Genomic DNA, 144,179 nt, shown 5'->3' with positions numbered 1-144,179 from the left:
TAGTAAATCTTCATCAAACAAAGCGGGGATTGATGGTTTATTACAGTAAACATAGAGCTCAAGACAGTTGTACATTTAAGATGCTCAATGAACATTTGTTATCTTTAAAAAATTTATTGATGTAAAATTGGCATATAACGTTACACTGGTTTCAGTTGTACAACACAATAATTTGAGAATTGTGTACTATGAAATGATCACCACAGTAAGCCTACAGGCATACCTTGGGATATTGCGGGCTCGGTTCCAGACCACCACAGTAAAGCAAATATTGCGATAAAGTGATTCACACAATTTTTTTTCTGTTTCCCAGTGCATGTAAAAGTTATGTGAATGCTATACTGAAGTCTGTTAAGTGTAAAATAGCATTATGTCTAAAAAAAAAAAGTACAGATCTTAATTTAAAAATAGTTTACTGCTAAAAAATGCTGTCATTTGAGCCTTTAGCAAGTTGTAGTAACATCAAAGATCACTGATCACAGATCACCATACAAAGTATAATAATGTTGAAAAAGTGTGAAATATTGCAAGAATCACCAAAATGTGACACAGAGACATAAAGCGAGCAAATGCTTTTGGAAAAAATGGCACTGATGGACTTGCTCTACACAAGGTTGCCATAAACCTTCAATGTGTAAAAAACGTAGTACCTGCAAGCACAATAAAGTGAAGTGAAATTAAATGAGGTACGCCTCTAGTTCCCATCTGTCACCATACAAAACTAACTTTTTGGCACCTTTCAAGTGTGCTCTGCAATGTTACTGACTATAGTCACGATGCTCCACATTCCATCCCCATGACTTATTTATTCTATAAGTGGAAGTGTGTACATCTTGACTCCCTTTCACCTATTTGACTCACTCCTCAACCCCCTTCCCCTCTGGCATACACCATTCTGTTCTCTGTACCTATGATTTTTGTCTTGTTTTTTAGATTCCACATATAAAGGAAATCATTCAGTATTTATCTGTTTCCTGTAGCATAACTTCCAAAGGTCCATCCATATTTTCACAAATGGCAAGATTTCTTTCTATTTATGGCTGAGTAGTATTCCATTGTGTGTGTGTGGATAGATAGATAGATAGATAGATAGATAGATAGAGATAGATACATGTATATACAGATATACCACAATTTCTTTATCCATTCATCTTTTAGTAGACACTTAGGTTGTTTCCATATCTTGGCTATTGTAAATAATGCTGTAGTGAACATGAGGGTACATGTATCTGTTTGAATTCGTGTTTTTTGTTTTCATCGGGTAAATACCCAGAAGTAGAATTGCTGGATTGTATGGCAGTTCTATTTTTACTTTTCTGAGGAACTTCCATAACATTTTCCATAGTGGCTGCACCAATTTACATTCCCGCCAATAGTGCGCAAAGGATCTCTTTCCTCCACATCCTTGCCAACACTTGTTATTTCTTGTCTTTTTTTTTTTTTTTTTTTTTCGGTATGCGGGCCTCTCACTATTGTGGCCTCTCCCGTTGCGGAGCACAGGCTCCGGATGCGCAGGCTCAGCGGCCATGGCTCACGGGCCCAGCCGCTACGCGGCATGTGGGATCTTCCCGGATCAGGGCACGAACCCGTGTCCCCTGCATCAGCAGGCACACTCTCAACCACTGTGCCACCAGGGAAGCCCTATTTCTTGTCTTTTTGATGATGGCCATTCTGACAGGTGTGAGGTGATATCTCATTGTGGTTTTGATTCACATTTTCCTGGTGATTAGTGTTGTTGAACATCTTTTCATGTGCCTGTTGCCCATCTGCATGTCTTCTTTGGGAAATTATCTATTCATATTCTCTGCCCATTTTTAAATTATATTGTTGGTCTTTTGCTATCGAGTTTTATGAGTTCTTTGTATATTTCGGGTATTAACTCCTCACTGGATATATGATTTGCAAATATTTTCTCTCGTGCAGTAGGTTGTCTTTTCATTTTGTTGATGGTTTCCTTTGCTGTGCAGAAGCTTTTTAGTTCGATGTAGTACCACTTACTTATTTTTGTTTTGTTGCCTTTACTTTTGGAGTCAGATCGCACTGCCAGAGAGGCAGTGGGAAAATGCCTTGACTGTGCCTGCCAGACAGCTTCAGTGATGCAGCAGGAGAGTGCCTTTGTGTGCATGACTGCAGGCTTTAGCAAGGGAGTGGGAGAATGATGCCACAACTCATGCTCACTGGTCCGAGCCAGGGAGCTTGGGGGTGCTGCAACCTTTGACCCCTGCCAGCCTCAGCAAGGCAGTGTGAGGGTGTCACATCCACATATGCCCTCCTGTGCTGTCAGGGTAGAGAGAGAGTGCAAAAATGACGTCAACCATTGTCTTTTTCTCTGGAGAGAGTCCCACCTGCCACCCTGCCCCTCCAGCAGCACTAAATATGTTTACTGTTTCTAATGCTGTTGTTAAGTAAAAAGTGATTCATTTAAAATGGTGCCAGATCTAATGGAAAAAAATCTAAACCACACACACATTTATATAAATATATGTAACTGAATCACTTTACTGTACACCTGAAACTAACACATTGTAAATAAACTATATTTCAGTGAAAAAATTTTTTTAACTAGGTATAATAAAAATATTATACTTAAAAATAAATTAAATGGTGCCAGCTATTCTGTAAATCAGACTCAGATAAATTTATTTGGCGAAATTACAGGAACATTCTTTTCCTTGAACAGTTTTAAAAAAAAAATGTTTGCTCAAGTTGTCTTAGCTAACAGTCATTAAATATAATTTATTTTTTAATTCTTCTCATTATAACACATAAACACAGTTAGAAATTAGACAGTTTTAAAAACTCTTGATTTTGCAGCAATAGGTACATAGAGGGTGCCAGAGAGACACAATTAGAATGACAAAATATTTGTCTAGTTTTACAGCACGCCCTACACCTTGTCAGTCTACTATAGGGGGCAGCACCAGCTCATGGATTTCTTTAGTACACTCTGCTCATTTTTTTCAGTCAGGAATATATTGGTACTAATCTATAACTTTTAATGAATAGAATCAAAGGACTTTAGACTTACAAGGGCATTAAGGTCTATCTGCTCTACATTCTAATATATAAATGAAGAAATTGAGAGAGGCCCTGGTCATGTGTCCAAAGTTATAGCAGGAATTAGTAGCAGAACCAGAAGTAAAAATGGATGTCCATTCTTTTTTTTTTGCTGCGCCACGAGGCTTGCCGGATTTAGTTCCCCAACCAGGGATTGAACCCGTGCCGCCACCGTGAAAGCACCGAGTCCTAACCACTGGACCGCCAGGGAATTCCCAGATTTCCATTCTTTATTCCAGTTTCCTTCCACCAGACCAAGAATTTAGCAGCGATTTAAAACATTTTAATGCAACATCTTTCATAACACCAGCATGTTAACCAATAAAAAAATCAAAACCCAATTTAAAATTTTTCTAACTCATTTTTAAGCACATGCATATAGAGTCTACGGTACTTCAATACACCATACTAATTTCACAGAGGTCTCCTAACTACAAAGGAGAAACTAAATTACAATGTTACAAAAACAACAACAAAAACATTTAAAATGTTTATGTCATGGGTAACATAGAGGGTTACTTATTTATCCATTTATCCACTGATACAATTGATACCTTTTATAGTCACCACTCACATCTGAATTCAATTTCCTGATTAAAATATGTATTTAGATTTTTTGGTAAAAGTCTCTTCATTGTTTGATAGATTTTCCTGCTTTGAAGAAATATAATTGCTGGTTCAAAATGGAGTATCAGTTGTGCAAAGACAATCATAGCACTACCCTGAGTAGGGAAATGGAAATACAGACAAATGGACAGTTGAACACAACTCTTGCCTAGATGTGTCCTGGTCTGCCTGCTGGCCCATCAGATGACATGGAACAGATGACGTGGCTGAGGATGTGGGAATATTTTATTCAGGGATCTGGTAGAGGGGGTGAGAGTCAGCAACGAGGATTATTCCTGATAATGCTCAGTGTCTATTTTATCCCCTTCAGTTGCTTTGCTATCATTTTTTTCTGCTAGATAGACCATTTCTATTTTTCTCTCTGTTTTCTGTGTTTGTATATCTCTCCCCATCCTATAGGGCTTTGTGTATGTCTGTTTACAACATGTTCATGGCACATGTTTGAGATAAGGCCACAGGACTTGCCTGGATGTGGAAATCAGGAAGAGTTTATGCCATTTCCCTCACTGATAGCTCTGTAACTATTTTTTTTTAATTAATTAATTTATTTTTGGCTGTGTTGGGTTTTCGCTTCTGTGCGAGGGCTTTCTCCAGTTGCGGCAAGCGGAGGCCACTCTTCATCGCGGTGCGCGGGCCTCTCACTGTCGCGGCCTCTCTTGTCGCGGAGCACAGGCTCCAGAAGCGCAGACTCAGTAGTTGTGGCTCACGGGCCTAGTTGCTCCGCGGCATGTGGGATCCTCCCAGACCAGGGCTCGAACCCGTGTCCCCTGCATTGGCAGGCAGATTGTCAACCACTGCGCCACCAGGGAAGCCGAGCTCTATAACTTTTAAAGGGAAACTGTATCTATATTGCTGGTGTTTTGAAAGATTTATCTTGTGAATGAAATTAATTGCGAGGTAGACAAGGGAGGGAAGCACAAATTATTTTTATCCTCGTAAGGCTGTTTTAAGGATATTGGGGGTTCTCTGGCAACAGTAGGTTTACAGAGTGGTATAGAATCAGTTACCTTCCCTGTCTCAGGCAGAGCTGGAAGACAGGAGGAGTTCCTGGTGAAAACTTGCACCTATAAAACTTACCCCATAGAAGAGCTGGGAATGTCGGGCTGCCTCCCCAAAGAGAGGCAAAAACAAGCAACTGCTTGTGTCCCGTTCCTTCTTTTAAACTCACTAGCTGGATAAGTCATCCTTGCTCCCTGAGGCAAGTAAATGAGGGGAAGGAGAGTGTCCAGCAGTGTTCTCCAGTGCCACTGCCATCACATGCAGCGTCAGGAGTAGTGAATTATTGCAGTAGAGGTGGTTCTGTCCCCTCAAGTCTCCTCTCACCTTCTTCCGTTATATTTTAGCTTCTGATTTCATTGATTCACAGTGAAGCTTTGAATACACATAATATTTCCTTGACATGGTGACACGGCAAAATTCTGGTCCATTAAATGTGAAGTCTGGCAACTTCTTTAAAAGATAAATGACACATGTCACTTGCCTCTCATTGATTCCCCCTTCCTGAAGGCTAGCAAAACAGATCAAGCTTTTAATAGTGGATACCTCTGGGAAGTAGAATTGGGGAAGTTCATCTTTATTTTAGATGCTATTTTATTTCTTGGATTTATTATAAAATTTTTATTATAATTTTTTCATAATTTAGAAAAGTAAAAATAAACTTTAAAAAGTTTTCTATAGCTGGCTGTCTCTAGGATGTCATATTTTAGGCTATAATTTAGGGCTTCCTAATGCTGCAGGTACACTGAAAATTGACTTTTCCTTAATTGCAGTGTAGGGGGCCTGCCACCCCGCCCCCCCCACTCCCCAGACACTGATTTAATTGCTCTGGGGTAGGATCCAGGCACAAGTGCTTTCAAAAATTCCCTTAGACTTCTGTTTTGTATAGTACAGGATGAGAATCACTGGACGTCAGTCACCAGCTTCTTGCTATTCCAGTGTCACCTGGGATGCTTTGAAAAATTCCGTCCCCTGACTGAGTCTGAGAGCAACAGCACCAGAACCTGAAAGCCTCCAGGAAGCTTCCAATTTGTATATAAGCCCATAAAGTAAACCTTCTTATTTGTGTCCATGTTTTAGCCAAACTAATAGGGTTGCTAGATAAAATACAGGATGCTCAGTTAAATTTGAATTGCAAATATCAATTTTTAGTAAAAGATTATCCCATGCAATATTTGAGACTTGCACACACATGAATTATTCAGTGCTTACGTGAAACTCACATTGAACTGGGCTTTCTGTATTTTTACTTGTGAAATCTGGCACTCCTACCAACAAAACAAATGCTACTCCAAAAATCACAAAAGAGCAATGTAGACTTTCTCTGTATGTAAAGGATCTTTAAGGAGGTTGAGTCCTTGAGGAGAAAGCAAAGAGAGATCACATTGCTAATGCCCAGTAAAACAACCAAAAAGCCTTTTTTATCCATCCCTCTTACCCAGTAGTCCTATGTTTTATGACAACTGGCTCAGTTTCTTTGCTGGATTCCACCCAACTTAATACATAAGCGAGTTACCCCAAAACTCTGCTCCTGTCGCTCTCACACCACCCTCCATCTTTCCTCCTTCCGACCAACCAACTAAATCAACCTACTTTCAGATGTTGCTAATTTTTTATCTGAGCCACGCAGAAAAGGTACTAAACCAAGAAATTGTTCCGGGCTTCCCTGGTGGCGCAGTGGTTGAGGGTCCGCCTGCCGATGCAGGGGACGCGGGTTCGTGCCCCGGTCCGGGAGGATCCCACATGCTGCGGAGCGGCTGGGGCCGTGAGCCATGGCTGCTGGGCCTGCGCGTCGGGAGCCTGTGCTCTGCAACAGGAGAGGCCACAGCAGTGAGAGGCCCGCGTACCGCAAAAAAAAAAAAGAAAATGTTCCTATGGGTTGACCAGTGTGTGTGTGTGTGCGTGTGCGTGTGCGTGTGCAGAGCTATTAGAAACCTTTCTTTAGGTGTCATCCCGCTTTTAAAATTCATGTGGAAATGTAAGCTTCAGGGTATATAGCCTGTCAGTGTTGAACTAGGAATTTGGGTAAATTTATTGGCTAACTGCTGCTTTCAGTGTCAGTTTCAACATAAACCACAGAGTCACCTTCAGTCAATGGTCTGTTGAAGAGAAAGAAAGGCTATTGTCTCTGCCAACTTGAAAATTTCATTGTCTAGAATTCTCCATTAACCACACAAATCACAGCTATAGATCACAAATATATGATAAGAAAACAAGAAAGTTTAAATTGTATACAATGTCTAATATTCAGGTAGCGGTGGGGAAGCTTGTATCAGGTAAGTATTGGGTGTTTTCTGCAGAGACATGTGATGTATCAGAAAGAATGTAGTAGACTTTGCGGGGCCCAGACTTTGCTCCCTGTTCAGCTGCCGCCCTTGCTAACTAAGCGACACTAGGCTTGAAATGAAGCTCTTGTGCTCCACCACTTCTGTATCTGTAAAATTAAAACCATAATGTCTGACTTGTTCCTTTTGTTTGTTTTGCGGTACGTGGCCTCTCACTGCTGCGGCCTCTCCCGTTGCAGAGCACAGGCTCCGGACGCGCAGGCTTAGCGGCCATGGCTCACGGGCCCAGCCACTCTGCAGCACGTGGGATCTTCCCTGACCGGGGCACGAACCCATGTCCCTTGCATCGGCAGGTAGACTCTCAACCACTGCGCCACCAGGGAAGCCCCAAAACCATAATGCCTGACTTGTTTTTATAACAGTGTTATTGTGAGAATTTCAGTGAGACAATTTATGTGTGTAAAATTGGACTTTTTCACACATCAGCATTTTTACTAAGTACAAGAAAAGAAGGAAGAGTAGGACAGGGTTTGTTTTGCTGTATATATACGAGGAAACTTAGCCAGGCTCTTGTGTAGTCTGTAATGAGATATCAAAGCAAACTGGTCCAGAAATACCCACAAGGGATGAAAGAAATGCCAGTTAGTAGGCCAACTGTAAGCACTGATTTTTTTAAAAGAAAAAGAAAAGATGAAAAGTGCCAAAGCCACAAGGTTAGTTTCTTCAGAGGCTCCTGGCATCCTAACTGGGAATCGTGGATTGTTAAATGATCATGTTCCCTTCCCTGGGTTAGATGGAAGCATTAAGTCATCTGAACCAAGGATGAGTCACAGACAAACTTACGGGAAGATCCTCAAAGTCTGACTGGTAAAGTCAATGAGATGGAAAAAATGTGTATGGATGCCATGTCTCTATATACTTAAATAGATTAGCTAGGTTAAGTTTCCCTTATGAACCAGAATCATTTCTGTTTTTAGAGTTCAAGGAAACTGCATTACATCTGGCTTCTCTAAGTTTGAATATGTGATCATTTGGACAAGCTCTGGAGTCAAGTATACTATTACAGTTTTCATGAAGAATCTAAAAAAAAAAAAACAAACAGTATACTTAAATCCTCCCAAAAAGAAAAAAATTTAAAAAGTAATATAAGTCATCATATTATCTAGCTACATATAATTTACATGTTCAGTCCTTTACACTAAATTCTTTATAAACTTATCTGCCCTCATTATATATTATATATTTGTATATCTCATTAACAATGGTATATACTTCCACTGTATACACACAATGTATATAACAATGGTTATATACATCCATTGTTAATGATATATTTACTCTTTGTAAGGACTCAGTGAGGGCAAGGCTGGTGTGGGAAGCCTTCTGTGGTCTCTGTTGCTAACAGAGTTTTGAAAATCATCCTTTAGAAATGACTTCCCAAACTACAAAACTCAGTTTGTACCATAAACTCTATGACTCCAAAGACTCACTGACGACATTCACCTACTTATCTCAAATCTACTCTCAAAGATTATCCAAATTAAGTTACTGCCTTCTGAAAATGCTGCAGTAGCTTTCCATTTATCCACATGTCAAAAAGCAAACTGTGTTTCCTCTCTGGGCCCTGGATCATTCTTCCCAGATCTTAAGTTTGCTTTTTCCTTGTCTTCACAGTTCACCTCCTCAGAAAGGCATGCCCTAGTCCCTTATCTAAAATATTTCTAAGTCCCCCAAATTCACTCTCTCCTTGTTGGCACCCAACACCATCAGAAATATTATTTTTTGTTTATAATAATTACTGAGAAGGCAGGAATTTTGTATGTCATGTTTATCGCTATATCCTCACTGCCTACAAGAGTGACAAACAAGAAGCAGAGACTAATGAATGTTGAATAAATGCCATTGAATTTAGGTAAAATAATATGATAGTTTCTGTGAAGATAGTTTTAAAAGAGGAATTTAAAAGGGTATGAATGAGAACAGCATCATTAGAATAATTGCATCTCTAGCCATGATGGCTACTTTGAATGAGACACTACTTTTTTGGACATATTCATTGGCCATAAGAAAAAAAAGAAGTTTTTTGTTTGAAAATACAACACATTATACGTACACACACGTGTATGCACACACAAACTCACACAACTCATAAACATTCTCACTCACATACATGCAGACGTAACACTGAAAGAAACACATCAGAATGTAAACTCTGGTCACTTCTAGGTGATGAGTGGATTATGAGTGATGTTATTTTATTTCTACATTATTTTCCCATTTAGTTCACCGAGCTTTCTTATTCAAATTCCTCATACCCAGCTCTGCACCCAGAGAACCCTTGATTCTTCTCAAGCCCAATCCAGCCAAGTTCCAAGCTGTCCAAGTCTACCTCTCACTCCCTGGGCTCTGAAGCCACTCCTGTTCATTCTTCATCCCTGGGTCCAATCTCACAGGGTTAGACATTCTTTACCTTAAGCTCCAAAGAATAGCTTCCTTGCCTGGAACTCAAACAGTTTTAAAACATTGTCACAAAATTCTTTGACACTAGTCCTATTGAGTGGTGGGGTCTATGTCCTCTCCCCTTGAATACAGGCAGTCTTGTGATAGACTGTTTCAACCAATCCAGGATGGTGAGAGTGATACTATGTGACTTATGAAACTGTGTCATAAAAGGCACTGCAGTTTCTAACTTGTTTTCTGGAATACTCACATTGAGTCCCTGTGTCAAGGCTGACTACCTTGAGGCTGCCATGTTGTGAGTTAACCTCAGATCCGTGGAAACACCATGTGTAGGTGCTGAGACCAACAATGAGAGTGAATGAGCTCTCAACTGATCCCAGCTCTATAGGGTTTCTCCCCACCTTCAAATATTTCCAGCTGAGGTCCAGACATGGAGAAGCAGAGTCAAGCTGTTTATATTGTGCCCTGTCCGAATTCTCTACAGGAGACTCTTTAAGCTTAATAAAATGGCTGTTTTAAAATGCACTGCCAAATTTGGGGGTAATTTGTTACACAGCAATAGCAGCCACAACAGGAAACTTGAACCCAATTTGAGTCAGACTTCTGACAAAGAGCTGGTCAGCCTTTTTTTTCTTTTTTAATGGCCCAGGAGCCAAATGCAACCATTCTCCTCAGGCTGATATAATGCTTTTCCCAAGTGTTTCATCAGTCTAAGGAACCTGAAAGAGAAACTCTGTTTCCTATTACAGAGATGCCCAAGGAGGCCCTAGGAATTGTTAGAGACTCCTTTTAATATGTTATATCCTTTCCTTAATAAGGAAATTTCCTTAATAAGTTGTTTCCTTCCTCTGTGAAACTTTTGGACCATTGGAATTTAAGGACTCATTTTCTTTGCCTCCCAGGTTCTAGAAATCTTATCATTTCCTAAAAAGCATGCACTATCCTGCCTCCTGGCCCTCCAATTTGGATTTAGCTGAAGATTTTAATTTCTGAGAATTTTCTTCAGGCTTGACCTAAGGTCACATATACCACGAATGTCAGGGATCTGAAGAGGAGATGAGGTAAAAGTAAAGAACAAGAATAGAAATGGAAAGTACAGGAGAAAATTAGGAACTAAAAGAAATGTGAAAAGAATTATCATTCTTGGTTATTTACAGTGTGCCAGTATGTTACATGTATTATATTATTTCAATATAACATCAGTCCTAGTGATGAAGGTATTTTTATTATCCCCATAATAAATGGATGTACAGATTTTTCCCAGGGTGGCAGAGCTGATAGTCATATCCAGGAGTCTGATGTGAGCTCCTGCCCTCTTAACCACTAGACCATACAATCTAGAAATAGTCAAAACTATTTTCATAATAATATTAAAGTTTGACTTTTTTCACCCTTATTTTCTGAGTGTGCAGTGAATTTTCCTTTGTGTATTGGGAACAACTGCATGACTCAAAGACCCAATGTATCTCAAATTTCCAATGCACAGTGTTATAACGTCACATGTGGGTCAAAGATCCTTTCAAAGTGCAAAATAGACCAACGGATTTTAATCTAACAGGGTGCCAAACGTTCACTGACATGGTTTGGGGTTTCACTTTGCAACTAATCTTTCAGAAACTGCTACTTTTCAAATGTTCATGTGACATCAAGGAAGAATGTGAAAAGTCAGTTACAATAATCCTGTCTTTTTAGACTACATATTTGTGTGAGACTAGATATTCTCCATATACTTCAACCAAAAAGCAAAAACATTACAACAGATTGAATGTAGAAGGAGCTATGAGACGCTAGCTGTTTTCTATTAAGACACATATTAAAGAAATTTACCGCTCTTCCTACTAAGCTTTTTGTTATGGAAAATATAGTTTTTTTCATAAAAATATGTTACTTATGTATAGTAGCTTTTTCACTTGTACTTTAAAATGAATAACTAAATATTATTAAAAAGTTTGTTTTAAATTTGAATTGGTAAATATCAATGACTATAACCTACATAACCAAAAAGTCTTTGGGAGTTGTCTTAGGCAATTTGGGCCGCTATAACAAAATATCTTGGACTGGGTGGCTTAAATAGCAAGTATTTATTTCTCTTAATTTTGAAGGCTGAGAAATCCAAGATCAAAGTGTCAAGAGAATCCATGTTTGGTAAGCACCCTCTTCCTGGTTTTACAGATGAATATCTTTTTGTTGTATCCTCACATGGCAGAAGATAAGATAGGTCTTTTTAAAAAGTCACTAATACGATCATGGAGGTTCCATCCACATGACTTCATCTAAACCTAATTACCTGCCAAAGGCTCCACCTCCAAATGCTATCGCATTAGGGATTAAGCCTTTGGGCATATGGACAAATAAATTCTGGGGGGACAAACAAACATTCAGTCCTTCAAGACCTTTAATAATTTTTAAGGGTGTAAGGTGTTCCTAAAATCAAAAAGTTTGAGAGTCTCTGGTCCAGAAATTGGGTGGATGGTTATGTGGAGCCAAAAAAGTGGGTCTTTTGATTTTATTATAATGGAATCTGTAGTGTGTACAAGTGCTTTAGAAAAGTGCAAAGAAAGGTGTTGCAGGTATAGGAGAGAAGGCCATTGATAAGGTCCAGTATGTGAGTGAGTTGAAGGGATTCATCCTAGAGCACAGGTGGAGGGACCCACCTGGCAGGGTCAGTGATGGCAATGAATGAACTTACATCTTTCATTGGAGCAATGGGAATAGGGAGAGAGGGTAGTTCAAAAACCTTCACACTGTTGGCTTCCACTTTTTCTATTAAGTAGAAGACAAAGGATTCTTTTGAGATTGCAACTGTGAGTTGAATCTTGAGGAAAGAAGTAAAGAACTCTACAAACTATTATGGAAATGGTAGAGAAAACTCCCTGGGAGCATGTAGTCTTATGTTAGCAAATGATTAAAAATAAATTTTTGAATTCCTGAAACTTCCTATGGAAAAACAAATTTTTTGTTGTTATTGAATTTTGTTCTTTCATATGTGCTTAGCCCATGTGAAGAATGAAAAATGAGGAAAAGGTTGTTATAAAAAAGATATGACAACATCTTGGAGTTAAACGTCTTAGGTAAATCTTATTAAACTGCATAGCAAATCAATGGGTTTTTTTTCTTTTAGAAAAGTCACTACCCATCTTCTTTTTGCATGTCCTACTGTAGATTAAAAGCAATGTGATTATTTCAGATTTAGTTTGTAGTTTAAAAGGGTAGGGCAAGAGTTACACTATTTGTAAGGTTGAAAATTCACACTTGATCAAAAATCTTTTCCTGGAACTAGCACGCAAAGTTTCCTAAAACAGAATTGCACTGACATAACTTTAAAAATACGTGGCGGGCTCTGCCTTGTTTTTGTTACAACCCAAGATGACATGTCTAGTTCTCAAGCAATTCTATGAAAGTATATTTAAAATGCTATATCAACTTAATTCATATTTCAGAATGCTGAAAAATGTTTTCATGGGGGGAAGTTGGTTCGGAGTTAGAGCCTGCAAGGCAGATGGAAGGCCTTGGTATAACTCTGGGCCCGTCACGCGAAGCGGGCTGGGAGGTGAGAGAAGGCAATTTCCAGTGAGAACTCAGTGGAGAAGCAGAAGACCTTGAGGCACAAAAGGTGACCTTATTCATTATTATATCAATAGAATCATCCTACTTTTTACAGTCAGCTACGTCCCTCTAGGCGAGGCTCCGTGTTTCATTGCTGAAATGCACAAGAGCTTAGTGACACCAACGATGATGTCAAATTGTATCAGCAGAGCCTTGTGATGATTCAGGGAATGTAAAACCTATGTCTCATGTCAATGACAACCTCTTCACACTGTCATGGGACCAAAAACCCTTCTTCAAATGATGCATCAAAAAGCCACATACATATCTTTCATAGATGGACATATGAAAGTCTCAGTAACAATTGACGAGAAAAACACAATATCAACTTGGATTTTCTTGACGGTGACCAAGGGCCAAAGCCCAAATCTTCACCGTAGCCTTTAATACTCTATGTTGTCTCCTCTGCCAGTACGACCCCTCCGCCCCGCCCACCGCCACTCCATTCTCCTTCTCTAGTCCATTTCTCCTCCCACACCCCTTGCTCATTACTAGTCAGCAATTTGCTCTCTTGCCTGTGGTCCTCAGATTCCTAGAACGCCCTCTCCCCAGCTCCTCCTTCAGCTCACCCTTCAGGTCCTTGTTTAAACATTTCCTCATCAAAGTCTTCCCTGGCTACGTTAGCCTCCCACACTCACCCAATTCCAAGCACTTTGTGCTTCCCCCTTTCGTGACGCTTATCACGCTTGTAATTCCTCCTTCCACCTTTGTCCTCTCTGATAGGTTGGAGGTTCCAGGAGGATTGCGAATACTTCTATTGAGTTCAACACACTCTAGCCCCATCACTCAGGATGTCCACAATGCTCAAAACTTCACAAATGAATTAATATATTTGGCATTTAATAAAGCATCAAAATGGTTTTCATAAAAGATGTTTTCATCCAGACCTTTTGAACTACCTCTGTTGATTTAAAATACTGTTAGCACATTTTATTTCTTCAAGGGAAAGCAATAATAAAGCAGGGCAGTTTAGTTGGAAGCACAAATACATTTCTATTGACAGATAAAACAAGCACAGACTGTCTATAAAAACCTCTTTAAAACATTTCTCTCCAGATCACCTCATTCCTTTAGATCAAGTTTAAGTTGTATTGAAGTATAATTACATAGATATATCAGATGCACAAATCTTAACACGGTATCAAATATATAACCTATGTAAACAGTACACTAGTTAAGATATAGAGCATTTCCATCGCCATAGAATATTCTCTCATCTTGCTTTCCAGTCAATCCCCCTCCTACCCCAGCAACAGCTACTGTTCTGATTTCTATTCCCAGCAACACAAAAGAAGGAGCAATTGATTCAGGCCGCCATATGAATGAATCTCGAAAATATTACGTCGAGTGAAAGAAGCCAGACACAAAGAACCCACACTATGATTCCATTTCTGTGAATAACCAGATTTTAAAATGCTTTCTTCAACATAACTCTGGCTGCCGTCATGTACTGATAAGGATCTGCTCTGCACTAAGACACATGGCAAGTCTTGGTCCTCAGGCTTTGGAGGCAGGCACATGGGAAACATTTTAAAAATACAAGAAAGATCGCTAATTCAAAAATTCTTTCTTCAAATACTTCTATGCTTTCAAATTTCATCCAATACACTGTACTCATTTTTTGAAATTTCTAGCCCCATGATTGCAATGAATTATATTATTATATGTGTAATGATTGCTAGGGGCACACCAAGACCTACTTATCTATACAATAAGAAAACAAGCATATGTTTAAATAAATTCCCATGGCCCCAAATTAAACTTTACCTATTTAGCCCCTCAAAACACATGCAACTTTTGTCCTTAAAAAATTCCACAATTCTATACACTGGAGAAACAACAAATATTTTATAGTAAACAGTTGATAGGAAAATGAATGTCTTCTGAGGAAATCATCATGACATTGTGTTATTAATAAAGCCCAGTCAAGATTAGTAGACTTTATAAAGTACTGGCCTATATATTATTAAAATCAGAAAAAGTTTTTATCAACCAGGTATAGTTTTGTAAACTTGCCTATAAGCTGCCTCTTGTTTTTCCATTGACTTGGATTCCAATGAGAGAGGTACGCCTATAGAAAACATTTTTGGTTCTTATTGACATATTATTTCAAACCTGATAAATTATCACACTTGTTTTAAAATATTTTTTAAATGCCAGTTTTGAGATAAATTCTGATAAGTTTCACAATAAGTTAAAATGTAAGACTGCAAACTAACACCGTTTTTCATTTATAATAGAAGTTTAGAATATGGCAGGGAAAAAGAAGTATGGTTCAACCAAACACCCCTCACAGGACTGAAAAAGTACATGTATCGCTCTTCCCAAAATGATACATGTTGACAGGCTTAATACCAGCTTCCTAGCATCTGACCAAAAAGATGTGGAGAAGTGGAGATTCATATATAATGATGCAAAAGAAAAGAGCAATTAAAAACAGGGAAGTGCAATTATGATAGTCTTTGGATCTGGGGTGGTTAAAATTATGTATGAAAAGTCAATGTCCTAAAACAAACAAAAAAGAAAAGTCAATGTCCTGTTTTACTATTCCGAGTATAGTAAGTAAAATAAAAATATATCAATTAGTGAAACCTGGGTTAGAAAAGGGGGCCAATGAATTAGATTTTTGCATGTGACAGAAAGGGAGAAAATAACAAATGTAGTCATTCATTCATCAGATATTTATGGCACGCCAGCAGTTTTCAAGGCTTTATGCCAGGACTGTGAGAAATACACACATGAATCAGGCCCGGCTCTGCCCCAAAGGAGAATACAACCCATGTGTGAGGAAGTATGTGAACTTTGAGATAACAAGGGTGATGAAGGGATGCAGATGAAATACCAGGCAGGGCAGAGAGGGAGGGAGGACTTGCAGCTGCTGGGATCAGGGAAACCCTTTAGTGATAAGATGATTAACTGCTTCCCTTTTTCAGTGGAATGTCCAGGCACCACTGAATTCATTCTTTAGTGACTGCATTCATCTTGATGATACAGTTTTCTAAGAATATACCTTTAATAATATGTTGATCACTTGGACTTTATGTATCCTTTAGTGATGATATTTTCTATCGGGCAAAATTAGGGTAGTCCCTCAGTTTTTGATAAATGAAAGTTTCAGAATTAGAAATATTAGAAATATTTATAGATCCATTTTCAAGTCTCATCTGCCCCCCTCTCACAAATTATTTTATTAAAATCAATAATTTTCCTTTAGGAAATGATTACAGAAATATAATTATTTATAACCAACACAAAGAGATAATTATTTGCTGGGTGAGGCAGAGGGAAATATATTTTCCTATGCATTATTTACTGTGTGTAAATATATGTACATTTCTTATATAACCTTAATAATAATAAATATTAAGTTGCTGCTTTCTATGTGTTAGGAAATATACTAAAATTTTTCATGCTTTGCCCCTTTAATCCATCGACCACACCATGAGGTAGGTACTGTTAATATTCTCATTTTACTGATGGGGAAGTTGAGACTTACTATAGCTAAGAAACAGAAACCTGGTTAAACATAGCAGATTAAACACATGCCTTTATGTCTACTTTCTCCAGAAATCCCACTAAAATGTAAGTGAAGGAATAAAATCCAAATGGGTAAACCCAAAAGGTGATATGAATAGAATGGGAGTGGATGATGTCAGTAAATTATTGGCAGATGTAAAGCAGATACATCCATGTTAACTCTCTTAGCAGGGAGGAGGAAGCTGAAACCTGATTGCCTGCAGAACAGGGATTTCAACAAGAAACAAAACAGTTTTTTCTAGTGAAAGGCTCATAATTGGGAACTATCAAACTCCTTGGAATGTAAGTTTAAGTGGTAGAGCTACAAGCAAAAGGATTGGTTTAAGGTATGTATAGGAAGGTCTATGTAGATCCCCTATCCAACAGGCATGGCCAGAAACCCATCCCTCCAGTGAATTCCCCCTTCCCTACCCTCCAGAAGCATGGAGATTTATTCTCTGCAGAATATGGAACAGAGAGGCATGGACACAGGGACCCAGATCCGCTGAAAATGATATAAAATACCACACTGAAAACAAGATAGTTAAATTTTTTTAAAATGTAATTATTAATTCCAGGAAAAGCAGAGAGAGTATAAAAAAGGAAACAAAACCAAAGTAAATTATCTAGCTTAACAGTGAATATTATTTACATGGCCATAATCATGCAAACCTTAGATATTAATCTAACTAAAATCATGACATACTTTGGAAGGTTTGGAGAAGAAGTGTGTGTGTGTGTGTGTGTGTGTGTGATGAGTACTGAATCCTCAACTTCCTTGGTAGCCAGTCAACTAATAGATAATGAGATATGTTGGCTGTCAACATTTACACATTCTTCCCAATGGAACCTAACTTCGTTTAAGTTTCCAAAACAAACTCTCTTCATGTGACTCACAGAAAGCCAACCCTATCCACAGCTCTAGGGAAAGATCTCCACTAGCTAAACAACCTTTTTCCCCCACCGTGATTGGTTTAAAGATGACCATGTGACCTAATTCTCACCAATGACATCAGGGGAAATCTTTTGATATGTTTTTTTGGGGGGGGGGCAGCTTCTGGACGTGAAAAAAGCAGCTTCTTTCCTTTTTCTGGATATCTTCCTGTAAATGTAATGCCCAGAACCCCTGCATGCATGTTACTACCAGCCCAAGAACCAGAGTAGGGCATGTCAAGAACATCAGAGAAAAATAGGGCCAGAGGCTTAACACACTGTGCCTGAGGACCTCCCTACTTCTGGACACCTTTGGATGTGCAATAGTAAATTTTCTTTAATTTCAGCCAGTTCAAGAGATTAAGAAACCCAGTCACAGGTACTAAGTGGTAGAACTAGGATTGGAACACATGTTGTCCTGAGTCAAAGATTTGAGATAAACATAATGCCATATCAGCATTGCTGAATTATCTTTAGGGTATACCTTAAAAATTAAAATCAGGGCTTCCCTGGTGGCGCAGTGGTTGAGTCTGCCTGCCGATGCAGGGGACGCGGGTTGGTGCCCCGGTCCGGGAAGATCCCACATGCCGCGGAGTGGCTGGGCCCGTGAGCCATTGCCGCTGAGCCTGCGTGTCCAGAGCCTGTGCTCCGCAACGGGAGAGGCCACAACAGTGAGAGGCCCGCGCACCGCAAAAAAAAAAAAAAAAAAAGTAAAATCAATTTTGTGACAGAGAAAGAAATGAAAGCATATGAAATTTAAGTGACATGCCCTATTGATCAAAAGTAAAGACTACATTAAAACCCTAATAACTTTCATTGCTTTATTTTTTGCAATAAAAAGGGCATTTTTTTTGGTAACTGACGTATCAAAATTAATTATTTCCTTGGTCTACATTATATCAATATTTCCCAAAAAGACTGATACTGAGAATTGACATGGCCAAAAAAAAAAAAAAAGACCTGAAAGTACATAATATTTCATACTTCTATTATTCAGCTATATACCAAAATCAATATACCTTATCCTTACAAACAACAAATGACAAAAATATATTATCTTTAGAGGATAATTCAAATTATTGTTTTATCTGGGACATTAAGATATACAAAATAACGTAATATCCAAAAAAAAAGATGGTTAATATTTTTTCTTTAATAAATTTTAATTTAGGTATATTATAGACTACAGAAATGCATAATATGATTTAGTTTACTATTTAGCACAATGATTTACACATGCATGAATAGCTGAACAACTGTGAACCTACTTTAAGGAAATCATGGGTAAGGAAGAAAAGGGATTTTTGCCTTTGTGATGGATTTGGGGCAATTTTTCTGTGTGGATGCTAGTTGTAACATTAATTTGTTTAAACATTAATTTGTTCATACAATAAATTATAATTGCTGAAAAACTGTAGAATTCAAAAGGAAATATTAGAGTAATTAGAGTAATTGCTAATATTTCTCAATTTGAGAGATTTTTAAATGTTTAAGAAAAGAAACCAATTCTTATTTAAAAATCAATTGATTCGATAATATTTCTCATTTTGAGAGACTTTTAAATTTTTAAGGAAAAAAACCCAATTCTTGTTTAAAAACTTGTTCTTTTTATTTTTTTGCGGTACGCGGGCCTCTCACTGTTGTGGTCTCTCCCGTTGCGGAGCACAGGCTCCGGACGCGCAGGCTCAGCGGCCATGGCTCACGTGCCCAGCCGCTCCGCGGCATGTGGGATCTTCCCTGACCGGGGCATGAACCCATATCTTCTGCATCGGCAGGCGGACTCTCAACCACTGCGCCACCAGGGAAGCCCAAAACTTCTTCTTTAAATGATTATTTGCCTTTTATAGTCTATACCTAAAACTAAAAAATACCCATAATCCTGTGCACCTAAATAGTGTTTTCACTTTGGGCTAAAATTGGCCAAATAGTTATCTTTAAATTGTGATTTTTAAGAATCATATTAACCGTTGGGGGAAAAAGTAACACTAGAGCAGCAATTAAGAAAAACACTGTGATTGAAGTAAAATATAAATTAGAAGGCAGTCACCAAATGGCTACCTGCAGGGAGTTCACTGAACATTTCACATACAATATGAAGACGCTCAGAAGCAGTCAGCAAATGGGCTACATGATCATTATGGTTAACTTCAAAAAGTATGAAGGGGCTCTGTGAATTATGATCTGTGTCTATAGTACAGAAAATTATATCTGAAGCAAACCATCCCTTTTGGAAACCTGTAATGGAAAAATGCTCTAAAGAAGACAACAGTTATAACCCTGGGTGTTGCATTCAGACTGGGCACGGCACGCTCTTCCCTATTGCTACACCCTTTACAGTAAATTCTCCTTCAGTTCCATTGCCAAAATATTTCCTTAGTGTATGTCACAAAATTCATTTTCCAGATTTTAGGAATGATGGATTAAAAATAATACTAGCACTTTTATGACAGATTTCTAAATAATATCCATTTATAATAACCTTTATGATTTTCTATTATTTTATCCTCTCTGTTCTTTTTATGATATCTAATATTAGAGTTACTTACATCTGTTTTATTGTGTGATGGATCTGTATATTTTCTTAGTTAGGCTCTGCTTCATTTCAAATAAGCATTCTTGGAGTTCTCACCAAGTGACATTATAATTCAGTTATTTAACTCATAGTATTCTGTTAAATCAGACACTTGTAATCAACATATGTTAAGTTCAATTCTATCAAAATCAGCTCTGCCAGGACAGAGATGACCAGAATAAGCAGACCAGCCAGTAATGGGGCAGGGGACATAAGGAAGCATCCAATAGCAGGTGGTAAGGTAGTACCAGCAGGAGGCCTGGAGGGGGTTCAGAGGTGGGAGGCAGTTACAGAACTCTGTTCTCCGGAGATTTACGAGATGACAAGGAAAGATCTTGGTCTGAGATGAAGTAGGCTATCAGACAGTGATCCAAGATAAGGACTAAGATGCTTGAGCTAAGGTGCATAAGGGGGACTTCCCTGGTGGCACAGTGGTTAAGAATCTGCTTGCCAATGCAGGGGACACTGGTTCGAGCCCTGGTTCGGGAATATCCCCCATCCTGTGGAACAACTGAGCCTGTGCGCCACAACTATTGAAACCCGTGCGCCTGGAGCTCGTGCTCTGCAACAAGAGAAGCCACTGCAATGAGAAGCCCGAGCACCGCAACGAAGACCAAATGCAGCCAAAACTAAATAAATTAAAAAAATAAATAACAGGTGTGTAAGGAAGAGCTCAGTCACAGAGGAATAAGGTAACAATTTCATTATAAGAAACTGGGCAGAGTGTAGGATCCTAGTTGACTAAGGAAGACCCATCTCGGTGCTGAGCCCAGAAATAGTTGATTGTAGACTCCTTATATTCGCAATACTTATGGAAAGGATTGGGTCTAGATTCTAGGGATAGGACAAGGAGCGAATCAAAGTTTAATGAGGCCTAAGGTTTATATCATTTTAGGGATCGTTAAGAAAAAAAAAGACGATAGAGTTACAAATATAAAATAAGGTAAAGAAGTGAGTACTTATTTAGGATAAGAAAAGAAAATCTAACCACTTAAAAATTTATGGGATTCTTGGGCTCGAGTCTTTTTTTCCTAAGATCTCCTCGGATAGTTTCTGAGAAATGCTTTCTTAGTAATTGTTCCTGATAACAAACTGGCTTCCTTCCCAACCCAGGATACTGTACAATCCCCAGCCACTCCCAACACTCACAGAGGCCTTTGCAAGTGAGGGACACTGACACTTAAACTTTATTAGCTTCATGGCAAATCTGCCTCTGGACAGAGATGATTCCAGAGAAAGGAGTTCAATGGTCCTGGGAAGCAGGAGAATGAGGGACCATAAGAGCAGAGAGCCATAAAAAAACATGAGAAACTACAGCTGAACAAGAAATTTTTGACACGAGGCCATGTAATTATGTTAATCATAATTAATGTTATTCTGGAGTTACCTATGTCAATAAATATGTCATAGCTTAAAACTTTGGTAAAATATGTTTGGAAGACTGAATGCAGAAGCGACAAATGTCTGCTGGTGACTCATGGCCTAGATAGTTCTATCCCAGTCAGTGTGACTAGTCAGAAAACATCTGCTAGGATCATCTTTGGAACACTTGTATACTCTCTGGCTCTCTTTACTATCCTGGCCTCCTCTTCTAACTCTGAATCTGGCTGCGTATAGTTTTACATCTGACATCATTCTGCTAGTTACAAGGGTTTCACAATTCATATCTGCAGAGGGAAGATTCTATATAATCACATTCAGATGACTAAAACATATAATGGAGGTTAAAAAAAAATGGTGCTTTGGCTAGATGTGCTGAATGAGAACCAGGGTTCATAAATAAAGGGTTCTTGAAACCAGAGGGAGGAGTAAAAACCTTCAGAAGATCACCAAGGCACATTTCCCCTGTGATAAATAATTGTTTTTGTTGGCTGAAGAAATCTATTTTGCTTACCATCTGTTAAGCAGTTCACTTTCTTTTCTCACACTGGTTTTGTTTGGATTTCCAACTCTTGAAAAAGTCACTCTGGAAATTGTTCTCTTCAAGTTGCAACTTAAAGAATTTAAAAAGAAAACAGCTGGGGCCACAAGCCTCTCATATATAGAGGGTACCTTCAGAGTGGTGGCAATTTTCTCACCCTGCAATTAGAAAGGTGGCCCCCTGACATGGGCAGGAGAGGTCTGATTTAGTTGAAGAGTCACAGAATGAAAGCTCTGTCTCACGGGACCCTCCACTCCCTCATCTCCAGTTTGGACCTTACATTCACTGTCCTTTCTGCTCCCATCTAAAGTTTGATATGAAACTCGTGTCCCCAGTGCTAAAAATCAATGACCTTTTCTCAGGCTTCCTCTTCCCATTTCCCAAGTCTCTCTTCAGTAGATGTTTTCCTGTTTGTCTGACTATCAGTCTCCTTTGCAGACTTCTCTCCTCCTCCACCCCCTATTGGGTCTGGCTTCTCCAAGTTTCAGCTCTTGGCTGTCCGGTTGTTTTTCCTTCTCATCTACTGCATTTAACCCCTCCCTCCTTCTCCACCTCCAGGGCTTTTATATGTGTTTTCAAGGCTTTACCTTTCATTCATTCAACAAATATTCATTGAATAAATATCTTGACTCCTTTTTTTCCCTCTTAACACCCACAGTCAAACCATTAAGTTTTGTTGGCCCTACAATCAAAAATCTATTTCGAACCTGACTTGCTTTTACTGTTACCAACCAAGCTGAAACCACCATCATCTCCTGGACCACTGCCTAAGACTCCAAATTGGCCTCCAGACTTTGTGGTTCATTTTCCCACCCATCTCCCTCGGTTTAGTCTCTCTCGGCATCTGTGATCCTTTTCAAAACCTACGTTGAATCATGTCACTGCTCAGCTTGCAACCATCCAAATGGTGCTCTCTCTTTTTTCCAATTGCAGTAAGAACACTAAACACGAAATCTACCCTCTTAGCAGATTTTTTAAGTGTACAATAGAGTAGTGTTATCTACAGGGACAATGCTGTGCAGATCTTTGGAACTTATTCATTTTGAGAAACTGAAATTTCACCCCTGTTGGTTAGTAGTTCCGCTTCCCCCCTCCCCCTAGCCCCTGGCAACCACCATTCTATTCTTTGCTTCTAAGAAGTTGATTACTTTAGATATAAGTGGAATCATGCAGTATTTGTCCTTCTGTGAGAGGCTTCTTTCACTTAGCATAATGTCCTCAGGTCAAAGTTGATATCAGGCTCCATACAATCACACTGTGATTATCTGTTTACCTTTCCCATCCCTTGCTTGTTACCACCCAGGCTTCAGATCCTACTAATCTTACAGTCCCTGAACTCCTTTCCAACACTTCAGACATGTTCTGGCCCCAGGGTCTTCGCACTTCCCGTTTTTCTTCCTGGACATAGTTCCCCCATAGAGAATGACTACCTCTCTCCCTCACCACTTACAGGTCTTTGCTCAAGGATCATCTTCTCAGTGACGGCTTCTCAGGACAGCCCATTTCAAAATTTCAGCATACCCTCTCCTTCTTAGTTAGCTTTCCTAATTTATTTTCTCTCTACAACTTATCACCATTGTGTGTTTATTATCTCTTTCTTTACACAAGAGTAAAAGCTACATAAGGGAGGGACTTTGTTTTTTTCACTGATCTATCTGTCTTACCAGCATCTACAACAGTGCCTAGATGTAGTAGGCACACAGTGGCTGCATTTTGAATGAACAACTGAATGAATGAATACACGCTATTATGTGCCAGTACTGAGTATAATGATGAAGAAAAATTGGATCCTGCCCTTGATAAACAAACTGTCTAGTGAAAGACTGTCAAAAATGAAAGAGTTTTGTTTAAACAGTTAGAAAGCATGGAGCAGGGATACTTAATCTGTCCGGAGATAGGATGAGGCACTCAAGTTGGGCTTCCTGTAGGAGGTGGCACCTGAGCCTGACAGAAGTTGGCCCAATGTAAGGAAGAGGAGAGATTTGGAGAAGAGTTTTTTTGTTTTTTTTCCTTGAGAACATTTACCTTTAATTCTTTTTGTTAATTAACTTTTATTGGAGTATAGTTCCTTTACAAGTTGTGTTAGTTTGTGCTGCACAGCAAAGTGAATCAGTTATACATATATCTACTCCTTTTTAGATTCTTTTCCCATATAGGTCATTACAGAGTATTGAGTAGAGTTTCCTGTGCTATACAGTAGGTCCTTATTAGATATCTATTTTAGAAGAGCTTTTAAAATAGAGAGATAACATGAACAAAGGCATGGTGGCTAAGAAGATGCTGTTACTGCTTTTCTCATTTCTCCTCAAATCTCCTTACCACTTCTGAGCATGCCAACCTCACTTCTCGTGGCTAAGACGTGCATCATTCTTGGGGAGCTACTATGCCTGTGAGCATAGCAGGCTGGGAATGTCTGAGAATGAATGAGTGCCCCCAGCCCTTAATCCATGACAGATGAGTGTTGGCATATATATATATATATATATATATATATATATATTCCTATTCTCCTGCCCCTTGGCTAGGATATTTCTGTGGGGCGTACTTTACATCAATTCTGTGGGATTGTGGTTACCTACTGTGGTAGATTTAATAATGTACCCATTATTGGCCAGTTTCCTTTTCTGTGTCACTTCACCCTCAGCTACCCCTTTTCCTTGAAACTCCCAACAAACTGCTGGTGCTTGAAACTTGGCTCTGGGTTGGCCTCTGTAAGAACAAAGGGGAAGATGGTGACTACTTCCCAAACTTTAGAGAATAAAAATTACAGTCTTTGGTCTGCTTTGGGAGGTAATAAAGCAAACCAGATCGGCTATAGGGAGAGGTGAAGTGAAGGAACTTGAATTCTAGGTTAAGAGAGCTGGTTTGCTTCCAAATTTTTTCTGAAATCTTTGAGTTTGGGGATAAAGTAATTGAAAGGATATTTGAGTATGATGAATCTAGCTGTGGTACGTGGGGTCAGGGAGGGTGTACACAGAGGGTGATCAGTTAGGACACAGTTCAAACAGCACAGTTAGGAGTGCATTAGTGAGGTGGCAGTGAGAATGGAAAGGAAAAGAGGAGAGGCAATGTGAGGGGGAAAAAATGACAGGATTTGGAGTCTAGCTCTGTGTTGTGGGGAAGGAGGTAGTGGGAGGAGAGAAGTAGAAAATCCCTGAGGCTCTGTGAGCTAAAGAGCAGCAGTATCATTAACAGAGATGAGGAAGCCATGAGTGGGATCTGGATTTCATGAGTTAAAGACATTTGGAGTTTGTGCCAGTGGAATGTCCAAGTAGAAATGTCCAGCAGACAGCTGGAAATATAAGAAGGGAGGAAGGATTTGGTTTCAGGATTGGGGCTCTTTCAGGCAGCGATAAATGTGGCTGGCTATTTTGAAAAGCCCAAAGAAACACTTAACTTTTTTTTTTAATAGATCTTTATTGGAGTGTAATTACTTCACAATACTGTGTTAGTTTCTGTTGCACAACAAATCCAATCACTTAACTTTATACAAGTCTTATAGTCCTGAGCTTGTGACTCTCAGTAGAGAAGGAGGAATGTCATAGTAACCTGCAATTATTGGTGGACTTTGCAGTTGAAACACACACACCTTTGTGATGTGGAGAGGCTGTAAGTATGCATGTGGGCAAGTGGGGGATTGGAAGGGCAGAAAGCTAGGCTCTAACCATGCAAGTTCTTGAAGACACTGGACAACCAGGGAAGTGAGAAGTCAAGTTCAAGGACTTTGGCAGGGTCAGGCACAGCAGACAGATTTGGAATTCTGGAGACTGAGATTTGGCCAAAAAGACCAGCCAATCCCAGCAGAGACCTCAGATTTAGAAGACTGATGCTCTTTGTTTTCTGCCTAGTTTTATGGAGCGGCACTGGCCAGACACAGAAGGATGTTATTAAGGAATCCCTTCCTTAGCCTTTTCTTCTTCAGGCTAAACAATCCTTATTTCATTCTCACGTGTCATACTTTCCATTTCTTTATTTGTTGCTCTTCTCTGAACTTTCTCCAATATCCCTCTTAAAATACGGAGACCAAACCTTACACACACCATGACAACTGGCTTAGGGCTGGGCACAGGAAATTATTCTTTTTCTTAAGTGTCACACACAGGCAACATTTCTTTACAGGTTTTCCACCTGTTTTTAACGTGACCATTTAGTACTCATCTAGACATCATGCTAATTTCAGACAAAATGTGATCATAATGGAACGTCTTTTCCAATAATTTTCTGTTTTAACTTCAAAGGCTCATAGTTGGAAAGGGTATTGGCTCAAATCAGCTCCCCTCCCCTCCCCCGCCCCTGCATTTTAGGAAGATAGAGGTAGAACATTATCGAATATTGCCATACTAACAATATGATTTTTTTTCTCCCATAGGACAGCTCGTGTCGTGAAATATACGAGGCAGATTGTCAGGCTTTGGCTTTAATTTGTGCTTTTGCCCCTGCTCATCCCAACAGATTAAACACTGGGCTAGCTAAAATGTGCTGAGAAGTAATACATTAAAAGGAATTTTCTCAGACATGAGTCAAAACTGGAAGCAGGGGAGGACGCGCCAGGGAGCTGAGAGATCGCTCGCTCTGACAGCATCTCTGGGAGTAATTTTCCATGTAGACTGAAGGAAGATCTTGTAAGGCAAAGCCCCGGGTTACACATGCTGGACTCCGATTCCGCAGGATTTACAAGCCATTACTGGAGAGAGTCTAAGGCTCTCCTGGCACAGGCAGAGGAGGAAGAAATGTTCAATGGACAATAAAAACTTTCTGTTTATAGAGTAAACTAGAAACAGGGCCTTCCTTTCACAGGGTTTAGAAATTTGCCCCTGAGTTAACGGGGGTGCGGGATGTGTCTACATTTCCATCGTTCATTGTCGGGCGAGGTCCCATTCAACCAGGATTGCTGTGGATTTGACGTCGCTTCTGCTCTGGGGGTAGCATCTAAATGTAGAGAAGAGCAGATTCGCACCCTTAGAGGCTACCGGGAAGCTCAGGGCGCTGAGGAAGCCGAGAGGAGGGTGCGGGGAGCGCCGCCCGTCGGCCAGACTCTCAGCGTCTCCTCCCCCTGTCTCGGGCCCACTCCCAAACTTAACTGCACGCTTCCGGGTTCCAGCCAGAAGCCCTGCGTGAGCCTCCACACGTAGCGGCAGACGGCTCCTTAAATAGGTCGGAGTTGAGCAAACAATCCCAGACGTGGGGCTGGGACAGGCGCGCAGGCAGGCGAGCGCAGGCAACCGCACGGTGCACTCAGCAGCGCGGCGGGTCAGCCGGCGGCCAATAGCCGGGGCGCGGCCCGCCCCGTCGCCTCCCCCTCGGGGAGCCTATAAGTCACCCGCGGCGCCGCAGGCGCCCGCCGCTCTGCGCCTTCCAGACCACCTGATTCCCGCCCCTCTCCACGCCGCTTGACCTGCTGGCCGCGGTTACCCTGCGCCCACTCTGCCCGGCCGCCTCCGCCCTCCTTCGTCGGCCCGGGGCGGATCAGGGGTCCCCACTCTCGCGAGAAGTGGGCCGCTGCAGGGCGTCAGGGGCGCCGGAGCCCGCGCGGGCCCTCGACGGGCCGAAGATGGGGCGGTGCGCGGTGCAGCCGCGGCTGCTGCTGCTGCTGGCGCTCGTCCTCCAGCCCTGGGACCCTTGCCTGGGTGCAGACTCGGGGAAGTCCTCCAGCATCCCCACAGGTGAGCACTCCCGCGGGCCGCCCTGTCCCGCGAGGCTCGGCCGGATGGGCAGTTCATTCATCCACCGGTCCTTCGCGTGGGGTCGGCCGGGTGAGTTGGTGGAGGGGAGCGCCCGTCCCTCCGAGGTCCACAGAGGTGATTTGGTGGGAGCCTGTCCTTCCGCAGGACCGCCGAGGTGAGTGGGGGTGGGCTGGCCATCCTCCTCAGGACCGCCCAGGTCTTCCCCAGAACTGCGCTCGGGCTGTGCTGATCCCCAGGGGAATGTGGGAGCATCCGCCCTCGTGGGCTCTCGGAGTTCTCCGTAACCCGAGAGCGCACGAAGTTTTCTTCAGCACGAGTTGGGGTTTCCTTTTGGTCTTGCAGGTCGGTGGGCACCAACACCTTTCCTGCAACTTTGCTTTCTCCTCCTTTGCTGGAGTTGGCATGATTTATCCGTTTTGGACGAAGCAGTACTCCCTCTGTGACCTAAACACTGGGCTAGTGTACTTTCTGATCGATGGTGACACATTCCTTCCAGCGCCCCAGGAAGTAGCTGGTAACACCTACCTCCTGCCAGAAACAACGCTCAAAACCGTGGTTGTTTTCAGTAAGGCTGCTTGGCTACCTAATACCTCCAGGAGGTAGCTTTCCTCTTTGGGGATTATGGAGGGGAAGCTGTCCACAACTTTTCCTCTTAGCCACCCTGTTCGTAAGCCTGGTGCCCTTCCTTGTTTTCAGAAGCTGGAACTGCAGCAAATAGTCAAGTTCATGTAAAATAAAACTTTTTACATTTAGCAAGATTAAAGGGAGCCTCACCACACGTTTGTCGAAACATACTTTGCTGCCATTTGCTGCACATGCGATATCCTTGGAGTGTTCCACTTTTGTGCTCTAACTCTGTGCTCTCTGAAATTAGATCTTGCATTTAAATGTCCTTCTGCTGTACCACTTTTGTTTAAAAATTAAAATCATTCTGTCATTTTTTTGGGGGGGCGGTAAATAGGGCACTTTTCTTTTTGAACTTTACTTAAGCACAAGGACAGAAATTTCTATTTTAGGTTTACATTCAGAAGTTGACATTTGCTGTAGAACCCAGTCAAATCCATGTAAGCAATACTTTTGTTTTCATCTGAAACAAACCTTTCCTAGGGTTTGTTTCCTAGGGTTTGTTTCAGAAAACGTCAGTGGACTAAGTTGCCCATCTTTCTACATTCCTGCCAAACAGTACTTGGCTTTGTTAGTTTGAGAAACTTCAGCACTTGGATAGATTTTTGTCAGTTACAGTATACTTTTCTTTCTCTCAGATATATGTGATGGCTTCAAAATGAGTTTCTCAACTCTTTGTGGTTTCTTTAAATTTGAACTGAATTTTTTTCATTATTTTAAAATTATCTTTTACTGTAACATCTAGAAAATAGACAAGAAAATGCCTTCAGCAAACCTGGAAAAGGAGACATTAAAAAAAAATTCCCAGAAAAATGACTTTCTTTGTTGAAACACCCAAGGAGACTTACTGGGAAATAAAATAACCTCTAAGGACTTTGCCACTTTTAGAGGGACCTCTTCAGCCTTTGTATATTTTATTTCACTTCATTATCAACACCCCTTACTTTTTATAGAAGACATCTCTTTGTGGCTGCGTTTAGGTTTACATTCAAAATTATCTTTCTTTCCTAATCTGACTTTTAAGTTTCATGGAGCTGGACAGTGAAGTTTTAATGGATTGTAACATCAGAGAAAGGAATTTCAGATATGAATGCTTTTCTCAGAAAATGACCACAGAAAACCCACTGCTGACAACTGAGGACTGATTTTGGTGGGTGGGCATGGGGAATTCAGACATCATCTAAATGCAGAAAAATATTGATTTGTCATAGATGGAGCCAGCAGTAGTCAGTTTGATTATGAACTGTGTATAGGTAGGTGGGATAAGCCAATAAATATAGATGGTACAGTGCTTGATAACATGGGGAGAATCATGGATTATGTTCCATTTTCTCTCTAAACTATTACAACGGAAAATTGCTAAATTGGAAACTTATCTGTGTAAATATCAAGCAAACTTTAGAACTCTTAAGTTGTCTAGCTTGCTTAATAGGAGGTCTTTAAGAAGCGTGCTTATCATCTCTAACCCGCTATTTTTGTCACCATGTCCCAGCTAAACATGAAGAAATAGATTAGACCAGGGTTATGTGGCTGTATTTACATTTTGAGCTAGATAATTATTTATTGTGGGAGACTATCCAGTGCATTTTACGATGTTTAGCGGCATCCTTGGCCTCTACCCACTAGATGCCAGGAGCACCCTCCTCCAGGAGTGAAAATGAAATGTGTCTCAAAATTAAAAATGGCCATATGTCTCCTGAGGGACAAAATTGCCCAGGGTTGGAAATCACTGGATTAGACAAATCTATGTGTATTTGAGGCAATGTGGCGTTATAGTGTACTGGAATGATAATGGCTACTCTTTTTTCGAAACAAATATTTATAGTGATTTTTCCATTTTTCCACTGTAGTAGGGAATGTGTTGTTTGAATCACATTACATTAATCAATTTTTGAAATATAGTTTTTCCTAGCTTTGATGCTGTGCATTAACCAGAGTTGAGAACACTGCTTTTTGTTTTCTTTGCTGAGAGTTCTACTGTGTACTGCATTCATTCCTTTTCGGTTGCCACTTTATTCTCAGCATGGAAAGACTCTAAATAAGAATTTGGTTAAAAACAATCATTTTCTCCTAGAATCATTTATAGGAATTTTGCCTTAAACTTTTATCTCCATGGGAGCTTTCGAGGCAAAACCCTCCTAACAAGCATCAACAAATCAAGTTCATACCCTGATTTATGTTTCCTACACTTTTTTCCTTCTCAATGAGAGAAGGTGTATTCCTGCCAAGAATTTGTAACTGAGTCTCCAGACCTAGATCAACATTTGGTGTGTTTTCTAAGGTACCTTGCCTATTCCATGATCTAAATTGGGCAGAAACCAAGTTTTGCACAAAAATGGAGGAAATGGTTTCAGATGTTTCTGTCAAGACCAGTATTTTTCAACCATGTTCATTTATAAACTCTTTAATTTACCCTGGCACATTCAAGGAGGAAAGGAAAGGTCTGTCCCTATCTGCTGATGCAAACTGACAATTTACGGGGTGGAGAGGAAAAAACCAAGGTCCTGGAAAAACCTCGAGAAGAAGAGAGGGAGGCTTGTGCTTTGTGTACTTTGTGTGTCCTGGGCTCCAGCCACACAGAATGACCAGTCTCTGCCTTTTGTTCGTGTAAAAATAGACATACAAAACAATTCTAGAGAATGTGAGGACCAGAAATGAAAATTAAATTGAGATACCCTTTTCTACCCATCACATTGACTAAAGCATTAAAAAAATAAACTCTGATCATACCAACTGTTGTGAGGGTGAGAAGTCTCAGGAAGCACACCTTTGGAGAACAATTTAGTAATGTCTAGTGGAATTGAGAATCCACGTATCCTGCCATCCTAGATACACATGTACAGGTCTCTCACATTTCTACTTCTGTCTATTCTCCTTGAAATTATATTCTTTGTTTATATGTAGCTCCTAAGAAATTCTTCTCCATCCTACCTTTTGTTTGGCTCTCTTTCTAACTGCTTAATGCAGTTGGTTTATACGATCATATCTGCTTTGTATGATAGATGTTCATGTTTAATAAATTAAATTTTTTGGAATAAAGGACTGAGGCTTATTCATTTTTGTGCCCCTCACAGTACCTTCCCTGTTCTTTTAACACAAAGAAGATTCTCAGCTTATGTTTGTTGAGTTCCTGACCGCCTCGGAGAATTATGAAAAGTGGCATGCAGTCAATGAGATTTCTAGCTGCTCCTTTTCCTAGGGTTTTAACTAAGTTCACTGAGTTTCCTTTCTCTACCCGGGGACCCATGCACTACCATGATCAAGGAACTTACCCATGAAACATCAGGCAAGGCTTTGTTTCTGAACAAGTTGTTGGCAACTCTTTTTTTTTTTTTTTCCCTTGGCTGTGTTGGGTCTTCGTTTCTGCGTGTGGACTTTCTCTTGTCGTGGTGAGCGGGGGTTACTGTTCGCTGCGGTGCGTGGGCTTCTCATTGCGGTGGCTTCTCTTGTTGCAGAGCACGGGCTCCAGGTGCGTGGGCTTTAGTAGTTGCAGCGTGTGGGCTCAGTAGTTGTGGCTCGCGGGCTCTAGAGCGCAGGCTCAGTAGTTGTGGTGCACGGCCTTAGTTGCTCCACGGCATGTGGGATCTTCCTGGTCTAGGGATCGAACCTGCGTCCCCTGCATTGGCAGGCATATTCTCAACCACTGTGCCACCAGGGAAGTCCAGTTGTTGGCAGTTCTTCTCCAGAAGTTATATTTTCTGCTCTACCTAGCTTTCTCAATATAAAATCATACCTTCAGAAATACTTTCATGTGGTTGGATACCATGATCCTTTTTTTATAGATGGTGAAATAGACATTTAGATGGTTTGTTACTTGAAGGTCAGATACTGAAAGCAACACAAGAGGGACTTGTGCCCTTACTTCAGGCCATGCTCTGTGTCTTCCCTGACCCCTTTATGCTTTTGTACTTTCGGTACCGATGGGAGAGAGATAGAGACTGGGCATCAGAGATCTAAAGAAGCAAAAGGGCTGCTTTGCTAAAGAGCACTAATTTTGTAGGTTTATATAAATGGAGGGGAAAGGGATAGGCAGGGGCTGAAGGAAAGCTGGGCCCCTGGTCAGGGATGACAAACTACAGCCCATGGGCCAAATCCGGCAGACTATAAACAGCTACCTGTTTTTGTACAGCCGGTGAGCTAATGATGAGTTTTACATTTTTAAATGACTGAAAACTATAAATAAATAAATATATGTCTCGTGACATATGAAAGTTATATGAAATCCAGTATTCAGGGTCCGTAAAGTTTTATTGGCTCACAGCCACATTCGTTCGTTAACATATCATCTGTGGCTGCTTTGGTGCTACAAGGCAGAGTCAATTAGTTGTCACAGAGGCTATATGTCCGGCAAAGTCTAAATTATTTGCTCTCTGGCCCTGTACAGAAACCCTTTGCCGACTTTGGCCTTAGGAGATGACATTCCCTCTTAAGCCATGTCTCCTGCAGATCTGCTGCTCTCTTGGAAGGAGACCCATTCTGGACAGTAGCAGCTGGCTCTGGGCACTTGAGAGAGCTGTTTTTCATTTTAGCCTTTGCCAGTGATTCCTGTGGCATTTTGAATTCAAACATAGAGCTTCTCTGTTACATCTTTTTAAAGCTGGTGCTTGATGCTAACTAGACATGTACTTTGGTGTAAATAGTGTGCTTAGGATAAAAAATGGATTTATATATACTACCAAATGTAAAGTAGATAGCTAGTGGGAAGCAGCCACATAGCACAGGGAGATCAGCTCGGTGCTTTGTGACCACCTAGAGGGGTGGGATAGGGAGGGTGGGAGGGAGGGAGATGCAAGAGGGAAGAGATGTGGGGACATATGTATATGTATAACTGATTCACTTTGTTATAAAGCAGAAACTAACATACCATTATAAAGCAATTATACTCCAATAAAGATGTTAAAAAAAAAAAAGAATAAAACACCCTGGTGGCCGATTGGAAAGGAGATGCATATTTCTTTTTCGGAGCTTGTGTGTGTTCTAGAAATTTGGTCTAGAAACTTGACTGTGAATCTGTGGCTTGATTCCTGGGAGGAAATGATTGGCACATTTATCAATGACTATTTTTATTCTTCTTCAACCTTTGCTGTAAAACTTAAGCTAAACTGAGAAATTGGTGCTTTTAAAATGACAGATATTTTTCTTTTACATTTTACCCCTTTGCATTTGCTGCGATATGTTTGCCTCACTAAACTTAAATAACAACTAATTTTCAGAACTATTGAGATTTTAATTAGCCAAGAAATAGTTATCCAGAGTCGTAGAATTATAAATAGTGCATTATGATTTGTTGTCCTTATGCTACTTACTATCTTTTTCAAATTGAAATACACTTGATTTGCTACTTACTGTCTTATGGCCTATTATGTTGCAACCTTTGTTTGGTAATGGGGCTACTGAATTTTTCACTACGCTATTAACTGTGTCACGAGAACGCTCCGTCAAAAAATACTGTTTATAATTAAAAAATACGGAAACTTTAAATACGTTTTAATGTTTCCCATTCAGGATAACTTTATTTAAAACAAAATTTAAAGAGTGAAGGTATGTGATTTTTATACCCAGAAGGAAGATTTCCATTACATATTTTCTTTTGTGTGTTAAAAGAGGCACATCAACTTCTGTTAATGATTTTGATTTCGTTTTAAAATATAAATCTCTTTATTAAAAAAATAAACTAATTCAGGTTAGTGCATTTACGTACTTAGTTACTAGATTGATTCATCGTAAGTATTTTTCAGGCCTTGGTTGTATTAGTAGCATACTGTAGCAGTTATGGGAAGATAACATTTTTTATTCCAATTGAAATGTGGGTATATCTCCCCCCTTAAATTTATTTCTTAAAAAAAGATGTGATTATATGAGAAAATGCTTGATTTGCTAGTGTGGACATATACTTTGTTTACTGTTTATATTCTGCTGTAAAAATTTTGGTTTAAAGTTTAGTTTGTATAGGGTTGGAATTGCATTTTATGTAGTTAGGGAGAAAACTTTGAATAGTGAGTAGACTATCTTTGCTTTATAACGAAAATCTTCATTAGAAATGGAAAAAACACTTTAATTTCATACAATTGAAAGAACATGCTTATTGCTATTAATATATTCTGTGAAATTTTTAATACCAAAAGAGTTTTTGAGGACATACAGCTAAAATGAGGGGGCTAAATGGTCAGGGAAAGTGCTTCTAAAAAACATGGTTGAGTTTCCAAAATGGGCTAGGGTTATAATAAAATCTCATTTGTTATATTGATTTTAACATTGCATTTATTATTTTGGATGTATAAGACATCCTGGTGTTATTACATTAACTGACCATCTGCTCATTTACTTTAGGGTTACATACTAAAATTTTTAAAAGGAATTCTGTTTATTTTTCTAGTTACTGCTAATCTGTTTCAACATTTCTTCCAAAGAGAAAGAGAGAGGGGATTTTCCTCTGATTAAAATGCTGTGGTTCTGTTCTTCTAATGCTGTGGACATCATATGGTAAAGATTCTTATGGCAGGAAGGAACTTGCAAGCACATGTAATTTTTATTGCTCTCATCACCAGCCCTAGTCAGACCCAGACATTCAGTGGTACTGAGGAGACACTGAATATGCATCACGCCACCCAGCTTCACTGCCTGCAGGCACAGCAGCAAGTGGAAGAAGGACGTGAGGTCCTGGCAGTCTTGAGTTCCTGATTCTTGGACACTGTCCAGGAAAAGCCCCAGAAACTCTGCATCTCAGTTCCAGTGACCACAGAGCCCCAACACAGAGCCAGTGTCCCATCAGCAAGGCTCTTTCATTGACTAGTCTGTTTTACTGGTTTGAAGCTACAACTTTTATTGGGCCTTAGGGTGCTAATTACTTTTAGGTGCTACACGCCTGGCTAGGAAGGGAGCCAGTTACTTTTGGATTTTTAAAATTCATTCTCAAAACTGGTTCTTTAAACATTTGATCCTTTTCTTCCTGGGTCTAGCAGTATGCTAAACACGAGCAGCTGTTTTAGCATGCCAAACAACAACAAAAAAGCAAATGTAGAATTAAATTTTTTTTTTTTGAAGGAAACTGGCTAACAGTTTGTAGGCAGATTAAAATGACCTCCCTAATTCAATTGCCTAGGGAAGTCTTACAGAGCCATCATGCAGAAGGCAAACTGGCTCTCTGATGGGATTTTCCAGTCATGCCCAAGCCAGCTCCGAGGCCCCTTGTCTTCCGAGGGCCCATTGCTCTCCTGCGTTAACCTTGCAGACCTCTCGCCTGGCCTCCAGCTGGCACCACAACTGTGACCAGGGTGCCTTGGTCATCCAGAGCCTCTGAAATTCCTGTCGGCCACGTCGAGAGAGGGACAATTCTCCTTTTCTTCTTAGTTGAGTTTAAACAGGGGTGGAATTTTTTAAACAGTGACTTTACTGGGTAACCAAGGGCAAAACAAAACAAAACCCCAAACTGGAAAAGCACCAAAGCAAAGCAATGAACAGACTTACAAATTAGAGACTCAGAGTTCTTACTCCACTGTGACTTTACTTAAAGACCTGCCTACCTGCACATCCTCGGGGATTCATAGGTTCTGTGTCCGTGCGCAGCTTTTCTTTCTCCTCTCTTCCGTCCTACTTCTCTTCACCAGCTTCTTTTTACACAGACAGCTCTTTCTTCTCCAGCATTGGAGTCCATGAAGTTCATAGATAGATAAGTGTTACTAGGTTGTGAAATAATAAAAAATATGTTTATTTTGATCTCAACAGCCACCCCCCTCGCCCCATTCCTGCTAATATTTGGCCTTTGAGCCTTGTTCCTGACACAGAGCTCCTAAAACCCTTGTAATTTCCTGAGTGATAGGAGTGTCTGACACAGAGCTCCTCTATCCCTTGGGATTTCCTAGGTGATAGGAACATCTTTTGTTCTAATGAGACACCTCTTGGTGGGCTCTTGGGCGGAGTCTGGTCACTAGAAAGACCAAGCCGTGATTAGAAACTTGGAGCTTTCAGCCCTACCCCCCGTATTCCACGGAGGGAGAGGGATTTGAAACTAAGTTAATAATCGACCATGCCTGTGTGATGAAGCCTCTACAGAGATCCCTAAAGTTCAGGTTTTGGAGAGCTTCTGAGTCTTGGAATGCATCTACAAGCCAGGAAGGTAGTACATCCCAACTCCAGAGGGGACAGAAACTCCTGCCCTGGGGACCCTTCTAGACCTTGACCTATGTATCTCTTCATCTTGCTGTTCATTTGTATCCTTTAAAATATTTTTGTAATAAATTGGCAATAGTAAGTCAGCTGTTTACCTTGCTTCTGTCAGCCACTCTGGAAAATTATTGAACCTGAGAAGGGGGGGTCTTGGAAACTTCTGATTTGTAGCCAAGTCACATAGAAGTTGTGGGTAACCTGGGGACCTCCTACTTGCGATGGGCATCTGAAGTGGGGGCAGCGTTATGGGGCTGAGCCCTTAACCTGTCGGGTCTGTGGTCATTCTGGTTAAATTGAATTGAATTGCAGGACACCCAGCTGATGTGGGAGAAGGGGTCTGTGTGGGAAAAAACCCACAACATGGATGTCAGAAGTATTGTGTGTGTATATAGTAGAGGAGAACACCATAGTGTTTTCTGTAGGCATCGGTGGACGAGATATTTTTATAGTTTCGTAGGGACCTATCAGCCTAACCCTAGTCATTATTTTCTTCAGTGGTAAGTTTTAATGCATTTTTGCTCACAGCTCTTTTGATAGTGCTTTTTTCTTGTTTTGAGTAGTAATTTACATTGGCTTATATGAATCTACACTCTTCAATAAATCTACACTTATTTAAATAACTTTAAAAATTCTCCCAGAATACACTTTTCTAGAGGTAATTAGCAGTATTGTAACTTCTTAGATACAAATGCACGCTAAGAACAATTCCTACTGTGTAATATTCTGAAGTGTCACAATTAATATTTCAAAATTTAATTCTGTGAGTATTTATCGAATGGCTTAGTCTGTGTTCCAAGTTGCCTTATGTGGAGGAAAAAGAGAAAAACATGACAAACCAAAAATGTGTTAGGCTCAGTTCCTGTTCCACATTGAAATTCTAAGATTCTTACATAGAAAATAATGCATATATAAAACTGAACAAATCGAAAGAGCACTTATGATGAAGCCTGGCCTGTGGGAAGACGATAGACATCTGGGCATCGGGAAGCTTACATCTAAGTTCTAACCCTTCCACTCACTAACCTTGAGTCAATTACCTTGCCTCACCCAACTTCTTTGTAATTTATGATCTCTCTAGCTCTGTTATTTGATGTTCCTTGAATTCTAAGTGTCAGGATGTGTAGTGGAGACAAAGTGCTGCAGGAATCAGAAATGAGGTCTCAAGGAAATTTACTACTGATGATTTTTTTAGGCCAAAGAAAGCATAGATACAAAGTTGTTTTGTATTTTAATATTCTAGTTATTCTATCAGGAGCTGGACTTAGGCTTTGATTTTTTTTTTCCTAATTAACTTTTGATTTAGAGGTAAGAAAATAGGGCCAAGAATAATTAAATTTACATTTAAAAATATTTCAAGTGTTTTAATGTGAGAGGAGAAAACAATCTGGTCTTTATATGAAGCTATTTTCCATCTCCTGAGAGGAATCATATACTCTTCAGTACATTTAAATATTGTAAGTATTTTTTTTTGTAAGCTATTTTTAAAAATAACTGTATATTCCTCTGTTTCCACCCTGTTTAAGGCCGTTGGTTAACAAAATGATGCTGATAACTCTTTCGAAGTTAAAGAATTTTTTTAATGAAATGTGCTGTTAAAAATTGGAAGCCCTCCTCCAGATTGTTCTGAAACACTTATCAAATCACCTAGATCTACTTTTTCGAGTCATTAAATACTTGTAAAATATGATTGCATTTAGTAAACTAGAAACATGGTAAAGAAAAAGAAAATCAGCTCATGGGAGAAAAGTTTTTGTGTGCATTGTATGTGTGTATGCATAGTGTTTGCTACCCACAGGGATAACTGTTAAGCCTTGAGAGTGGAGTAGAAATTTGGGTGCCTTTCGATCTGGACTTTCCTTGGATATATTTTTCGTTCATTGTCACAGTAACATTTATTCTGCATGTGTTTGTACCCCTGGAGTGAAACATATCTAGTAAATGGTATAGTCTTAGACCCAGGCCTTGGAAGAGGTGGTGGTGCTTTTCTCTTCGTACTATTTTTCCTACTGCTGCAGATGGATTTTATGTAAATTGAAGGAAGCAGTTCAAAGAAAACAATGGGATGGGAAAGAGGGTGGCTTAGTTTTGAAAACATACAGTTGTTAACTTTTTCAAGTATAAGATTACCAAGAAATCACAGAACCATTTAGTCTGGGTGTTGTTTTTGGAGATTAACTGTGATTTATTGAATAAGCAGTAAACATTAGCAGATGTTTCTCCTGTAGCGTCGGTAAGGTTGAAGAAAAATCTGTTTCAATAAATAATTACTTTTGTATTACTATAAAATAGCTGATACGTTTATGTCCCTCAAGTGTAAGCATGGGTTGTTTTCATAGGGTATATAATCCTAAATAGTCAAGCTCCTCTTCTCCATAGCAAGTCGCTGAATGGCTCTGTTACACGAGTGACAGCAGCATCACGGGTTGCAGTTACAGCGGGTTACAGTTTATGGCTGAGTGGGATTTTTTAGGTTGAGGTAAGAGATAAACTAAGAAGCTTATTTTAAATCGTACACGTAAACTTAAGAAATGTCCACACTTGACAGTTCTGTCTCTTCTAAAGCTGGATTTAAATTCTTCGTTGATGTAAGGTGTGACTTTTTCTTAATAAGTGGTCAGAATAGTCCACATTTGAAAGAGTTTAAAGCATATCTGAATTGTAGAAGATTCTTTTGAAAAACGAGTCTTACTCAGTGTGAAGAGGTGATGGAGGTAGAGGTGAAGTGGAGGAGAGGAGCTGAAATTGCTTGCAAGCCTGTTAGAAAATTATAAAAATATGTGATTCGAATGGGTTCAGGCAATTAATTCAGAAATACCTGAAAGTGCCACGGCCTCAAATGCTGGCAGGGGGCAAGTTGCTTATGTAAAACTAGACACTCCCTAAGCAGAAATTTGGTTTGAATAGTTTCACATGAGGAATTTCTTTCCTGGTTTGTGCTAACTGATAGCGTAGCATTTTGTTTTAACCATAATAAACCGTACGTCCCGGCCATTCTTGCCATGCAGTGACTCCCAGGCTGCAGGCCCGGGTGCATGGATCCTGGTGGGACATGCACGCTGAGACAGTGTGCAGTACTGGATTTGCTTTTTCGTTTGGTCATGGGGAATTAGCCGGTTGCTGTGGTAATCAGCAGAGGTTCAGAAACCTAGACACTGTGACTCTACGATGCCAACCATGGATGTGTTCCATGGTGGAAGAGGTCACGTCACATTTCTTGGTGTTTCTGATAAATTAAGGTGCGAGTCCGTTGTGCCTTTGAATTATCTGGAAAGCTGTATTGTTCCTACTTTCATCCTGAATATATTATTAAGAATTTCGAGCAAGATGCTACTTTGCTCTTGACACATTAGGGCAACTGCAAAGGCAGTAAGAAGGGGATGCTTGCTTTCCAGATATAGCCAGAGAGGTTCACCATACAGGAAGGGGCTAGACACCTCTAAGTGCGAATTAAAGGTATGTATGAGCTTGCCTTCTTACTGTGATACATGATTTATTTTAAGGCCAGATGTTCATAAACTGCTTGTGTGCTAATTATGAAAGATGCCCCGTGGAAGACAGTATAGGATAATGCTAAGGAGATGGGATTATGGAATCAGACAGCCTGCATTTAAATCCCATCTCTGCCACTTATTTGCTGATTGTCCTGGGAAACAAGTTAGTTAACCTCTTTGAATCATAGTTTCTTTATAACAGTAATTGCCTCCTGGGTTTGACTTGAGGATTAAATATGATAATGCCAGTAAAAAGGCTTAGCACAGAGTCTGCAAACAGAAAGTGCTCAATAAGTGCTACTACTAAATTTATCATTTAGTTAGAGTATAATTTTAAAGAGTAGAATTCCTGTTAGCATTATTCTAAAGTGGAGCATATAAGGTATGGAATTAATTCTTGTTGTCTGATTGATAATGGAGAGGAAAGTGTGGGCTGTCAATGAATTCTAGAAAATAAGTTTTGACAAGTTAAGATATAAAGATAACTCTTTCCAGGGGAACCCAAAGGAAATAACTAAGTTAGTGGTGCAGTATCTTTGGTGATGTTCTTCGATTGCTTATTCGAAATTCAAAATTTTGAAGTCACTTTTCCTCATTCCTCTTATTTACTCTTAATATTCAGATATGTTGAGTTTTACCCATTATTTTTTCTCTCTCCCTGTTTTTTGTTCATCTATAGTGGAAAGCATATATCTATCTATCCTATCTATCTATCTATCTATATATATACATATATATGTATATATGTATGATTACATACCACAAACAGATAAGGCCTGTCCTTTTTTAAACATAGTCTTAAGACTGTTATCACACTCAATAGTAATTCCTTCATGTCACCTAATACTTACTCAAGTTCACTTTTGCCCCCTGTTCTCAAAACTGACTTTTAACTGTTTATTTGATCAAGATTCATCAGTTTCTCCTAAACACCCCTTCAAGCTGTCATCACCTTAGTCTAGGCTACTGATCTCTGGCAGCTTGAGGGTCAAATTCAGCCTGCTTATTGTTTTCAGAAAACTTGAACTAAGTCCTGTGGTGGTGTTTTTTTTTTTTGCGATACGCGGGCCTCTCACTGTTGTGGCCTCTCCCGTCGCGCAGCACACGCTCCGGACACACAGGCTCAGTGGCCATGGCTCACGGGCCCAGCCGCTCCGCGGCGTGTGGGATCTTCCCGGACCGGGGCACGAACCCGTGTCCCCTGCATCGGCAGGCGGACTCTCAACCACTGCGCCACCAGGGAAGCCCTTTGTTTTAAAATTAGGAAAATTTACTGAAGAGTCTGGAATTTATTTCTCTTGGGGTGGGGTGGGGTGGGGAGGAGGCCTGGAGACCCTGGATTTGCCCTCCCACGTGGCAGCCACAGCCGGCTGTTGCTGAGTGGTGTTCCCCCGTAGGTGGTACTTGTTCGCCATACTCTCCTGTTCGCCATACTCTCCCCGCACCGCCCCACCTCTTTCACTGTTTTTGTGTGTTACAACTCCTGGTCTGGGCACACATCACAGAATAAGATAGTTATACTTGCTTCTTAAATTGTTTAAATTATCTTGCCTCATCTTTCCATACTAATCTTTCTCGAGTCTAGTGGCTTTTAACTGGGAGTGGTTTTTTGCCCTCCATGGCATGTTTGGTAACATCTGGAGACATTTTTGATTGTCGTGAGTGGTGGGTGCTCCTGGCATCCTATGGTAGAGACCAGGGATGCTGCTAAAACATCTGACAATGCACAGCACAAGAATTATTTGGTCCCAAGCGTCAGTAGAGCTAAGATTGAGAAACTCTGCTCTTGTCTGATGGCACATTTCCAATTTCATTGCTCTGTTTAGAAACTTTCTGTGCCTTCCCTATTTCAAATGTATTTATCACTGTTTCCCAATTTTCACTTGACAATGCATACTGGACTCCCTTATCCGCCAAGATACCACAATTTTATCTTTTTTTAGTAATATCTGTTTTTCCAGTTTCTTCTCACTGTCAAAATCCTACTTACCATTTTTTTTAAAAAATTTTAATTTTTTGGTCTCGCTGCGTGGCATGCAGGATCTTAGTTCCCCAACCAGAGATCGAGCCCGTGCTCCCTACAGTGGAAAGCATGGAGTCTTAACCACTGGACCACCGGGAAGGTCCCCCCTACTTAACATTTTTAAGCCCTCTGTTTTGCCCCTTCATGAAACTGTTTTTTTTTATGACACTTTTCCACATTATTCTCCAAAAATCATCTTATTAGAACTGGCAACTTTCTTAAAGATGATCTTTAAACTTTCTTAAAGATGATCTTTCCCTCAATACTGTTTCTGTCTTCTCCAAACCAAGAAACTGCATCTGGAGGTATTACATGGTATATGCAGGGTATCTCCTAGTTCTTTGTTTTTCCCCTCCGTGCTGGACTCCTGCAACATTATTTGCTAGCTTATAATCTGTTACTTAATTAGGGATTTAGTATGTTATTTTCAGACTTTTCATGTGAATTAACTTCATATTCTCTGCTGGATTTTAAACTGCAATAGGACAGAGACAGTATCTCTTATTGTTGGTACCAAGTCTGTGATTTGCTGTGCCTCAGACCTTTCTTTGCCTGTAGGCCCTACAGAGGGGTAGTCAGATAACCCATGTCACCCCAGTCACAACTAACAAGGTGAGTGGGCACCTGTGTTTCTCCATTCCATTCAGGAAAGAGAGACCATTCTAGATATCTTGAGCAGAAGGGGATTATTTAACAAAAGTAATTATGGGTTTATGCAATTGTTGGAAAGGCTGGAAGAGGAGGCTTTAGGCTGAGCCTCCAGCATTGATTCCTAGAACAGCAGAGAGAGCTAACCAGGCTCGGAGGTTACGACCTCAGTCCCAACTGGGGGGAATCAGGAGGCCTCCATTAGAACTACTGCCACACGAGTATATGATGCTGTAAATGTAATCCCGGTATCAGGAAGCTTTCTCCATTGACTTCTGCTGCACCGGAAGCTGGTGACTGGACTCTAGAAAGCAGAAATCAACCACTGCCTCTGCTGCATATCTGTCTGTGTGTCTCCCTCCTGCCCTCCATCCCTCCCTCCACAGAGTGGAAGACTGGAACACTGAGGTACCTTCCTGACCGTATTTACCAATGGAATCGGCCAGCAGTGGCGGGAAGACCACCTGTCTTCCAAATTTCATAGGAATGCATCTGAAAAGGAGGGGCATGATTTTCATCGAGAAGCTTAGCTCCAAAGGAGTTGGGGAAATGTAGCTTTAATATTTATTTTTCCCATGACTTTCTTCAGTAATTGTGCTCCTTGCAGCTTGATAAATCATTCAATAATTTTAGACATTTATAAGTCTTTTTGACAGTAGGAATGCAAGTATGGGCTCAGCATTACGTGAAACACGTGCTCTGAGTGTTAACACGGACTCTGTTATAAAGTTTGAAGATTATTGAATACTTTCCCAAATTTCAACAATTACTGAAGACAGTCATGGAAAAATGAAATAAAACCATAATATAGAGGAATTTACCTCGCCTTGCCCTCCAGTTTTAGGCCAGTGGATCATAACTTACGTAGTGCAGCTTATCTCTAATTACCATTTTGTAGTGTTTGTTTGACTTCCAGCTATTTTTTTTTCTTTTTTTTCAGCTATTTTAAAATTTTATTTTCTAGTCCTTTCATCTTATACAACACCCTATTAATTTCAGTAAGTACTTAGCTGGCTAAAGCGACTTTTCTGAGATGAAACGACTGGGGCTTACCCAAGGCTTCTGGAATTTGAGAAAGTCAAGAGATAATGGAAAAATTCTGGCTCATTTAGGAAGGAAGGGTTTTATTTGACTCCACTTCTTAAGTATTCATGGAAGCAAAAGTACAAAACAAAACAAAACTCAAAACCTTTGTGGATCACCATAACTACACTTCATAATTATACATTTATTTTTAGTGATTTTTATTTGAAAGCTTGGTTTTCAGGTAACACTTTTTTTTACCTTTGTAGTTTCTCTGCTCATAGCAGAAACTATAAATAAGCTTGTGGCTGAAACTTCTGCTGAGCAAATCTACAGAAGATTATCTTGCATTAGACTTTGAATGTTGGTTTTCCTTAAAATTTCTTAGAGTTGGGACATGCAAATATGCTTCATTTTATTTGACTTTTCTAGGTTCTTCCCAACTACACATTTATTTCTTTTTAAATTACATTTGTTTTGCTTATTGTTTGTGATAATTCCAGGTGATAAATACATACACTTCAATGTTAAAATGAATAAGCAGACAGAACTAGTTTGGAAATGGATGGATTTGGTTAATAATTACCTATATAGGTTTAATATGCTGCCATGGGAATTTTAGCTTTTTGGTTTGTGTGTGTGTGTGTGTTTAAATGAAACACCTCCAAAATTTTCGCTTTTGTTTTGATGAAGATAAAAATAAACCTTTGGTGAATCTGGATTTATTTTGATGACATGTGCCCAATACTGTAACATGTGCCCAGTATGCAGTCAGTTTAACCTTCTCTCATAATGTTTTTATCTATAAATCATTCTGAAAGCTTTAGTAAGAAATGACAGATCTTTTGTAAGAAATGGTGAAACACCAGTAGGAATCCCTAAGAACTAGGATATAACAAACTTCATGAAAATGGTATAACTTCACTTAAAAATTTGCATTTTTGGTTACAATGAAAATAAGTGCTTATAACTGAAAATAAAGACATTTAAGGAGATTAAATTTGTTCTTGCTCTCACTATCATTAGCAAACAATGTAAAATATTGTGATAGTATTTTTTTCCTGTTCATATATCCTCATATATTTTCTTTATAAAATCAAGATACATACACATATTGACAAACATAGAGAGATAATTTTTTTTCTATGTTATTCACAAAACACTATATTGTAAGTATTTTCCCATGGCTTTGAATAATCTTCAAGTCATGAATTTTAAGTAACATTTTGATAACTGTCATGAGATTATACCATAATTTTTATAGCCACTATCCTGTTATTAGGTATATGACAATATTCAATATGTAACAATATTGGATATATAGTTTGCAATTTTGTGCTAACAGAAGTAATATTGTAGGGATGTTCTCAAAAATGAGTTTTGGTTTCTGTTTTTTACAGGATAGGTCCAAGAAACAAGACACTGAAATCAAAGGATATGAACTCTTATATCTCTTGTTCCACATTCTTGGGGTCACTTTCCAGAAGGTTGTACGGATTGGCATCTCCCTAACAGGGTACCAGATGGTCTGCAGCATGAAATTCTCAGCAGCATTACTTTTTAAAGAATCTCTTCTAATTTTTAGGGAAAAATAAGTTTTGCTTCTCTTTATCCTCCTTTTTTAATTTCTTAAATTTATGGTGACTTATTTCTTTACTTGCCAACTAGACACTTTCATTCAGTTTTTTAGTCACTGCTATTTCTTCTGTGAGCCGCATATTCATATCAACGGAGTTGTCCATCTTAGTGGAACGAGAAGGGACAATAAATAGATGTATCTAGTGGATTCAAGTACTAAGAAGAAAAGTAGAATGAGATTAGGGGCAAGAATTGCTGAGGTCAGAAATGCCATTTTAGGTGCTGCTTTCAGGGCAGACTTTTCATACTGGTTACATTTGAGCACGGACCTGATGGGAGGGGATTTTACTAGGAGAAGAGTGAGACTGACAGGCAGCAGGGATCACAAGGGCAAATGCCTTGAGTGTAGAATGTGCTTGATGTGTTCCTGGAACAGCACATTTTCCCACGTGCCTGCAGTGCGACAGGAGGGGGCTGGTTGCTCCAAGAGGAGATCAGAATGACAGGACCAGATTGCTTAGGGACTTGGGGACTATGGTGCGGAGTTTGGATTTTATGGAGAACAAGAAGGAAACTGTTGAACTATTTTGAGTCAAAAAGACACAAGACACAAGATCTGTGTGAATTAGAATAAGTTACCACCTGTGAATGGAGTGGGGCTGGATTTCAGCCCCATCTCCCCTTTGACTTCTCTGTTGGGTGGCTGGGTGCAGTGCAACCGCACAGCTGTACACTGCGGCCCGCAAGGGACAGAATTGTAGACATGTTGTCTTGGTTGGTGGCCATGTAGAGAAGATTGAAGTGGGCACGGGTGAATGAGGGGAGATCCCTTAGGAGGCCATTTCATTGTCCAGGGAGGAGATGATGGTGCCCAGTCCCAGAGGCTGGTCACAGAGAAGGTGGGTATGTGAGGCTGGATTCTCTCCTGCTGGTAGAACTTGCAGATTGATTGATTGGATGGGGAATGTGAGAGGAACAGAGGAGTTAACACTTCACATGTTAAAAGTTGAAATTTGGGAATTCCCTGGTAGTCCAGTGGTTAAGACGACTCACTTCCACTGCAGGGGGCATGGGTTCGATCCCTGGTCGGGGAGCTAAGATCCCTGCAAGCTGCGCAGCACGGCCAAAAAGAAAAAAAAAAAGTTTAAATTTGCCGAAGCCTGCATCAATTAGGAATAACTCTACCAGCCATGCTTTATATTCTCCCTCTTGTTTACATGGATTAAAACTTCCTTGTGAAGGATTTTGGTGACTCTTTTAGTTATCTTAATAATCACCGTTATTGGGGCTTCCCTGGTGGCGCAGTGGTTGAGAGTCCGCCTGCCGATGCAGGGGACACGGGTTCGTGCCCCGGTCTGGGAAGATCCCACATGCCGCGGAGCGGCTGGGCCCATGAGCCATGGCCGCTGAGCCTGCGCGTCCGGAGCCTGTCCTCCGCAACGGGAGAGGCCACAACAGTGAGAGGCCCGCGTAACGCATAAAAAAAAAAAAAAAAAAAAAAAAAAAAAAAAAAATAATCACCGTTATTAAATTTATAGTCTTTTTTGTGCCTCTGCTGTTGGTACCGGGGTGTTTATTCAGTAGAGTGTGAGTGCTGAGAAACAGGCCACCGCAACAGAAACTTTGCAAGGGAAGTCCGAATGTTAAGCTCTAGGAAGAAGGCCAAAACAGCTGCTGTGATTCACTGAGCTGTGAGTCTGGAAACCAGCACTCTGCAAAATGGTAAAGTGCTGAAAAATTACAGAGCAGCTTGAAGCAGAATTTTAAGTTTACAGGAATTGTCATGTAACCAAAGCAAGTAAGATGGGAACAAATAGTGTGCGGGGAATGTAGCTTCATGACTATAGGCTTAGTACTGCTGCAGTGCACCCCCGAGTCAGCTGTGGTTTGTACCAAGGCATTGGTGCATTTGATTTGGCAGGAGAGCAGAATGTGTTGACCATGCCCTTCTCTTATACTTTGATGCAGTCTATTAATCAAAAAGCTTTATTGTGAATTTAGTGTTTATTGTTATTTTTTTATGCTTAAATTATGTTTAAAGACAAGCACTGGGAGATATATGTGACCGGAAAGTCCTCCCCTCTCCCTCTGCTTTCCTTTTAGTTCGGTGGGAAAATTAACCTTGTGAGATGAGAGGTTTGGGTTTTGTTGGATTTTCACTGATTATCCTTTGCATAAAAATGCCGCTACCCTGTACTTGGAAAAATGGTCCCTAGAGATTCTGATATGTGCCACTCTTAGTTTTCAGAAGCAGATGGAGGAAGAAACACAGGAAAAAGAGACTGAAAATGAATAGGCAAAGGGAGGATACTTACTTAGGTTGCTTCCACGTCCTGGGTATTGTACATAGAGCTGCAATGAACATCGTGGTACATGACTTTTTGAATTATGGTTTTCTCAGGGTATATGCCCAGTACTGGGATTGCTGGGTCGTATGGTAGTTCTATTTGTAGTTTTTTAAGGAACCTCCATACTGTTCTCCATAGTGGCTGTATCAATTTGCATTCCCACCAACAGTGCAAGAGTGTCCCCTTTTCTCCATACCCTCTCCAGCATTTATTGTTTCTAGATTTTTTGATGATGGCCATTCTGACCGGTGTGAGATGATATCTCATTGTAGTTTTGATTTGCGTTTCTCTAATGATTAATGATGTTGAGCATTCTTTCATGTGTTTGTTGGCAATCTGTATATCTTTGGAGAAATGTCTCTTTAGGTCTTCTGCCCATTTTTGGATTGGGTTGTTTGTTTTTTTGTTATTGAGCTGCATGAGCTGCTTGTAAAGTTTGGAGATTAATCCTCCTTTGTCAGTTGCTTCATTTGCAGATATTTTCTCCCATTCTGAGGGTTGTCTTTTGGTTTTGTTCATGGTTTCCTTTGCTATGCAAAAGCTTTTAAGTTTCATTAGGTCCCATTTGTTTATTTTTGTTTTTATTTCCATTTCTCTAGGAGGTGGGTCAAATGAATGGATAAAGAAGATGTGGCACATATATACAATGGAATATTACTCAGCCATGAAAAGAAACGAAATTGAGTTATTTGTAGTGAGGTGGATGGACCTAGAGTCTGTTATACAGAGTGAAGTAAGTCAGAAAGAGAAAAACAAATACCGTATGCTAACACATATATATGGAATCTAAGAAGAAAAAAAAAAGGTCATGAAGAACCTAGGGATAAGCTGGGAATAAGGACACAGACCTACTAGAGAATGGACTTGAGGACACGGGGAGGGGGAAGGGTAAGCTGTGACAAAGCGAGAGAGTGGCATGGACATATATACACTACCAAACGTAAAATAGATAGCTAGAGGGAAGCAGCCACACAACAGTGACCACCTAGAAGGGTGGGGTAGGGAGGGTGGGAGGGAGGCTCAAGAGGGAGAGGATGTGGCGATATATGTATACATAGAGCTGATTCACTTTGTTGTACAACAGAAACTAACACAGTATTGTGAAGCAATTGTGCTCCAATAAAGATGTTAAAAAAATATATAAAAAGGAAAAAAAAGGGAGGAAAAAAAATAGTAGAGGGAAGCATCAGGAGGATGGTTTGGTACAGCTGCACAGTGAATTTGACACTAAACCTTTTGGCTAATTGAATCAAACACGGAAACTTGTTGGATTATATAATTGTCTACTTAGTGGAAAAAGAAAACGCTGTACACATATTGGTTTAGGCGACAAAAATCTGTTTAGAAAAAAATGGTTTCTTTTAATGAAGAACGTTAAATAACAGTAGATGGTAGCTTCAGTTGTGGTTAATTTAGAGTTACTTTCAAAGGGATAAGTATTTTCTTCCTCTTTTTGAAAAGTAAGGAAGGAATGGTGTTAAATTGTAACTCGGTAATTGCTTTTCTGACAGGAACATCTGGTCAGTGACACAGTAAGGGGCATTGTTACCAATCCTGTAACTCTCTGGGGGCAGTAGTGAGAGAACCCAGAATAGATGACAAAGAGGGGACCTCTGAAATGTCGATATTGCTGGATAATATTGAATTCCACCCTCTTATATACAAATAGCACATTTCTTCACCTGGAGTCATCTTTCCTTCAGGTCTCAGCTTTAATCTAGTTCCTCAGAGTTCTTCCCTAACCTTCCCATTTAAAACCACTTCCTCTGTTAAAATCTCTCACCTCATTCCTGTTTGCATTCATTTTTAAAATTTACCATAATTTCCACTTGTACTTATTTATGCAGTTATTTACTTACTGTCTGCCACCCCAGCCCTACCCCCCACTGTATTGTAAGATCCACGAAGACAGCGATTGATTCTTCCAAGGCTATTTATTGAGTGCCTGCTACGCGTCAACTAGGAGTTGGGGATACATCTGCTCCTGGAGTTTAGATTATCCTCAATTCTAGTGTATGGTTTTTTTTACGATCGTATCTCTAACATTTAGTACAGTGCGTGGTTCACAGAGAATGGTTAGTAACTAGTTGTTGAAAGAATGAAGGTAGAAGTTGTTGAGGATTATTTGCAGAGCTCAGAGGTAGAGAGGAGTCAAGGCTTAAATCTGCAGTTCAGGAATATAAACTTCTGAGGCTGGGGGCTCCTTTTTCCTACCACAGGCTGAAATTTCCAGCTCCCCCTGCCTCTGTGGTGCTCCTTGGATGCGCAAGAGTTTCTCTCTGACCACGGTGATCTCCCTCTCTGAAAGGGGAAATAAGAAGAACCCAGAGATTATGAATGATGAATTGGTCTGAGATGAGTTCTGGGCTCTTTAGGTGACTGTATTACACATGCAGGGTCCAAAATTACATCTTCTAAAGCATGAAGAGTATGGAGTTTTTGTCTAGAGGGTTCTCTTCTCGTCAAATACTACTTGTTTTATTTTGGCAGATGAATTTGTAGGTAGGGTTGTGTGCATGTTTGCGTGTGTATTTTCTTCCCCTGAAGGAGTTTTGCATTTTTTCCATACTGCTTGAATAAATAGCAAAGCAACACAAATTTTCAGCAAATACCATGGAAGTCTGAGATATTTTTCACTACTTCAGCTTGAGAATGTTTTAGGGCAGCCTGATTTTTCTTTCAATATAAAGTAGAACCCCCTTAGTGTTAGAACTTATTCTGTAAACTGCATCTGGGGAGTATATATAGTTTAAGCAGGCTGCAAGATAAATCTCTGAAGACTTTGTGTGGTAGTGATCATTTTATTATTGGTGAACACTTATAAAATACAGCAATTTAAATTTTAATATAGTTTGTACTTTTCTTTTTTTGGCCATGATTAATCTAAACCTCCAGCTGTTTCTTTATATTACTTATAATTAAAGATGGGAAAGCCATCTTTAATTTATTTAATATACAGTATGAACAAATGAGTTTTCTACCTCTGTGTACATAATATAGTATAAAAATTATAAGGGGGAGGTAACTGGAGAAACGTGCTGTGTTACTGGTGGACGCAGGCATTCTGACACTCAGACATCAAAATGGAGACCAAGAAATTAAAGATCTGAAACAGCATGTGAAAAATACTGTCTGAGCCCCCTCATTATGGGGATAAATGGCTGTGGAGAATGAGATGCATTTTGGGGAATTACTGTATCACTGGAAGGTGCAGTAAGAAATGAACATGAAGCATCAGGAAGAGGTTATATTTGTTTGGAATTCTTTGCTTAATTATAGTATTTTATACAATGATTTCTATTAAAAAGTATTTAGAGAAAGATTAGACTACTGGGCATGTACCCTAAGAAAACCATAACTCAAAAAAGAGTCACGTACCACAATGTTCATTGCAGCACTGTTTACCATAGCCAGGACATGGAAGCAACCTAAGCGTCCATTGATAGATGAATGGATAAAGAAGCTGTGGTACGTATATACAATGGAATATTACTCAGCCATAAAAAGAAACGAAATTGAGTTATTTGTAGTGAGGTGGATGGACCTACAGTCTGTCATACAGAGTGAAGTAAGTCAGAAAGAGAAAAACAAATACCGTATGCTAACACATATATGGAATAAAAAAAAAATGATTCTGAAGAACCTAGGGTCAGGACAGGAATAAAGAGAGATTCAGATGTAGAGAATGGACTTGAGGACATGGGGAGGGGGAAGGGTAAGCTGGGACGAAGTGAGAGAGTGGCATAGACATATAGACACTACCAAATGTAAAACAGATAGCTAGTGGGAAGCAGCCGCATAGCACAGGGAGATCAGCTCGGTGCTTTGTGACCACCTAGAGGGGTGGGATAAGGACGGTGGGAGGGAGATGCAAGAGGGAGGGGATATGGGGATATATGTATACATATAGCTGACTCACTTTGTTATACAGCAGAAACTAGCACATCATTGTAATTATACTCTAATAAAGATGTTAAAAAAAAAAAGAGACTCCACAGCTTAAATAAGTGGAATTCTCAATGACAAAAAATGCTAACAGAGAGTAATTTGTGAATTTGAGAAATCTTCTCTATTCTTGTTTTAAGCTATGTTGTTTATTTCTGAAAAAATACACAGTGTCATTTAATCCAGATTCTTTGAGGCATATGAATATTTAACATTATACCAGTTAATGACATCATTGTGAGTTTTCTTCTACTTTGAGAAATTTTGGAATTAAGAGGGAGTGAGGAATGTTGGAGAGGTACCCCTATGCTAAGAAATACTGAATGCTTATCCCTGTTCATCAGAGCAGCTCTCTGATGAGTCATGCTAGGACCCCTTCAGCAGTGGGAATGTCTTTGATTCTGGTGTGTAGAGGCTTCTTGAGAGCTTGGACTTTTGAGGAGTCTTTGCAGCAACTGGCCCCATGTGACACTGGCCAAGCTTTCCAACTAGGGGATCTTCGTCCCTGATACACAGGGTCCCTGATTGAGCTGCTGACTCATTCAGATACACCCTGACCCCAGTATACAGGAGCATCTCCCCCCAACTGGATTTATACTGCTGAGATTAGATTGCATTCAAAAGGGAGCTATTTTATAAACATCTGCTTTAAATATGTATGTTGTTTATGACAACTTCATGACTTGCTGTGTTTTTGTTCTTCTTTTTGAGGAACCAGTGGGTGAGGTATTAATTGACTATGATTGTTCAGGAGATGGGGAAAGAGAGAGGGAGGGATCGTTTTCACAGTGACCTTCCTCTAACAGTGCTCTTTGCCAGCAGCTGATATTTCTTTCCCCAGTTGCTTTTCTACGTACATGTTCTAATCCCCTACGTACATGTTCTAATCGAATCTGACACTTCTTACTAATGACTTAAAGTGATGGCATTTATACAGGAATGTGCAAGTATGCCTTGCTTATTCTACAAAAATAGATTTAAAAAAAAAGAAAACCTCTGCATTTTGATTTCTGCCTAAAACTAGTGAGAATCTAAATAACTATTATGAAGTACAGAAAAGCTTTACACTTTAGGGTGAGCTCAGCCATGATCCTATTTTATGTATTAAAATAAACTACTTCGTTTATGTTTAGGTTGTCGATAGTTGGGGTCCATCACTGCTCCAGGAGCAAACAAGTAACAAAAGAGAAGTTATAAGGACTGTATCTCCTTCAGGACAGGGAGTGTGGCATTTAGCTTTTGTATCATCTTGAAGGTCACAGTAATCGCCTTTGATTTAAACATTTTCTTACCATTTTACCCATGCAGCAGACTAATCTTTTAAGGTTAGTCTTCTTAAATCAGTCTGGAGTCCTTCACACCTTTCTTTCAAATCCCACATTTAATGTCATTCAGTCTTGTTTAATCTATCAAAACATATCCAGACTGATCACTTTTTACCTTCTTTACTGCTACTCCTTGGTGCATGTCCCCGTGGCCTAGATTATTTATTTGGTTGTGCCGGGTCCCAGTTGCAGCAAGTGGGCTCCTTAGTTGTGGCATGTGGGCTTCTTAGTTGTGGCATGTGAACTCTCAGTTGCGGCAGGCATGCGGGATCCAGCTCCACGAGCAGGGATGGAACCTGGCCCCCTTGCATTGGATGTGCCAAGTCTCAACCACTGTGCCACCAGGGAAGTGCCATGGCCTAGATTATTGTTGTAAATTTCCTCCCAGTCAGGCTTCCTAATTTTACCCTTGACCTCTTTCAGTCATAGCAACCAGAATGAATAAACTTTATTCGGATTTTGTCAGATTTAAACTTTAGTCAGATTTTGGAATGCAGTACTGTATTGCAGTTACGGGCACAGACTCTGGAGCCAGGCTGTCTGGGTTCTTATCTAGGTCCTGACATTTATGGTGTGTTTAATCTTGGGCAACATATTTAAATATAAAATTGGAATAGCTGTAGTGTATGGATTAAAAGTTAATAGTAACTACATGGTAGACACTATTATTAGTATTAGTATCAGCAGCAGCAACAGTGGTAGTTGTAATAGTAATAGTAATAGTATTAGTATTTGAACAACTGTTATGGCGTCCTTTGACTCAAAATCCTCTAAGAGCTTCCCGTTGCATTCGGAGTAGAAGCCAAAATCTTTGCAATGACCTCCTAGGCCCTGCACAATCTCGTCACTCTGATTTCTGGATGCATCTCCTTTTCTCCCTTGCTTAGTCTCCTCTGTATTCTGGTGCCTGTAGTGTACTCCCCTCTCTCCCCCAAGCATGTGTGAGTCCTGAAACTGGCTCATTCAGATTCTTTGTATTTGTTCCTTCCACTTACGGGAAAGCATCCCCTCAGATACCTGCAGAGCTAACTCACTTCCTTCACTTCACATCACCCTGTCCGTGAAACTTGATTATGCTATCCCAAATGCCAACAATTCAAGACTCCCTATGCCCCTTCCTCCTTTCTCTTTAGCCGTGTAAGTTAGATGAAGTTATTTTTTGTTTTGGTTTTTGTCCCCCTGCATTAGAATGTAAACTCCATGATGGCAAAGATTTATTTTTTGTCTCTTGTGTCCACTCTGGAATCCCCAAACTCTCGAACAGTGTCTGGCATATAGTAGGCCTACAATAAATATTTTTTGAAGGAGTGAATGAAATTATGGCACCTTAACAATGTTAATTCTCTGCTCAAACCCTTCTGTGGCATTCCTGTCCCTTACAGAGCTCGGTGCCCTTGGCCTTGGCCTCCATGGTCTGCCACATCTCAGCTGCCAGCTGGTCTCTCTCACTCCTAAATTATGATTTGCGATTAACCATTTGCTGTCGTTCTGGATACTGAAAACACTATTATTTCCTCCTCATTTCTGACTAGCTAAGTCTTATCCCATCTTTGAGGCCCCCTAAATTTTTTTTCTTCTATGGCACTACCCCCCCCCCCAACTACTTTTGATTTCTTTCTTCATTGTTTAACCTCTTCATTGGGCTGTTATCTAGAATTAGAGATACCGAAGTGTGTATATTCACTGGCCTACCTAGGATGTGGTTCTTAGAATGTGATCCTTGTTCAGCATTATGAACATCTCCTGGTGTTGATGCCTGGTGCACAGAAATTATTTCTGAACCTCTCCTAAGACATAACAAATAAAAAATTCTGGGGGTGTGGTCCAGAAATGCATGTTTTATTAAGGCTTTGTGTATTTCTGATGCAAGCTGATGTTTGAGAGCTGCTGGACAAGGACATCAGCATGATGGACCAGACTGGGAGTGTCTGAATTAAGGAACCAGTTGAATCTTCAAAGTTCAGCAATCCCCAGAGACGGGAGGAAACTAAAATGGGTGTAGGAGGGCCAGAGGTAGAATGTTCCAAGAATGAAGTAAACAAAAACTTTTCTCTGAAAAAGAAACTAGGAAACATGTCTACAGGATAAAGGACAATCAGGGGAATGGAACTCTGTTAGTGAATGCTTATGTCCATGATTCAGATTTTCTTCTTGTGGAGTAAGTTTTGGACAGTAGAAGGTTAGCAGAGAACTTGGAGGTTGTGAGAATTAGCACTGGGCAAATCTTGAGAATGGTGAGCCATGCAAAGTCTGAGGCAGCACGTATGGCCTTTCCTGGTAAGCGTTTGGGGTGCCGGCTCTGAGACCGGAATATTTTGACAGGAACTAAAATTGAGGAAGAAGGTACAAAACCAGATTCTAGTCGTCTATTGAAATAATATGTCATGATAGGTATCTGATCACTGATGGGAAAAGTGAAGGACAGACAACCCAGTTATTAAGGAAAGGAACCTGTCTCTGCAGAAGAGCTTGGCATGGAAGCACCTGAGGACTGAGAAGAGGTTGGTATGAACTCTGAGATGGAGGTTAAATGGCCTCAGGGGTGGGTGTTTAGAGGCCTGGGGTGGGGGGGGGGCGGTTATCACAGAAACCATTAAAGTCAACAAGTAAGTGTCAACTCTGTGTTACATATCAAATTAAATATTTTACTTGAACACAGGTAATGTACCAGTATACATCTTTCTATCTCTTTATTGCCTGAATGATAATGGATTGAAATCAAACACTTAAAATGACTGGCTCTTTATAAGGACTTATTTTAATCATATAATTGTGTTTGCTATATGATACCAATCTTTTTGAATTTTTTTCCCCCAATTTCAAACTTGAATTAAACTGTACTTCAGGCACTGGGAGAATATAAACACATGTTCAGAAGGATCTTTGGCTTCCTGTTAAAACTGACCTATCATACACATTATAATGGGCACTGAACTTAGAAAAGTTAACATGTTCAGGGCTTTATATTGTCTTGCATGAGATAGGGTGAAAGGTCAATTGGGTAGATTTCTTCTGCTGCTGTCCTTCAAGAGTTCTGAGCCGCATGCTGAGGTGCATGCTTACCCACACACCACACCATCCCTACCCTATGGAATCAACCTAGATCTGGAAGTGTGGTGCAGGGGTTCTGATGAGCCATGACTGATGTGACTGAGGCCATTCTGGGAGGTTGGTTATCTCAAGGTCCTGAGGTTGATCAGCCACAGACTTGTTCAACAATGACTTGTCAGTGAGAATCATCCATGTATGTCTTTTAACATATGACCTGGTTCAGAATTCAAGAACGTCACTATTGAAAACTGAAAGAAGAAATATAAGAAGGGAAGAATATCAGGCACTTAGACAACAGGGAGCTGATTGGGTCAGAGATAATTCCATCTTAGGGGAGTTTTTGTCAGTGTGGCAGATGGGAGCAGGTAGAGGACCTTTTATGTGGGACTTTATATCCAATCAAAATAGTGTTATAAAGCCAGTTTTACTTACAGAAAAACAAATTACCGGACAGTATTCTGTTCCTGTTACTTTTAGTGTTCTCAGCCTTTGTATATTTTGAGACATTTTTTTGTTTTTTTTTTCTGTCTTTAAAAAATCATAGGTCACCTTGCGATCATAGTTGAAATAATTACTATTTCTCTTTAAAACATTGCAGGGAGCACGGGTTTGATCCCTGGTCGGGGAACTAAGATCCCGCATGCTGAGCAGACTGAAATGAAATGAAATGAAATAAAATAAAATAAAATGAGAGGGCTATCTAGAAAAGAAATCTATCTATCTATCTACCTACCTACCTATCTATGTATCTATCTATAAAATTCAGAATGGAACCCAAGGACTTCCTTGTTTGGAATAATATGAGAGAAAGCCTCAACAGGTTCAGCATTTCATTTATTCCACTTCAGCCACATGATAAAAGAAATAAATATGAAAAAAATATATAAAAAACTGGAAGAAAATATGGAAGAATTATTTTATAATTATAACATGTGGAAAGACTTTCTAAAGTATAACACAAACCTAGGAATGTAAGAGTTAATGGCTGATAAAAACAATATTGTAGGAAAGGAAATTTTGCCTGGCAGAAATCATATGTCAAAACAAAGTCAAGGGCTTCCCTGGTGGCGCAGTGGTTGAGAGTCGGCCTGCTGATGCAGGGGACACGGGTTTGTGCCCCGGTCTGGGAAGGTCCCACATGCCGCGGAGCGGCTAGGCCCGTGAGCCATGGCCATTGAGCCTGCGTGTCCGGAGCCTGTGCTCCGCAACGGGAGAGGCCACAACAGTAACAGGCCCACGTACGGAAAAAAAAAACAAAGTCAAATAATAATAGTGATAACGAATGGGAGGAAATCTTTGACTCAGAAATTCTATTTTGAATTTATTCTACAGATACAATCTTACATGTAAGAAATTACTTATATAAATCATTATCAATTGCAGATTTTTTTTTGTACAGTATTATATTGGAAATAATTTAATATCTGCCACTAGCATGGTGGTAATTAAATTATGGTTCATCCATGTAATGGAATACTGTGCTGCTGGATTCCATTTGAAAATATCTCAAAGATATGTAAATTTTTTTTAAAAGATGCAAAAAAATATTTAACTACAAAAATAGCCAGAAAATTAACAAAATGGCAATAAGCACATGCCTATCAATAATTAACTTTAAATGGATTAAATCCTCCAATCCAAAGACATAAAGTGCCTGAATGAATTAAGAAAAAAGGCCAAGACTCATCTGTGTGCTGCCTACAAGAGGCTCATTTAGATGTAAGGAAACACACAGACTGAAAGTGAAGGGATAGAAAAAGATATTCCATGTAAATGGAAACCAACAGAAAGCTGGAGTAGCTATACTTATATCAGACAATGTAGACTTTAAAATAAAGACTCTAATAAGAGAAAAGGTTCCCTTGTGCAGTGTTGGTGGGAATGTAAATTTGGTTCAGCCACTATGGAAAACATTATAGAAGTTCTTCAAAAAATTAAAAATAGAACTATCATATGATCCAGCAATTCCACTTCTGGTTATTTATATGAAGAAAATGAAAACACTAATTCGAAAAGCTATGTGCACAGTCATGTTCATCACAGCAGTGTTTACCATAGGCAAGATATTGAAGCAGCCTAAGTTTCCATTGATAGATGAACAGATAAAGAAGCTGTGGTACATATATATACAATGAAATATTATTAGCCATAGAAAAGAATGAAATCCTCCCGTTTGTGACAACATGGATGGACCTTGAGGGCATTGTGCTAAATGAAATAAGTTAGAGAAGGACAAATACTGTTTGCTCTCACATGTGGAATCTTAAAACATATATATATTTATACACACACTATATATATATATATGTACACATACATATTATATACACACACATATGTATGTACACACATATATATATGTTCATGGACACAGAGAACAGATTCATGATTGCCAAAAGTTGGGGAGTTGAGGGGTTGAAGAAATTGGTGAACTGGTTTTTTTTTTTAAGTGTAAATAAATTGAAAAAAGGAAAAAGAAGCAAAATGGGGTATAGATTATAAAGTTTTTGGCATTGTATGCATTGACATCTCTTGACACATCCATAAGAAGAATATCATTGGTATCTCCTGAGGGAAAGTCAGCTATATGTCTGGGAGAAAGGGCTGGGAAAGAATATCACTTCCCACTTTATCACCCAGTCCAAAAATTAAATTACAAAAAGTGGCTGCAGAAGGAAAAAGCAGTCATGTGTATATACAAATATATTGTTTTAATCTCTAACTTGGCATAGTGAATACTAGAATATTTCTTTTATTTTCTGGAATATACTCCAAAAAAATAAGACATTTCTCATATAAAGATGATAGTTTATGACATTTTATGACACAAAGTGAATAATGAAGCTTTCTTTTGGAGTCTTGTAGTAATTCCATAGGAGAAGGTATTTATAGTTGTAGATGTCACATCATCTACATTTAATTTTATGTCCCTGAAATGTCTAATGTGCTGATTTGGTTTTATAGTAATCTTTTATATGGCAACTTCAACTTGTTGGACATTGTGGGGAACTAGCAAGTTGTGGGGGAGGATTCTGAACTGCCAGCAAAGATGCCATAAAACTCTCAAGGCAGGTGAGGATGGGCTGCTGCTCAGATTAATTGTACTCATTTTATGCTACCTGGGTACAGTAGAAAATGCCCTCTTAAAATATATATAATTATGTGTTCATGGCAATGTGGAGTGGGAGAAGCAAATGTTTCCATGTACTCGAAGATGATGAGTTACAGTTACGACTTTTCATTTGTTTCCTTTCAGCCCCTCCACACTTTGTCAGGTCTGCTTTTAATTTTACGTCCCACATTGATTTATTTTCATTCCTTTAGGTTAAGCAGACTTCTTTAAAAAGATTTTTTTGTTTTCCATTATCGAGAAATAAAGGTCATCTTGGCTCAGGCACCTCACCCTTGCAGCTTTGTCTCACATGGACCACAAGTGCATCTCAGGATGTTCTCTGCCCTAGGACAACTGTTTTTTTGTGGGTTTTTTTCTTTCTTTTTCCATTTGTAGGTGAATTAGCAAGAGTATATGATCTCAGCCCCTGCTGTTTTGTTCTGGTAATTAACTTTATTATTGATGCCCTTTGCTGATGAGTCTGGGAAATACTTTCAGTGCCTATGCAAAATATGGAATAAAGAGCAGTAGATCAGATTGTAAATCGAACACAATAATTTGTTTGAACAAACCGTACAACCTTGGGACCAAATTTCTGGCAGGCGGGTCATACTCTCTGCTAAAGCATTTGGCCAGCAGATGGGTTATATCATCCCACTCAAAGGAGGTTCTCATTACTGGTACATCTTTCTATTTTGGAGGTTGCTGCAACCTTTTTTAAAAAAAAATTTATTTATTTATTTTTGGCTGCATTGGGTCTTCACTGCATAGGGGCTTTCTTTAGTTGCCGCGAGCGGGGGCTACTCTTCGTTGCGGTGCTCAGGCTTCTCATTGCGGTGGCTTCTCTTGTTGTGGAGCACGGGCTCTAGGTGCGTGGGCTTCAGTAGCTGTGACATGCAGGCTCAGTAGCTGTAGCTCGTGGGTTCTAGAGCGCAGGCTCAGTAGTTGTGGCGCACGGGCTTAGTTGTTCCGCGGCATGTGGGATCTTCCCGGACCAGGGCTCGAACCTGTGTCCCATCCATTGACAGGTGGATTCTTAACCACTGCACCACCAGGGAAGTCCTGCTGCAACCTTTGAGCCCTTGAAATTCAACAGATTGGAGTCAGCTCTGGCTGAGAAGAGGGCAGGTCCTTTTTCCTTTGACATTAAAATTACATTCAAGGTATGCATCTCATAACTTTTGAAGGGATCAGTTGTGCTCTCCAAGTCATAAATTCTGGAAAATGGTCCTGTGCTATTTATTTTAATACTTGTAAAGATAGGAAATGCTGCTTTTCCAAGACAGTCCATTCAGCCTGGGTGCTTTTAACTGTACTTTGTATTTGCTACGACCTGAATGTTTGTGGCCGCCCAAAATTCGTATATTGAAATCCTAACCCACAAAGGTGATGATATTAGAAGGTGGGGTCTTTGGGAGATCCTTAAGTCATGAGGGTAGAGTCATCATGAATTGGGTTAGTGCTCTTATAAAAGAGGTTCCGAAGATACCCCATCCCCTTTCACCATGATAAAATTATGAAGGTGCTTATACTATGAAATATTCGATCCCATTTGTGAGAAGGATATTCATTAGAAGGTCTACTTAAGCAAATATCCAGAGACCAAAGCTTATTCTTATTTGCCCACTATAACAGTTCCCATGGATGAAAGTGTTTCATCAAATAGCCATATTTTTTAGTCAACAGGTTGGTAACTATAATGGTCTGAATGTTTGTGTCTCCCTAAAATTCATATGTTGAAATCCTAACATCTGAAGACGATGAAGTGGAGCCTATAGGAGACACTTAGGTCATGAGGGCAGAGCCTTCATGAATGGGACCAGTGTTCTTATAAAAGAGACCCCACAGAGTCCCTGGCCCCTTCCACTATGTGAGGACACAGGGAGAAGGTGCTGGCTATGAGCCAAGAAAAAAGCCTTCACCAGAACGTGTTCGTTCAGGTGCTGTGATCTTGGACATCCGGCCTCCAGAACTGGGAGGAATAAATTTCTGCTGTTTATAAGCTACCACGTCTGTCGCGTTTTGTTATAGCAGCCTGAACAGAGTAAGACAGTATTGATAGAAAATTTGCCTCCTCTCCATTAATTCTTCCCCTAGCTAATTATCTCTTTGAAAATAAACACGAGGAAATCCTTTTTATTTTTTCTCTTCAAATATGGTGAGGTAGAGAGGTGGTGAATCTTTTTGTATCAGGTAGAAAAATTCTCACTTCCTCACTTATTCAATTATGTGAAATGATTGCCAAACCTCTAACCATGCTGGTCAAACTCCATGTTTGTCAAAATTCTCCTTAATGTAGCACGCCAAACGTCCGATAATTTTTTGTACATGAACTGCACAGGTTACAGTGGGATCGTCGCCTCTTTCGTTAAGATTGTGTTTTTGTTATTTTGGTCAGCAGTTCACACATTGGCTCATTTTTGAGTTTGTATTTGAGTAATGGTTATGTGAAAATGAAATGCTTCTCAACCAGCGGAGGAGCAGGGTATGATTGTCTTATCTACCAAGTATTTCCTTTATGGAGTCTATTTGGAGTCTTTGCTGTATGTCTCTAGCCTGGCCTCTGAGCCCAGAATGTAAAACTCAGCCATGTATCAGACATAATCAGTTAGGCGCATAGTGTCTCTTTCAGATGAAGAAATGCTGCCTGTAGCTAGAAGCATAATGGGTCAGCTATCCCAAGACAATGTTCAGGTTCAGCAGTTCAGTAGGAGGACTCAAATGATGCAGTGTATCGTCATATTGATAGCTATGACTTTTTACATTGAAAGAATACCAAGCAAAGGCAGCAAAGGGAAAAGGCACGTAGGCAAAGTCCAGGGGAACCAGACACAGCTTCCAAGAGTCTTTTTCCAGTAGAGTCACAGAGGATTAGCTTAATTCCTCCAGCAACTAGTTGTGACAACACATGTGAAACGTTATTTGTTGGGAAAGCTCATTAGAGACTCAGTGCCTAAGGTTTTTATTCGGGGCTAAGTCATAGAGGCAACCCCTGTACCAGAATTCCGAACTCCTAGAAGGAAAGCTGGTGTTCAGCATAAATACCTTGTTTGTACAATTCAGATACAATGAGCTGTTCTTATCTGGCAATGGTGGGAATCCTCTCCAAATCCAGCTTTCCAGATGCCAGCTGAGGATCAATCCTGCAAACTAAGATTGAAGTTTTAGGCTTGCTATGTTATCTCTTTTCTGTACATTTAAACAGATTTTAATTTTAATTTTAAACAGATTCTAGCCTCTTGACCTCTTACCACCAAGTGAGGGCCACATGAAACATTGGAAAGAAATGGACTTTGAGGAATACCCAAAGTTCCACTTCCAGCTTTGCTAGTAACTTGTTGGGTGACTTTGGCTAAGTCAACCTATTTAACCTTATTTTCTTCATCTATGAGTTGGATGTAATAATGCAAACTACATAAGGATTTTGTTGGGAACAAATTATTTTATACACCCACACAGATAAAATATAACATCCCTTGTTCCTGAATCCACTCATTCAACAAATATTTATTAAGAATCTACTATATGCTAAACACTTTGATAGGTCCTGGAGGTGTAGTGCTGGGCAAAAAACATCCTGCCTTTCTGGAATTTACAGTCTAGTCGGAGAAAGAGACTTTACTCTTGAATAATAATCATGCAAATTAATATGTAATTAGAATTTGTCATAAGTGCTCCACAAGAGAGGTAGAGAATGCAGTGAAAATGTATAATGGGCACTGACATACTTGAGTAGGTCAGGGAAGTTTCCCCCAAGGAAATGGCATATGTGTAAGAATCTCAATGAATTGAACAAGCAGTGGCTGCATCAGAGATGAGAGGTGACATTAGATAAAGGTTTTGCATAGGCTCTTCTCCTCAGGGGTGGGAGGGAGCAGGCATTGTTGGAGAACTGAAATAAAAAGAAAACTGCAGTTGGAGCTGAGAGAGCAAAGGGCAGAGAGATCATGGGTGAGATTAGAGAGGATAGAGGTAGTCAAGGGCCACATTAAGGTAAAGTAGCTTGGCCGCAGTGCTAATAGCAATGGAAAGTCATTTAAGGATGTTTAGCAATGGGGTGACATGATTAGATATCTAATTTTTTGGAAAAGATTAAGTCTGCTTTGTAGAGATATGATTGGAGTGGGTCTAGTGGGATTTAGGAGGGTATTGTGGAAACCTGGGCTAGTGATGATCGTAATTTGAGTATAGCTTACTTGGAGATGGAGAGAAATGAAAAGATTTGAGACAGTGTATCTGTAGTTACATGCTAAATTATTTTAGTGCACAGTTTAAATTGAACTCTTTTTACATAGATTTTTTCCCCGCATTACAGTTGCCTCCACCCCTTATCTGCGGCAGATAAATTCCAAGACCCCCAGTGGATGCCTGAAAGTGTGGATAGTACCGAATCCTATATATACTCTGTTTTTACCTATCCATGCATATCTATGATAAAGTTTAATTGATAGATGAGGCACAGTAAGAAATTAACAACAACAATAATAAAATAGACAGTTATAACAATATACTGTAATGAAGTTATGTGAATGTGGTCTCTCTCAAAAATATCTTATTGTATCAAGTTAATGCCTTTTTATCTTAATTAAGCACTTACCATACACTGTGGCCATGATTTTTACAGTTTGAGGCAAGACAGCAAATCTAGCATGAACTTCTTTTCTTTCTTCACAGTTTCACAGACAGATTTGTTCCTAGCGTAGATCTTAGCAACCTCAGTATATGCTTTCCTTTTCCTTATTAAACCAAGAGCATTCACCTTTTCATTTAAAGGAAGCGCTTTACAGCTTTCTTTGGCTTATTTGAATTACCAGCATCACTACTCTTGTGCTTTTGGGGCCATTATTAAGTAAAATAAGGGTGACTTGGACACAAGCAGTGTGATACTGTGACAGTGGATCTGATAACTGAGATGGCTACTAAATGACTAATGGACAGGATACACTGGACAGAGGGATGATTCACATCCCAGGCAGTACATAATGGGATGGTAATTGATTTACCATGCTACTCAGAATGGTGAGCCATTTAAACAACTTATAAGTTATTTATTTTTGGAATTTTCCATTTAATATTTTCAGACCATGATTGACCCTGTGGGTAACAGAAACCTTGGGTAAGGGAACAGTACTGTACTGGCATCATAAAATCTTGAGAGTTGAAAGAGATATTTGGTTCTTGAATGAATAACTCTGGTAGAGAAAAAGATTGAGTTGCATAACTTGCTGAGATTTGCACACCAACTCCCTTACACATTTATCTGTTGAGTGGAAATAATAAGATACTGTCATTAGACCTATGTATGGACTTAAGTGTATCATCCACTTTACATATATTAACTCATTAATTCTCACAGCAAGGCTATCAGGTGCTATTATTACACACATAGATGAGAAACAGATGAGACAGAGTTTAAGTAACTGACCAATTTCAAACAAGTAATAAATGGTAGGTCTGAGATTGGAACCCAAGAAGTTTTTTGTCAGATTCCTATGGCCAACCACAGTGGCAAACTATGACCCTTAGGCCAAATCTGGCCCATGGCTGTTTTTGTACAGCCAGCCAGAAAACTAAGGATTATTATTATTTTTTATTTTAAAAGTTTTAAAGAAGAAAGAAAAAAGGAGAATCGTGACAGAGATTGTATGTAGACCACAAAGCCTAAAATATTTATTATGTGGCCTTTTACAGTGAAAGTTTGCTGGCCCCTATACTAACCATTCCTAGGAAAATGCGTTCCTTGAATAGAAAGTTGAGCACCACTGATCCTTTCAGATGAAGGACATGTCTTTCATTAAATGAGTTATTGCAGAGTAAAGTATATACTCAGAGCTCCTTCTGTGGTAGAATTATTTTTCTTGATTTTTGCAAATTTAAAATTAAGACTGGGTGTAGGGAAAGTTTCTTGGGAAAGTAGGGAGAATTATCCCTCTGAGTGAGATCAAAGGCAGCTGGGCTGGCGCTGAGTCACTGAATATGATGCCTGTTATTAAGACAATTAATTTCAGCTGGATTTATGGGCTGATTTTTTTTTTTTTTTTTTTTTTTTTTTTTTTTAGCAGTTTGGGGATAGGATATATTAGCACAAAAACTTCCTGTTTTAAAGCCATGATTTTTTTTGGAAAGAAAAATTATATCAGCTCTAAAAATTGATGAATTCTGGTATTGTATCAACAACTATTTGGAGAAAAAAAAAAAAAAAAAGACTAACAATGCCATTTTTCCTCCCCAGAGCTGTAATTTCATTAGTAAGAAAGAACATAGCGGGGTGTTTTTTGCCTTTCTAAATAAAAAAGATTTAGATTATTGGAGAAATTCTGTTATTCATGTAAATTTTCGTAGGGGGCTAAATATTAAGCTACTTAACAAATATTTATTAAACCTTACTACGGTGCTAGGTATTTTGAGGGACTTTGTAAATATGATTACAGAAGGTTTTTTTGATAAATGGTTGTAATAGACCACACTCTATAGATGATTTACATGTTTCTTGCTCATGCAAACTGTATTAACTGTTTTCTAACAGAGTCAGGCAGTGGCTCTAGAGTTTATGTTTGGTCACAGTTGGGCTTCCATTTGTCTTTTCTTTGACACCATCTTAGACTGGTTTTGGTAGTGGTTGATGGGTACCCATTATTCAAGCCCATTTCTTCAATCATCTCACTTGATCCTTTTGGTTGTTGTGGGTGGATTGGGTAAGGTACTAATTATAGTTGTTTAAATTATAATATTGTCTGGTTAGAAAATTTCTGCTGTCTATTCTGTTTTTCCTTTTACTTAGATGATTCAGATTGTTGAAAAGAGTTTTATATTGAATATTTTTCTGATTGGAAGATTAGGGATTGTGCATAAAGTTGAACTCTCTTTTTTTAATTTAGGGATTTCCAAACATATGTAAATGGAACCCACTTTTAATAGTCATCATACGTGGGCAGTCTTATTTACTCTTTATCTTCCTCCTCCATTGTCTCCCATCTACCCCTAATAATTTTAAAACAAATCACAAACACTACTTCCTTTCATTGAGTAAATACTTTATTATTTGTCTCTAAATTATAAGAACTCTTTAAAAAATACCAATGCCATTAGCATGCTAAAAAATTAACAATAATTCTGTAATATTGACAAATACAAGTTAGTGTTCAGATTTTCCTAATTTTCTCATAAATACCCTTTTACAGTTGACTTTTCAGATCAGGACCCAAATAAAGGCCGTGATGTATGTTTGGTTGAATCGTCTCTTAATTCTGGTGATATACTATAATAGTTTCCCTTTCCTTTTTTCTCTTTTGCCATTGATTCTGTAGATCAGTTGTCTTCTGTCGTTAATATTTCTGATAAATTTGTGGTATAAATTTCAGTGGAATCTAAAGTGTGTGTCAAATGTAGGTTAAATTTTTTGACACACATACTTCGTAGATGGTGAACAAGTTGGACTGTTGAACTGGTTGGCAAGAACTTGTGAGTGGTGCATGTCAGCACTTTCTTCTTTTACTTCCCCCAGTTGAGTAAGATTTATTTCTCATCATAGTCACGATAGTGAATAGCAGGTAAGAAGAAACAGAAGTTTCTACGTAATGTTATTGAACAGGCCTGCTTTTGACAGAACTACTTATTTATTTCTTGGTTTTGCTTTTTTGTAATTAGCAACAGTACTGAAGCAACAGGAGTCCTTATTTGGCATAGGCTTGCCAGACACAGTCAGACTACATATTTTTAGTTTTGCCTTCTGAGTCATTAGATTCCATAACATTTCTGTCTGCCCAAGGGTCTGGCCAACATTACTTTTTTTATTTTTTTAACATCTTTATTGGAGTATAATTGCTTTACAATGCTGTGTTAGTTTGTGCTGTATAACAAAGTGAATCAGCTATATGTATACATATATTCCCATTACTTTTCCTATTAAGGATGATGAAATCCTTGCTTTTAATTTTGTACTGGAAATTATAAGTATAAAAATCCATCCAGGTAAAATCTATAAACTTCTTTTGTGTAGAAAAAGTTAAGAAAGAAAGCTATCTTGTCATTTTATTATGCAGAAAAGAGACTTAAAAAGTATTCCTTTTACTCTTATGAAATAAAATCTTGTATTGCCTATTTCAAAATTTATTGTAAATGATAAATAGGTCAAGTTTTCTTAATTGTTAAGCCCTGTTTGAAACTTCACAAATGAAATTTTGTTTTTTAAAGAATAGTTAATTGAAAAGTACTCTTAAAATATATTTGCTTCAGCCCTGACAGCTTTAATGAAAATGACTTTTATTTTTCCTTAAATATCTATTTCTCATAATGGTGAAAGTTATGTGAGAAATACATATTTCTAGAAAAATATCTAAGAATGTTGATATTTATTTTCATGAAAATGTTTTCCTTTTTTTTGGTTGACTTGTTTGAATTTCTTTATGTGTCTTACACTTATGTATATTTTGTTTAAAGTATTTTCAAAATTTGATGATTACCTTGGGTCATATGAAATTGTTTTTAATTGATTCCTATAATACATTAATGCTATATATTTCATTTTCAATGATTGTCTACTGTTTAAGGGATATTTAACACTGTCTGACGTTTTTCTTATTGATAACAATCAAGTGAGAGTCAAGTGATATAACTCAGTGCCTAGAATGTTAAAAAGATGTTAATTTTGTTTTCTTAGTCCTTTGGTCCTCCTATATCCTAAAGTTAAAAAAAAATGCCCTGGCTGCTAACCTTTGGCATTTTCTGACGCACTTGTTTCTTTTATGCATTTTTCCAACATGTCTTTTCCTGATAAGCATTTTCCTTAATAGCTTCTATAGGTATTTTGAAATGGCTCCTTAAATCTATCTACTTCTGCTAAGAAGAGGTGTTTTGTTAGATTGAAAATAATAATTCATTATAAAATGGTGACTCAAAGCTGTATTTACCAGGGAAGTGCTGATTTTAGTTCCTTTTATTCTTTAAAGAAAAAACAAAGCACTGAAGGTGGTGTAAATGTGGATTTTATAGACTTCCCATATACAAAAATTCATTGATCAGAGGAAAAATTAAGATTCTCTTTCTAAATATTTGTTCCCAATTCATCATAATTTATTTTAAAAAATTAGGATCAGTCTCATGATTGGATCTCTTCTTTTGTACATGTGCTTTGAGGAATATAATGTGCTTCTGGACTCACTGATGTGTGTAATAAATCAGTGATGGTTTATAGGTGACAGTGAACCTTGGTTAGATAACATTTAGGAGAGTTTGTCTTTACAGATAAAAACTTTGTGCGTTTTATGCAAGTGTTTCTCTTAGTGTTGAAATCCTCTGTTGAGGGCATGCTTTACCTTAAAAATAAATGCACTTTTTTACCATTAAAATAATTCATTGTTTGGCAGTAATATAACCAATTTTAATTGCCTAGTTTTTCAGCAGCTCTTTGTTTAGCCTCATGTAGATGAACAAACCAGAACATTCCCATAAGGTTTAATGAGGTCTCTAATCACTGCAGTGATCTGTAAAGTGTGAGGAGTTAGCCTCTTGGTAAACTGTCTTATGTTATTCCCTCTGTCTTTGCAGATAAATTATTAGTCATAACTGTAGCAACAAAAGAAAGTGATGGATTCCATCGATTTATGCAGTCAGCCAAATACTTCAATTATACTGTGAAGGTATGATATATCTTTTAATTCATGGAGATCTTAGAATATGTGCCCTGAAGTACATTTTTCATAACAACAACAATAACAACCACAACATGATCTGCAATCCCCAGAAGGATGATGAAATTGGGTTACATAATGGTGTCAGTTTACCTGTACTTGATTGTTTTAAAGATACGTTTTGGCCTTATTAATACTCTGCCACTCAGACAATAATTTCTTAATATTTGCTAATGCTTTGTGTAAACATGTTATATAAAACAACAGAAAAATATATTTATACTTGTATTTCTTTTGGGGGGTCATGTACAAGTACAGCATAACCTAAGATTTGACGGTAATTTTTTTCACTTACTTTGAAGAATTGTAATGGGTTTGTCTACCCTGAGAATTGGAAACATTACTGTGAAGGAGATACCTTTTCTGTTTCAGTATTGAGAGGTGCTTTTCCTGTTTTTTATTTGTTTGTTTCAGAGGAATTTAATAACATTATAAAAGTATAAAAGGGTTTTAGAAGACTTATCTCCAGGGAAATAGCTCACTGATAAATGATCAGAGGAAACCTGGCATATTAGGTAGGACTAGTAAACTGAGCTGTGAAAGGCCTGCCTTTAAAAAAAAAAAAAAAAAAAAAACTTATTTATTTTCTAATAGAAATTAGGCTATGTCATCCAGGTCTTTTCCACATGCAGAGGAGAATAGAGGAATAGCCCAGGTAGGAAAACAAGTAAACTTAGTTCATTTACAAAACAAAACAGCAGAGCTTCGCAGGTGGCGCGGGTGGTTGAGAGTCTGCCTGCCGATGCATGGGACATGGGTTCGTGCCCCGGTCCGGGAAGATCCCACATGCCGCGGAGCGGCTGGGCCCGTGAGCCATGGCCGCTGAGCCTGCGCGTCCGGAGCCTGTGCTCCGCAACGGGAGAGGCCACAACAGTGAGAGGCCCGTTGTACCGCAAAAAAAAAAAAAAAAAAACAGCAAAGCCAAAAAAAAAAGGGGAGAGAAAAAATTGCTTTTTTGCCTAGGGAAAAAACTGAGCTATTTCAGAAAACTGAGCTATTTCAGAATGTAATGCACAAAAAGGTAATATTTGCTACCTAGCCACTGGAAGACTAGGTACGGATGTTAATACAGAATAACTATTAAAGAGGCTAACTTTGCTAGAAAAGAGATGTAGACGTTTAATGTAGGATAAATGAGAAATATGTTAGAGAAGTTTGTTAGAAGGGAAATATTGTAGTATGCATTGATAGGGGGCAATATGAAAGAAAAATCAGGGTAAAATAATGCTAAAATCCAATGAGGGACATCTCAAGGGGAGAGTGTGGAATATTTTTTACATGTGAGGCACTGTGTTAGGACCTTCATATATGGTATGCTGTTGATTCTTTGTATAAACCATGTAAGGTAGGTATTACTTTACTTATTAGTGAGGAAAACTTGCTCCAGGGTACGCACCTGTAAGGCGTCAAATGTTGGACCCCAGCCCCGTTTTGACTGACTCTGGAGTTTTTGATCCTCCTGCTGTCTTTCCGTTGTGAAATGCAGTGGTTCTCAAAATGTGGACCCAGACCACCAGCATCATCTGGGAAATAGGAATGAGGATTCTTAGGCGCAACCTCACTTACTGAATCGCATACTCTGGGAGAAGGGACCAGCAGTCTGTGTTTTAACGAACCCTCCACGTGATTCGGATGCATACCAAAGTTTGACACATGGATGCTGTGGAAAGAAAACAGAGACTAGAGCTTAATCAACAAGTGCTGCACAGAGTAGGCGCTCAGATGCACTTAGGCCCTGTATGACTGCAATATTGGAGAAGTCCAGAAGGGTTGTAGAACAGAAGTGTAACAAATCTTAGGGCCGGAGGAGGTCACTTAGGGCAAAAACAAATAATTCTATTGGAGTAGCCCCTGTATGAATCCAGATGCCCGCCACAGTTTGAGTTAACATTTATCCCTTCAGCATAAGTAGTGATGAAGTGCTCACTAGAGATTTGAGGCTGGAACGCCACCAACTCTTGTATTTGGCTCGATGTTAAGGTAAATTTGGGAACTAATAATATTTATCTTTCTAAATTAATTTGATCTTTTTCTTTTGTATTTATTGCTTAATTTCATTCCCCCTTGAGTTTCACAAATCTTTTAGTAGATCCTTATTTTGGGAACTTCAGACCTTTGTTTTGGTGGAAACTAAGATACAAGGTGTGTGGTGTGGTGGCAGGGGCGGTAGACCTGCTTCCTGCTCCCTCCCAGCCTCCCAGGTGAGTCAGCAGGCATATGATTCAGGAGGCAGCTGCTGAGGCTAAGCAAACAGAGCCGAGAATGGCTGCAGGCTTAGCTCTGAGTAATTGTGCTTAGGCGATTTCTTGTATTGATAAATTATTAAACTTTTGAGGATAACCTAAACTTAAGATTTTTAAGGTAAAGAAGGTGCCGTTTGACTTGATGCCCTCTGTGTTTCTCTGGACAACCCATCTGGTTTCAGCAGGAAAATCGCTTAAGGGCCCCAGCCAGGAATCACTGAGCTTCCAGGGCTCCCAATGTTCATCAGATTTCCAGCCAGATTGAAAAGTGTTACGGAAAGTTTCTTCATTTTCTTTTTCATTTCAGTCTGAATAAAGAGAAATAGGATGTGAGAAATACTTTCTAGGGTTTCCCCCACCAACCCCCAGCTTCCTTGGATTAGACTCCACTTTTGAAATGGTAAAATTAGGAATGGCATTCCACAGGGTAAATAATATTGAAGAATTATGACCTAAACTAGGCATCAAACTTTTTTCTGTTTAGCATCATGATTTAGTGTAACATTAAAAGAGTGATACTGTGTTATACTGTACAAGTTGCTGGTGACTTCCAGTTTTTGTAATACTATCATAATCTGAGTTTTGCCCAGGGATGAAATGTTGATTTCATTTATAGGTCCTTGGTCAAGGAAAGGAGTGGAAAGGTGGTGATGGAATTAATACTATTGGAGGGGGCCAAAAAGTGAGATTGATGAAAGAAGTCATGGAACATTATGCCAGTCAAGAGGATCTGGTTGTCTTGTTTACTGAATGGTAAGAGAAAGAACCTGTGGCTTTCTAAGTCTGTATTAAATTATTTTAAAAGAGTTGAAATTCTTATTTGTAGATTATATATTAAATTATTTTATTCACATGGGATCATTGTTTTAAAAAGTAGATGTTACAATTATAAAACCCATGGTCTGACGTAGTTATGTAATATGGATCAAATTTGATGAGTTACCATAAACACCAATGGGAAAACAGGGCATGAGCTAAAATTTTTGTGAAATTCATGTTTTAATCCTCACTTGAGATGGAATAAAGATCATATTGAATTTTTCTATTGAGAGAGCAACTCAGTGGATTCTGGTTGTCTGGGAGAAAATACATCATGTAAGTTATAAGTGAGAAATAAAAAAGCCTATGTTTAATAATAAAGAAAAACCTTTCTCATCCGTAAATATCTTTTTGTCTACTAAATTTGGAGTGTTCGCTGTGTCTCCATCTTCTCACATGTTTTTAATAATGTCAAGTTGTCATGAACCATTATTGGTTGCCGCCTTCTTTCTTCCATTTTCTCTACATTCTTTTTTTAAAAAAACATTTTTTTTTTGGCCATGCGGAGTGTGGGATCTTATTTCCCTGACCAGGGATTGAACCCACATCCCCTGCATTGGAAGCGTGGAGTCTTAACCACTGGACCACCAGGGAAGTCCCCCTTCATTCCTTTTTATTTTTACTTTTTGGTCATTGGTCATCATTTTAAATCCCTTTGCATTTTCCTCTTTAACTTAGGAAAGTTATTTTATATCTCTCCCTCAATTTGAAAATCCAAAACCACAGATTATTACAGGTGAAAGTAAGAAAAATACTTTTATGCAAATGTTAAATAAAGGCAGAAATTTTGAAATGAAATGGACGTACTGAAGTCCTGGTGCCATCAACACTTACAGGTTTTGAAAGGGTCCATATACTTGCATCTTTAGAATTTCTCTACTGTCTCCTGGGAAAAAATAAAGTTCTGCTTATAGTTATTTATTCTTGCAACATGAGATGTGGTATAGATGGTGTTAGCTTGTGTACTGAGAATTTTTCTACAGAATCTATTATTATATATACTTTTTACCCTTAGAAAAAAGAGGAGGAAGTTGATAATAAACAGTTTAGATTAAATATTGAGTATGTTTGGGTTAAAATTACCATGGATTTTAAACAACTATTTTGGTCAGCTTGAACTTGCCACACCTATGTTTTGACTCTGACTTTGAGGCAAATTCTCCTTGTAGAAGTTACCACATATGAGCCAGTAATAGTTTTGGATTCCCAAACCTCTTTCTGCATTTTAGGAAGGACTCGTTTTCCTCTCCCTTTACTCTCCTGTCAGACTGCCCCTCCCCGCTATCCCCCATCTAAGATTTAGGCTTGGAAGAAACTGGTTTAATAAGGGGCCAGTTTGTTTCTAATAAGAAAAGGGACACTGTGAGATATCTGAAGACTGACTGAGGTTGCATTTGTTTATTTAGATGATACTTTAAGATCCAGTGTGACAGAAAAGACAACAATAAGATTTTAATGGAAGGTCCAGTGTGTGCCAGGCACTGTTAGTATTTGGGATTTATCAGTGAACCAAAGATTAAATTTCTTGACAACTCCCTCGGTGAGAACAGCCAGCTAACCGAAAACATGCAGGCCCAACTCAGCCCTTGTCTAGGAAGAAGCGTTAACATTTTTCTCTGTCATCCCCACCTGCCATATCTGTCCTCCTGGAGAAACCTAGGGATAATGAATAAGTAACCAAGATAAGGAAGGATGGACAACTGGTGCCACTTTAGAGCTCTTTTCTCTTCTTTTTTTTTTTTTTTTTAAAACAACACCCTTTTAAAAAAGTACTGTGTACAAGTAATCAATACAGTAGAAATTGTGGGTAATCCAAGGTCTAGGAGAAATGAATTAGACTGTAAGTTATTTGAAATAGGAAAACCATTTTGCAACAATATTGCTAATCTCCTAATTAAGCTTACCTCTGGTTAAGGCTACAGTTCAGAATTTATTGTAATTTTAATAAATCAAACGAATTCCTACTTCTTATATGATTTTTTTAAAGGACAGTTTAACTGTACTCATTAGTTTTATGGAAGCATAGGTTGCTACTATATGAAAAAAATACCAAGATTTATGTACTTAATAGTTTAAATAGTATTTTTTTTTAAAAAAACAGCTTTGTTGAGGTAGAGTTTATATACTGTGACACACTTATTTTAAGTGAAAAATTCAATAATTTTTATTAAATTTACAGAGTCATGCAGTTATCTTCACTATTCAATTTTAGAACATTTCCAATAACCCACAGTGATTCCTTGTACTCATTTAGATAGGCTTTTGTGAATTAACTTGGAAGCAATCTTATAGCATCGTATCCATGGGAATATATATTCTAAACTGACTTTTGGATGAACGTTTAAAATTAGAGACTGGGTGTTTATAAATATACTCTCTAAGTTAAGATTTATCATGTTTATTTCAGATAAAAATAAATATTTTGCAAGGGTTTGGGTTCTACTTAAAATGAAAACTGAAGCTCTCCATATGAGAAAGTACCACAGAATTTTTTTCAAGTTATTTCATACTGCAATGTGTGTGTGTGCACGTGCGTGTGCATATGTGTTTTATTGCAATTAAAAAAGTTTGTAAAGTTGACAATCTCCCTTTGATTAGAACAGCCACCAGTAAATATAATGGATTTAATGACTTTCATGGACAAAGCGTGATGAGTTCTTTTGAAATAGGCTCATAAAGATTTTGGGGACAAATATTGTAACATGATAGCTGAAGATTTCCTATGGATTAAAATTATAATGATTTTATAATTCACCTGGGTCAAGGTAGCTGAGCATTTTGAATTTATAATAAGGTACTTTGCATTACTTTTAGAATTACCTAGTAAAACATGTATTTCTTTTAGTCTAGTCACATTGAAGACATATGGTCAGACCTAATTATTATTACATAGTGGGCAGTTTTTTGTTTTTTGTTTTTTTTTTAAGGATAATACGTAGGCCAATATATAACAAAAGGTGGTTAAGTTATTGTGAGTAAATTCGATACATACTGAATATTCCCACAAACTTGTTCTGTGCTGGGTACAGTAAAACATAAACCAGCAGAGTCCAGACCTTGAAGTAAGTATGTTGTAGAATACTTTTGAGTATCAGATAAATAATAAAAACTTTGGTCATTTGTTTTATTCGTTTTCTTTTAGGCTAAAGAAAATTCTTTAGAATAAAAGTAGTTAGAAATACAGTTGGTGTGATTGAGTTTGAATTTGGACGGAGCAGAAATTTATATTTTTTTGGCGGCACTGAATATAACACCATTAAACAGAATACAGATGTGCTTTGTTTTGAAAGACTCCCAATACATGAAATAATTGAAAGACGTATTTGATGGTGGTTCTTGGCCTCACCAAAAGGAGTATTTCATCTCTGAAAATACCTACCCAAGGATTTTGCTATATAGCAACTCCCCAGTTCATTAAAGTATAGCAGCTCCCCAGTTCATTAAAGTATTTGTTTAAAGATGACTAGCTCTATGACTTTGAGGTAAGATAAGGGAATTGACTTTGTAATTTATAGGCTTTTGCTAACTAATGATAGCAGTAAGGTAGACTGAGTTTAAAAAAAACTAGAATGGTACTCAATGTCACAATATAAAAATAAAGTTGATATTGAATTAAAATGAATATAAAGTAGGGCTTCCCTGGTGGCGCAGTGGTTGAGATGCCTGCCGATGGAGGGGACACGGGTTCGTGCCCCGGTCTGGGAGGATCCCACATGCCGCGGAGCGGCTGGGCCCGTGAGCCATGGCCGCTGACCCTGTGTGTCCGGAGCCTGTGCTCCGCAATGGGAGAGGCCACAACAGTGAGAGGCCTGCATACCACAAAAAAAATAAAATAAAATAAAAATAAATAAATATAAAGTAAAGCTGATATTATAGTAGTTTTCTAGGTGGCTGTGTTCTGGGAGATTGATCTAGCAAACACCTAGTTGAAAATTGAGGGATAGTCTTATAGTAACAGAATCTTTGCTGTTAGTGTATATGCCTCATCTCACTTTGATTGTATATTGCTAGCTTTTGTACACTTTTTCATGTTGAATTGTAATTGTTTCTTATGCTCAGACAGTGAAGCTTAGAGCTGTACCTGATTACATATTGTTCAGGGTAATTAGCAAGGAGTCAATAAATACTAGGTAACAGTATATTGCATTAAAAGACGGAGAAACATCTTGAAAGAGGCAGAAATATGGTGGGATGTTTTGAGACTATTTTTAAAGATTTTTTCTTCGTTCATTTGGAGAAATAAAGTGACTTAAAGGCAGGAAGCATCCACATTTTCTAAATCTCAAAGATAGAAATTATGTTTAAAAATTGATTTTGATTAGAAACAATGAAAATGCTGCTGCTGCTTCTTTTGATCTTTCCCATGTCAACCAATGTTTGTTTCTTTTAACTTCTAATTAAATATTAGAAGTGACATCAGTGAGCATATTTTTCACTTTGCATTCAGAATACATGTCCTTGAGCAGAAGCTTTGACCCAGATATTGAACTTAACGCTGTAGAAAAAGAGATCGACACAGATCCCACCCTCAAGGAATTCTCGTATTATACTAATTCTGCAAACAAAACTGAACCAATCAAATTTAGAAGAAAAATGTGTGTCTTCAAAAAAACTTGAATGTTGGCATAATCTCTTTAGAATCATATACTTTAGAAAATTGTGAAAGATTATGTTTTATTTGATCATTTTGCTAATTGTGAATATATTTTTATGATTTTGTTGTTATTAAGAAGTATAATTTATATATATTAATTCTTCAGGGGACCAGATCCTATCTTATTTTATTCTATGAAATAAATATTTTATGTCTCTCATAATTTAGGTTACATTCCCAATATGCCTACATTTTGTATTGTCTTACATAGTTTACACAGAAGGCAGAGTGAAAATTTTCTAAAAGCAAAGCTTTTTAAGAATGATGGCTGGGCTTCCCTGCTGGCGCAGTGGTTGAGAGTCTGCCGACTGATGCAGGGAACGCGGGTTCGTGCCCCGGTCTGGGAAGATCCCACATGCCGCGGAGCGGCTGGGCCCGTGAGCCATGGCCACTGAGCCTGCGCGTCCGGAGCCTGTGCTCCGCAATGGGAGAGGCCACAATGGTGAGAGGCCCGCGTACCGCAAAAAAAAAAAAAAAAAAAAAAAAGAATGATGGCTAAAATTTTAACTAACTATGGCAGATTTATTTGATGGACTTCTTTTTGGCAGTGAGGGCAGCTTAAGTGTGCAGACACAAAGAACCTAGTCATTAGTGATGGACAACATTTCATTATATTAGTATGAAAGAAAGCCAGAACATATCAGAGTTTTCAGTTTCTACACTGCTTTTTATTTTTTTTGAAGGAAAGGTTGAAATCTTTAGCTGACACTGAGACATATGCAGTGCCTTAAGGCTCCTCCATGGTAGTGTGAAGTATGATTAGGAATTATGTAGGAAATGAGTGACATTTTTTCAAATTGTTCAAATGTTCTTATCAGTGTTTACTGAGTATATTGGTGGGTATGTTGAAATAAGGAAGAAGCAGATTGAATACAAAAGAAGCATTGGTTGTTCATATATATCTAGATAAATGGTAGTAATTTGTCTACTTTTTGTGTCTGTACGTATATATATATATATATATATATATATATATATATATATATATATATATAATTTTCCCCCGAACCAGATTATCCTCTCCTTGAATCTTGTTTTTTTTTTGAGTAAACATATATTAAGCATCTGTTACTGTGTAAAATATGGTGCTAGCTGCTGTGGCTGGATCAGGGAGGTGACTGGGACAGAAATTTTGCCCCCTGGATACATTTTTCTATCCATAGGTTTGTATATGTTGTATCTGGCATGCTGTAGCTACATCATAATAAATGCTGGGGATTAAAAAAATGCTTCTTGATTTCTTCATTGATTCAATGAATGTTTTGTGCACCAAATAGTTATCAGATTTGAAAGTTCTAGTGTTGCAGAGATAAGTTTAACTATCATTTAAAATTAGAGGGAGATTTTCATTTCACCATTTATTTTACAATAAAGAGACTGATCCAGAAACACCGAGTGATAAGGACAGGTAGCTAGCAGCTTGGGCAGTTTGAGGCCTTTGCCACATTCTCTCCTTGGCTGCCCTCTCTGCTAGTGTTGCTCCAGCACAAGGCTACTCTCAGGAAACTGTCTGGAGAAAATGACCCTCCACCTAGCCAGTGTCCTTATTTGACTCCTACCTCTACCCAGCCTCAGTAAAAATTCTATATTCAGAAAATGAAATTATATACCATTTGGAGGAAAACTCCCCCAAGTAATAAGTTTTTAAAACCCACTTTATCCGAACTAATTCCTTCCCCGTCCTTCAAAATTTCTGAAATAAATTCAATCATTTCCATTGTGATTTCATTGTAATCTATTCTGCAAGTTCAGTTGGGTGGACATTTCCAACTGCTTTTTCCTTTAGGTGTATGTGGGGGGAGAGTGGTTGCATAATATTGGTTTTGTGGCATTAATTAGCTATGAAAATATAGATACGTGTTTAAGGTGAAGACATGAAGGACCTAGAGTCTGTCATACAGAGGGAAGTAAGTCAGAAAGAGAAAAACAAATACCGTATGCTAACACATATATATGGAGTCTAAAAAAAAAAAAAGGTTCTGAAGAGCCTAGGGGCAGGACAGGAATAAAGATGCAGATGTAGAGAATGGACTTGAGGACACGGGGAGGGGAAGGGTAAGCTGGGACAAAGCGAGAGAGTGGCATGGACATATATACACTACCAAACGTAAAATAGATAGCTAGTGGGAAGCAGCCACGTAGCACAGGGAGATCATCTTGGTGCTTTGTGACCACCTAGAGGGATGGGATAGGGAGGGTGGGAGGGAGGGAGACGCAAGAGGGAGGGGATATGGGGATATATGTATATGTATAGCTGATTCACTTTGTTATAAAGCAGAAACTAACACACCATTGAAAAGCAATTATACTCCAATAAAGATGTATAAAAAAATAAAGACAGAATTATCAGGTGTGTTGCTACTTGCTTGCTTCAGTTTCATTAGCTTTTAAGCTTTTAAACACTAGCTGCTAATAGTTTGGGTGATTATAACTTTTGGCTTAAGTTTATATCAGTGGCGAGGAACAAATAAATACGCTTAAGGAACACTTCTGTTGCTTTCTTCTCTGGCTCCCCAGTAGGGGGAATATACAGATGAATAAAGTCGTGGATCTAAAGGAAGACCATGCATTCTAGTATAAACAGGCAATCCCAGCATGAAGAGTAGAAGATAATACATTCTGTGAAAAAGGAGAGGAAAAGAGCTGTGGAGGTTAAGAGCAAGGAAACGATCTTTTACATTTATGCTGCTCAAATAGAGGTTTGTAGAGGAGGTGACCTTTGAAATGGGTCTTGAGGGTGAGTGGTTTGGACATGATTGGGAATAGACGTGCTAAGCAGATGAAACATCATGGTTAAAGATATGGAGGACAGATCAAATAATTCAGTGTGACATCAGAACAGGTTATTTAATGGAACGTTATTAATGTGAGACTGATTCATTTAGATTTTATTTTACAGGCCAGGGTTTGGTAGACTATGGACTGGCCCAGGCTCTTTTTTGTAAATAGTTGTATTGGAGCACAGCTATGCTCAATTATTTGCATATTGCCTATGGCTGCTTGGTACCACAATGGCAGAGTTGAGTCATTCAGCAGAGATCATATTGCCCTCAAAGCCTAAGTTATTTTCTGTGAAAGGCTAGATAGTAAATATTTGCTGAGTCCTGCTTTAGACCATAGTGGAGAACGACCGATTCGGTCAGGGGACTGGCACGGAATAGTTTTCAGGAGAGTTTGTCAGACAGTCCTTGTTAGAAGTGGGGAGGAAGGTGGGTGATGTGGAGGCTTGTAGGGTGTTTGAGTTAATCTAGTCCAGTGACTTCTAGTGGGAGTAGAGAGGCTTTAAATTCTAAATAGATTAAGTAGATGGAATCAATGGGATCTGGAAAAAGATTTGATGAGACAAGCCTTGGAAAGGGAGGAGGGAAGGCTGAGTGAAAGATTTTCAGCTTGGGTGACTGTATGGTTGCTGGTGCCACAGAAACAGGGAGCACAGAAGGACAAACACTTGTAAAAGTTTCAATGACCTGTTAGAGCTAGAACACTGATGTGTCTGCTAGAGGACTTGGTATGACCACATGAGGTTTCTACCTTATGGTTTTTGCAGGACCCAGGAATATTTACCACAGTTAGCTGTGGAAAGTTTTATTTTATTCTTCCTATTTAAATGGACCGATTTACTATGAGAATTATTTTTATGACTGTTGTGCATTTTTTAGAAAGTTTGAGCTTTTGGGTTGTTGTGGCTAAAATAATTTTAAGTAGAAAACCTTTCTTGCTCTTTGAAAAGTTAAATCGGTTCAAAGAACTTTCCTGAAGTACTTAAACACAGAAACAGCAATGCTACTAGAAGAAAAGGGGAACATTTCAGCAACCTTCAATTTTTATTCAAAGTCAGATCCTCATTTGAATTACATGAAGATAATTTTTGCCTTTTACATTTTGCTTTACAGGAATTGCTTTTTGTTTGTAAAGGTAACGCCTGCTTATAAAATACTAAATTATAAGAGCACAAGTTGCTAACACTCCTTCTCAAGCTACTGACGTCTGCTAATAGTTTGAGCTATACTGTGGAGATACTATATCCTTTGCCAGGATTACAAAGACAAAACAATCACTTTGCCAACTGTGCATTTATAGCTTTGAATACATGATGCTACCTACAAAATATCTGAATCAATTTGGTCCAAGTCTCCAATCATATGATTCTCTGACATAATGAACTCTCTTCATCCATCTCTCCAGACAATGTGTTGGTGTTCCTCTGCAACTTGCCAGGCAGTCTCTGCCTCAGAAGGTTTGCTTTGCTTGCCTCACCGCTCATGGCTCACTTACACGTAAAACTGGTCTTATTTCCTAATCTTCAATATTAAAAAAAAATTATATTGGTGACTAGTAGTCTTGAGGAAAATATCCCTGTTAGAAGAGATAGGATTATCCTAGGAGACAAAAATCTAAAGTGATCATACTGATGAAATCAGTTGTACTTATAAGAAAAAAAGAAACTTGTTGTATTTATGTAAATATCATTTTGTGAAGTCAGATTAATTCAGTTTTGTAAATAAACAGGGAGGGAAGAGTTGGCTTGAGGTTTTAGTCAGAACAAATTTATTCTGATTTAAAATTTATCTTAAAATGTATGTGTATTTGGCTAAAAATAAAGTTGTTTAAAACTACAGACTGGTGTAAACTTAAAAGTGAGTTTTTCTCCTACCTCTTGTTTCCTCCGTCCCTTTCCTATAGTAACAATAATGTTAATTTTGTTAACTTTTTGAGAGATTATAATGTGTCAAGTATTGTTGTTAATTTTTTAACAATAACTTAATGAGATAGGTACTACTTTCCCCCTCATTTTATACTTAAAGAAACTAAAACATAAAGAGTTTAAATTACTAACTTGTCTGTGGTTACTCAGATAGCAAGTGACAGAGCTGGAATTAGAAACCCAACTGGCAGACTTCAAATTGTACGCACTGAGTCACTTTATGATTATGTTATTAATAGTATTAAAAATTTCCTGCCCATTGATCCTAGAAGAAAAAAACATATGCCAAAAAGTGTATCTATGTACACATATATCAATATATGTTTTAATCCTCTTTTTTAAAAAAAAAAAGATTGAGAAATGGACTGTCTGGTGAGGACGTGTATACTTGTGAAGCTTGGTTCTTTAAGGGAAAAAAAGAGAGAGGAAACAGAGGGTAGGCAGCTTCCTTTTTAAAGCACAAGACCTGGAGACTGCAGGAACACACTAGTTCCACTCACACTCCGTTGGACAGACTTGGTCATGTGGCCACATGGCTTCAGAGTAATCTTTAGCCATGTGCCCAGTTATCATGAGGGATTCCATTGTTAAAATAAAGGCATAGGAATGCCTTTGGGGGCATATGGGGGTCAGTTAGCATCTCTGCCATAAGTATAAACTTACGCTATTCTCCCTAAGCTAATTTTTTAAAGTTTCATTGGATTTTTACTTTTATAGAGATGAGAAATAGTCTTTTATTTTGATAAAATAATTCATATATAGAAAGTTATTAAATGTTGCCTGATGCATTACTACTGTCCTAGCATATTAACAAACTCCTTGAGAGCAAGTCTGGCAAAGGCATGTGGAACAGCCTCCTTACTCCCCAATTCAGATATCACAGCAGTGCATTTGGACTATTGGCTATTAGGAAGACCTGGTGCTGAATTAAAGAGCATTAGTGGGACTTCCCTGGTGGTGCAGTGGATAAGACTCCACACTCCCAATGCAGGGGGCCCGGGTTCGATCCCTGTTCAGGGAACTAGTTCCCACATGCATGCCGCAACTATGGAGCCTGCCTGCCGCAACTAAGACCCGGCGCAACCAAATAAATAGTAAAAATTAAAAATATAAATAAAATTAAAAAAAAACAAAGAGCATTAGTTTACTCTTCTTGTTTGCCACCTGGGATGTCAAGTCATTAAATTATTATCTTTGGGGCTTCCCTGGTGGCGCAGTGGTTGAGAGTCTGCCTGCCGATGCAGGGGACATGGGTTCGTGCCCCGGTCCGGGAGGATCCCACGTGCCGCGGAGCGGCTGGGCCCGTGAGCCATGGCCGCTGAGCCTGTGCGTCCGGAGCCTGTGCTCCGCAACGGGGGAGGCCGCAGCGGTGAGAGGCCCGCGTACCGCAAAGAAAAAAAAAAAAAAAAAAAAAAAAAAAAATTATTATCTTTGGAAACCTTTGGTTTTGAGGTACTCTGATGTTAAAAAAAAGTTGCAAAAGAATTTGTAGTTGTAGCAAGAATTATAAGAATTATTCTAAGAATTATAATAATTTCATATTATAAGTCATTGTGATTCTGTGGATGAACTATGAGGAATAAAGTCCCCAGAAAAATCAGTGAAACTATACATTTCATTTTTTACATATTTTTTTCAAGTGTATGGAGCTTTAAAAAATGCACTTGTCCATATACTTTTATTTTCGGATTTCAGGCTAAAGAGTGATTCAAATATAAATTTATATTGATGACATTTAGTAGGTAAACACATTTTGTAAAAGATAAATCTTCAGAAATTGTAATGGATGGGTACAAATTAGATAGAAACATTAGGCAGTTACAATGGCAGCTTCTGTCAATGATTGTGTTTATATTACGTTATACAGCAAGTTACTGATTTTTAACATTTCAACACTGTTTTAGAATTTTGATTTTGGAGAGTAAGTGATTATTGAAAAATATTAATGCTAAATAAAAAAGCTGTCTTTTATTTGGATTTCATTTGCCAATGTAATGTAAACACTAATAATTTAATACAATCCATATAATTTAAGTTGAGGGAAGCTTGTTTGGTTTACTCTGTAAATAGTTGGTATTAATCCTGTGTTGGATTCTAAATTCTGACTTTTGTTAGAGACTGTTTCTTGGTTTATATGTCTAAATTCTGGCAACTATATTTTAAAACTTCTTTTTTCCCTCATCAAACAGTTTTAATGTTATATTTGCTGGTGGTCCAGAAGAAGTTCTAAAAAAGTTCCAAAAGTCAAACCACAAAGTGGTCTTTGCAGCAGATGGAATTCTGTGGCCGGATAAAAGACTAGCAGACAAGTATCCCATTGTGCACATTGGGAAACGCTACCTGAATTCGGGAGGTGGGTAAGGTGCTGGAAGAAAAGCGTAATGCAAGACATAGTAAATTATAAATATTGATGAAACAACCTTTTTTAAAATATGTAACTGTAGACATGAGGTTTGAAATAACCATTATCTTCTTTTCCTATGGGAAAATTATATCAGTTTAAAATCCAGGGCTTCCCTGGTGGCGCAATGGTTGAGAGTCCGCCTGCCGATGCGGGGGACGTGGGTTCGTGCCCCGGTCCGGGAGGATCCCGCATGCCGCGGAGTGGCTGGGGCCGTGGGCCATGGCCACTGGGCCTGCACGTCCGGAGCCTGTGCTCCGCGACGGGAGAGGCCGCAGCAGTGAGAGGCCCGCGTACCGCAAAAAAAAAAAAAAAAATCCACAGTGCATTTTAAAGTTGACAAAGCATTTTTTCATCTATTATATCATATGATACTCCTAACAACACTAGGCGGTGTAAATGTTATTATTTCTGCATTATAAGTGAGAAAACCCATGTTTCCCCGATTTAAGTGACTTTTCTTAGAGACATTTAGTTATTAAAGGAAAAACAACAGGGATCCATGTCTTCTGACTATAATTTCATTAAGAATTTCCTGGCTCTAGAATAATGGGTTCAGTAAATTCCCTTACTTAGGAAAAAGTGCAAGTTACACTCATGTAGCTTTAAAAAATAGGCATTACTTAATTTTATCTATATTTTAAATATATTGGAGTAAATTATTTATCTTGAAATCCCTAGTCAAAAAAGAATTCAACATTGAGTGTCTAGGTGTACTTTAAGTACTGCATTAGCTATGCCACCATAGATTAAAGGAACAAATTATCACATTTCTCTCTTTCCTTCAAAAAATAAAATAAAATTTGACTTTGGACCTTATTATAACTCCAAAATGTTTTCCTTAGATTGTGAATAATATAAACACATGGCCAGAAGACATGGCTGTAGGATGGGGGACATGTCAAAGAAACAAGTTGGGTAGAAATTGCAAGCCACACTGGGAAAACAGATTTTGGGGTAATTTATATATAATAACTGATTGTATTCAGGTCAGTTCAAATAAGTGCTGCTTGAGATATCATCATGTCTGGAATCTAGACTTTGATCAGTTACTTTTGTCAATGAAACTTTCAGCAGGTAATTCCCTTTCTCTGAGATGCCACAATTGCAGCCGTACTCACCTGCATTTTACTTTAGCAACCCATTTCCATATGGTACCTTGGAACTTTGTCAACCCACATAAATATCACATTTTTGAAACCTCAAATCCCAGTGTGTACTACCTAGTTTCAGCTCACTTTTTCTCTTCATCTCCATATGTTTTTAAAAAGTTCATAGTTTGGGGGATCTCCTGACCATTTTATTTTTCTCCTAATTTATCTACCACCTTTGGATTTTACTTCAATATTCAAGACAGAACCCAGGGTTTCTCATATTGGTCACTTTGTCCTCAGTATTTTAGCAGTCCTTCCTCTTAGATATACAGTAAAGATGGCTGCCCACTCTTGACTTTTCTGAGCAATTGAATTGGGAATGAGTGCAGCTTCCATCTCCAACTGTCAGACCCTCAGTGACACATGGCTAACCTTTTAACTTATCCTAAGCCCTAGGTAGTTTAAGAGCCGCTTAGCTATGGAACTCTGAGATAAGTTTTACTTTGTATTTATTAGTTTTTCTAGACATGTAGAGTGAAATACATCATATGTAAATGTATCTAGATAACGATATATCTGCTCCAGAATGTGAATCTCAAACAGATGCACAATACCATGGAAACAGCAAAAAACTAGCGAGTGCCTTTGTGAGCAAGTTTAGTTAAGGAGGAAGGTGTTTATATGTGGGAAAGTGATCATACAAGGACATCAAAACGTCATCCTTATGCCCTCTGTAGTCAAAATAATTAAAGAAATGCTAGAAAATCTAAGTATGTTCAATAAAAGTTTGTGTAAGTTTATGAATGATATATTGAGAGTTATTTAAGAGACATGAGTTTTGTTTGTGGGTACCTCATTTGGTTAAAAAAAATCTTTATCATGGAGAGTAAACATGTTTCCTTATGAGGAAAATTGCATAATATTAGAAACTTAATTCTTTTGAAATAATATGACAGTTTAATAGAAAAATGTAAATCATACAATATATGTCACATACTATGAAAATAGATGTAATTCCTTTTCACTTTTTAGGACACTTGGGATTTATGAAACAGATAAGGAAACATAGTTTTTGAAAAACAGTCGTATAAACCATTGGAAAATATCATGTGTTGCTTCTTGAATATGTTTTTTATCCCAAAAGATTGGTTATAAGAATTAAAAAAATACATCTTTTTCAGTGTTTTGGGATTTTTTTATTTGGCAAAAATGACACAAAAAAATGAGCCACCAGTGATTGATTTAGTCATGTTTTCATTTTGTCTTGTTTTCTCTAGTTAGCAATAATATTCCTTGACCTGTTTCTTTTAATTCTTTTATTCCTATGAGGACATTTTAATTTTGAGGATAACAAACTAGGTTTCCTTTCGATTCACAGGAATAAAATTGGTCCTTTTTAAAAAGTACTGCATATCAATGAAGCATAGCAGTTTGGCTGCATTTCTGAAATTCAGGGGAAGACTCAAACACAGGAAAAATGATCTTGTTTTCTGTGTCTTTTACAGACAGCTGTTGTTGGCATATTTAATGCTTATGCCCTAAGGCCAAGGTGAACAATCCAATTTTAGACTTCCTTTCTCCAGACCATGACACACAAAACCCAGCCAGAAAATGGTTTAGCAAACACACTACTGACTAGCTCAGTGAAGGAAAAATTCCCCAAATGTCCTAGATATAAAATTTCTTTGGGATGTTTGCAGTCAGTGAGAGATCCAACATTCCTTTGATTGCATACTAACATTAAAACCACTGTAGTAGAGTTGTTTTTTTTTTTTTTTTCCCAGAAACAGTGAATCCTTTACAAAGGATCTAGGAACAGCATTTTAGAAGGTCAAAAAGAAAAGTCTTCTGTCTGATTCTAATTTTTTCCTAGTAACTCTTTTTTTCCCTTATAAGCCTTCTAAAACATTAGTTCTCCCTCTTGTGTCAATTAATTTGGGGAATACGTTTATTCAAAGAGTCTTTGATTTTGCAATTGGTAGTAAAAACTTCCTCTCATGTAGTTTATATATGGAAACAAAGGATACCCAATAACTCATATTTCTGTCATGGTGAGCTGTGAAATTCAAAATTAAGGATTAGAGCTTTACAAGTCTGTGCGACTGGTCTATAAAATTAACATAGACATGAGTTTCAGTCTTTGAATTCTGAATCTTCTATTCTTTCTCTTTTGTATTGCAGGATTTATTGGTTATGCTCCGTATATCAACCGTATAGTTCAACAGTGGAATCTCCAGGATAATGATGATGATCAGTTATTTTATACTAAAATTTACATTGATCCATTGAAGAGGGTAGGTAATAGCTCTCACTTTCAGTGTAACTTCCTTGTTGAAATGGCTACTGGTGCTCCAGCCATTGCATCCATATTCTGGGCAGTTAACAGGCAGAATAGTAAATAAAGGGCCATTTCAGTTGTGTCAGTGCTCTCTAAGTAGCTTATCTAGAAGTCTTACAAAATACTTTCTCATACTTTTCTTTGACCAGAGCATATTTATTTGGTCACATAAAATATGCAGAGGAGTTTTGTTCTTTATTTCAAGTACATGTGTCCTACTAAAAATCTGAATTCTCTTATTAATGGGAGAAACGTTGGGGACAATAGCAGCCTGCCGTAAACCCTAAGGACAATATTCCTGAGACTGGTTTAAATGAAACTTTGGAGAAAAGTAAAAACAAAGTTCTCTAATTTGATATTATTTTTAGTATATTCACCTAGTGTAAGTTAATGTTTCATACGTTTACTATGTATAACCAGTACAGTTCTAAAATTTACCGAATTGTGTATTTCTAGGTGCTGTCATTAGGAAACGTGTTTTTTAACGTATATTTTACAATGAGTTTGCAACTGTAGCTGCTGCTTTTTCTTAGATAAATACTCCAGTTATCTATATATTTTCATTAGATACTTCTTAAGAAACTGTATTCTTTAAATGTTTGTTTTTCTTCTCTCCAGTTTTTTACTGTCTCTACGTGCCTGGTACTGCCAGACTGAGGACTTGGTTTCTAATCCAAGAGCAGAAACCTACTCTTGGCATGAGTGCTAGCCCATGCAGCTTGATGCTTGTCTTTCTGAGTGTAATTCAACAGTGAAAGTGCTCTGAGTCTTATTTAATTGTTTTTGCTTTAGGATGCTTCCTCTGAAATATCACTGCTGGGTCTGTAATATTTTTTGTTGTGTAAATCCTATTTAAGTTTTTCTCTAAGCATAAGATTTTATCTGGCTAGCATGTGTCTTAGTCTGCTTGGTTGACCATAACAAAATATCATAGACTGGGTGGCTAAAATAACAGAACTTTATTTTCTCACCATTCTGGAGGCTAGAAGTCTGAGATCAGGGTGCCTGAATGGTTGGTTTCTGGTGAGAGCTCTCTTCCTGGCTTATAGACGGCAGCCATCTTCTTGCTGAGAGACAAGAGACGAGAGACAGAGACAGAGGGAGGGTTAGGGCTTGAACATAGGAATTTTGAGGGAACACAAAAATTCAATCCATAACAGCGTGCAAAGACAATTTTAGGAGTATTATTATGACAGAGCAATGTAGCTGAAAAACTACATTGAGAGGAAGATTAATCTTTATGATTAAAGATTAAAGCAGATTAATCTTTATGATTAGGTTTGATTCATTATAAACCTATTGTAGCAGTCAGGGAGGTTATGCTGCATAATAATAATCCCCAACCTCAACAGCTTAACATAACAGGGGTCTTTCTGAAGAAGGTTGCTATAATAATTTATGTATAGGATCTTTAAATTCCCTAAAAAAACAAACTATATTAACATGAGAGTGTTGTTTGCTGTTTTTATTGTCATTTTTAATATTTTTTTCTATTCTCATTTTTAGGAAGCTCTTAACATCACACTGGATCACAAATGCAAAATTTTCCAGACCTTAAATGGAGCTGTAGGTATGCTTCCTAAATACTGGGTTGCTCATGTGTGCAAATGAACACCTGTGTTTTCAACTGTCTGTCTTTTGTTATATACATTTGGGGCTATGACTAAGATTGATGTGTAGGTATTGCAGCTTTTAAAAAACATTGTACTCAAGTGATATAAATACTTTCAGTTAAAATCATTTCCTAAGAATAGTACGAAGAGATGCTTCTGCCCTTAGGTAACTTAGACTTTAGTATCTCACCATCTGGGGACTGTAGATATAGTTTTGAATTAATTACACTTTGTTATTACATGGTTTTCAGTATCAGCTCTTTACATTGTGAGTTACTCAGGAGTATTAGAGTATTTTAACCTAGGTTAAAGGTAACTGGTAACGAGACATGTACACTGTGGAGTGAGTGTGTGTGCGTGTGTGCATGCCTATATGTGTTTTCCTGATAGACATGTATCTTGATAAAAATACATTAACACATTAAATTTAATTAATTGATACATTAAAAATAAACATACATTAATGCATTAATATTTCAGAAATTAAAAATACATTGCAGTTCAGTACAGTTCTTCAAGGCAGATCATAAGTAAAAAGATTCTTAGAATGAATGGAAGGCATTTAGTTTGGAGTGCTCTGGAAATGTGAGGAAAGGAACTTGAAAACAAAAAAAAAATGTTTCTGCTCCCATGTGACTTGTATATTCCTGGAATTTACATTAGGCCTGATTTTCAAGAACTGGAAATACTGGCCAGTTGTAGAAACCTAGCTTATGCCTGGCAGTTTTCTATTTGCCATACATATATTGTTATTATCTTTATAATAACCTAGAAAAGCAGGCAAGAATCCCATTTTATAGATAAATAAATTGAGACAGTAATTTAATTCATCTGGGATTATGTCACTCTCAAAAGGCAGAGGCAATACTGCAAAGATGCTTTCCTTCCACCAAGACCCATTGGTGTCTTAGCACCTCAGTTTGCCAGCACCAGGTTGGAGACAGTCAGGTGCTCAGAATCCATATCTGTGTCAGTGTTGTCCTTCATTTTGGATATCTGCTGACTTGGAGCAGGCCAAGTCTCCAAAAGTGTAGCACATGGAATAGCATGCATGAGAAATTTTATAACAAAAACAAGATGTAGAGATAGATATATATATACATTATATGTATATATGAATACATACACACACATTTTTTTTTTTTTTTTTTTTTTTTTTTGCGGTACGCGGGCCTCTCACTGTTGTGGCCTCTCCCATTGTGGAGCACAGGCTCCGGACGCGCAGGCTCAGTGGCCATGACTCACGGGCCCAGCCACTCCGCAGCATGTGGGATCTTCCCGGACCGGGGCACGAACCCGTGTCCCCTGCATTGGCAGGCGTACTCTCAACCACTGCGCCACCAGGGAAGCCCCACACACATTTTAAATTACTAAAATCTGTCTTTTTAACCCAGATGAAGTTGTTCTGAAATTTGAAAATGGCAAAGCCAGAGCTAAGAATGTGTTTTATGAAACATTACCAGTGGCAATTAATGGAAATGGACCCACCAAGGTGAGTCACAGTGACCATTCTCTGTTTCCTTATTTCTTGGAGGTAGATTATGGAGCAATATATAGAATGACTTCTTCTCCTCCCCCTTTCCCTCCTTCCCCTCCTTCTTTAATATCTTTAAGAGGCTTGCTAAACAACAAGATCCTGCTGTATAGCACAGGAATCTGTATTCAATATCCTGTGATAAACCATAATGGAAAAGAATATTTAAAAAAAAATGTTTATATGTGTATAACTGAGTCACTTTGCTGTACAGCAGAGATTGGTACAACATTGTAAATCAAGTACACTTCAATAAAAAGAAATTTTAAAATATCTTTAAGAGGTTTTATTTTGGTGCCGACAATTTACTAGTTTCATCTTTTACACAGTGTATTATCTGGTTTCATTTAGATTAATCAAACTGATGATTTTTCCTCAGCAGATGGATAACTTTCTATTCTATTTGTAGCACATTTCAGTTTAGTGTTTAATGTACTAGCTTACTTGAGAGTGAGCCACATTTCCCTCATACAGAGTATCCTCTCTGAATAAGAAATGTTGAGGTTTGTAAGGGATCATTTGTTTCACCTGAGTCACCGTTGTCAAAGTTAATAGCTCTCTTAACGTTGGGGTGTAACTGTAGGTCCAGAATGCTTCCTCTTGCACTTATTCTATAACAAGGTTGATGGATTATAGTTGACAAAGATATGATTTGTCTAATGAAATGTTATGTGCTTTTGGAACATGTATAATTGAGCTTGCTGACAGTGTTACTGACTGCAAAATTTGTAATAAGATTGTATCGCCGGAACCTAATTAAAATAGAAAATGAATTGTTATATATACATATAAGTATATATACACGTGTATACACACACATATATACACACAAACATACACATATATGTTTAGTAATACAATGCTTAAAACAATGTTCTGAGATAATAAGATGATGCCTGGCTTACTCATAAATACCTAGAAAAGAGATTACCAGATAAATTTGCATTGTGGGAAGAGAGGATGGGGAGATGGAGTCTGCTGTTTCAGTGGAGTGAGTAGCCTGAATTCCAATAAAAGCTATCTGCATGGGAAGACATTCAAGGAAAAGCCCACACTGGCAGCTTTTCCACCATAAAAATGGAGGAAGTAGATTCCCCTTCTCTAGTTAATCTTTCCACCTTGCTTTTCATCCCATTCCAGCCCTCCTACAGAGCCTTCCCAGTGGGCTCCTTTTTCTGTCTGGTAGCAGTTTTCCCAGCTCTAAGTCTCATCAGCATTTTAAAGACCCTCAAGCCTTTCTTATCCTAGAAACCCAGCCAACACAAACTGCAACATCCTTTTCAATCTACCTTGCCTCCCAGCCTGCCTGTCTTTTTCCCTCCCCTTCACAGCCACACTCTTTAAAGTAGAGACGACTCACTGCTACCACTATTCCTCTTCCCATCACCCCCAGGAATGGCTCCTGTCAAGGTCTGTTGTGACATCCTTGTTGAGTAGCAGACACTCATCAGCCCTCATTTCTCTTTCATCCAAAGATAACATTTGACGATGTTCATCCCGTTTGGTCCAATTTGAAATACTTCCCTTTGCTTCCATGATGCTCTGCTGGTTTCTCTAATAATTTTCTGGCCTTTTCAGTCTCTCTCTTTCTCTTTCTTTTTTTAATATACATTTTTAAAATTTAACACTCTGTGTGTGTAGGGGGTTTCAGGGGTTGGGTGATCCTCTTCCTACATTTTTTTTTAACATCTTTATTGGGGTATAATTGCTTTACAATGGTGTGTTAATTTCTGCTTTATAACAAAGTGAATCAGTTATACATATGTTCCCATATCTCTTCCCTCTTGCGTCTCCCTCCCTCGCACCCTCCCTATCCCACCCCTCCAGGTGGTCACAAAGCACCGAGCTGATCTCCCTGGGCTATGCGGCTGCTTCCCACTAGCTATCTACCTTACGTTTGGTAGTGTATATATGTCCATGCCTCTCTCTCGCTTTGTCACAGCTCACCCTTCCCCCTCCGCATATCCTCAAGTCCGTTCTCTAGTAGGTCTCCTGCATTGTTTTAGTTAAGTGTTCTGCAGGTGTCTGTCTGAGACATCTTTCCTTTTCCCAGCTACACGCATTCTTAGGTAATCCGCTTCATTCCCAAGTCAGCAGCGCTGATTATTTTCAAATCCTTGCTGTAGCGTCTATCTTTCCTGAGCTGTGGGTGTGAATACCCAGTTGTTGGATTTATCTGTGTGTCATACAAGACCTGGAGGTCAGAACCTTCAGCTCTGCCTCTCCTTCCACCCACTTGATTAATCAGAACCTGGGTTTTGTTTTGACCGTATTTACCTCCCATTCCCAATCCAAAAGACATCCTTTCTAACTCCCATGCATGGTGGTTTGTCTAATTTGCTTAGAGTCAAGAGCAACCTCCTTAGTTCAAGCCACCTGCAACCTCCCACCAGTAGCAATCACCCACTAGCAGTCTGGAACTCGACTATTCTGCTGAAGCAGAAACCCAGTTACATTACTCACCTGTGTTATGCCCTCTATAGACTTAGGTATGAAGTTCCACATTCTCAACTTGGTTATTTTTTTGTTTTTTTTGTTTTTAATTTTGCTTCTGGTTTAGGGGTCCCAAGTCTACCATCCTATCTACTCCCCCACTCCTGATACTGTAATATCTATACAGAATATCTCATTCTCAATTCTCTCCCTCAGCTCCTGCCATACTGAGTTAATTTGAACTTTGTAAATGTTTCATGTGTCCTCTGTCTGCAAGTCTTCTGTACATGCATTTCACTCATTCTGGAGTCCTCTGACCTAATTCCTACTTGCTGTACCCATCTATTAGTGCTGTTCATCTTTTAGGTGTCAACTTTGCTTTAACTCCTTAAGTCTCCTGAATGCCTTTATAATATCTGGAACTTTGTCCATCACAGAACATAATACCACACGTTGAACAGGGATGGAACTGAACTTTTTTTTTTCGTCTCTTACTGGGTCTTTAGCCTAGGAATTACAGAAATCATATCTATCCTGTTTACTTTTTGTTTTGCCAGGGTCCAGCACATGTGTAGCATATATTAGCCTTTCAATAAATTGTGATTGAATGTCAGAGTCTATAAATAATCTAATGACCTAGCATTATTCTTGGGAATGGTGAGGTAGATTTTCTTCTGGCAGGGCAAAATAGTCATAAAATTTCTGTGGGCTCCTGTAACTGTCCCTAGGCAGGTAAATGGACTTTTACAACTGGACATCTATAACTAAATAGTGTGCTATTCCTCCTTGGTAATGTAATATTTTAATCAAATTTAAATGTCTTTAAAGAGGGTGCTTGGTCACAATTTAGTTATTGTGAGTGAGGCCTGATATTCAGTGATTCCATTGTTTTCACCAATTTTTTCCAAATTTCCAGGATAATGTTGATAGGAGTTTTACAAAGCGATTGAAAGACTTCTCATAAGAAAAGAAGCTCTAGTCCTCAGTCATTTAGAAAGACCTGTGTGTACTAAGAAATTTTAAGTCTTCCAAGAAACATTTTCGGTTTGGGCTATCACTGTTTCCGGCATTTCAAGCAGTATGATGACCCTATTATATTTCCTGTGACATGATTTTATGATTCTATTTGGCAATAAAAATGAAGTAATTTTTTTACTGTAAAAGTTATGTTTGGTATAATATAAAATTTGAGAAAGGATTATATAAATAAGCATTCAGCTAATGCTAATACTTTAGGAATATGTTAAAGTTAAATAATATCATATTTTCCTCTGTGTTCAGGATAATGAGGAAAGAAAGCAGATTACTCATTTTAGGTATACCCTTTTTATTTAACCATCATAAAAGATGAAAGGATTTTTATATGATATTCTGTAATTTAACTTATTATTTTATTTACTAAGAGATGATTATAATGTCAGTAAGTCATAACCTTCATCCGAATGTTAATATTTAAGCCATTTTCTTATTTAAAAGTATACATAGTCTGAAAAAAATATAATCTATAAATGATAAATTGTTTATAATGTGTTTATAGACAAAAGTATGTAAAGGTGAGTTTATTTCTTAGTTACTTTCTCTAAGTCTCATGCTATTAGGAATAACAACTTTTAAATTATAAACAGTTTTAAAAATCACTTATAATTCCACTACCTTCTCATATTGTTTTCATTCATAGTTGCTTTCAGTATTTATGTCCTTGTGGTATATAGATATGAGCATTCATATTTTTCATTTGTTTTCATAATGGTGTATAAACAATTTTGTGCTTCTTAATTAACATTTTATTAGAAATACGTTTTTAATTCTACATAATTATTTTCATACTTGTCTAGACACAATGTAATATAAATCAGCTTTTAGATAGAAACCATGACTTCTGGTTTGAAATTTTCCTTTTTATTCTTGAAACTTATTTACTGTTAGTAACACATCATAAGATTTGAATATTTGAATACCTAACTTTTTCTTTTAAATATCAGTCATTATGAGATTGGTAGTATTTTTTTTTTTAACATCTTTATTGGAGTATAATTACTTTACAAGGGTGTGTTAGTTTCTGCTTTATAACAAAGTGAATCAGTTATACATATACACATATGTTCCCATATCTCTTCCCTCTTGCATCTCCCTCCCTCCCACGCTTCCTATCCCACCCCTCTAGGTGGTAACAAACCACCAAGCTGATCTCCCTATGCTATGCAGCTGCTTCCCACTGGCTATCTATTTTACGTTTGGTAGTGTATATATGTCCATGCCACTTTCTTACTTTGTCACAGCTTACCCTTCCCCCTCCCTATATCCTCAAGTCCATTCTCTAGTAGGTCTGTGTCTTTATTCCCGTCTTACCCTTAGGTTCTTCATGACCTTTTTTTTTTTCTTCTTCTTAGATTCCATATATATATGTTAGCATATGGTATTTGTTTTTCTCTTTCTGACTTACTTCACTCTGTATGACAGACTCTAGGTCCATCCACTCACTACAAATAACTCAATTTCATTTCCTTTTATGGCTGAGTAATATTCCATTGTATATATGTGCCACATCTTCTTTATCTATTCATCTGATGATGGACACTTAGGTTGATTCCATCTCCTGCTATTGTAAATAGAGATGCAATGAACATTTTGGTACATGACTCTTTTTGAATTACGGTTTTCTCAGGGTATATGCCCCGTAGTGGGATTGCTGGGTTGTATGGTAGTTCTATTTGTAGTTTTTTAATATAATTTAATATAGATTTGTAGTTTTTTTTTTTTTTTTCCGGTACGCGGGCCTCTCACTGCTGTGGCCTCTCCCATCGCGGAGCACAGGCTCCGGACGCGCAGGCTCCAGACGTGCAGGCTTAGCGGCCATGGCTCATGGGCACAGCCGCTCCGCGGCATGTGGGATCTTCCCAGACTGGGGCACGAACCCGTGTCCCCTGCATTGGCAGGCGGACTCTCAACCACTGCACCACCAGGGAAGCCCTGTAGTTTTTAAATATAATTTAATATAGATCCATTGATATTTCTGTTTTTGTGCCAGTATGATGCTGTCTTGATTACTGTAGCTTTGTAGTATAGTCTGAAGTCAGGTAACCTGATTCCTCCAGCTCCATTTTTCATGCTCAAGATTGCTTTGGCTATTCGGGGTCTTTTGTGTTTCCATACAAAGGGTGAAATTTTTTGTTCTAGTTCTGTGAAAAATAGCAGTGGTAGTGTGATAGGGATTGCATTGAAGCTGTAGATGGCTTCGGGTAGTAGAGCCATTTTCACAATATTGATTCTTCCAATCCAAGAACATGGTATATCTCTCCATCTATTTGTATCATCTTTAATTTCTTTCATCAGTGTCTTATAATTTTCTGCATACAGGTCTTTTGTCTCCTTAGGTAGGTTTATTCCTAGATATTTTATTCTTTTTGTTGCAGTGGTGAATGGGAGTGTTTTCTTGATTTCACTTTCAGATTTTTCATCATTAGTGTATAGGAATGCAAGAGATTTCTGTGCATTAATTTTGTATCCTGCTACTTTACCAAATTCATTGATTAGCTCTAGTAGTTTTCTGGTAGCATCTTTGGGATTCTCTATGTATAGTATCATGTCATCTGCAAACAGTGACAGCTTTACTTCTTCTTTTCTGATTTGGATTCCTTTTATTTCTTTTTCTTCTTGATTGCTGTGGCTAAAACTTTCACAACTATGTTGAATAAGAGTGGTGAGAGTGGGCAACCTTGTCTTGTTCCTGATCTTAGTGGAAATGGTTTCAGTTTTTCACCATTGAGGATGATGTTGGCTGTGGGTTTGTCATATATGGCCTTTATTATGTTGAGGAAAGTTCCCTCTATGCCTACTTTCTGCAGGGTTTTTATCATAACTGGGTGTTGAATTTTGTCGAAAGCTTTCTCTGCATCTATTGAGATGACCATATGGTTTTTATCCTTCAGTTTGTTAATACGGTGTATCGTGTTGATTGATTTGCATATATTGAAGAATCCTTGCATTCCTGGAATAAACCCCACTTGATCATGGTGTATGATCCTTTTAATGTGCTGTTGGATTCTGTTTCCTAGTATTTTGTTGAGGATTTTTGCATCTATGTTCATCAGTGATATTGGCCTTTAGTTTTCTTTCTTTGTGACATCCTTGTCTGGTTTTGGTATCAGGGTGATGGTGGCCTCATAGAATGAGTTTCGGAGTGTTCCTCCCGCTGCTATAATTTGGAAGAGTTTGAGAAGGATAGGTGTTAGCTCTTCTCTAAATGTTTGATAGAATTCATCTGTGAAGCCATCTGATCCTGGGCTTTTGTTAGTTGGAAGATTTTTAATCACAGTCTCAATTTCACTGCTTGTGATTGGTCTGTTCATATTTTCTATTTCTTCCTGGTTCAGTCTTGGCAGGTTGTGCATTTCTAAGAATTTGTCCATTTCTTCCAGGTTGTCCATTTTATTGGCATAGAGTTGCTTGTAGTAATCTCTCATGATGTTTTGTATTTCGGCAGTGTCAGTTGTTACTTCTCCTTTTTCATTTCTAATTCTGTTGATTTGAGTCTTCTCCCTTTCTTTCTTGATGAGTCTGGCTAATGGTTTTGTTTATTTTCTCAAAGAATCAGCTTTTAGTTTTATTGATCTTTCCAATCGTTTCCTTCATTTCTTTTTCATTTATTTCTGATCTGATCTTTATGATTTCTTTCCTTCTGCTAACTTTTGGGTTTTTTTGTTCTTCTTTCTCTAATTGCTTTAGGTGCAAGTTTAGGTTGTTCATTTGAGCTGTTTCCTGTTCCTTAAGGTAGGATTGTATTGCTATACACTTCCCTCGTAGAACTGCTTTTGCTGCATCCTATAGGTTTTGGGTTGTGTCTCCATTGTCATTTGTTTCTTTGGTATTTTTTGATTTCCTCTTTGATTTCTTCAGTGATCACTTCGTTATTAAGTAGTGTATTGTTTAGCCTCCATATGTTTGTATTCTTTGCAGATCTTTTCCTGTAATTGATACCTAGTCTCATAGTGTTGTGGTCGGAAAAGATAGTTGATACAATTTCAGTTTTCTTAAATTTACCAAGGCTTGATTTGTGACCCAAGATATGATCTATCCTGGAGAATGTTCCATGAGCACTTGAGAAAAATGTATTCTATTGTTTTTGGATGGAATGTCCTATAAATATCAATTAAGTCCATCTTGTTTAATGTGTCATTTAAAGCTTGTGTTTCCTTATTTATTTTCATTTTGGATGATCTGTTCCTGGGTGAAAGTGGGGTGTTAAAGTCCCCTACTATGTATATGTTACTGTCAATTTCCCCTTTTATAGCTGTTAGTATTTGCCTTAGGTATTGAGGTGCTCCTATGTTGGGTGTGTAAATATTTGCAATTGTTATATCTTCTTGGATTGATCCCTTGATCATTATGTAGTGTCCTTCTTTGTCTCTTGTAATAGTCTTTATTTTAAAGTCTATTTTGTCTGATATGAGAATTGCTACTCCAGCTTTCTTTTGATTTGCATTTGCATGGAATATCTTTTTCCATCCCCTCACTTTCAGTCAGTATGTGTCCCTAGGCTTTAAGTGGGTCTCTTGTAGACAGCATATATATGGGTCTTGTTTGTGTATCCATTCAGCCAGTCTGTGTCTTTTGGTGGGAGCATTTAGCCCATTTACATTTAAGGTAATTATCGATATGTATGTTCCTATTCCCATTTTCTTAATTGTTTTGGGTTTGTTATCCTAAGTCTTTTCCTTCTCTTGTGTTTCCTGCCTAGAGAAGATCCTTTAGCATTTGTTGTAAAGCTGGTTTGGTGATGCTGAACTCTCTCAGCTTTTGCTTGTCTGTAAAGGTTTTAATTTCTCCAGCAAATCTGAATGAGATCCTTGCTGGGTAGAGTAATCTTGGTTGTAGGTTTTTCTCCTTCATCACTTTAAATATGTCCTGACAGTCCCTTCTGGCTTGCAGAGTTTCTGCTGAAAGATCAGCTGTTAACCTCATGGGGATTCCCTTTTGTGTTATTTGTTGTTTTTCCCTTGCTGCTTTTAATATGTTTTCTTTGTATTTAATTTTTGATAGTTTGATTAATATGTGTCTTGGCGTGTTTATCCTTGGATTTATCCTTATGGGACTCTTTGTGCTTCCTGGACTTGATTAACTATTTCCTTTCCCTTATTAGGGAAGTTTTCAAGTATAATCTCTTCAAATATTTTCTAAGTCCCTTTCTTTTTCTCTTCTTCTGGGGCCCCTATAATTCGAATGTTGATGCATTTAATGTTGTTCCAGAGGTCTCTGAGAGTGTCCTCAGTTCTTTTTATTCTTTTTTCTTTATTCTGCTCTGCAGTAGTTATTTCCACTATCTTATCTTCCAGGTCAGTTCTCCATTCTTCTGCCTCACTTATTCTGCTATTGATCCCTTCTAGAGTATTTTTAATTTCATTTATTGTGCTGTTCATCATTGCTTGTTTCCTCTTTAGTTCTTCCAGGTCCTTGATAAATGTTTCTTGCATTTTCTCTATTCTATTTCCAAGAGTTTGGATCATCTTTTTTATCATTATTCTGAATTCTTTTTCAGGTAGACTGCCTATTTCCTCTTCATTTGTTAGATCTGGTGGGTTTTTACCTTGCTCCTTCATCTGCTGTGTGCTTCTCTGTCTTCTCATTTTGCTTATCTTACTGTATTTGGGTTTTCCTTTTTGCAGGCTGCTGGTTCATAGTTCCTGTTGTTTTTGGTGTCTGTCCCCAGTGCCTAATGTTGGTGCAGTGGGTTGTGTAGGCTTCCTGGTGGAGGGGACTAGTGCCTGTGTTCTGGTGGATGAGGCTGGATTTTGTCTTTCTGGTGGGCAGGTCCACGTCTGGTGGTGTTTTCGGTTGTCTGTGGCCTTATTATGATTTTAGGCAGCCTCTCTGCTAATGGGTGGGGCTGTGTTCCTGTCTTGCTAGTTGTTTGGCATAGGGTGTCCAGCAGTGTAGGTTGCTGGTCATTGACTGAAACCAGGTGTTGGTGTTGAGATGGAGATCTCTGGGAGATTTTCGCTGTTTGATATTACATGGAGCTGGGAAGTCTTTTGTGGACCCGTGTCCTGAAGTTGGCTCTTCCACCTCAGAGGCACAGCACTGACTCCTGGCTGGAGCACCAAGAGCCTTTCATCCACACGGCTCAGAATAAAAGGGGGAAAAAGTAGAAAGAAAGAAAGAAAGAGGATAAAATAAAATAAAGGTATTAAAATAAAAAATAATAATTAAGAAATAAATTTTTTTTAAAAGTAAAAAAAAAAAAAGGAACGGACGGACAGAACCCTAGGACAAATGGTTAAAGCAAAGCTACACAGACAAAATCTCACACAGAAGCATACACATATGCACTCACGAAAAGAGGACAAGTGGAAAAAATAATATATTTTGCTCTCAAAGTCCACCTCCTCAATTTGGGATGATTTGTTGTCTATTCAGGTATTCCACAGATGCAGGGTACATCTAGTTGATTGTGGACCTATAATCCACTGCTTCTGAGGCTGCTGGGAGAGATTTCCCTTTCTCTTCTTTGTTCTCACAGCTCCCAGGGGCTCAGCTTTGGATCTGGCCCCGCCTCTGTGTGTAGGTCGCAGGAGGGCTTCTGTTCTTCGCTCAGACAGCACAGGGTTAAAGGAGCCGCTCATTCCGGGACTCTGGTTCACTCAGGCCCCGGGGAGGGAAGGGTACGGATGCGGGGCGAGCCTACGGCGGCAGAGGCCGGCGTGATGTTGCAGCAGCCTGAGGCGCACTGTGCGTTCTCCCGGGGGAGTTGTCCCCGGATCCCGGCACCCTGGCAGTGGCGGGCTGCACAGGCTCCTGGGAGGGGAGGTGTGCGGAGAGTGACCTGTGGTCGCACACAGGCTTCTTGGTGGCGGCAGCAGCAGCCTTAGCGTCTCATGCCCGTCTCTGGGGTCTGCGCTCTTATCCGCGGCTCGCGCCTGTCTCTGGAGTTCCTTTAAGCAGCGCTCTTAATCCCCTCTTCTCGGGCACCAGGAAACAAAGAGGGAAGAAAAAGTCTCTTACCTCTTTGGCAGGTCCAGACTTTTTCCCCGGACTCCCTCCTGGCTAGTCGTGGTGCACTAACCCCTTCAGGCTGTGTTCTCGCTGCCAGTCCTCTATTGGTAGTATCTTTACACAAACACGTTAAATGTAAGAAGAGCCCATCGCCTAATTTGCACATGAAAACAAGTCATTTCTGAAACGAATTTGATTTACAATCTAAATAGGTATCATAATTTTGTGCATATAAACCTCAGTGCTTGGGTCACTATGACCTTGAATAATTGGATGAGTTGAAAAAGAAAAAGAGAAAAGTAAAAAAGAAAAGATTCAGTTGGAAAAGTTTCTCTGCCAATGACATGACATCACCCTTGGAACCATTTTGATATTGTGAAGAAAGGATCAGGAAAGTACTACCACCTAGTAGCTGGGGACTGCCCATAACAGCCTAACTACATAAACAGTTTTCTGTACTTTCCAAAGCTGCCAGCATAAATATCTGAGATTTTTAATGAAGAAAACAGATGTAAATGGAGGGTGGTGGTGATGGTAACCTCTGCCTGTGTGATGAGAGATCTAAAAGAGGGAGGTTTCCAGTCTTAATTATGTATGAAAATCAAATATAGGTGAAAAGTAGAAAGTAGAAAAGTTATAATATAGTTTTAATTCTGAGAAAACTAAATGTAATGCCTTCTATGCTCTAACCTTTTAAAAAAGATATTGATCATTTTCATATTCACACAGGGATCCTATGAGATCAAAATTCATGAAATAAATATTTATTTCTTATGACATTTCTGAGATGAGGAAAGTGCCAGTGTTTATATATAGATGGGAATTCTAGATATGTCCAACTCTGTGGGGGATTTTTTTTCTTTCTTTTAAAAAAATTCTTTCCCAGGATATATGAAACACTAGCTTTAAAAAATTTCTCACTAGCCTTTTAAAAAATTCCTGTTAGAAATAATGCTTAATAGAGAATCCATTTTCACATGGATCTTTTTTATTTTCTTCAAAACCATAATATTATATGGAACATGAATGATTAAATTAATGTTTGCACTTTAGTTTGACAACAGTAAAATTTTTGTTTTTGTTATAGAGGCAAATTCAGATGACCACATTGACTCTTGAAATATCATTAATGAATGTCATAACTACATATTTCCTGCCTTGTATTGAATAATTTGTTTCCTGAATTATGTAGTTCAATAGAGATGTGAATGAGTTATCTTTTCCACATCTTATGATTGTGCTGTACAGAATAATGGAACTGTCTACAATATCTGTAAAACACAAAGGTTTTCTCATTGTAATTAATACGGTACTTGTTTCAATAGCATTTGCTCCAGTTTTAGTACAATAGAAATATTTGGATAGAATACCAGATATTTGAGAGGAATCGGATAAAATGGTACTGGACTAATTTCCTCATCTATTCTATACCATAACATCTCTTTTAGGGTCTTAGGAAGCTAGAAAAAGTCAGTTGGCACTTGTGTACATTTTTGACCATCATATTTAATGTGTAAACATTTTTTCTTTTGAGTTCGTTTCGCATTTTCAGTGAAAAATTAATGATTGTATAAACATAGTGAGGATTTTAGGTGCTTCCCTTTAACAGTAATATAAAATTACAGCCAAAGCTAGTTTGCTTCAGCTTCATTGTGTTGAGGTGAGATAATTATAGTTTATGACAAGAAATAATAAAAATATTAAAAACTATAACTGTTCCTACCACTACAGATATTAAAATTGCAGTAGAATGTGTAGTAATTTTTAAAAGAAGATTGGCAGAATTTTCCCTAAAATATTTACACTCTAGATATATTCAAGATTTTTTTTTTTTGAGGGTTCAGAGCATCTCTCAGTGTGTTTACCTCTCTCTGTCATCCATCTTCCCTCACCTTCTCCTAAACCCAAAACATACACAAGGACTCAGATTTTACATATAAAATGAATGCCAAAAGATGCTTAAGGAGAAGGGGAGATAAGTCACGAAGGAGATGCTCTGAGAGATCTGAAAGGAGTAAGTGGGGAAGCAATATTGTACTTTATTTTTTTTCCTTCCAGTCTTACAATTGATATACAGCACTGTATAAGTTTAAGGTGTATAGCATAATGATTTGACTTACATATATCATGAAATGATTACCACAATAAATTTAGTAAACATCCATTATCTCATATAGATACAAAATAAAAGAAAAGACAATTTTTCCTTGTAACGAGAACTCTTAGAATTTATTCTCTTAACAACTTTCATGTATAACCTACAGCAGTGTTAATATTTATCATGTACATTACATCCCTAGTACTTATTTATCTTATAGCTGAAGTTTGTACCTTTTGATCACCTTCATCTAGTTTCTTCTCCCCCGCCTCCTGCCTCTGGGAACTGCAAATCTGATCTCTTTTTCTGTGAGATTGTTTGTTCGCTTGTTTGTTTTTGAAGTATTGCCTAAAACACCATGTTAGTTCCTGGTGCACAACATAGCAATTCGATATTTCTATACATTACAAAATGATCACCACAATAAATCTAAGTACCATTTGTCACCATAAAAGGTATTACATTATTTTGGACTATATTCTCCATGCTGTTCATTTCATGCCCATGGCTCATTTATTTTGTAACTGCAAGTTTGTACCTCTTAATCTCCCTCATCTATTTCTCTCACCTCACCACTCCCATCCCCTCTGGCAACCACCTGTTCATTCTCTGTTATGACTGTTATTTGTCATGTTTGATCATTTGTTTTGTTTTTTAGATTACACACGTAAGTGAAATTATATGGCATTTTTCTTTCACTGTCTGACTTATTTCACTTTGAATAAAACTCTCTAGGTTCATCCATGTTGTTGCAAATGGCAAGATTTCATTCTTTTTTATGGCTTAGTAATATTCCATTTTATATATGTATCACCATTTCTGTATATTAATACATTCATATATTGGTGGACATTTAGGTTGCTTCCATATCCTGGCTATTGTAAATAATGCTGTGAACATAGGGGTGCATGTATCTTTATGATTTAGTGTTTTTGTTTACTTGGAAAAAATACCCAGAAGTGGAATTACTGGATTATTTTGAGGGACCTCCATACTATTTTCCATAGTGGATGCACCAATTTACATTCCCGTCAACATTGCATGAGGGTTCCCCTTTTTCCACATCCTCGCCAACACTTGTTATTTTTTTTTGATAATAGCTGTTTTAATAGATGTGAGATGATATCTCATGTGTGGTTTTGATTTGCATTTCCCTGAGTGATTAATTATGTTGAGCATCTTTTCATGTGTTGGTTGGCCATTTGTGTGTCTTATTTGGTGAAATATCTTCAGGTCCTCTGCCCATATTTCATTGGGTTGTTTGGTTTTTTGATGTTGAGTTGTATGAGTTCTTTGTATGTTTTGGATATTAACCCCTTATTGGACATATCATTTGCAAATATCTTCTCCCATTCAGTGGGTGACCTTTTTGTTTTGTTGATAGTAGTTTCCTTCACTGTGCAAAAGCTTTATAGTTTGATTTAGTCTCATTTGTTTATTTTGCTTTTGTTTCCCTTGCCTGAGGAGACATATCCAAAAAATATTGCTAAGATTGTTAAAGAGTGTACTACCTATGTTTTCTTCTAGAAGTTTTGTGGTTTCAAGTCTTACATTTAGGTCTTTAATCTTTTGTGAGTTTATTGTTGTATATGGTATGAGAAAGCAGTTTGATTCTTTTGCATGTAGCTGTCCAGTTTTCCCAATACCATTTATTAAAGAGGCTGTCTTTTCTCATTGTATATTCTTGCCTTCTTTGTCATAGATTATTAACCATAAAAGCATAGTTTTATTTCTGGGCTCTCTGTTTTGTTCCATTCATCTATGTATCTGTTTTTGTGCCAATTCTATACTGTTTTGATTACTGTACCTTTGTAGTATAGTTTGAAATCAGGGAGCATCATACTTCCAGTTTTGTTCTTCTTTTTTCAAGATTGCTTTGGCTATTTGGCATCTTCTGTGGTTCCATATAAATTTTAAGATTATTTGTTCTAGTTCTGTGAAAAATGTTATGGGTATTTTGATAGGAATTGCACTGAATGGAGATTGCTTTGGGTAGTATGGACATTTTCACAATACTAATCCTTCCAATCTGTGAACATAGTTTATCTTTTCATTTATTTATGTCTTCTTCAGTTTCTTTCACCAATGTCTTATAGTTTCCAGAGTACAAATCTTTTACCTCCTTGGTTAAATCTATTCCTAGGTATTTTATTCTTCTCGATGCAATTGTAAATGAAATTGTTTTTAAATTTCTCTTTCTGATAGATCATTATTACTATATAAGAATGCAACAGATTTCTGTATATTGTTTATATCTTGCAACTTTTCTGAATTCATTTAGTAGATCTAATAGTTTTTTTGTGGAGTATTTAGGGTTTTCTATATATAGTATGATGCCATCCATCTTCAAACAGTGGCCCTTTTACTTCTTCCTTTCCAACTTGGATGACTTTTATTTCTTTCTCTTGCTTAATTTCTCTGGCAATGATTTCCAAACTGTTGAATAAAAATGGGGAGAGTGGGCATCCTTGTCTTCTCCTGATCTTAGAGGAAATGCTTTCAGCTTTTCACCATTGAGTATGACAGTAGCTGTGGGTTTGTCATATGTGGCCTTTATGTTGAGGTATGTTTCCTCTATAACACTTTGTTGAGAGTTTTTGTTGTAAATGGATGTTGAATTTTGTCAGAATTCTTTCTGCATCTATTGAGATGATTATATGATTTTTATCCTTCTTTTTGTTAATGAGGTGTATCACATTGAGTGATTTGCATATGTTGAACCATTCTTGCATCCCTAGAGTAAATCTTACTTGATCATGATGTATGATCCTTTTAATGTATTATTGCATTTGGTTTGCTGGTATTTTGTTGAAGATTTTTGCATCTATGTTCATCAGTAATAATCACCTATAATTTTCTTTTTGGTAGTGTCTTTGTTTGGTTTTGGTATTAGGGTAATGCTGGCCACATAGAATGACTTTGAAAGCTTTCCTTCCTCTTCAGTTTTTTGAAATAGTTTGAGAAGAGTAGGTATTAAGTCTTCTCTAAATGTTTGACAGAATTCACCTGTGAAGATGTCTGGTCATGGACTTTTATGTGTTGGGATTTTTTAGATGTTTGATTCAATTTCTAGTCATGAGTCTGTTTAGAGTTTTTATAACTTTCTGATCATTCTTGGAAGATTGTATAGGCATACTTCATTTTACTGCACTTTGTTTTATTGCACTTCACACATACGTTTTTTATAAATTGAAGGTTTGTAGCAACCATCTGTTGAGTAGTCTATCAGCACCATTTTTCCAACAGCATTTGCTCACTTCGTGTGTCTGTGTCACATTTTGGTAATTCTTGTAATATTTCTAACTTTTTCATTATTGTTTTGTTTGTTATGGTGATCTGTGACCAGTTAGTGGTTATGGTGATAAGTGATCTTTGATATTACTATGTAATTGTTTTGGGGTGTCGTGAACCTCAGCCATATAAAATGGCAAACAATCGAATATTTAAATGATGACAAATCATTTAGAATATTACGAAAATGTAGTTTTAAAGCAGTGGCATGGTTTGAGAGGTTTACTCCAAATTTGAAGAGTTCTGCTGTGGGTAAAGTGCTATTAAACAGCACTGCATGCTACAGAGAAATAATTTGTGAAAGGAAGAGTCAGTTGATGTGGCCGACTTCGTTGCTGTCTTATTTTAAGACATTGCCACAGTCAGCCCACTCTCCAGCAGCCACCACTCTGATCAGTCAGCAGCATCAGCATTAGGCAAGACCCACAACCAGCAAAAAGATTATGACTTACTGAAGGCTCAGATGATGGTTAGCAATTTTTAGCAATAAAGTATTTTTTCAGTAAGGTATGTACATTGTTTTTTTTAGGCACAATGCTATTGCACACTTAATAGACTACACTGTTGTGTAAACAAACCTGATAACTGGGAAGCCAAAAAATTTCTGTGACTTGCTTTATTGCGATATACGTTTTACTGTGATAGTTTGGAACTAAACCCGTAATATCTCTGAGGTATGCCTGTATGTTTCTAGGAATTTATCCATTTCTTCTAGGTTGGCCAGTTTGTTGGCATATAATTGTTTGTAGTAATTTCTTATGGTACTTTGTATTTCTGTGGTGTCCTTTTTAACTTCTCCTCCTTCATTTCTGGTTTTATTGATTTGGGCTCTCTTTTTCTTCCTGAGTTAATCAGGCTAAAGATTTGTTGATTTTGTATCATTTCAAAGAACCTCTTAGTTTCATTGACTTTTTTTCTTTTTTTATTATCTATTTCATTTATTTCCACTTTCATTATTATTATTTCCTTCCTTCTACTAACTTTGGGTTTTGTTTGTTCTTTTTCTAGTTCCTGTAAGTGTAAGGTTAGATTGTTTATTGTTTTCTGGTTTCCTCAGATAGGCCGGCCTGTATCACTGTATATTTTCCTCTGAGAACTACTTTTGCCGCATCCCACAGATTTTGGATCCTTGTTTTTCCATTTCATTTGGAGATATTTTTTATTTCCTCATTGATTTTTTTCAGTCACCTATTGGTTGGTTAGTAGTATATTGTTTAGCCTTCACATGTTTGTATTTTTTGCATTTTTTTCCCCTTGTAGTTGGTTTCTAATCTCATGCCCTTGTGGTTGGAAAATATGCTTGATATTATTTCAGTCTTAAATTTATTGAGACTTGTTCTGTGGCCTAGTGCATCATCTGTCCTGGGAAGTGTTTCATGTGCATTTGAAAAGAAAGTATATTTTGCTGCTTTGGGATGGAATATTCTATACAGATCTATTAAGTCCATGTTCATTGCAGCACTATTTACAATAGCCAGGACATGGAAGCAACCTAAGCGTTGACAGATGAATGGATAAAGAAGATGTGGCACATATATACAATGGAATATTACTCAGCCATAAAAGGAAGTGAAATTGAGTTGTTTGTAGTGAGGTGGATGGACCTAGAGTCTGTCATACAGAGTGAAGTAAGTCAGAAAGAGAAAAACAAATACCATATGCTAACACATATATATGGAATCTAAAAAAAAATTGGTTCTGAAGATCCTAGGGGCAGGACAGGAATAAAGACGCAGATGTAGAGAATGGACTTGAGGACATGGGTGGGGGAAGGGTAAGCTGGGACGAAGTGAGAGAGTAGCACTGATACATATACACTACCAAATGTAAAATAGATAGCTAGTGGGAAGCAGCTGCATCGCACAGGGAGAGCACCTCAGTGCTTTGTGACCACTTAGAGGGGTGGGATAGGGAGGGTGAGAGGGAGACGCAAGAGGGAGGGGATTTGGGGATATATGTATACATATAGCTGATTCACTTTGTTATACAGCAGAAACTAACACAACATTGTAAAGCAATTATACTCCAATAAAAATGTTTTAAAAAAAGTGAAAACATAAAAAAAAAGAAAGGTCCATATGGTCTAATGTGTCATTTAAAGCCAGTGTTTCCTTAATTGATTTTCTATCTGGATGATCTGTCCACTGATGTAAGTGAGGTGTTAAGGTCTTATCCTATTATTGTGTTACTGTCAGTTCCTCCCTTTATGTTTGTTAGTATTTGCTTTATGTGTTTAGATACTCCTATGGGTGTGTGTATGTACATGTGTGTGTTGTTCTATCTTCTTGGTGGATTGATCCCTTTATCATTATGTAATATCTTTGTCTCTTTTTACAGTCTTTGTTTTAAAGTCTATTTTGTCTGATATAAGGATTGCTATCACCAATCTCTTTTCATGTCTGTTTGTATGGTATGGAATACCCTTTTCCATCCCCTCACTTTTAGTCTTTGTGTGACATTAGATGTGAAGTGAGTCTCTGGTAGGCAGCATGTATATGGATCTTGTTGTTTTTATCCATTCAGCCACCCTATTTTCTGGATTGCAACATTTAGTCCATTCACATTTAAAGTAATTATTGATAAGTATGTACTTACTGCAATTTTGTTAGTTGTATTCTGGTTATTTTTGTTCTTCTGTGTTCCTTTCTTCTCTTGTGATTTGGTTACTTTCTTTACAGTTAATGTTTGTATTACTTCCTCTTTATTTTTGTGTGTCTAATATCAATTGGTTTATGGTTACCATGAGGTTCTTATGTAACAACCTATGTATATAGCAGTCTATTTTAAGTTGATCATTGCTTAAGTTTGAGTGTATTCTAAAAACACTACAGTTTTACTCCCCTCTGCCATGTTTTATGTTTTTGATGTCATATTTTACATCTAAAAAATTTTGTGTATCCTTAAATAATTATTGTAGATATATTTGATTTTACTAGTTTTTTATTTTAATCTTCATACTAGCTATATAGTTGCTTGATCCATTACCTTTACTTTGTATTTGCCTTTACTGGTGGCATTTTTCTCTTGCACAATTTTCATATTTCTGGTTATGTTCTTGTCTCTTCTGCTTAAAGAAGTCCTTTTAACATTTCTTAAAAGGTTGGTTTAGTGGTGATGAACTCATTTACTTTTTGCTTGTCTGGTAAACTGTTTATCTTTCCTTCAATTCTGAACATTAACTTTGCCAGCTAGAGGTTCTTGGTTGTGTTTTTCCTTTAAGTTCTTTGAATGTGTCATGCCACTACCTTTTGGCCTGCAAGTTTTCTGCTGAAAAATCAGCTGATAACCTCACTGGTTTTACCTTGTATGTGTCAAGTTGTTTTTCTCTTGCTGCCCTTAATACTCTCTTTATCTTTAACTTCTGCCATTTTAATGATAGTGTATATGTGAAGATCCCCTTGGATTCGCCTTTTAGGAATCCTCTGGGGTTCATGGACTCAAATGTATTTCCTTCACCAGTTTAGGGAAATTTTCATCCATTGTTTCTTCAAATAGGTTTTCTGTCCCTTTCTTTCTCCTCTTTCTGGGACCCCTATAATGCAAATGTTAGAATGCTTATTGTTATTCCCGAGGTTCCTTAAACTATCCTCATTTTTGAAAATTCTTTTTTCTTTTTTGCTATTTTGATTGGGTGATTTCCATTACCCTGTCCTCCAGATTGCTGATCCTTTCCTCTGCATCATCTAATCTGCTGGTGGTTCCCTCTAGTTTCTAGTTTTTCTCTATTTCGTTCAGTTTTTTCTCAGGTTTTTGTCTTGTTCTTTCATCTGGAACATATTCCTTTGTCTCCTCACTTTACCTAATTCTCTGTGTTTGTTTCTATGTATTAGGTAGATCAGCTATATCTCCTGGTCTTCAAAGAATGGCTTTGTATAGAAGGTGTTCTGCGGGGCCCAGTGGTGTGGTCCTTCCTGGTCACCAGAGCCAGGTGCTCCAGGAACGTCCTCTGTGTGCATCCCCCTGTTGTGGCTGGGCTGCAGTTGCTGTGGGTGCACTAGTGTATGGGGCTGGTCCCCAGTACAACTGGCTATAAGGCCTGGCCACAACAGTTGTGGGCACTCTGGTGTACTGGGTTGGCCAATGGGATGGGACCCTCTTTGGGCAGACACTGGTGCTGACCAAGGGCACCTGCTGGGACTGGCAGGGTGAAGGGCTGCTTTAGTGGGGCTCTGGTGCTGGATGAGGGTGCTTGTTGGGACTGGCAAGGTAGGGGGCCACTTTGGAGGAATGCTGGCTGTGTCAGGTCCATGGGCAAACCGGGGTGGGGCAAATGGTACTATTAAGTTTGATGGAGAGAGTCAGAAATGTCACCTGCTAGTGCCAGGTTGCTAGGTAGACGGTGAGCCAAATAAAAACAAAACAAATAAAAACACTGGCACCTGCCAGCCCCTTTATACCCAGAGAAAGTTGCAACAGATCCCTGCCCCTCAAGCACATGCCCTAAAATTAGTAAATGAATTTCTTTCTTATATCACCCAGGCACTTTTCTAACTGCTGCCTCCGCACTGGGACTTGGAAAGAGTGAATCTGTGCATGTGCCCTTTAAGAGCAGAGTCTCGGTTTCCTACGGCCCTTCTGCTCTCCTGAGCATAAACCCCAATGGTTTTAAAGCCAGATGTTATGGGGGCTCATCTTTCTGGTGCAGGTCTCCCAGGAAGGGGGGCCCAAGGTGGGGCTTGGACCCTTCGCTCCTTGGGGAAGACCTCTGGGGCTGTGATACCCCTCCCACTTGTGGGTTCCTTCACTGGGTACACGGGTTCTGATTAGACTGCATCTCTGCCCTTCCTACCTGTTTCATTGTAGGTTTTTCTTTTTATCTTCAGTTGTGGAAAGTATTTTCTTCTAGTCTTCAGGTCATTCTCAGAGACGGTTCTCTATCTGTAGTTGTAATTTTGGTGTATCTCTGGGAGGAGGTGAGCCCAGGGTCTTCCTTCTCTGCTATCTTGTTCTACCCCCACTTTAGTTTATTATTGATATGATCTGTGAGGTGGCTCTAATTAGGACTTGTTCTAGATCTGTTTTAATCTGCAGGCTTTCTTTTCTTCATGTTGGTGCCCTTGAATCACTGCCCAGAAGTCTGGGTTATAGTGGGTAACATAGTTTCCAAGAAGAGTTTAGTGCCTTTTGGTGATAAAGTGTATACAATATTTGTTTTGTGTGGTGATGGCTGGTAGGAGGTCACACTGGCACTGCCCCATTCACTGTACACACTGGCACTGCCCCATTCACTGTACACTGTATTAGTAGAATATTAAGGGGATATCCTAATGCAGAAAACATGCTTTGAAGTTAGAGGTTTATAGAATGAAAGCACATTGATGGGAGAGGCTTACTTCTTTTTTTTGAGAGGGGTCTTTTAATTAATTAATTATTTAATGGCTGTGTTGGGTCCTCGTTGCTGCATGCAGGCTTCTTCTGGTTGCGGTGAGCGGGGGCTACTCTTCGTTGCGCTGCACGGGCTTCTCATTGCGGTGACTTCTCTTGCTGTGGTTGTGGAACACGGGCTCTAGGTGTGCGGGCTCAGTAGTTGTGGCACGTGGGCTCAGTAGTTGTGGCTCTCAGGCTTAGTTGCTCTGTAGCATGTGGGATCTTCCCGGACCAGGGATCGAACCCCTGTCCCCTGCATTGGCGGGCGGATCCTTAACCACTGCACCACCAGGGAAGTCCAAGGTTTACTTTTGTTAATACAGTTTTCCTTCTTTTGCTAGATTCTCCTGAATTATTTTGGAAACTATGTACCTAATGCATGGACACAAGACAATGGCTGCACTCTTTGTGAAGTGGATACAATTGACTTGTCTGCAGTAGATGTAAGTGGAATTGACTCTATGTGAAGCATAGTAATAAAAAATAGTGAGGTGGATGGACCTACAGTCTGTCATACAGAGAGAAGTAAGTGAAAAAGAGAAAAATAAATACCATATGCTAACACATATATATGGAATCTAAAAAAAAAATGGTACTGATGAATCTAGTGGCAGGGCAGGAATAAAGACCTAGACATAGAGAATGGACTTGAGGACACAGTGGGGGTAGGGGGAAGCTGGGGCGAAGTGAGAGTAGCATCGACATATATACACTACTGAAGGTAAAATAGTTAGCTGGTGGGAAGCAGCAACATAGCACAGGGCGATCAGCTTGGTGCTTTGAGATGACCTAGAGGGGTGGGATAGGGAGGGTGGGAGGGAGGCTCAAGAGGGAGGGGATGTGGGGATATATATATATATGCTTATGTCTTATTCACTTTGTTGTACAACAGAAACTAACACAGTATTGTGAAGCAATTATACTCTAATAAAGATCTATTACAAAAAAGTACATTGTCATGAAATACAATAATTTTTAAAAGAAAAAAAGCACATTATTTTATAATATTAATAATATGATAGATAATGGATTTAAAAAGCTAAAACATGATGACTCCGAAAGTTGCTGGATTTGTGTATTTCCAGCAAAACCAGTTAATAATTGACCCCAGCGAAAAGGGCTTGATTGTTAATATTTACTAGCTTGCTATGATTGGGTGCTCTTGTTTTATTTTAGTCTGGTAACTTGGTCAAAGTGTTGAGGTACAATGCTTCGTTATTTATATGGACTAATTTTATCTGTGCTTGATTTTCAAATTTGATGATTTTAAAATAATATTATATGACTAAGGACTGTTTTAATATTTTATAGATAGTAACTTATTAATTTCACAAATCCCTTAAGTAGGTAGTGCTGTTGACTGAGTTTTACAGATGAGAAAACTGAGTTACATATACGTTCAGTAACTTGCTTAAGGCATGTGATTTTTTTTTTAAGTGTTGGGGGTGGGATTTAAATTTAGGCAGTCTGGCTCCAGATCCTATAATCTTGATCACTGTGCAATTTCGCCTGGATGTAATGTACATATTATATGCCAGACACAGTGCTACTTATGCATGTGTTTCATAGAGAATTATAGCTATAGTTTAACGTTTATACATTGAGAGTAAATGAGCAACTGAAAGTAATGATTATGTGTCTATTAAACATTTTATGTATCCTTCTCTCATCAACCAGAGCAGTTTTAGGATATCCTATAGTAACATTTTTCTTCCAAAAAATTTCTCTTGTAACTTGGAAGACGATTATGTGTATGAACAGTTGAATTCTAGGGATGATTTTGTCATTAAGGCTGATTCTTTCCTTCATTCACCATAGGTTTATTGAGTATCTACAGCATGCCAGATAAGTATAGACAGAAATAAAGTTCACCTTAATATAGTTCTGGTGACTCCTGTACCCATGCAAATACAAAAATACTCTCACCGTAAAGCACTCAGACTCCTGAATTAAATAGTTTCTGTTCTGTTCTAAAAAGGAGGATAAAGAGTAACTTGTCCACATTTAGGACCTTCTGAATATAACCCTATTTTACTTGAAAATAAGACTTTTTGGCCAGTCTCTCAAATAACAGACTGCATGTTTCCTATCTGGAAAGAAAGCCAGAAACTTTCTGACTGAAGCTGCATCATGAAGATGTTTAAAAATTCATCCTGATCGTTTTTTGCAAAGTCTTCTGGAGAGAGAGTTAAAGCTTTTTATCTGTTTAGTATCCTTTTACATAAACTTTCTGGTGCAAAGATTGAAAAATATTTACATTATAGTTTTTTGTCTTTATTTTTTGCATATAGGTGAAAATCACCTAATTCTTTTTTTTTTTTTTTTTTTTTAAATTTTTTTATTTTTTTTTATTTTGCGGTACGTGGGCCTCTCACTGTTGTGGCCTCTCCCGTTGCGGAGCACAGGCTCCAGATGCGCAGGCTCCAGATGCGCAGGCTCAGCGGCCATGGCTCCCGGGCCCAAGCTGCTCCGCGACATGTGGGATCTTCCCGGACCGGGGCACGAACCCGTGTCCCCTGCATCGGCATGGCGGACTCCCAACCACTGCGCCACCAGGGAAGCCCTCACCTAATTCTTAAGCTAAGCTTTTTTGTCTTATAGACTGTTAGAAAGGAAAAACATATTATGCAAATAATTTCTTATGTGTTTTATATGTGTAGTAATTATGCAACAGGGATATAAAATTAAAATTATGTGGGTAGTTAAGATCTAGGGCTACCATATACTTAGTGTGGGGCCGTAGGCAAGTTTCTCTATGTAAAATGATAATGGCTATTTCAGAGGATTGGTAGGAGGGTTAAATGAAATTATATAGATGTGTATATATAATGATATTTTATGTATAAATTATATATATGAGGTGCTAAGCCTTGATAATAGCTAACTGTTGTACTCTTAGTATCATTAGTATATAAAAATGAGCTTAGATTGACAATGGAGACGTAGCATGTTGAAGCCCAGTTCTTTACCTACTAAGTTATGTGTTCTGAGTTGCTTAACTCTTCTAAGTCCCATTTTCCTCATGTGTAAATTTGGGGTAATAAATAACTTCTAAGGTTATTACAAAAATTTAAATGAAATGCATCACATCATTTGATAAGGAGAGTTGTCATCTAGTTTTTACTCATTTTTTTGTTTTTTTTTTGTTTTTTTTTTTTTTTTTCCCTGTTAAATTGAGAACTCCTAGAAGGTAGATATTTTGTCTTTAGTTGTTTTTATTTGTTTATTGATTTAGCAATAAATATTTGGGTGACTGAATGAATTGATAAGAAGGACAACAGTGTATGACTTGTACTTCAGTGCAAACAAATAATGTTATTATCCAGATAACAGAGGAATATGTGAGGCATCATGTGTGAAAAGATGGGGGAGGGGTACCTAATTCAGCACTTAACATATATGGTACTTTAAAATATCTTGGGCTTCCCTGGTGGCGCAGTGGTTGAGAGTTCGCCTGCCGATGCAGGGGACGCGGGTTTGTGCCCCGGTCTGGGAAGAGCCCACATGCCGCGGAGCGGCTGGGCCCGTGAGCCATGGCCTCTGAGCCTGCGCGTCCTGAGACTGTGCTCCGCAACGGGAGAGGCCACAGCCGTGAGAGGCCCGCGTACCAAATAAATTAAAAAAAAAAAAAATCTGTAATCTTTATTAAAAATTTTTTTCTTGCTCAGTAATGCACTGTATTTATTTATTTTTTACCTTTTGACTTCCTTCACCCATCTGTATGTAGTTTGTAATTAAAAAATCTATAATCTTTAAAGTCAGGCTTTAAGACACTGATTTAAAAAGGCATTATAAAGAAATCTTTCATATGGTTCTGGTAATAACACTGTTACATGGCATTTACTTATGTTTCTTTCTTCCTCAATCATTTGTAAGTTTTCCAAGCAACGAATGTTCACTCCTTTTTTAAAATGTTTCTTAACACAAGGACAGATGAATAGTGGATATTTCAGAATTGTTCATGCAATGAATGAAAGAAACTATTCTCTAAAACATACCCAAACAGAAATTAAGAAAATGTTAAAAATCGATACAAGATAAAATATATTAATGAAAGAAAGTAGCTTTCCTTATATATAATATAATGAAGAAGCAAAATAAAGTACTATCAGTAAAATGAGATTAAAGGTTCAAGGATAGAAATAAAGTCTCAAGTCCTCTGTGACTGTTTTCTTTGAGCTACAAATTAACCACTAAACTTCCAAACCATGGAAACAAACATGGAAGCACGATTAGCATTCTGGCTTCATAGATGAAGCTGTCAAATAGATTTAGATCTGAAGCAAGTTTGTTTTAGGACTATCTTAAAGGAAGCATTAAATAGTAGAGCAGGTAGTAACCTTAATTACAGTATCCCTATGTTATACGATAGTGAGTTTCCTCTTCAACCTAAATCATAATGTTAAGATGTGATTCAGTAAAATCACTTTGGTGGGGTCCACAAAAATGTATTAGAGAATTGTCATGGGGCAGTCAAATTTAGAAGGTTAAGTTGTACTGATATTCTAGTATGTTTTATGTTGTATTGATTAAAACTTGAATAGAATTTAAAGTAAAACCATGCTAATTCTAATTTGCTTTTATGTTTGCCACAAAACAAAGGTTCACCCAAACGTAACAATAGGTGTTTTTATTGAGCAACCAACCCCTTTCCTACCTCGATTTCTGGACATATTGTTGACACTGGATTACCCAAAAGAAGCAGTTAAACTCTTTATTCATAACAAAGTAAGTATTTGAGAAATGAATATTTTATGGGAAAACTATTTTGATCTTATTTGGAACTATTTGTTATTATTTACTCATGTCTAAAAAAAATTTTTAAATTTGAGTTAAATTCAGTGGGGGATTTTTGAAGTCATTACTACTCTGCGTATTTAGGACCTAAGGATTTTAGAGTTTAGAAACTAGTATCATACTGTTGGGATGAGACACATGAAACTGTCAATTTTTTGTAGATCAAAAATGGTTGAATATCAGCCATTTTTATATGTTCAACCTTATAATGAAGAGATGTTGTCAAAGGGCCTATAGTCCTTTGCCTTTGGGTTAGTTCTGGTACTTTCTTTTATAGAACCGATCATTAAATTGTTTGCAGCTAATGATAATACCCAACATCAGAACTTGAAATATCTTCCATATACAGTATTGTTTTGATTAATTACACAACGGCATGCTCTTCCCCTAAAGATTTTGATGCTGTCATTTCCCTCAGAAATATTCAGAACCTCCCAAATACCTCCTTTGTATAGTCTAAATTTAAAGACATTTTTCCTCAATATTTTTCAATTTTGCTTGTCTCTTCCCTGTTAAAACAGTTGGCATTTATTATCACCTAGAAAAACTCAATAGCTGTGAAGTATGCTCTTTTCTCTCTTTCGTCCTAATACTTTTTGTTTAAGATTGTTCTTTCTTCCTGATGTACATAGCGGCTAATCATTTGCCTTTTCCAGAGACTATTTTGTATTTGCAGAAAACCACCTCAGATAAGTTTAAAGGGGTGAATGTATTGAGCATTGGCTTTGTAAAATGCATTGTAATACATGTACTTACATTAAAGTATTTTGTTTTTATGTATTGTGTCTTTTATTTATATTTTTCCTCCTTTCATAGGACCTAAAACCTCTTGATAGCAGGAGTTATCTTCTTTTATTTAAAATTAACTCTGTGCAGCTTTTGCATGATAAGTAGTTTTAACAAGCTGTGAAAAGCTTTCAAAAATACTTAGTGAGACTTGATACATAAAGAGCTCTGAAATGCTCTAATGATGGAGATAGATAACCTTATCTAAATTTTAGCACAGTTGAATCACACTAATTTGATGACTTTTCATGTTGATAATTTTCTCATCATATTTTCTTATCAATAAAATTTTAACTTTCCCTTCTTTTTGTAAAAAACACAACTTTTTATGTGACCATTAATTTCCTCTCTGCTTAAAATAATATTGTAATATTTATTTTATTAAAAAGATTATAACAGATTAACCTGTTAGGTTTAATAGATATTTTTTATGGATATTTTACAAAACATGTCTAAGATTCTCAGGGCACAAGCCATTTTCCCCCTCAAGTCAGAAATATTTTATAGCACTCAGGATTTAAATATTAATGCAAGGACTAGGAGTAGATGTTAAAAGAATTTTGAAGTATCTTTTTTTAAAAAAAAATGATATGTATCTATTTTAGATTCTACATGTGATATTTAGATGATATTTCAATATAATATGCTTTATATAGTTATCACTTTGCCTGTAGTGAGTGAATATGTGAATGGTGGAATTCACAAATTTTGAATGTGAAGTCATCCCTACATATGAATACCTCAGTCATCTTATTGTCCTTTTTCTCACTACTTTTCTTCTTTTTTTAAACTAATTTTCAATTTTTAAAATATGTTACAGGAAGTTTATCATGAAAAGGACATCAAGGTGTTTTTTGATAAAGCTAAACATGAAATCACTACTATGAAAATTGTAGGACCGGAAGAAAATCTAAGTCAAGCCGAAGCCAGAAACATGGGAATGTATGTTTTAGCAAATTTAAATTCAACCAGTATCTACTAAAGAAACTTAAAAAAGAAAGACAACTTTTCTTCAAAATTAGTGTCCTAAACTTGTATGTCTCAACTGTGTGTGTGCGTGTGTGTCTGTGTGTGTTTGTGCCCACACATGAGCATACCTCTGCTGTTCGAACTATATCTATGTTTGTGTGTATTTATGTCTAAAGGGCCATGAAAGTTATTTACGTTTTTCTTTTAATGGCTAAGAGTCAATATATTTATTCAAACTATTAACTGAACTTCAGATCAAGATTCAAATCCCCAGACAGATGAGTGGTGTGACTGATGTAGCAGTGATTTAAATATACATTATCTGAAGCTTTTGTGTGGCAGAAATGTGTGTTTCAGATATTCTAGTTACCTATTGATCTAAATAGTACTGTAACCACAGAAGAAATATTTTAGGTCCTTTGTTTAGCCCCTTTAATACTTCAGACAGATTACTAATAAAATTCTGGTAATAGCAAAAACGATCACTTATTCAGTGAATGTGAATTGAATATGCCCATCAGTGGGTTAAAAGTTGGTAATGAAAAGGTAAGACTCAGTGGTTTCTCAGCAGGAGATGTTCTTGTCTTGTGCTGTGGAAGCTTCAGGCCCAAAGTGATGGAAAGTGCCTATTATGGGGGTAAAGGGACAGGCAGGAAAACGGGCCTTAGAAAAACCAAACAGATGTTATTACTAATGGTTCCATAACTTCATCATTGGAGAGTACCTTGGGTCCACATTTAGAACTTATTTTCTCTATTTAAAATTTTTTTGTATGTGCTCTGTTGTATCTGGCTTTGCCTGAGCACAGTGTTTTTTAATTCACTCATGTCATTACAATTATCAGCAGCTCATTCCTTTTCATTGCTGACTAGTATTTTATCATATGAATATACTGCAAGTGGTTTACACATGCCCCTGGTGGTAGACATTGGGCTATGTCCAGTTTGGGGCCATTATGAATAAGGCTGCTAATGAAGATTCTTTATTAGAAGTGTGAATATGTGTGTTGTGTGTGTGTGTGTGTGTGCGTGTGTGTACATATGCTTTAGTATAGTTTGGGAAAATACCAAGGAGTGGACTAACTAGGTCATAGGGTTAGGGTAGATATATGTTTATAAAAAACAGCTAAGTAGTCCAAAATGGTTGTACATTTAAAATAATTAATTAATTAATTAAATTTTATTTTTGGGTGTGTTGGGTCTTCGTTTCTGTGCGAGGGCTTTCTCCAGTTGCGGCAAGCGGGGGCCACTCTTCATCGCGGTGCGTGGGCCTCTCACTATCGTGGCCTCTCTTGTTGCGGAGCACAGGTTCCAGACGTGCAGGCTCAGTAGTTGTGGCTCACGGGCCCAGTTGCTCCGTGGCATGTGGGATCTTCCCAGACCAGGGCTCGAACCTGTGTCCCCTGCATTAGCAGGCAGATTCTCAACCACTGCGCCACCAGGGAAGCCCTGGTTGTACATTTTACACTTGTAACAGCAAGGTAATAGACCTCCATCTGCTCCACATGTTTGTCAACATTTGATATTGCCCATCTTTTTAATTTTAGCCACCCTACTGGGTATGAAAAGGTATCTTACTGTGGTTAGGTATCTAAAGGTATCTAAATCTTTTGTGCATTTTTGTTTACATTGGGTTATCTTGTTAGTTGTGTATTTGTAGGAATTCTTTATATATTTTGTATACAAAATCTATCTATCTAAACTCTATCTCTGTCTCTATGTTTTGTGAATATTTGTTCCATTCTATGGCTTGATTTTTTACTTTTTAAATACTGCCTTTTAATAAGAAGAAATTTTAATTTAATAAAATTCTATTTCATCTTTTTCTTTTAGCTTTGGGGTTTATTTTCTGTTTAAGAAATCTTTCTTATTCCAGTGTCATGAAAACATTCTTTGGAATTTTTCTTTCATAAGCTTTATCATTCTAGCATTTATGTTTCAAGATGTTTCAATCTGCAATTCATCTTGAATACATTTTTGTGTTTGGAGTGAAGTAGGGGTCAAGTTTTATTCTTTGCAAATGAAATTCCAGTTGTTTCAATACTCCTTTTTAATTTAAGACTTTTCTTTTCCTACTTAATTGACTTGGCCTTGGTCAAAAATCAGATAACTGAGTATTTATGAGTGATTGTGAGCTCTCACTTCTGTTTTGTTGCTCTAAGATCAGTGCTACACTTTATTACTAGGGATTTATATTAACCTTGAAATCATGTGGTATAAATTTTTTTCCAAGATAATTTGAGCTGTTTTTAAAAAATTATTTAATTTTCATTTTTATTGAGGTATAATTGACATATAATGTTAGTTTGAGGTGTACAACACAGCTTCAATATTTGTATACATTGTGAAATAATCACCACAATAAGTCATTACCATCTGTCACTGTGCATAGTTACAGTATTTTAAAAAAATTTCCTCTAATTTTTTTGCACAATTTTAACAAACTTTCCTGTCTGCTGTCCCGCTTGACAGTTGCTTAGAAACAAATGTGTCATGGAGTTAAACACTGACAGTAGCAGAAAGTGATAACTTGGATCAGCAGTGAGGGAGGAGAGCTCAGAAAGAGAGAGCTCCAAATGCAGAAACTGTAATACTTGGAAGCCTATCATGTATCACAAATAGTTCATTCCTTCGTGTTCCTGATGATAACACTCCAGGCTCTACCAAGAAAGCATACATCACAATCCGTGTCCTTGGATAAGAAGCAGGGCAGTGACCATCTTAGAAAGAATTCCACGCAAATCAAGTTTTAAAACTATTAACACCTAAAGAGTTATATATACACCTGTATTTCCAAGATTCAATTAAAACTGAGTTGTTGGATATACAGGATTTTACACTGTGAATGTGTGTGTGTGTGTGTGTGTGTGTGTGCAGAAAACATTTTGATTTGTGAAAAAAAGTTGTTGATAAGTACATTGGTATAAATTATGTTCCCTTTTTAGAGAGAATTAAATGCTGAATTATAAATTGCCCTTCTGACTGGATGTTTTATGCCTTGAAGTATTTAGTGGCTTGAAAATATATTTCACTTGCCCTAAAATTTTTAGTTTCATTCTACCCATGAACATCTGTGTTGATCAACTGACCATTTTGAAATTTAAGATAATATTTATCCTTTTGGGTATAGTCTTACTATTTTGATTAGAAAAGTATTTTAGAGAAACCTTATGTTGCTTATGAGCTTTATGTTAACATTTTTCAACCAGCAAATATTTATTTTATTTAATGCATATTTTATTTCTTTTTCAATGACAGGGATTTTTGCCGTCAGGATGAAAACTGTGATTATTACTTTAGTGTGGATGCAGATGTTGTTTTGACAAATCCGAGGACTTTAAAAATTTTGATTGAACAAAACAGGTACTATATATTATGCAATGTCAGTTTATTTTTAAAATTATAATTATTTTCTGTATCTACATGGACATGCTATAATTACTTGTCTGTGTTTAGCAAGTTGAGGGAACTCACAAGAAATTATTTTCTACACCTTATAAACTTTCAATTCTAAGTAATTAGTTTTCTTTTAAAGAAGTCAAATAGAAAACAACCTGATGAAAATTTCAAAATATTCAATATTAGTTACAATCACAAGTGTGATGTTTATCAATTATATTTGACCTATTTTTCTATTTAAAGCTAGATGAAATTGTGATCTATCTAAAAATAGAATTGTCTTATTTTCCACAGATATTTTCAAAGTAGAATTTCATAAAACTTCTGACCTAGAAAGTTATTACAGAGTTGGAAGTTCTTAGAATATGAAAGAAATTTCAGAGGTACATACTATTCCACAGCCTGATCTGTAATTTTGTTTAGTACTGAACTAATTATCTCTAGGCAATACCTGTTTTCATTTAACTGAATTGAAATGGGTAAAAGGCACCATCTATACCGGCTTATAATGATATTAATCTTCATTTATAACTACTACTGCTACTACTATTAATACTCTCACTAATACCCCACCTTTAGTGAGTGCTTATTAAGTGCCAGGTATTATTACTCTGTGTATGTTCACATATATTAACACAATTATTTCTCTTAACAAATAGAATGGTTAGCAATGAAATGTTAGAATTACTGTTTTCATTTTGCTGAATAAAATATGTAAGAAGTCTATTATACTCCACTAATCCATCGTTTGTGTAATTTGAGAATTCAGTTATTATTTCAAAAGCTAAAACCTCTCAGTATTAATCTTCTAATTCCGTACTGAAAACATTGAGGCACACAGAAGATGGATTTTGATTTTCAATGTCTCTTTCCCTAGCTCTGTCAGGCAGCTAAGATTATAAATTACAAGATTTTTTTCTATTAAATATTTGATCTTGTTAGTTATCGACATTCAATTATCATCCATTCCTTAGATTAACATAATATGTAGATTCTAATTTATGTTTTTATTTCCAATATTGTAGGTATTCTAAACAAAACAAAATGTAAATGTATCTGGTTAACATTTTATTCTAATAGGAAGCAGGAAAAATAAACTACAATCATTATTTTGCATGAAGCATATTTACAGACTGTGTGTCATTTTTCCATAGGTAAGAGAAAGGGCACACTTGGTCTTCACAAGATTGGAGGGTTGTGAAATAGGTTTTTTTGTGGAAATAGTTGGTCTATAACCTTCCTCTTGGAGGAGTTGTGTGAGATTTTCTTCAAAATTGTGTGACACCATTACAATTTACTTCATTTAAAAAATAATTCTAACAGAACTTCAGATTTTGTTACCTCATTTGGAAAATGTTGACACATTATAAATTAGATTTCCTTAAAAGAAATCTGGCATGTTTTGAATTTGTAACATATACTTGTCTTAAAGGGGCTGCTTTCCTGGTAGGTAGTGAGACAGCATGGTATAGCAGTCACCTTTTATTTTGTTTTCTAAAATAGTCAAAAGACCAGAAAAATGTTTAGTGTTGCCAGGGCTAGCACAACCCATTTTAAAAGTTTAAAAAAAAAAACGGAAACTACTTTAAAGTAATTCAAGGCTTAACTTTAGGAAAAACTGGCCTACTTACAATATCTCAGCCCATCTTCATACATTTTTTTATTCAGCAAATATTATTGTATACCTTAATGCACCAGGGACTGTTACGTCTGCCTAATAACAATGAAAATATTTGATTTCATTTAGTATAATTTTCAAAATACTAAAATAACTAAATAATTAAGGTAGCTATACTTTTTTGGATATAAGTATGATACTTTTAAAAGTTGTTTTTATACTTTCATTTGCATTTTCAATTACTTTTCCTTCCTCATTAGTCTTTTTTCTTTTTTTGCGGTATGCGGGCCTCTCACTGTTGTGGCCTCTCCCGTTGCAGAGCACAGGCTCCGGACGCGCAGGCTCAACGGCCATGGCTCACGGGGCCCAGCCGCTCTGCGGCATGCGGGATCCTCCCGGGCCGGGGCACGAACCCATGTCCCCTGCATCGGCAGGCGGACTCTCAACCACTGCGCCACCAGGGAAGCCCTCATTAGTCTTTTTTAAAAAACATCATTGAAAGTCATCAATGTACTTATTTTTAAAGAAAGTGAGGGGAGGAAATTCCTCTCTTTTATTTTACATTTTAGTTTTTTGGACTAACTACATGTGTGCTAAATGAACTTTATTGTTTTCTGTGTCATGTTAAGCCCAAAACACATAATTCTGTGGCAATTAAAAAGTAAATAATTATCTGGATTTGTTTTTTCTCTCTTCTCTTTAGAAAGATCATTGCTCCTCTTGTAACTCGTCATGGAAAGCTGTGGTCCAACTTCTGGGGGGCCTTGAGTCCTGATGGATACTATGCTCGATCTGAAGATTATGTGGATATTGTTCAAGGGAATAGAGTGTAAGTTACTTGATTTGATCTTTTAATGTAAAATACTTTTATCTAAAGATACGGTCTTGTTAATATTATATTGAATTTTCAAACATTTTTTATCCCTTTATGTTTAAATGGAAATTTGAAGACCTGGAGACCACTTGGAATCCTGCAATACTAGTGTAAAACTAATATTTAAAAAATTGTTCTTAAAGCTGTAAATCTTCAAAGGCACAAACTCTCAGTTGTGGGAAATACCTAAAAGGCAATGTATGATTACCATGGGTAGTCATCTTATGGTTGTTAGAAGAGGAATATTCTTTAAAGTTTGGAAAGGGAATTTTAGTTTAGCTAATTTCTTTAGTGGCTAGGGTGAAGGTTGTTTGATAGCTTATAAAATTTTATAAATGAGCAAACAAAAACACCAACAATCAAACCTTCCAACATTTCCTTTTGCAAGAATTTTCTGTGTAATATAGATAATATTCTGCTTTAAGAGAAATTGCTTTGCCAGTATGATTTCCATTTCTAGAGTTTTGAAAAGAATATACTTGCTACAAAGTATGTGCATGACTGATATTTATTTCAGAGACCAACAATTGATGTTTTTTAAACTAAAAATTAATCACACCTGGAAGTAGTTTTTTTTGCTAAGGTAATATTAAGGAAGAATGTATCCTGTTTTTCATACAGATGGTGGACCAGAGTGACTGAGACATTAAGTGCTTTGCCTAATTTCTCAGATACATCAGCGCAATTAAAAAGGGTTAAAATGTAGGGAAAAAAAACCCCACACTTCTTGTTGAACAGTTGAGTGGTAAAGAGATGTTTTGCTTGTGAAAATAATAATAGGTGTAAAAGCAGTAATAGTCAATTTGAATGATGTAAACGATAAAGTCTTCTGTTAGCTGCAGTTAAGAAGCATGATAACTGAGAAAATACTATTAAGGATCATATTCTGTTGTTTCAAAGTACGTTAATTGATTCTGGAATGATCAGGATAGACCACATGCCCGATATTGTCTGTGGGTATAGCGGGAATAAGGCTTCACAGAAGTAGAAATAGAGAACTCATATTTCATTTGTTTTAAGCACTGGTGTTTTTCTGTCCAGCCTCCTGTAATTGTTGTCTAAAGTGTAAGGAAAAGAATAAATAGAGGTTTTTGATTTAGTTAATAGAAGAACATACCTTATGTATAAAAGCTACATGAAAGAATGACATCTTGTGACGTGTGTGTGTGTGTGTGTGTGGTGTGTGTGTGTGTGTGTGTTTTCCTTTAAAATTGAAACAGTGCACACTCTACCATACCAGTGGTTAATTTCTGAATTCAGCGGACACATTGTATATTTTGATTGGCCATTTCCTTTGAGGCTCATCTAGTAAGACAAATCATGTTACGTATATTGCTTTCAATTAACTACATTTCCTTGGTCAGGATCTTCCCTTTCTGTGCTCTAAAAGCAAAGGTATATCCCTTCAGGTGAACCTCTATTATACTGTTTTTATGAAATGAGTCATGTTCAGAATAAGGAGACAAGTGTGGGAAAGAATAAAGGACAAAATAAAGTGTCTCCCAACACTCAGGTACTTCTAGCTCTGTTTCTTTATATCTTCCTTTTCTACAGACAATTGAGATAGCTTAATGAATTTCAAAAGGCTATATTTTAGGAGAATTTTAGGGCTGTATTCAGTGATATGCTGGTAAATGTCTAACAACTAGTTCTTTGAGTTGGAGGATGCCCTGATTTGTAGTGTTAGCCCAGTTCTGTGTTCTGAATAGTTCTACCACGGCTGATTTCAGGCTTCCAATGTGAAGTCAGAAGGAAAGCCAAATGCTCTGGGGAGCCAGTGTGAGCTGGCTGCAGTATGCCACTGGCTGGATGTGCTATTTTTTGCTATCAGGCTGCTTAATCTTAAATGTACAACAGAATATTATACTCAAGCTGTATCAACAGAATGAGGGATGACAGCCAAAATGCCAAACATATCAATCTTAAAATGAAGTTTATGTAGGGAGATAGTGATTTATCTCATAGTATGTAGTGTTTGCCAAGTAATCTCATGTATATATATATATGTACATATGTGTCAGATATCATTAAATGTGTTTGCATTTGTGTGTAACTTGATTCAATAGTTTATATCTGCAAAATTTAAAAACATAGAAGGCATTTATTTTAAAAACATAAAAATAAAACTTCATATTTGTGGTACTTTGGAACGTCTTATCTTTACTTTCAGAGGGATATGGAATGTCCCATACATGGCTAACGTGTACTTAATTAAAGGAAAGACACTCCGATCAGAGATGAATGAAAGGAACTATTTTGTTCGTGATAAATTGGATCCTGATATGGCTCTTTGCCGAAATGCTAGAGAAATGGTAGGGTATACAATAATGGCTTGCTTGAATGTCTCTATAAGATGGCTTGCTTTCCCAGTTGATGTGTCATTTGTTTTGGTGCCCTTTTTCTTTCTAATTTATAGTACTAGCCAATTTTTTTGGTTCTGTATTGATATACTGGAAGCAATTATGGAGAATAATTTACCTGTGGAACATTTACCTATAGAAACAACTTGAAAAAAGTTAGGCTTGGTGCTTAGGTTAACTCATAAGCAACAGTAAGATTTTCAATAATAAACATAGAGATTTATTACAAATCAGCTTTGCATTTTTAAGAATTTGCCTTTACTTTCATTTGAAATTCTATAGTTAAAACCTGACCTAATTAAAGTTAACTGTATGAAGCCTGGGTGAAATGATCAGTTACACATTTAAGAAAAACACACTTTTGTCCTGAAATCAATGTCCATATTTTCTCTATCATTATTAACCCCATACTCTCAAAAAGTAGGTTCCTTACCACTAATCTGGGAGAAGGATTGAAACATGTAGTCTATTTAATCTATGTGAAAATTAATGATACATTGCTATTCTACAAATGTACTGTCTTGATAAAACTTAAGTGATTGTAGAAAATAGTTTGTTTTTCAAAATGTGTTAATACGTCTTTAAAACGTATTAACGTTAATACGTCAGAAAACCATTTATATGGTTTTCTGTTTTAAAATGGTTGGGTTATTTTATTCAAATTTATATAAGCAAATGTGATTTTGGAAAAAATCAGGAAAGTTGGCAAGTACTTTTTTTCTGGTTTAATAAGGCATGTATTGTTTGAATATATTTGTTTTTCCTATAAACTTATGTCCATTGTTACATTGAATATACTCAGTACTTGTGATTGTAATTTGTGCTCATGTTTGGCTAATTTGACTCAACAGCGCATCCTGGAATGGCCATTCTTACACCTTTTCCTTTCTCTTAATTTTGTATCTAATGACAATTCTACTAAGGAATGAGCTTGGATTTATGTTTGACCAACAGAAAAAAAAAAGGGCTGGAGTTGTTTCCTTTGTGTGCGCTGTAAGCTTTGCTTGTTCTGCATGTTGTCTGTGAAGGACATTTCAGAATGTCAGCTTTTGATCAAAGGCTGCTATTTTATTTACCTAAGAATACCTGAGAGAGTGGGTGTGCAGGTCAACTTACCCAATCCTTCTCTTCATTTTAGACTTTACAAAGGGAAAAAGACTCCCCTACTCCGGAAACATTCCAAATGCTCAGGCCCCCAAAGGTGTTATTTTATTTATTTTTACTTGTTTTGGTTTATTTAATTTTATTTATTTAATTAAATACTAGATATTGTCTAGAAGTAAAGTTTAAGAGTCTTCTTTCCTTTTAGCTTGGTGTAAACAGTCGGTATTCATTGGTTCTGAATCTGTATACGTATGTGTGTGCTTTGCATGTGGGGTACACATTGTGTGATATTCACTTCTTAGTTCTTTGGGCTGATTTAGATTTTATGGTTGACAAATGAGAAAGTTAAATCCAAATCACTTTAACTAGTTTTTCCAGTTTTTGTTTTTTTAAGGGAGAGAAGCAGTAGGAGTAAGTATAAAGTACATCCTGATTAAACTGAGATTTGGCTACTCTTCACCATTTTTTTTTTTTTTTGTATTACTAACTAACTCTTTTACTATTAAAACAGGTACAAAAGAAACAACCTTACCTTAATGGTGTTTGCCACGTTTATTTGGTTTGGGGCAAGGACAGGAGACTGATTTTCTTTAGCTGCCTCGTAATGCAGGAGTAATTTCTTGTGTTCAGTCTCTAAATATCAGGACAATAAAAGTAGAAATAGACTGACAAAATAAAATTGACCTTTGAATTCTTATTTAAAAATGTGATATCTTCTTTGAAAGGGAAAGAAGCCGAAAGAGGTACAATTAATTGCACTTTGGTGTCTCAAAAATATTTCTGCTTTCAAACAGGAATTCTTTTTCCTTGATGTCTACATTTAGGACCAATGAGAAAGGGACAAAAACAGTTATCCTTCTTGTTTTCAGTTGAGTGTCAGTGCTATCAATTAGTTTTGTGTGGTGTCTGAATTCATAATTAATGAAAATTTTATTTTTTATTTTAAATCATGCATGTTTTATATGAAAAATAAAATGCATGTTCCTGAATGAGATATAAAAGTTGAAATTAATATCTTCTTTATATTTTTCCTGTGGTTAAATTTATGTTCTTGTACTTTCCTCCAAGATGATTAATACTATTATTTTTGGCATATAGGTGTGTTTATGTACATTTCTAATAGACATGAATTTGGAAGACTACTATCAACTGCTAATTATAATATTTCCCATTATAACAATGACCTCTGGCAGATTTTTGAAATCCTGTGGTATGTTATTTCATGCTCAGCTTCATTTATTACTTATTTTCCTATAACTCTAAATGGATGTAAATCAGTTAGGTTAATAATATGAAAATATGGTAAGAGGCTTTAAAAAGGTATCTTTAATTATATTTTTTAAGGCATAATTATATTTCTTGACTAAGAACTTTCTTTTTAAAGACATGAGGTTTGGGGAAGGGAATTATCAGTTTCTTTGATTTCTCCCAATATCTCTGTTTATATATTCAAAAACTCCAACAAATTTTTAATCACAATTTCAGAGGAAAATGTTTAAAAGTAGCTCACGTATGACAATATTACATTTTGACTTTCAGGAAAAGAATTCAAAAAGTTAGTTGTGAAAATGGATTTTATCATTTTGTTTGTTTTTTATAACAATTTTTGAATGTACACCAAAGATAGCTAGAGAAAATTGCAGAGTAAGTGGATTCAGCATTATAAAGTCTTAAGTTGAGGAAATGATTTCCTTTGAAGTCCAAAATTATTTATTTTCTGAAAGATTTGAATCATGTAGACATTAATTCCTTTTTTTGTTTTACTGGGTGGTTTTCTTTAGTCAAGTTGGCACAATTATTCAAGGGAAACTACTCTCTCTAATCTCTGTAATACTACTATTTATGGTTTTCTCCTTCCCAATAGTGAAAGTTTTAAATTACAAAGACTCAGTCCACCTGATGAGAATTGTCTTTTATTTTGTAGTAGTTGACTTTTGGGAATAGTAAATTTAATGGTCTCTGGAACTCTGTTGAAGGAAAAGAATATCTTTTGACTTTTTTGGGGTATTTAAAAAATACTTTTGTTTCATTTTAGCTTGCGTATCTCCATCTTTCACAGGAGTAGAACTGAAAAGAGGCATTTTTTAAATGGTGAGGGTGGAATTACATATTTTACTTTGGCACTGAAATCTCTTGGTATTTTGAGACAGAATTATTTGATTTCTTGGGTAATAATTAGTTTCCTGAAAAAAATTTCCCAAGTTATATCCTGTAGATATTTGTGTGAGAATTCAAATCTTTAGAGAGTATGCAATGAATATATCAGAAATAATAGGAACTGCTTTTCTTTCCATACCTTGTTTTTGGTAAATTAGCCTGACTGACATGCCTCATGAGGGGTATCCCATAGCAAAATATTTAATGATTATCCCATTATCAGAACTTCTAAGAAATTAGTAAGTCAGTTTGTTCTATGACATTTGAAAAGCAGTCTAAAATGAAAAATTAATATTAATGCTTTAATGTAAAATCTTAGGAGCTTATTTCTTTAACTTCAAAAAATCTATAATGATGCCAGGAAATGATACTTAAAAATATTTAAAGGTTCTGAAATGTTATGTATGATTATTTACTGCTAATTTTCCCCCATGTTTTGGAATCAGAGAACCAATTAATATTAAAGGGAATAATGAGATAATACAGTAATTTCATCCTTATAATGATATACTATGTATAAAGTAAATTTGTTAAAGAATTTGAAGATAACTTTTATTCTTCCATATCAAAATTTCTGAGTTACACATAAGCGGAGATATGCAAAACTAAGAATGGCAAATAAATTATCAGAGCCCTTCTGAATTGTGGCCTCAAAAGATATATTTCAGACAAATATTTTTGAAACATATTTTGATTGGAATTATTTTGAGCCTGTATCTCAATTCTTTCCTGTTTGCTCACTTAATTTGTACTTTGCAAAGAGAAAATTAAGAATTTTGTTAAATGGTCTAAATATATTTAAGAAAAGATCATTTTGGATATTGACTCATATTTTAATATATACCCTTTAAATATTGGGCTTTTAAATAAAACACTTGACCCAGGAAAAGGATTCCTTAGCTGATATTGACAAAAATTGATGTATCTTAGTGTGGGGCTTACGTGTCAGTGATTGGACTAAGAGAAGATTCAGGTTCATGAATTAGTATGAAAAGGAGCTATTTTTCAATATACGGTCTTATACCTTAATTTCAGTAACTAAAAGATATGAAATAGTAACCCCATGATCATTCTTTGATACACATCTAAAACTGAAGGCAGAAATTTTAAATACATTTTAAAAAATCAAAATTATTTTAGAGTAATTCACTATAAAATTATAAGTAAGGCCAAGTTGATTAATATTTTTACGAATTTTAGTAATTTTTACTAAAATTTTACGAATATTTGTTGGTAGGATTATGTTCCTTATCTTTCACTTTTAAAACACACACATTTACCTACACCTATTTATATGCATAGAATATAGTATACAAATATAGTGACTATAAGATTACTCAAATTTTAAAATCCTGAGTTATAAAAGTCCGTAAATAAAAATTTTGCATTTCATAAAATGACGTGAACATACACAGAATCAGGCAAAGTTTAAAAAACATAAACTGTGGTTTCTGAAAATTCCTACTTTGTCCACTACATGTAGTCATTTATAAATTGCTTGAGCAATTTCTAAAGTGCATGTACTTTATATTTTCTATTAAAGCATTTATGAAAAGGTTTTTGCTTTAATCTGTGCAATTGATTTTTTTGTAGGACTGGAAGGAAAAGTATATAAACCGAGATTATTCGAAGATTTTCACTGAAAATATAGTTGAACAGGTTTGTATTAATAATTACTATGATATGTAGAGCATTTTTGCTGTATTTTCCAGCAGGGAATATTATTAATGCAATACTGCTTTAGCAGCAGATGTTGTGAAAGTGGAGAAACTTTATCCTTTAGGTAAAATTCATATGACATAATTACCAGTTTTACAGCCTTAAGGGTCATACAGTTGTAAACATGTAGAAAAATGAGAATTAACAATAATTTTAAGATCATGCCATTGTTTTAGCATACTCCCAAACGTTATAGCTATCTCAAAAATAAGGAATTCTTGGCAGATCTCTGGTGTAGGCCTCTTTCAATGAAAGTTTATCTTTGAAAGAAATTGAGCTCCAAGCGTCTCTTCTCAGAGAGGTCTTTTAAAAAACGAACTCTGTTTGAGGTTAGTGTTCCAAACTATTGCTAATACCTTATTTCAGAGAATGTAACGTGTCTAAAATGTCTTTAATTCTGAGATGCTCTGTTATTTTGTGTACCATGAGAAAGGAAAAAAATACTGCCAATTAAACTATGACGCAATGTTTTCTAGTCACTTAGAATTTTTAATTTTACGCATATTGAAAGAGCTATTTTAGACTTATTAAGGCATATATGTTATAGAGCACTGTATACATAATAGCATTTCATTTCAATGAGTGGTAGTATAAATCATTTAAAAAGATGTTTCAAAAGGCAAGTCAACAAGTGCCGTGCCAACTAAATGTGCCAACTAAAGTGAGGACAGAATGAATGCCTGACCAAGTGTACATGCCCTGTGGCGTTAACAACATCACTATGGCTGCCTGGCCAACTGTGTCTCTAAGACACGTCTTGATTGCACAGATGTTAAAATGCAAACAAAATAAGTAAATAAATGAAAATAAAAGTCTTAGAAATTGTTTAAAAAAAAACCAAAACCAAAACTAGTATTGTTTGTAACAGTACTGTCAGTAATGTTGGGCAAACTTCTTAAAAAGACATCTAAGTGAGATAAATATTGAATATTCTGTACTTTTGAAATGCCATTTCTTAGTAAAAAGACACAAAATGTGATTCTCTTAATGGTGATATCATGTTTTATATATAGCCTTGTCCAGATGTTTTTTGGTTTCCTATATTTTCTGAAAAAGCCTGCGATGAATTGGTGGAAGAAATGGAGCATTATGGCCAGTGGTCTGGGGGAAAACATCATGTAAGTTGTCATTTCACACAAAGAACTAAAATGTGTATGTGGGGCAAGGAGGAGTGTAGATATTTAGAGAAGGTAGAGGAGGTTTGTCCTTTTTGTCTTACATCTCTGAGTCTTAGACCTAAATGAAGGGGCTACCCAAGGCTGTCAAGAGAACTCTTGTTTTTAGCCTAATTCTGGTACTAATTGTTTAACATTTAATCTATCCGGGCCTCAGTTTCATCTCCAGTTACACTGGATAGGCCTTAAGGGTCAGTGTCTCCTGGCTGGGGATGGTAAGGTAATGCCTATTGTGTGACACTGCTCTTCTCCAAGGTCACTTTTTATTCTCTGCATTTTTGCAGTGAGCTGTAGTGAAAATACCAAGACAAAGTTTCTCTGGTTGACTGCCAAAGCTATTTTTTTGTGTGTAGACATAGGAAGGAGGAATCTGTTTGAATGCCTTTGGTGTAATTCGGTTTTGCATTTACATTCAGAGTCAAAGACTTGGCTGAAAGCATTACTGTAGGTGGTTCAAAGTATTTCTTTTCCTCTGAGAACCCACAGATGCCAGCTCCATCACAGTACTGAGGAATTTTCGTGGAATGTTCTGGAATATCACTGCCTCTGCTCAATTATATATTCCCCAGCTAGTTAGCTGATCATGAAGACAGAAGTTCAAAGTATGAGGAAGAGCTTGAAGTCAGCAGGTTGTAGGATAATGAAAAGCAATCATGGAAGGACTTTGGGTGCCACAAAATAAAAGTGAGGAACTTGGCAGGGAAAGTTTATTTTCAGTGACAGGTAATCCAAGTGGCAGACAGACAGAATCTATGCCCATCACCAGCTAAGACTGCCTGAAGGGTCACTGTAAAAACACTCATTTTTTTAGGGGACACGGGAAGGCTTTGGCAATCAATTTTATTTACTTTCTCATCAGACCTCACATACCTATTAAATAAGTAGGAAAGCAGTCTTACTCTGTAATACTTTGCTTCATCATTGATACATTTGCAAAGCCATGTTATCTAAGTTATTTTGATAGTTTCGCAATTAAAGCAGATGGTACAGCGTAATTGAACTGTTATTTTTATTGTCTGTTATGATCTTGTGGTTGAAAAAATTCCAAGATAATGTAAGTGTGAATTGCACACAGACCACAGTTTATGATGTCATGAATACTCTTTTTAGGATAGCCGTATATCTGGTGGCTATGAAAATGTCCCAACTGATGATATCCACATGAAGCAAATTGGTCTGGAGAATGTATGGCTTCATTTTATCCGGGAATTTATTGCGCCTGTTACGCTGAAGGTCTTTGCAGGCTATTATACTAAGGTAATTATCCTCCCATTCCTGCTGCCTACCTCCTACCAGTTTTTACACAAATGTGCTATTTTATATTGTTATTGATAAGCAAATCCATTGATTTACTTTGCTCTTTTAGGGGTTTGCACTATTGAATTTCGTAGTAAAATACTCCCCTGAAAGACAACGCTCTCTTCGCCCTCATCATGACGCTTCTACATTTACCATCAACATTGCGCTCAATAATGTGGGAGAAGATTTTCAGGTAATTATGGCTTTTTTTTTTTTTACATTTTTCAAAAGAAATACGTCATTATGAAAGGGCTTTGCCTTATTTTTTTTTAGATTCTGCTTAGATATCATCATTTGAATTTTATCACTCATGAAAAATGAAACAACAAGTTGATACATTTATTGGTCTATCTTTTTTAGGGAGGTGGATGCAAATTTCTAAGGTACAATTGCTCTATTGAGTCACCAAGAAAAGGCTGGAGTTTCATGCATCCAGGGAGACTCACGCATTTGCATGAAGGACTTCCTGTTAAAAATGGAACGAGATACATCGCTGTGTCATTTATAGATCCCTAAGTTATTTACTTTTCATTGAATTCAGTTTTCTTTTGGAATGGATGCCTGGCATGAACATGTCTTTGAAGTTGTGCTTGAGACGATGAGAAGAATATTTAAATAACTTCCACAGAACAACTTCACTTTGGGCCAAACATTTGAAAAACTTTTTATAAAAAATTGATATTTCTTAATATCTGCTCTGAGCCTTAAAACACAGATTGAAGAAGAAGAAAAAGGAAAAAAAATGTAAAAGCAAATATTTATTTCTATGCTTTATTGTCTCTGAGAATAATAACAATTTTCTGAAATTGTGTTTCAGTTGATAAAGTATTCAGGTACAGATGAACAAGTGACAAATGAGACTAATAATATTTTCTTATTAAAAGGCTGGGAAGAGTTTTATTTATCAACATGTAGACAAAATGGATATAAATGAAAATTTCAAAAATTTTAATTTTTGAAATGCTGAAAAACTGGAGTTCTAACTGAATTTGTATGCAACTAATTGTGTAAGTGCTTTTTTGACTGCCTATATAGGTACCTTTTACAGTAGTTACTGAAGGAATACAAAGAACAATATTACACAGTGTTTTTCCTCAAGAAACTTAGTACAAAGTATAACTGAGGTACATATCCAGTGGAAAACATTTCTGTTTAGATTGTTAGACAGATTTTTTTTACATTTGCAGTAGAAATCAAGCCTTATGTTCCTTCAGATGAATTTTCCAAGGTAGATTATATTAAGTAGATGTTAGATTTAGGACAGCTTTTGAGCCTTTCGATTTCTTAAAGTACATCAAGTATCAATTTAAGATCAGCAAGTGTCCTTAACTCAAAACAGGGTTGTTGTTTTTTTTTTTTATTCTAGAAAATAATGAGGAAAAAGAAAATTTCATTGAGATTAGTAGTAACACTTTATGACTTTTTTTAAAAAACTCTTTTTACGTTTTTAAGTACTTGAATTTTATATCAGGAAGATAAAGTTGGTGAGCCTTTGTTCTTCCCTTTTGCCTTTTGTCTTCCTCCTAATTCTTTTCTTCAGGAGGGTGATTCACTTTTTTGTCTTCCCAGCATAGTCTCCATTTTGTCATTCTTACTCTTTTTTTTTTTTTTTTTTTTGCGGTACGCGGGCCTCTCACTGTTGTGGCCTCTCCCGTTAAGGAGCACAGGCTCCGGACGCTCAGGCTCCGGACGTGCAGGCTCAGCGGCCATGGCTCACGGGACCAGCCGCTCCGCGGCATGTGGGATCCTACTGGACCAGGGCAGGAACCCGTGTCCCCTGCATCAGCAGGCAGACTGTCAACCACTGTGCCACCAGGGAAGCCCCTATCCTTCTTACTCTTTTTATTACCTTCCTTTTATCCCACTTTAAGAAATTCCCCAACACCAAAAAATTTGTGACTTGAGTTTTTACCATTACTCTGAGTGAGGTTTAAATATTCTTATTGTAGCTACTGTTTTTAATTTAAAGGTTAAACTTGAAAAAAAGTTTTAAGTCATGGTGCCAAATTTCATTTTTCTAACACCATGTGTTAGAAAATTATGAAAAATAAAATAATTTAAAATAAGTTTCTGTTGTGTTCTCTTTATTATTGGTGATTTATCTTTAGAAGAGAATATATGGTGGAGTATACTGAAAGAATATCTGGATGCAATAGGCTGTGATTTTTAAATTTTGCTTGGTACATTTACTGATATCAGAACTTAATAAACATTCTAGTTATTGAATTCCAAATTGAATTGTAATACCTTCCATTTCAGACTGACTAGAGATTTCATCTAACTTATTTTACAAGTGAGAAAACAGAGACAAAAATATTTATTTGATATATATTGATTTACTCAATGGTGTTTTTCAAGTCATTACTGTGGGCCAGGCACTGGTCCAAGCACTGAAGGTATGGTGATGAATAAGATGTTATATTACTGGGAGATGGATTTAGGAAATAAGGAGTTGGGTTCTATCACCTTTTTGTTCTTTATTGGCACTTAATATCCAAAGTAAACTCCTACTATCCATCAACTTGATTGAAGAGATATTTTAATAATTATTTGTGAATTATACTACTATGCTTCAGGATGGTATTCTAAATATAAATACTGGTATGTCATGGATACCAACCATTCAGAACAGACTTTGGTTATAAAAAACAGTTCTACCAGTGCAAGCCAGCTTAATGTCTCTTGTGGTACACTTCAGAGGAAGGACATAACCAGATACTAGTTCTTTCCAGTAGCAGGTGGTGACTTATAGTAGCTATTTTAATCTCATGCTATGTTGCCAGAAATTGGATCAAGGCAATCAGCTGAGCACATTTTCTACCTTTCCTCTTTTTCCAGACTTCATGAAATGATATGAAATGTACTTTTAAATAGAACAATTTATCCTGAAGATTAAATCTAGTCCTACTGTTATCCTATCAACTATCATCATTATCTTATTACTCATCAAGTATTACTAAGTGCTGATCATAACATGGGCTGGGCACCGTATTAGAATAATTGGGGCCATTTATTGAGTCCCTACTGTAGGCCAGCTACTTTATGTAGGTTATCTATAATTGTCACAACAATCTCACAGTGCAAGTTTTATTATCCTCATTTTATGGAAGAAAACGAAATCTCAAGAAGATAAAATGACTTTCCTAAGGCCACACAATGGGCAAATTGCAGAAGCAGAGGTTGTCTGTAAACACAGATCTGTCTGGCTCCCAAAGGTCTGTCTTTTTCCACTAACTCCCAGTCTTTTTTTTTTTTTTTTGCGGTACGCGGGCCTCTCACTGCTGTGGCCTCTCCCGTTGCGGAGCCCAGGCTCCAGACTCGCAGGCTCAGCGGCCATGGCTCACGGGCCCAGCCGCTCCGCGGCATGTGGGATCTTCCCGGACCGGGGCACGAACCCGTGTCCACTGCATCGGCAGGCGGACTCTCAACCACTGCGCCACCAGGGAAGCCCAACTCGCAGTCTTTTGAAAACAAAACTGAATTGTAAGAATGGTCCCTGACTCTAATAGGATTATATCTGTGTAGGAGAAAGAGTTAAATTAATAAACAAAGACTATCAGATAAGGAAATACTATATAAAACGTGAACAATGAAAATGTGTGCACTTTGCAAGCAATGATTGCTATAAATGAACAGGAAGGAGGAGGGAGTACATCGGTGTTGATTGAAGTTCCCGGGGAGGTTTCATCAAACAAACAAAAAAAAGAACAATTCATAATTAATGAGCGAAAGTGCGACAAATTCCCTAAGTAGGTCAAAAATTTGAAAGCTGGAAATCAGGCAGGATTAGGTGGATAGGGAAAGCTATAGCTTGAAACATGTTCAGCTCTGGCAATCACTAATCTATTCTCTGTTTCTGTGAGTTCAGTTTTTTAAAATTCCACATATATGTGAGATCATACAGTATTTGTCTTTCTCTGTCCTATTTCACTTAGCACGATGCCCTTAAGCCTCATCCATGTTGTCACAAATGGCAATATTTCCTTCTACTTCATGGTTGAATAATATTCTAGTGTGTGTGCATGTGCGTGTGTGTGTATTTATATATATCATTTTTTCTTTACGCATTCATCCGTTGATAGACACTTAGGTTGTTGTTTCCACGTCTTGGCTGTTGTAAATAATGGTCCAGTGAACATGGGAATGTGAACAGCTTTTGGGGATAATGATTTAGTTTCCTTCAGATATATTCTCAGAAGTGGAATTGCTAGATCATATCATCACAATTTTTAAGTTTTTGAGGAACCAAAATCTTTTACTATGGAAATACACCTGTGTATTAATTGTAAAGAAAAAAAAAGTAGAAAAGAGAATGTAATTTAATTACAATAAATTGAAGTGTATTGATGTCAATAGTAACTGTTGGTGTCTGCGGGTACATGTATGTGAGTGTGTGTGTATACATATATTACCAAAGGGCTTTAAATGCTAATGGTGGCATTTTTTCTCATCCTTAATGTGCATAGGAATCGATGTGAATATCTTCCCTTAATATGGATACTTTGGTAGTAGTCCAGTATATTAATTTTTTTCACTCTGCTTTATTTTTGAAAAACACTAGTAATTTACCTGTATTGGTAACTTACCTAAGAAATCAAGTATCCTTCTACAGAATAAACATATGGAAAACAGTTAACATACAATCTGAGTGGTCCATCCTAATGACAGAATCTCTTTATATTTTCCTTCACTCCTACTTTCCTGTCTGTCATATGCACTTCTTAATCTCCCTGCTTGCTAAGCCCTAAAGCCCATCTTGTATGACATTTTTGGGGCATGTCATTCATTTGGAATATGGAGTGGCCTATACAACAGATCTCTTCAAGTTGCAGGAAAGCCAAACAAAATTTTCTGTCACAGTTGAGAGTCAGTCTCAGTAAATACCTCACTTTGACTAGATGTTGACTATTTCAGAAAATTAAAGTCTTTAAACTTGACGAAAGCAGCTTTTGTCAAACTGCACTGTTTATCTGTGTCTTTCAGAATAGCAAGCTACAGACTTCTTTTAGTGTAACTCTTTATTAAGAAAAAGCCATTGGGGAGAAACCGGGGAAATGTATAAAGCTCTTCAATGAAAGCAATGAATTTTGGATTAAATTTGAAGAGAAATACACTAAGAAATAAGTAATGAAAAGAGAAGAAAACTGTACACACAGACATGCTTTTAAAATGCAGAGTACTATATTGCTAAATTATTCTAATAAAAAGAATTAGAAAATTGGAAAGATGGATATATATGCAAGGGATGTGTGGACTTTATAAATTTCAAATCTTCCAGGCAGTTTCTTTTTAATTTTAAAGATAAACTTTAAATTATATTTTTGTTTTATTCTTAATATATTGAAACACATTAGAAAATATTAATTTGGAAAAGTAGTTTCTTTGCTGATTCTTGAAGTTCTGTAATTTTTTGTGATAAATCAAGTAACAATGATTATTTTAGCATGCTATTCTATCTTTACTGAAAAATGGTTGACTTAAAAAAATCTGATTAAACTCTTGAAAATTAGAAAAGAATTTCTGCCTATTTAACAAGATAAACAAGTAATCAACTTAAAGAATGGTTTTAACAAAAGAAATGGAAAACATCATGCATGCTATCAACAATTTAAGGAAAATCTTGTTCCTTTCAAATTATCTTCATCCCAAAGTAACTATTAGATGGCAAAAAGAGAATTCAGGGATGTAGAAGGAGAAAAACAAAATTCATGTAGATTTGTAATAAGTAATGAACTCTGTGCTTAATTATAAAATAATTTTAAAAGACATTTTTCTTAACACTGATTTAAGTTCAGTTACTTTTCCTTTAGGAATGTAATCTGAAATGGCAGAAAAAATCCTTAAGGAAAGCACATAATGATATAAAATCCTGCACCTACTCAGGAGACTTTTAAAATTTGACAGAGCTTAACTTCCAGGTGAGAAATGGACAAATTAAAGCATAACTTTCTTCTGCTGATCATAAATGATTAGATAATTCATTAATTGAAAATGTGCATATTTTAAAAATGAGATTTTTATATTAAATTTTTTATTATTTTCATTTGTGATTACATAAATATACATTTTACAAATCTTGCCAAATTGTGACATCAGAGCCCCACCTTGTGGCCAGTGTAGATAACTAATAGAGTCTAAATTTTAAGCAAAAAGCAAGAGCCTTAAACTTATTTTTAGGTTCATGCTTTCAAAATGTTTCTTAAAGGCTAACATAAATAAAAATGATATAAATTTGGGTGATTTTTTTCAGGAATTCCTTTTTTTATTTTTGTAGATACAGCACAGTGTTTTAAAAGGAGGAATTGGGATACCTTATTCTGAAATAAGGGGTAGCTAGCATATTCCCAGTTAGTACTGATGAAGTTGTTTTCTATACTTTATGTACTTTGGAAACTGCTAATCTGTTTTCACTAGGTAATATGGGCCAATGATAAAATCAGTTTACAAATGGTCAGACTCAATTACAACTGATACAGTAATTGGTTTTGAGTAAACAAAATAACTTACATGACTTTAGAAAACTTCCAAAGGGTTTGATTATAAAGAACAAATATATTTTTAAAAATTCCTTTGTGGCAGGGGAAGGTAAATCACAATTTTTTTTTTTCTCATAATCAGCACAGGGCTAGTAAAGTGCAGCAATGAAGACAGGTTCTCTGTTTTGGTTTTTTGAGGATTAAGGGAATTTGTTCCTGCTGAAGTTATTGAAGGGAGGTGTACTAGAGTAGTTCTAAATTACTGTAGCTCTCACGTATTCAGATGTTGCCCCACATCCTTCGTGATCATCTTGCCCTCCTTTGAGTTGCCTTGCACCCTGGCTGCTTCACTGAATTCAGGTGGTGCTCATCTAAGTCTAGGGCAATTTCGTTGATTTTCATATTGTCCTAAGGTGGCTTTCCTTTTGATCTTCTGTGAGCCAAGAGGAGAGGAAATTTTAAAATATACCTATGATCAAAACCTCAGTGGTTTGGTGTCTGTGATAGCAAGTCTCCAAAGATGGTCCTCAATGACCCATGCCTCCCAGGATTCGTATCTCGGCACACTTCGCTCTCACCTTGAACCTGGGTGGGCCTTCTGTAACCAGTGGAGTGCAGTAGAAGTTACTCTGCATAACTTCCAAGTTGAGTCAGGAGAGACCCAGTGGCTTTGATCACCTAGAACATTCACTCATAGGCACTTCGGGAGTCCAGGTGGCATTCTGTGAAAAGCCCATGCCACATAAAAGCACTCCAGCCAACAGTGGAAGCTCAGTTACTACATCATCTGGCACCATGTGAGTGAATTATTTGGACATCAAGCTCTGTCGAACCTTCAGCTGACTATTGTCCCCATGGTTGACTTCTGCCTGCAACCACATGTGAGTCCCCAAGCGAGAACCACCCAGCTGAGCCCAGTCAACCCACAGAGCCGTGAGAGAGGAAGATTACATTGTTTTGAGTCACTAAGTTCTGCATAGTTTATTACGCAGCAATAGATACCAAAACAGGGATAATTGCCCATACTTCCTCTCTAATTGGGCCTGCTTTCCTGAGCACTTAACGTACTGGATTGTTTATTTACCTTTCATTTTCCTCAATAAAGCCATGTTTCTTGAAGGAAGGGACTGGTCCTTATTCAGTCTTTTCAGTTTTAGAGAGAGCCTGGCATACAGTAGGCACTCATATGTGTGAATGAGTAACTGGGAGTTGATTTTATGTCTGAGATTTTGTTGTATTTGAATCAAAATGATCCCTGAGGGAAATAGGAGTTTTGAATTTAACAGACCAAAAATAAAAATAAATCTATGTGTTCTTTGGCTGTGCTGTGTGAGGTAAAGACTTGAGAAAGACTGTACAATCTGTTCCTGAATAAAAGAATATGTAGGCAGCCCCAAGTTGGATAGAGTGATGTACTAAGATGTTATAAAAAGAAACCCATATCACTGTTATCCTCAATATCCTGTGAGAAAGGACCGGGACAGGGAATGGTCAGTTTATGAGTAAACTGCTTGGCGGCCATATGTGTACTAGACTTTAAATAAATATTTTGAATTGAATGAATTTGGTTTTACACATCTTAAAACAGTTTTTAGTAAAATGCAAAAGCATTATATCCATATACTGACTAAAAAATCTATATTTTATCATCCCACTTTAAGAAATAGTTCTAAAGTAGAAACATGTGAAAACGGTGGATTTCTAAATGCCAAGGAGAGTGTGTCCTTGAGGTGTATTTTCACAGGAACTACTGTTGTTTCCATAGTTACAGATTACACTGCTCATTGGGTGTGGCTTGTTGATTTTAACCAAACAGCATTTTAACATCTATTCAGTATGGTGCTAGAAATGTGATCTATAATGGAATTAAAACTTTATAATTTCAGAAGTATGGACCTGTATGAATTTGTTCAAAAAATGAATTGTTTAGGAGAGCTGTAATGTGGATGATGTCAGAAAGAAAAAACAGAATTTAGAAACTTCTTGACTGCATGTCAGTAATAGTTTGAATAAAACAGACTAGGGAAAAAGTATTTTTATACAAATACAGAGGAGATATCTTTAACTGTTTAAAATTGGTAAAGGATTTGGCAGATCTGAGACATTGAAAGGGTAACAAGCAGTGAATTCAAGTGTGTAAAGTGACAGACATGGGAGAGAACAATGAAATCAAGGAGTTATAATCAATCTAATTATAGTCCAAAGTGAGGATGTGAAAAATGGACATAAACCCCACCTAACTTGCCAATGATTAGAAAGGTTTCATCTCCTAATTTGGGGCGTTTGTTTTGGCCTTAAGATTTCAGATTCTATTTTGGGGGGGAAGCATGTTGTGTGCACTGTTTTTCACACAGTTTCATCCTTCAGCAGACTTTCTTGCAAATATTTATTCCAATGTTTCCTTATTTTTTAAAGTCTAAAATGAGGACAGAAGGAGATGTGCAGAACGTGTACTTGTCCATGTCGCATGATTAATTGGAGAGCTCGGATGTTTGTAGCCCAGAATGTAAAGCCTCAATGATGGCTTACATTTGTAACAGTTACATGTAATTTTCCCTGAACATCCCTGTGCTTCCCAGATTTTCCACCCACTCATAGTTAAGTGGGGCCGTGTGACTGTTTTTTGGCCACTGGCCTGTGACCAGAAATAATGTGGATCACTCCCAAGGCCAACCATTTAAAAGCCCATTATAGCGACCCTTGAAGCATATATATACAGAGATGTCTGGATCCTGAGTCACTATTTGGAAGGGAGTTTCCATTAAGGGGTATCAGACCCACAACAGCTATATGTGAGAAAGAAGTAAGTTTTACATGTTAAGCCACTGAGGTTTCCAGGCTTGCAAGATGGCTTATTTTTACCTAATATACCAATCACATGTTTGAGAAAAAGATACATATTTTAATTGAAGACGATAGATTTAGGTATCTATTGGTTTTAAAATAATGAAAACCTAGAGTTAATTTAGGTTTTAGTGATTTAATTTGTATCATCTGACAATAGAATCTCAAGATTGGAGTGGTCTTAAAAGCTAGGTAGTCCAATCTCTGTCCTGCTTTCACGCTAAACAAATCCCTTTCGGGTTTCCCTGGTTGATGATCATCCAGACTGTACTTGAAAACTTTATTTAGTGAATGTTTATTAGGCGTCTCTTAACATGCCTATCATTGTACCTGATATTAAAGATTTGATTTAGATTAATAGTAGGATTTATCATCTTTGCATTACAATCCAGTGATGATCAAGTCATTGAATCCTGACATAGACACAGCAGAGCATTTTCTTAACTGTGCTAGAATCTGTCTTTTGTAAATTCGACTTAAAGTTTATACATGTACATTTGAAAACGATATGAAAAAAATTAATGCCTTATAACATAGGTGTCTCTTTCATATATTTAACTGCAGTAATCACAACTGTTTCCTCTCTCCCCCCAACCCCCTATGCCTCCTCCTTTCATCTTTTCCACACTTAAAATATCAGACTCTTCCCTAGTCTTTTATATTGAAAGACAAAAATAACCAATTTCTCCCGAGGGTATACTATGTCCAGAGACTTGACCCACGGTAAGATGGCCAAGTAAGATTTGGTGCAATCGCGCAAAGAAGAGAGAGCTCGTGATTGTAGACAGCCTTGGTTCCAGCCAATAGCCTGAGTTCCCTCAGTCTTTTGTTTCTTCAGCTCCAAAAGCACAGACACAATTTGAGAAATTTCATGGAGCTGCAAGATGTTCTCTCAGGTTATTTGTACAATGGGAAAGAAAGGTCACAGAGTCCAACTTCCTTCCCATGTCCGTGACAGATAACTAGACCTCTGCTTGAGGGTTTGCAGATTGCTCATCTGTGGTTGAAAAGCTCCTGTTAGCAGAATGCTTTTCCTTATATTGAGCTGATGTCAGCTGCCCTTGCAACTTCTTCCTGTCGCCTCTTGTTCTGCTTTCTAAAGGAGCACAGACTAAGTTGAACGCCCTTTCTATGTGTTAGCAATGCAAATGGATTGTGGTTTTCCTAAATCTGCTCTCCAAGACAAACATTTCAGGATTCACAGCCATCTCATCATCCTGTCCTCTGTGGCTCTCTGCTTCTCTCTCCATTGTCAACATCACACTTGACAGTGTGTCACCTAGAAACCTGGCTCCTGCAGTGATTCTGATTGCATCCTTTGGTCTGGTCACTCTATTTCTAGAT

General features: G+C 37.4%; 1 protein-coding gene across 1 annotated transcript; it reads left to right on the top strand.

Moving 5' to 3' along the window:
• The first annotated feature begins 27,148 nt into the window (after positions 1 to 27,148).
• PLOD2 (procollagen-lysine,2-oxoglutarate 5-dioxygenase 2) lies at positions 27,149 to 135,141 on the top strand. Its single transcript, XM_032629567.1, is given in 21 exon segments — positions 27,149 to 27,636; positions 68,538 to 68,629; positions 71,540 to 71,676; positions 83,291 to 83,454; positions 86,778 to 86,890; positions 88,441 to 88,504; positions 89,942 to 90,039; positions 111,601 to 111,702; positions 115,862 to 115,987; positions 117,663 to 117,784; positions 121,069 to 121,173; positions 123,531 to 123,656; positions 125,872 to 126,013; positions 127,200 to 127,263; positions 128,264 to 128,362; positions 128,365 to 128,375; positions 130,916 to 130,981; positions 132,055 to 132,159; positions 133,327 to 133,473; positions 133,583 to 133,708; positions 133,876 to 135,141. Coding segments are annotated over 21 exon segments (2,277 nt in total). The 5' UTR covers positions 27,149 to 27,524; the 3' UTR covers positions 134,032 to 135,141.
• Positions 135,142 to 144,179: the final 9,038 nt, after the last annotated feature.

This window comes from Phocoena sinus, chromosome 4, assembly GCF_008692025.1.
Source record: "Phocoena sinus isolate mPhoSin1 chromosome 4, mPhoSin1.pri, whole genome shotgun sequence".
Classification (NCBI taxonomy): domain Eukaryota; kingdom Metazoa; phylum Chordata; class Mammalia; order Artiodactyla; family Phocoenidae; genus Phocoena; species Phocoena sinus.
The sequence above is the reverse complement of the archived record's forward strand: the minus strand, read 5'-3'. Positions and strand labels throughout refer to the sequence as shown.